Here is a 126,885-nt window from a genome sequence, read left to right on the forward strand (position 1 = left end):
TTGCCTGCTGAAAACATTATGTTTTGCCAAGCGTTTTTAGATAATTAAGGGACACGGGTGGCGCTGTGGGTTAAACCACAGAGCCTAGGGCTTGCCAATCAGAAGGTTGGCGGTGGTCCCAGCGCCTGCCAACCTAGCAGTTTGAAAGCACATCAAAGTGCAAGTAGATAAATAGGTACCGCTCCGGCGGAAAGCTAAATGGCGTTTTCGTGCACTGCTCTGGTTCGCCAGCTTAGTCATGCTGGCCACATGACCCGGAAGCTATACACTAGCTCCCTTGGCCAGTAAAGCGAGATGAGCGCCGCAACTCCAAAGTCGTCTGCAACTGGACCTAATGGTCAGGAGTCCCTTTACCTTTACCTTTAGATAATTAATTTGATTCATTGTTGGTCTTTCAATCTGTATTTTATAATTTTGTTAGATTTTATTGTATCCTACTGTGATTTTTAAAAAATGAATTGGCTCTTTATAAACTTTTTAATAAATAAAAATAACAGAAAAACCTCCAGCACATTAACAGTAATACATTGAGGCAAACTACTGTGCAATGTTCAATCTCTCTTGGTTAAATGTATTCCTTTGTTTGATTTGAGAAACTGAGCACCCATTTCAGACAAGCCTGAGAACAAGGAGGCTGTGAGTTTATAGAAACCTCTCTAGTTTGCACTGAGCTTAGTTTTGTCTCAGAATGAAGTCCCATATTACAGATGGGTAAGCAAGTAATGATGAGTAAAGCTACCATCCAAGAGAATGAGTGTGATTATGACTGTCTCCCATGTGGTAAATTTTTAAAGGATATTGATTTTTTAAATGCTTTGACTCAGAGCCATTGGCTTGTGGATTGCTGACTGCTTGTGCAACTAGATAATATCAGCAACCTTGCAGTGCAATTTTACTCAGAAGTAAGTCCTACTGAATTCAGTGCAACATACTTTCAGGTAAATGTGCATAGGATTGCAGTGTTAGATATTTCCAATGTTGTACTCCTTTACACTGATACCTAGGAACAAGCACCCTGGATTACAGTAGGACCTACTTCTGAGTATACAGTCATATAGAACCACACTGTATAATATTGTTGCCTGCCACTCAATCGCCAAGTGGTGCGATGTTCCAGGGTTTCCAGGCACACTTACCCAGGGTCTGTGTTTCCTTTTGGAAAGGTGACACAGTGGAGACTGTGGTGTTTTTATGATACATGGCTTATTTACACAAATAACCTGAGCCTACAATGGAGTGGTTCACAACATTAAGACTCCATGAGGGTCTTGCTTTTCCCATATGTGCAGCCCTGGATTCAAACAGACAATAGCCATGGCTCTGCCTGTTGCTTAGCATCTTGCTCACATAACTGCTAACTCTCTCTTAGCTGTGTGGCTTTATCTGTAGGGGGAGGGAGAGGCCTCATTCATTTGCCTTTTTAGACAGAGTTCTGTGGTCCTTTGTTGTTCTTAACAGCACATCCCCAGGCTATCGCCTCATGAGGAAGTTGTTGTTGTTGTTGTTTAGTGTCAGACTCTTTGTGACCCCATGGACCAGAGCACACCAGGCACTCCTGTCTTCCACTGCCTCCCGCAGTTTGGTCAAACTCATGCTGGTAGCTTCGAGAACACTGTCCAACCATCCCGTCCTCTGTCGTCCCCTTCTCCTTGTGCCCTCAATCTTTCCCAACATCAGGGTCTTTTCCAGGGAGTCTTCTCTTCTCATGAGGTGGCCAAAGTATTGGAGCCTCAGCTTCACAATCTGTCCTTCCACTGAGCATTCAGGGCTGATTTCCTTAAGAATGGAGAGGTTTGATCTTCTTGCAGTCCATGGGACTCTCAAGAGTCTCCTCCATAATTCAAAAGCATCAGTTCGTTGGCGATCAGCCTTCTTTATGGTCCAGCTCTCACTTCCATACATCACTACTGGGGAAACCATAGCTGTAACTATACGGACCTTTGTTGGCAGTGATCCCCTTCATGGATCACTGCCTTGCTGTGGTGAAGGGGCTTGAATAACTCAAGAGAAGCTATGAGCTATGCCATGCAGGGCCACCCAAGATGGATAGGTCATAGTGGAGAGTTTTGACCAAACGTGATCCACCTAGAGCAGGAACCGGCAAGCCACTCCAGTATCCCTGCCAAGAAAACTCCATGGACGAAGACAACCGGCATGAGGAAGTTAGCCTTGCTTAATTAGCTTTTAACACTTGCTGATTCAAAGTATTGTCTACCACACAGCTTAATACACATGGATCTGGCATAATACACATGAGTCCTGGTTTTAACACTCCAAGCATTGATTAATTTCTAACACTAGTTTATTCAAGAGATTATAATGGTCTAGCACCCACAAACTCATAATATCTCTGATAGGACACCTGCGCCTTGAACCTTAATAAATGACTATTACTTGTTTAATTTTGTATCAGATATAGACAGACATATGATAGAGATACAGTTATATATCAGAGATTAGATATATATCTATATAGTTTATTTTGTTTGTGTGTGTTTACATACATACACATACACACACACACACACACACACACACTCACTCACACTCCTCGCATTATTTATCGTGGTGTGCTGGTTCTTCCCAGAGGAAACCTGTTAGAATTGTACCGCACCAAGCTAGTCAATTTTTTAAAAGTCTTACAACTAATCTTTCTAAAGTGGAGGGGTTTTTTTAAAAAAAGAAAAAATATATTATTTATATGCAGATATGTATTATAAATATAAACTTTTATAATTTACCATTGAGCCATGTCGCCATGTAAGAAGAAAATGGTGATTATTTGCCTGGTCTGGGATTTCGTAACGGTTTTCAAACCACAAAGTTATTTGCAATGACAACTGTTTTGTAGTGTAGAGCTGTGAATCCGGATGCCGCTTTTACATGCCTTGGAGTTTCGGGGGAGAGGTTTGACGAAACCCATAAGAGCTACACAAGGATTAAAACTCACCCATTTTTATTTTTTTGCTGTTGGCTAACAAGAAGGTTCTGCCGAGCCACCTTTCGCAGGAGCCTCGTTGGCGCAGTAGGCAGCGCGTCAGTCTCATAATCTGAAGGTCGTGAGTTCGAGCCTCACACGGGGCAAGCCTACTTTTTTTATTCTCCCTTTATTTCTGCCCCGTAACAGCTACTCGTTCAGTTTACCGTTAGTCACCAATGCTGGTGGATTCGGGGGTGGCAAACGCTGCCGTCCATTCATGGTAAGAAGTAACTACAGTATGGAGGAGAGTCGTAAAAAGGAGAAGAATGCGACATTTTAACTGTTGCCTCTATATTGCCCCACCCCTTGTAGCGCGCAACTGCAAAGGAGAATTTACTGTTCCACGAAGACAACAAGCACACATAACCTTAGCACGGATGCTTAACTGTGATTCCTGCTCCTCCCGATCAAGTAAATCAATAAAAATACTTAATAGAGGTTCTGCCCCGCTACGCCCATCCTTCGAACTCGACAATTCGATGCGCCTATGATTCTATGTATACGATGTGGCGCAAAGGTGTAGAATCGGCTGCACTGGGGCTGTGCCATTTTGCGTAGAAAGAGTTCACACGGCGATGCTACTCGGACATCAACTTACTTAACCATGCTCTGGATTTAGGTAATTGCAGAAATATTAACTCCGAGTTTATTTTTAATTCCACCTCCCCCCGCCCTTCAACCATTTGGCCATCTTTTCCGCTTCAAAAACAGGCTAGCACTGGATCACTAAATGAAAGGTTTTAATGATCCAAAGTCGATTATTTACAGGGCCTTCTCTCCCTCTCGGCTTTTTCACTTTCTGCCTCTCGGGCAAAATTTTTTTTAAAAACTCCATTGATAATAAGAACAGGACTAGCCGTATGAGTAAACAAAGAAGGCGGAGCTACAAGGCCAAAGAGGCGGGGCTTTTCGATTCCCTTCTTGCGGGCGTATTCTGCAGTGCATCTATTACGGCCGGGTGGGCGTAGCCAGGCGGGCCTGCGTTTCATCCAATAGCAGCTCGGGAGGGCGTGGCCACCTTGACAGCCAACAACCGAGTAGGGAGGCTGAGGGAAAGGGAAAAGGGCTGGGACGGCCTTGTCCGGACTGGAGCCTGAAGGATAGGGAAGACCGCGGCCCTGATTGGCGAAAGGCCCCAGCCAATGAGGGCGCGGGAAGGGCGCGCTGGATTGGCGGAGGACTGCAGGCCACGGGGCGGATCCCGCCTGCGATTGGCCGGGAGGCGGGGCCCGATGCGTGCCGGCGACCCCCGACTGTCAGCGCGAGCGAGGAGAAAGCGCAGCTGAGGCGCTCGCCCCGTCGGTCCGTCATGGCGGTCTGCGCTCGGCTTTGCGGCGTGGGCCCGGCGCGGGGCTGCCGGCGGCGGGGGGCTCAGCAAAAGGGGACGGCGGGCGACAGCAGCGAGCCAGACACGGACCCTGAGGAGGGAGGCGGCGGCGGCTGCGGGGAGGCGGCGGCGGCGGAGGACGACGACGCTGCCGAGGAGCGTATCGAGGGGGCGGCCTTGGCCGAGAGCAGCCCTCGCGGCCGGGCTCCGCTCTCGCTCCTCGACCTCCCACCGGAACTGCTGGTGCAAATATTCGGCTCGTTGCCCGGCACCAACCTGCCCAACCTGGCCCTCGTCTGCAGCGCCTTTAGGCGCATCCTCCGCACCGACACCATCTGGCGCCGGAGGTGCAAGGAAGGTGAGCTTCCCTCCGTGTGTACGTAGCAACCCGCTCCCATTTCTGAGGCGACCCGAATCCCCGCTCCCCATCTCTCCCCCCCCCCCAATATAGCACATGAGTACAAGGGGAGCTTTGTCCATGCCCACAGAGAGATGCGCAGACCTGGATCTCTGCAAGGCTTGGAGAAGTTTAAGGTGGGAGGAGGAAGCAGTAATGAAGAGAGCTGATTTGGGTGGAGGAGCTGCAGAAGGGGTGCAGGTTAAAGGAAGGAGGCAAAGCCTCTAAATAGAGGAAAATAAGGCTCAAGTTGCAGAGAGTTGGAAGCCTTAAATCTGGTGAGTTCATTAATCTCACCAAACAATGGTGGGTGTCATGGGCTGCATACACACTGTGCCTTTAAAGGAAATTCCACCACTCCAGAGAATCCTGAGAAGTGTAGTTAATCTTCAGTTATCAATACTGTACCTGGCCTTAACAGTCCCCAGGATTCTTAGAGGGAGGAACTTTGAATGTGATTTAAATATATGGTATGTTCACAGCCTGGCTAGGTCAGATGATGCCAGCAGAAGAGGATACCATGTGGCACTGGTGTTTTTGTTTGGGAAATGAATGCTGGTAGTTCAGATGGAAAAAACAGCAAAGGGTTGGCTGGTGGCACCTTAAAGGCAAACAGATTTTTATTTAAAGTACCAGAGCTTTTTTTGTTTGTTTGTTTGTAGCCTAACTTGAAACTTGTGAAGGGATATTTAGAAATTATTTACTCCACCCCTTCAACAGAAGGTTGCAAGGCAGTTTACAGCATAACAACTGTGCAACACACAAATTTAAAAGGATAATGGAGCTGAGGCATGGAGGATTCTGCCTTGACATAGTAGATTGATTTATGCCCTCCTGGTCTTTCCCTATCCTGTGATTCTGTAATTCTTGTAATACCATTCACATCTATGTTTCAAGATTGAGCATATCAGCAGCATGGCGCATACCTAAAAATGGGCAGCCTAAATTAGACGAGAGCGAAGAGAGCAGGAATGGAAACATAGGTGGATTTGGGAAGATTTAGTGGAAGTACAGTTAAGATAGAATTCAGGAAGTTCAGGAGAAGCTCTTCTCAAAAATATGGATCTCAAGTCCTATGAGCCACTGGGAAAGAAAGTAGTCTAGAAACTTAGGCTTCAGTACAAATTGAAGTAGACCAGCGGAAGGCTCTGCTGTATCTAGCTTGTAAACTGAGGTACAAGAAAAATTGCTGATAAAAAAATACTTATAGAATACTGAGTTATCCAGAAAATAGGTAGAGACTAGTTTTGACACCAACTCTTTTATAGACTGCTCTAGTAATGTAAAATGCTGGCATTTATAGAACTCCACTTCAGTCTTATGAGGTACGAATACATGTAAATCACAAACCAATGACATAAACTAGGCCTGGTTACAGATAGGTAGCCGTGTTGGTCTGCCATGGTCAAAACAAAATAAAAAAATTCCTTCCAGTAGCACCTTAAAGACCAACTGAGTTAGTTCTAGGTATGAGCTTTCGTGTGCATGCACACTTCTTCAGATACTTCAGATGCACACTTCTTCGTGTGCATGCACACTTCTTCAGTATCTGAAGAAGTGTGCATGCACACGAAAGCTCATACCTAGAACTAACTCAGTTGGTCTTTAAGGTGCTACTGGAAGGAATTTTTTTATTTTGTATAAACTAGGCCTGTACAACTGTGTTGCAGCAAGCTAAGAACAGCCCAGCAACTATGTACTGAGAACTGTTGGGTACTTGGCCATCTCCCCAATTATAATTTTTTTTTATTATAGGTGGCAAATAACACAAGGAAGCTACCCTTCAGTAGCTTCAGGGCCAACCTGCCCATGAGGCAGTTTTCTTAGGGTGGCAAACTCCAGCTGCTGCCTCCTTCCCTGTGTGCCTGCTGCTGCACACCCACCTGGTGGCACAGGGTGGCAGTGGGTACTCAGGTGGGTCACAACAGGCATGCAGTGGCAGCATTTTCTGTTTTGCCTCTAGTGGCAAAGTGTCCTGGGCTGTCCCTGGATGGGAGTCATTTGGCTTGGTGAGTTGCAAGTTGGCAAAACATGAGGCAACTATACATATTGTTTACATGTTAAAGGGTCCATCCCACCAGCTTTTATTTATAAGATGATTAGCCAGCAATCTTAGCTTGCTATTGGATTGAGAGTGATGAACCCAGGCGTGGAGGTATCCCTTAGTAGCTCCTCAGTTTTCTCAAATCAACACTTGGGATGAAGAGTGCTTCCTTGCTCACCTGGGAAATATGAGGGCCAAGATGATATTGAGAGTTCAAAGACTAGGGTGAAGTCTGTGGTATGAAGGATACATTGATGGCAGGTGTCATTCATGCATCTTGTACCCGCATTGCTAAATTTGGGAACCCCAACCACAATACATTTAAGGGGATTGCTTGCCTGCTTCAATTGGTGCTCTATTGAACATTTCCCAGCAAGATCACATCCTGCCATGCACATTTTGTTCCTCTTCTTCATATTGCAAATGGATTCATGCCCTCTGGCCCATTAGTGAGGACCCACACCAGCTGTATCTGTTGCCAGCTATGAAGTCATGCTTTTTGGCCTTGCCAAGAAGAACTTTGGGGTTGGACATCTGAGTGCAGCCAGAAACTGCATTTGGGTGAGCCGGAGACTTTGGGTACATTAAGAATGCTGTCTGCAGCTGCAAGAAGTTATTTCTAATTTGTTTGATAGCCTCATTTGAGGATATTTGCCAACATTGACTCATCCTTGTGGAAAGGCTTGGAACACACTTTAAATGGATTTTGCATCATGTTGCCTCAGCTTGCTGCATTCTTTCTTGCCTGGCATGATTTTGGGCAAGTGCCATCTTAGTTCCATCACAGTTATTGGGGAAAATAAAGGGGTGGCATCTTTCTTTGTGCCACCGAATGTCATGGCAGTTGTACACAGAGGCCTCATCAGTTTTCTAAATTGGGTACAAAGCTCTGTTTTCCTTAAGCCTTTTCTATAGCTGGAAGGGATATTCCTGGTTGTCTAAATCTAATATAGCCCCCATCCATAAAGCAGTCCATCTAAATCTTCAAGGGTCTTAATGTCTGCCCTGCCAATACAGATTATTATCTAATGACCTGCTTGTATGGAGCTAGGAAAAAATAGATAACAAAAACCATAACCTAATTTATGGTTAAATATGGATTGTCTGTTCTTGGATATAATTTTATACCCTTTTTTTGGAACTAATCAGCCATTTTCTTTTATGAGAAAGGCTTGAATCATTGTATGTTTTTCCTAATGTAGAAAATAATGAAGAAAGCAGCAAATAAACATAAACAGACCATGCTTGGCAGACCCAAACCACAGGTACATCTAGAGAGCTTTGATATTGCACAGTTGTTGGTAGTGGTGGAGTTGGTGTTTTTAACTTCTGGTTTGGGTTGACGTCAGAGCTAAGATGCCAGACAGTGGGATAATAGGTTTTGGGTTACTGGCATGCAAGCTGCTGGAGTCAGATAAGACATGGTTACCATCCAGTGTGGTTCATGTTTATTTATTTGTTTATTTTCCATTTAGAAATACATATTTGAGTGTGAGATGATCAAACTCAATATTTTAGCCACAAAGAATGTGATTTTACCATCTTCACAGCCATTCAATACAGCATTTTGTATTGCTGTAATATGGCACTAATATAAGTGCTTATATAGAAGCCACATGTTGCAGATGCTGCCTAATTCTGCTTCTTATGACAGAATCCCATTCATGCAGGTAACATTGTCTCTGAAGCCCCCTAATTGCCTTGCAGTCAGGTTTGCAATCATCACCAAGACAGAAATGTTTATTTCTTTTTCACCACCGCCCACTATTAAATGTGCCAGCATCTTATTATGGCCTTATTTTGTCCTCAGAGGGTTTCCCTCCTTAAAAACCCAAGCTCTGCCATGTGTCAGAAATTACAAGTTTTTTTAATGGCCTTTCTCTCTTTTAGTTACAGTATCTGAAGAAGTGTGCATGCACACGAAAGCTCATACCAATGACAAACTTAGTTGGTCTCTAAGGTGCTACTGGAAGGAATTTTTTAATTTTGTTTCTCTCTTGTAGTTCATCAAGAAGAGAGAGATTTCCCCAAGCATGTCCAACTTAGCGTGAATAGCTCAGTTGGTTAGAGTATGGTGCTGATAACACCAAAGTTGCAGGTTTGATTCCCATATGGAACAGCTACCTATTCCTGCATTGCAGGGAATTGAACTAGATGATTCATAGCACATGTGGGCAACTAGACCATGGGTCTGCAACCTGCGGCTCCGGAGCCGCATGTGGCTCTTTTACACCTTTGCCGCGGCTCCGGGGCGGATACTAGCGAGGGGAGGAGGCGCATTGTGCGCCCCGACACTCCCCACTGTGGCGGGCGCTGTACTGGCTGTGACATCACATGGGGGCAGTGTGTGCATTAGTCACGCACGGTCCCGACGTCACCTTCCCGCCCGCCCGCCCGCTACATTGTAAGGGGCATGTACGCTGGTCACTGCATTGAAAGGGGGCATGTACGCTGGTCACTGTTTTGAAGGGGAGTGAAGAACACACACACACAAAAAGGTAACTTGTTAATTTAACATTTATTTCTGTGAGGAGGAGTAATTCTGAGGGGTCAAACAAAGAAATAATAAAAAAGTGACAAAAAAGTTATTTTTTATAATGACGTGTTTTGCGGCTCCCAGTTGTTTTTTTCTTCGGAAACGGGTCCAAGTGGCTCTTTTTGTCTTAAAGGTTGCAGACCCCTGAACTAGACCATGGCAGTTGGCACTCAATGCAGCAATTCCAGACGGCTTGGAGTACACTTGTGGGTCATGCTGGTAACTGCCTACTTTGTGTTGTCTGTATGTTTGTTCCCTTTTACTTTTTTGGAGTTTGCGAGTAAGTAGATTCTGCGATTTTTGTGGAGCTGTGGATTTCAATTCACTTTTCGGGCAAAGCTATAAATAGGTGGTACTGACTGTTCCCCGGGCGTGGAAGCAAATTGGCGCCTCTCTCTCCTCCCTGTAGCTCAGCTTACCTTGATTAATCAACAGTTTCCATGCTCCATTTGTTTGTTTTTAAATGCTAAGTGATTTGACCTTTGTCTTTAAAAGAAAGTGTCCAGGGTGTGGCAGTGAGCCCTCCTGGCAAAGTGAATAGTGGCTTGAGTTCAACAGAGGGCATGAATGGCTAACAGACAACTTGCTTTGCAGATTCCTGTAGCTTTAGAATGCAAGACAGGGTGACTGAAGCTATTAGGATTAGACTGCAGTTGAACCAGCTGTTCCACCCTGACCGCAAGCACTTTGCGCAAGCACTTCATTGAAATGGAGGGAATAAGCCTGGCCCTCACCTGATAGCTAATAGGAAAGTCCTAGTGCAGGGGTCAGCAAACTTTTTCAGCAGGGGGCCGGTCCACTGTCCCTCGGATCTTTCAGCCTTTCCTGCTAGTACAGACTTAAAGCATGGCTATTTTCTCTAATTTTGTTAATTTAATCAGATTTTTGTCATCCAAGGAGCTCAGGAAGCGGGTATTTTTCTCCTCTCCAAGGTCACCCAGTGAGCTTCTTTGCAAAATGGGGATTTGAACCCTAATCTCCCTGGAAGATGTCCAGATTGTAGTATGTGGTTTCTGTTTGTTGCTAGGAGTATACATTTCTATCTGCATAGAACAGCTTTAATATTTAATTTTCTCTGGTGAAATGCAACAGCGAGAGTGGTTGTTTGTGTGTTTTAATAGCCTTAAGGGTAACAGTGCAGTATTTATCACAGAAAAAAGCAACAGCCTATTGTAAGAAGCAAAAAGGATATTGATTTTTCTAGAGGTCTGTAGCTATGTCAAATACTCTGAGATTTTTACCCCAGTATCCAGTCCCCACCCCACTACCCCCGGTATCCAGAATAAATGACTATTATACTTGGCTTTACAGTATTCAGAGCACTTAACATACATTATCTCACTAAAACCTTACAACAATCCTGCATAGTAGAAAAACAGTAATGGTTCACCAGATTGGAAAAGGCTGCTTTAACATGTTTAAAACTGCTATGTGCCGTACATTGATTAAGTCTGCAATCCTGTACACACAGCTGGAAGTTGCATTGCTCAGTTAAACTTCTGACTACTCTAAAAATAAAATAGGGCTGGGTTAACAATACTGGTGCCCCTTGTAGCTATTAAATTATCAGAGCAAATCTGAATCATGAGAAAGCAAGACTGGCAAAGCCTGAGGACTGTTGTCTTGGTACTGGATAGCTTACTCTTATATAAATACAGGCTTTGTTTTTTGTTTTTGTTTTTAATTTGGTGTGAGTTAAAGGAGTAACTTTTCAGATACAAGGGTGATCTGTGTGCATTTGAGCCTATTGAGAGATATTTGATTGGATCAGCTTCTTGGTACAATTTTAAAAAAATGGACCTTTTCCACTTCATATTGTTCCTCTTGCCAGCCATTGCTAAGGGACCTACTCACTAATGCCCAGAGTGCTTGTTTTAACCTGCACCCAGATCTAAAAGTCTTTTGCCCCTTATCTTGGAAACCTGTAGTTGTGTTATAGTTCTGCTCAGTGTTTGAAACTCCCATTGTTCTAGGCGCATTTTGCGACAGGGAATTTCATTAGTGCGAGCAGTTTCTGAGCTCTGGGCACAGTACTGCACCTAAGATTTTAGATTAAAACTGCAGAGTAGAAGGAAAGGAGGACCTTTTTCTGCCTCCCCACTTCCAGCTTCTCTCTGAAGACTGGAGAAGAGACCCCCCTTAAGAATATTAGGGGGTGAGCAGGGGAAGGACTAGACCATGTGAAAAATGGACATAATATTTTAGCTGCAATTCATTCATTTTGAGCTTTGTATTACGAAGAGTCGGGCACGACTAAACAACAACAACATTACAGGTATTGTTATAAAAAAAGTGCTCCTAGACATTCTGTTGTTGTTCCCATAACGTAGGTTTAAGGTCCCATTTAGCTCTTAGCTTTCATATCTCCGTTTCTAATCCAGGTTCTCTTTAAAATAGTGTGTGACAGTCTCTCTTAGAGGTATGTGCAAATAAACACATCATATGGTGTGCCCTGAAATGGCTTCTGCAAGTCAGAGGCTGTGATCACTAATTTAGAAATGGGTAAACCCTCAGCCGCTGTAATTTTGGATGAGCTTTGTGTCAGACGATCTTTGGTGTCTGATGTCTAGCAGGTGCTAGAAGTGTAAAACTGCAGTTTAAATCTTCTACTTTAGAAAGCTGGTCTGATTTTAACTAGTACATCTAAAGCCTGGAACAAATAGACTCTTGGTACTGGTAGACGGGCATGTGGTCTGTAGTAGCTGTGGGTGCCTTCCATTTTGTCATTTATTTCCTCCCCCATGGTGGTTGTAGCAGTTTTGTAAATTGACCTAACTCCTGTGAATTGTTTTTCTTTTTCAAAATGTAGCAAAAGCCATTTGTGTGTGTTTATAGTTAGAAACATCCAGCAATACGCAGTGCAATGAACTGAGAGGGTGCCATTGCCATGGCATTGATTGGCAAGGGAGCAGGCTGCACTGTGCCCATGTTCCAAAACACTCAGGGATCCTTCATTACATGGGATTGGTGAGGACCAATCCTGCTGAATGCTTAGAATTTTGATGCTGGGGGATAGATATGTGATCACGCACCCCCCCCCAACAAGTCCTGTTTAAATTTACAGTAAAAAGCAGCTGCCACAATTTGTTCCCTTAGAAGTCAACTGCAGCTCACTAGCCATGTGTTGTGGCCTAACATTCTCATCCCCTGCCATGCCATGATTTTGTTTTGTTTTGTTGCAAATCTTGGCAGCCCTAGTAAAACAAGACATATTAAGTCATATACACGTGGAGTCAGTACCATGACGGGGAAGGCGGGCGGGCGGGCGGGCGGGCGGGCAGAGTCTGTTCCAAAATGCACTGGTATGCCATTAATGTCATTTTATAGAAGTGGAAATGGAAGCTGAATAACCCAGTTTTAAAAGCTTTTTCCCCCAATGAGTTTTATTAAGTTTCAATATTTTTAATCTATAAAATCAAGATGCAATTTCATCTTTTCTCTTTCTTTTTATCAACATCCCACCCCGTTTTCCTTTTCTTTTTCTTTTTCGTTTCCTTTTCTTATTAGTTTTCCCAATTTTTAATAAATCAGTGCCAAATTACATCAAATTTAATACAATTTCCCCAAAAACTTGACTTCCCACTCTTCGTCCTAGGTGTGTCCTTCTTCCCCGCCCCCATTGCTGCTTGAAATTACATTATATTCAATTTACAATTATTAATTATTATTTGATCAGTTCCTGCTCATATATTTACATAACAATAACATAGTCCCTTAAAGAACAAAAGAGGTTATCCACTTTAAAGCATTACTTATTACTTCTATATTAATTTTTCTTTATTTTCTTTTTTCTTTTTTAAATTAACCTTTATTGGTTTAAAATCAAAACATACACACAACAAAAGCTTGAAAAAAGGAAAAGGAAAGAAGATGAACACAAGCAGCACGATACATCTCTTACAAACAAAAAACAGTAGAACAATACATCACAAATTCACAAAAATGTTCTGACCATCAACTTCCGACTTCCTTGATATGGGTTCTTTGTTTTCCTAATTACTTGCCTCTATTTTTCAATAAACTTTGTCTTTATTAAATCTTGTTTGACTTCTTTATACCGTAATCAATTCTGAGTGTTTTTCGAAGCATTCTAAAGTTTTTATATGGGGACACTGTTCTTCTGAATATTGTCTATAGATCTCCCATTCTCTTTTGAACTTTTGGGTTGATCGATCTCCAATCTTTTTTGTCATATACAGTATGCTAGTTTAATGTAATCAAGCATTTTTACTTGCCACTCCTGCTTTGGTGGAGTTTTATCTCCTTTCCATCCCTTGGCAATCAGCATCCTTGCCACCGTTGTTGCATTAAAAAAAAAAAATCCTTCTTTTCTCCCTTGGGATGTCTGATGCCATTATGCCTAATAGGAAGGTTTCAGGTTTCTTACTGAACGTTATTTTGAACAGGTTTTTTTTTTTTTTAATTATTGTATATAAGTTCCCAAAAGCTCTTTATTTTTTTTTGCAACCCCACCACATGGGGTACATCGTGCCCTCTAACTCTCTGCACCTCCAGCATAAATTTGAGTTGGTTCTGTACATTTTGGACAGTTTGGGGGTGATGTACCACCTGTATAGCATCTATAGCATCTTCATAAAATTTTCTTTTATAGTGAACAGGCCATGAATTCCCATTCCTCCATTTGAATATTGTAACCAAATCTTTCGTCCACTTAACCATGACTGATTTTACCTCTTCTTCCTTTACTTCCCAATCTAATAATAATCTGTACATTTTGGAAAGTTGTTTTTCTTTATTTTTTAATAAATCTTTTTCTAATTCCAAAATTTCCATCACAAAACCTATTTTTTATCAGCCTTAAAGATTTTCAATTGGTGGTATTGTAACTAACCTGTAAGATTTTTTTTCAGTTTTAGCTGATTTTTATCCTCTTCTAATAAATCTTTGTATGTTTCCCAATTCTTATTCATGTTTTTTTTCCCTTTCCTGTGAAGGCTTCAAGTGGAGATAACCACCAGGGTTATCCCATATTTATCCCATACACCATATAGTGATTTCCTCAACACGTGATTCAAAAAACCCCTGTGAACCCTTACTTTCTCATAACAACAAAGATAAGCTGCTTTCCTTTCTTTTCATCTTGTGTGTGCTGCCATCTGTGTCTATCTTCTCCACCATCCATCACCTTTCAGTCATTATTCATCTTCACTTTTCCAGTCTACACTCCTCCAAGCCAGTGTCCATTTCCTGTCCAGGTCCATATTGTTTTGCAATTCATGTTGTCTCCACAGCATTTGCACCACCCCATTTTCCATGGAGGAGTTGTTTCTCCCCTTCTGCTGCACCCTATCTTTTATGTATTAAATCACAATATTATAATTAATTACTTCTGTTGCTCATAGCTCAAATCCTACTCACAAGTTCATCATAGTATAATATTTATTTAAATAGTCCAAAAAAGGCATCCATTCTTCCATAGAACACTCATCATTAGATTCTCTTAATTTTGCTGTTAATTTTGCCGGTTCTGCATAGTCCATTATCTTACTTATCCATTCTTCTTTGGTTGGAACATCTTCTGTTTCTGCACATATAGAATCCTAGCTGCTGATAAACAACTTTAACATTTTTTGGGATTTCTGCCCCTATGATTCCTAACAGAAATGTTTTGGGCTTTTTTTTATATACTCATTTTAAACATCTTTTTTATTTTGTCATGTATTACTTCCCAAATTACCCTCGCTTTCTTGCAAGTGCACCACATATGAAAAAAAAATCCATCTACCTGTTTACACTTTCAGCAATTATTAGGAAACATTTTTAAAAGTTGAATTTATATTCTGGACTTAAAACAACAAATATGACTGCTAGAACAGAGATTGAAAAACACATGGAGATGATGGGCTTTTTGTTGCTTTTTGACTGTATTCTAGAGCTGATAGTGCCAGTGTGATTAAAAATCAAGGTGGAAGCTTGCAAGGGCTTTCTTAAGTGGAAGCTCCAAGGATTCTAATGGAAAAGGCTGCTGGACATCCTTACCTCTGGACAGCAGATGGTATGACCTGACCTATTTAATTGCAGAATATGGTGTCTGCGAGAACCTGCGAAAGCTGGAGATCACAGGAGTGTCCTGTCGAGATGTGTATGCCAAACGTAAGTGTCAAGCGCTTGGGATCCTTTTTGAGTTTCATTGTTGAATTTGTAAGTGAATTTGTAAGTGAATTTTTAACTTGAGCAACTCAGTAGTCTAGACCGCAGCAGAGCTGTGTGTCAATAGCAATGTTTCTCTTATCTGTAAATCCATATTGAGATTAGTTCATTTAGCACTTACATGCACTCCAGAAATGTCAAGATTTAGAACAGCATTACCTCTATTTCCCATCTCTCTAAACTTAAATACATTTTAAAAAGGCATCAGCACTCTGTGTGACTCTTTAATACATGAGTGTTTATGATTAGCAGGCTTAGCAGCTCCCCATTCCCCAGTGATGTATAAGTCTGGTGCTTCTATTGTAGGGACACACACTGAATTTACTGTCTGGAGGATAGATCCTTGAATATCCCCAACCCTTCAACTGGCAACATGAGCTGAAGGAGTCAATCCTGTAAGCCATATTTTGCTGATTTAAAGAGAATCCCTTAAAAGTATTTCCTGTTATTTCATTAAAAAAAAACTCTGCAAGAGATCATCCCTGGTGCCCCTTATTTCAGACCAGCCTCTTCCACCCTCCATTTCTACAATAGTATGCCAAGTTTGAAAACATCTGGTGGTGTGGTGGTAAGAAGAGGTGGTAGAAAGAGGACCAGAGTTCTCATACTCACCCTGCTGTGTCTGCTCAGGTATAAATCCACGAGTGAAATCAGGGCGTTTTATGAAAATCCTTCCCGACTACGAGCACATGGAATACAGAGATGTTTACACCTGCCGTATGTACCTTCCGTTGGCAAATGTTTTTTGCGTTGTGTTAGCATGGAGTGTGCCTGCTTCACCACTTAATTGACAAGCTAAGCTTCCCAGGGCCATTTGCGGGACGGATATGTTTTGAGAGCAGCGGGTGCCAAATCCAGCAGACTAAGAAAGAATGCTAACCACCACTGCTATGTCAAGGTATAGGAGTAAGCAGTGCTAGAAACAAATAAGGTAGCAGTAGCTGTGGGTCTCTGGAGCAGATGGCACCATCTTGAGGGTGGCTAGAGTTTGGGTAGAGCCTTGTAGTCCCACTCACAGAGTTTTGTATCAACACTAGGGGAAGGGGATGAGACCCAGGAAGATGAAATGTTGGCATCTCAAAAGAAACTGCTGAAAAGTTGAAGCATCAAGTCAGGAGCTGTTTGATAGAATTATATGCCAGGTTATTGCAGGGAAAGGCATCCACAAATCTACTCATGAGGGGCAAGGTTGCCCACCCCTCTGGCAAGGTGGACACCTAACATCCTGTAGATCCCTACCTCAGAGACCTCACTCCATTGCATTTTTCAAGCAGGTAAGATATAGTAGGAGCCTTTTCTGAGCAGTGAAAAAGGAGTCTTGCTGCTGATTTTGACCTTCCCCCTACCTTGCACAATTGAGAGAAGACCTGGCCTGTCTCCCAAACCCCCTTTCCTTGCCAGGGGATGGGACCTGAAGTAAGAGCCTACCTAAGTAAGCTAAGCCAGTATCTGAGGACCCCTGACTGGGAAGTCCCTCCCAGTTGCTTCCTGGCTGTAACAAGAATACTGCTGTCTTTAAGCCAAGTGAGAAAACTTCTTGCTTCTGATCAGGTCTCCAATACAGTGGTACCTCGGGTTACAGACGCTTCAGGTTACAGACTCTGCTAATCCAGAAATAGTACCTCAGGTTAAGAACTTTGCTTCAGGATGAGAACAGAAATCGCACAGCAGCGGCGTGGCAGCAGTGGAAGGCCCCATTAGCTAAAGTGGTACCTCACGTTAAGAACGGACCTCCAGAACGAATTAAGTTCTTAACCCGAGGTACCACTGTAGTTCAGAGGAAAGAGCCATTGCCTGTAGCGTGATACCCTTTTGAATTGGATCCCAAAGCAGTTCCTTTCTGACAAAGCATCTCTGCCATCCCAAAAAGAGATTCAAGGGGATGTAGATCAGTAACTCAGGATCCTCTAGAGCAGCAAAGAAAGCTCTGGGAAATTGTGACATCCATGCTGGGAAGCCAGAAACTTATGGTCTTCCCATGTAAGTGTGTGCTGTTTTTCCATTTCAGCAAGGGTAGCAGTCCCTAAAACATAAACTGGAATTCTGAAATTGGAAATAATGTAGCTTTTTTTAAAACCAAAAAACAGAAGGAAAAAAATATTGAGCAGCAACTCTGTATTCCTAGCCCTTGGTAAGCTGCTTTATTCAGTGAGTTCTTCATTGAGTCATCTGGTTCTTGTGTGAGTTTGATTGGAAAATAAATCAGTGGATTTTTGAGAGTCACTGCTGGTACATTCATTTTGGTCCAAAATGGATCTTGAGGCTGCCTATTACATACAGTGGTGCCCCGCAAGACGAATGCCTCGCTAGACGAAAAACACGCAAGACGAAAGGGTTTTTCGTTTCTTGAGTTGCTTCGCAAGACGAATTTCCCTATGGGCTTGCTTCGCAAGATGAAAACGTCTTGCGGGTTTGCTTCCTTTTTCTTAAAGCCGTTAATACCCGGGGAATCCGCGCTCCGCAAGACGAAAAAATCGCAAAACGAAGCAACTCGCGGAACAAATTAATTTCGTCTTGCGAGGCACCACTGTATTCAGCTCTGTAAAATAATAGTGAAAGGAAAGAAGCACAGTCTAAACAGTCTGAAGATTTTAGACACTGTGAAATAGAAACTTTATTTTATGAAAACAAGTCCTTCTGTCCTGGGCAGCTGCTCAGAAATCCACATTATATTCACACTGCTCCATCCATGTGATGCTCACATGCTTCTAGGTCATGGGTTCCCCAAAATGCCAATTACCGTATTTTTCGCTCTATAACATGCACCAGACCATAACACGCACGTAGTTTTTAGAGGAGGAAAACAAAAAAATATATATTCTAAACAAAATAGTGGATATATGATTTTTGTGGTTCATGCTGTGGCCACAGACATGTGATCTGACAGTGAGTTTGGAGTAGCCCAATGCAAAAATCCTGAGGATCCATGTGGATCCATGCTTTGTAACCACGGAGGAGGGAAGGAAGGGGAACCATGGATCCTCTGCTCACGACTGCAGCAGATCCCCCCCGCCACCTGCAGGCATTCGCTCCATAACACGCACAGACATTTCCCCTTACTTTCTAGGAGGAAAAAAGTGAGTGTTATGGTGCAAAAAATACGGTAACCCTCAGGATGAATAGTCTGTGGTTTTGCTTTTTTTTTTTTCTTGCTACAGCCAGGAAGCAACTGGGAGGGACTTCCCAGTCAGGGGTCCTCAGATACTGGCTTAGCTTACTTAGGTAGGCTCTTACTTCAGGTCCCATCCCCTGGCAAGGAAAGGGGGTTTGGGAGACAGGCCAGGTCTTCTCTCAAAGAGCTCTCAAAGAGCTGCAAGCCGAGCAACCATTTAACATACACAGCTGCCCCCAAATTGGAAATGCAATGTTGGAAAAGGCTGCATCTCTGGAATTGTTGCCTCTTAAAGAAATAAACACTGCCAGTAAGATTGAAATGCATCAGAGGTGTGCAGAGGGACAGATGTGCTCTTGTAAAAGGTCCCATTTAGAAGTGCACAAGCTCCTAACCCTTTATTCTGCCTTTTATCCCCCTGACCACATTATTTTATTTTATTTTGCCTTGCCTTATTTATTAAATTTGTATGCCACCCTATACTCGTAGGTCTCAGGGTAGTTACAACATGAAATCACAATATAAAAACACAAAATATATAATAAAAACAAAAACAACCCAATAATACCCCTACTCTGCAACACATTTTAAACGGGCATTGGATGTCAGTCAGCTAAAGGCCTGGTTAAAGAGGAACATTTTTGGCTGGTGCCTAAAAGTGTATAATGAAGACGCCATGGGTAAAGAATTCCATAAATGAGAAGCAACTGCAGAAAAGGCCCATTCTCGTGCTGCCACCCTCTGGACCTCTTGTGGAGGAGGCACACAAAGAAGGGCCTCAGAAGATGATCTCAGAGTCCAGGTAGGTTCATATGGAAATAGGCGATCCTTGAGGTACTGCGGTCCTGAGCTGTTTAAGGCTCTATAGGTATAATTGCAAAAGTATATCTGAAACTTGGGTTGCTCAGTGCATTAGTTCTGTGTGAAGCATATTCCTGACATTGGCTGAGCTAAAGCTTTGTGTCAGGGTACCATCTTTGCATGTCAAAGAGCCCAGGTTCAAACCCTGCCATATCCAGTAAAAAAAAAACGGTTAGGAAAGCAGATGAGGGCAAGACTTCTGCCAGAGGCAGCTGCCAGTCAGAGTGGACAACAGTGAACTAGATGGAAAAACAGTTTGACCTGGTATAAGGCAACTTCCTATGTTTCTATGAATGGGAGCTATTCCAATGGCACAGTGGGCTTTTTTCCTTATGACATAAGCTAAACTGTTGTGTGCATGACAGGAACATATTTGGAATGCTGTTTTCTGAGGTGACCCTTCTTTTAGCTTGATGATAGCCTCTGAACTGGGCTGTAAAGCAGGTAGGCTTTACTGGGAACCTGTGGCAACCTTGTCCTGTGAGGGCCTTGAGAAACAATGGGATGGATGAGCTTGGGTGCGCTACAGGAGACTCTTTTTGGTGTTCCTCTGGCTTAGTGGGTAGTTTTTGATTTTAAAAGTGCTAAGGCTCAGTCTTGCTTAGTTCCCCCTGATCCCAGTCGTATGGGGATATGAACTATGCTGACTCAGTCGGTGGCATCCAGTAGTAACTCTGCCGAGAATAGGCCAGTTGAAGTTAATAAACATGACTAACTTAGGTTCATTAGTTTCAGTGGGTCTTCTCTGAGTAGACTCACATTCCAGTGACTCTTCAGTTGCACTTCCTGTAAGGAATTGGAAAGTGAGGCTAGTCACCATTCAGAAATATAGGAAGCTGCCTTATACCAAATCAGATCATTAGTCTCACTTATTACTGTCTACACCAATTGGCAGTGGTTCTTCAGGGTTTCCCAGCTCTACCTGGAGATGAACCTAGGATCTTTTGCATGCAAAGTGGATGCTTTACAGCAGTTGCCTCTGTTTGACCAATGAGCATTACAGATGCTAGAAGCAAAGCTTTTAGTATTTGACAGCTGCTTCTTCCAGCTTGGGAATCCCAAATAAAAACAGAAAGAAGTGCCTTGCCCTTGCCCAGATGATTGCTGACCTATTGAAACAGAGTGCTCATCAAAATAATGCATTGTCTCATTCACTTTAATATTTTTATTTTGAAATTGTGCTTCTGATTTCCACAGCTACAACTGTGTTCTGTCCTGTGTTCAGCTGCCTCTCATTCCTCCCTAACTTTAGGCAGAATAGCTCCAGATAACCCCTTCCTTCTTAACTCCATTCTGCTGTGAGAGGGAGTTTCAGTGAAGTGTCTCAAGAGCTCAGGGGGACTTTGATACTCACAGTGGTATGTTTGCGTGACTTAACGTATTGTCTTGAGCAAACCCTCTCTGTGAGGATTGTCAGTTTTCTTAGAAAGCAGCTCATAAACATCCCTTTGGTGAAAGCCTTTTCCTTTGCAGAGGCCTCCCTTGCAAAGGGCATGGTGGCATTAAGTGTCCTTTATTTTGATCAAGGCACTGCTTTAACTGGCGTCTCCCTTGAGTAGTGTAATGATAACACCCTGACCTCTTTAATGCAAAATATGTTTCTGATGACTGCAGTGGTGGTGAAAGAGCCTTCTCTACCTTTTTTACTTTTACTTTAGTGAGATTTCTTCCTTGGGGGTGGAAGCATAGTTTGAAGGCCCTTTAAACTCCTTGGGGAGGAGCCCATTTCCTCTTCTCAGTGTTGGCTCTCTGTGGAGCCTCCCCCAGCTTGCAGGACAGGCAGGCGAGAGATGATTAGGACAAGGATCAAGTGCCAGCACCCTTCTCCCTGCCTCAGACATGGCTGAGGGCGAAAGAGCAGCAGTCAGCACTACTGAAGAGGGCAGTGCTACAAGCTGTGAATTTGGGGCAAAGAGAGGGAAAAGCAAGAAGGTTCCCTGGGTCAATGTTTCTCTCCCATTGCCAGAGCTGAAGAAGCCAAAGCAGGGGCTAAAAAAGAAAAGCGTGAAGTTGGGAAATCCAGGACCATATCTTTGGATGGCTTTTCTCAAAGCTTAAAAGCAGTGGTAGGGGAAGGGACTCAGTTAGGTAAAGGCAGGAGCACAGTGGGAGGGGATGTTCTCTGATCCAACACACGCACCCAACTGCTATTTGCCATACTGAAGAGAAATTTGTGTATTTGTCTCTTACACACCCAGCAAAATTATTAGCAGAGGGAAGGGTTAACCAGGGAAATGACATAGAGGGATGGGCTTTAAGAAATCTTCTTCCCCACCACTACACTCTGCTGCTCTGATCCAGTTTGTTCCCCAAGCTGCTTCTCAGTTCTCATTTTAAATTGAGAGATACACCTTTGTTATCTCTGAGATTCCCATTAATATTGAAGTGAGGTCTTGACTGTCCTGCAGTCCTTCCTCTTCCCTGTGTTTTGGAGAAGTAGAGTAAATTGTACAAAATGAGTAGAATAGGTGCAAAGGGTTCTTTAATTTGTATGATACACCCAGGGCATAGAATCTTGGTGTCTGGATTTATTGCCAAGTACATACAGCCCTGCTGTACAGGGAGCTCTTTGACACCACTGAAACTCTCCCTTTGCTTCAGTATTTCCCCTCCCTTTAGCTTTCTGTGTGCCTTTTGATTATCTCTTGCTTTTTCTTCAATTCTCCAGTGCTCCACAGATACCGGCACATCTTGGGACTCTGGCAGCCAGACATCGGTCCGTATGGGGGGCTGTTGAACGTAGTGGTGAGTATAGAGGCTCTGCCATGTTGCATAGAGCAGGGGTTTGCTTAAGGTGCTACAGTGACTGAAAAGAAAGCAGGTTTTGACTCTCCTTACTTTGTCTGTGACAGGTAGATGGCTTGTTCATTATTGGCTGGATGTACTTACCCCCACATGACCCTCATGTGGATGATCCAATGAGAGTCAAGCCGCTCTTCAGGATCCACTTAATGGAAAGAAAGAGTGCCACAGTGGAGTGCATGTATGGCCACAAGGGACCCCACAGTGGGCATATTCAGGTGAGCTACCTATCCACTCTGCTGCACATGCAAAATAAACACTTGTTTTTTTAAGGTCTTCTGTGCCAGGGTAATTTTTAGCCTGTTTGTGGGTCTGTTTTCACTGAGGATTTATGCCCTGTAATGCTTAATACTGTTGTTTAATATGTACAGATTGTGAAAAAGGATGAGTTTTCAACAAAGTGCAACCAGACGGATCACCACCGAATGTCAGGAGGAAGGCAAGAGGTAGGCCCTGTGTAATGAAGATACCCTGAGCTGCTTTTCAGCTTGTTGGATGAAGCAGGGGTTGTCAACTTGTTGTGCCCCCCCCCCCATATAGTATACTCTAATGCCCCAGCAGGGGTAGGATTCAGGGTTTCTTGAGTAAACTTCCCATGACTTAGATTTCTTCCCCCAGCACCTGAAAGCCAAAGGTCACTTGTTGATTCAACTGTCAGCTGCTGTCCAGGTGCTTCAGTGCCATTCAGTGTGGTCTATGCTTTGCATTGCTAGCCAGGGAGTGACTTATAGCTTCCTTGAGTTGGGCTCTTAAAGAACTGAAACTTTTATTGCTCTGGACACAATCCAAATGATTGTGCAGCTAACAGAAAGCTATGTTCCATGTGCATTTCTCCCCATACTGCCTGGCAAATAACTTTCAAAGCTTGGGAGAAATGCACATGGAACATAACTATCTGTTTGCAAGGAGTGGTGGCGGTATGCCTTGACCCCACCTCATTTAATAATATAAGGCTGCTTCTGAAAATGGAGCAGAGGAATGAGAGAGAGATTGCACACAACCTCTGGCATGACCTTTGGGCACTCCTGTTTAAAATAGAGAAGGCAGGAAAATGCTGTTCCGCCTTTCCCAGGAAAACCTTGAGACGAAGGTTCCAAGAGAAGGGAGGAGACCTGCTCTAAGACGAGCTTCCGATGTCTTCTTTGTATAAACATTGTTGATGTAAGCACTAAAAACTTGGCCTTTAGCAAAGGTTACCACCAGCAACTGTTCATATGAGAGAGGGCCTTTTCAACATATGTGGTAATTTAGTGCCACTGGGAAGGAAGTTAGCTCACATAATGTTTTATTTCGGTCTTTACTGCACATGTGCAGGCCTAGGCATGTTCACAGGCACACAGAGAGGCTTGATGAATTAGGCTCTGTTGCCCTGTATCGACTAGGGAGGAAGAGACAGTTATCTGCGGTTGGGGATTAAAGTCACAGTTGGCAATGCAGAGTTAAGGCTGAAATGCTGCTGCTGTGCTCTGGCACGAATATGCCTCATGATCGAGCAGCTCATTGTCAAGAAGCAAGCAGGGCTGGGAATTTCTGGGGGTGGGGTGAGAAATCCTCTTCCATGGCTGACAAGTAATCATGCTGTCTGCAGCAAGATCATTAGGATGAATTAGGCTATCTGTATCCTCTGAGGGTTCACTGCGTATCGTAACACTAAAACGACGCCATGCTTGCAGAAGCAGATACTTTTTTATTCTTCCATCTTAAAGCAAATGCTTGAAACAAAGCTTTGGAAATGTGTGTAAGAGATGGCTTCTCCACAGTTCAGTGTTTTCTACTGCGACTCCACATGATGGTGTCATTCTTCTGAAAGTGCTGTGTGCCTTTTCCTCCACCTGTCTGTTCCACCACCTGAAACATAGAAAATCTAACAAAACAAAAAAAACTGTTGGGGCAGGGGATTCATTTACAATAGTCTGGAAGATCTGCTGTGGTTTCACAGTCAACAAACAATGGCCTTAAGAAGGCTTGTGTCTGGAAGCACCCAGTTATTGTGTTTAAATGTGTGAAATCATTCTACCTTTGGCTCTGCAAACAGATCAGTTTATGGATCATCTGTTTGGAATTCTAGAATTTGTAGTCCAGTAACAGGAAGGGGCATTTAATGGGTGAGCAGCTTGATGAAACCAGAGGAAAGCAATTGCCTCTTGTCCATATCTACCTGTGCTTTCTTATTGGAGGAAGGGGTCCCAGGCAATTGCAACTCATTGACTTTGCTTCTCTCTTTGGGGTGCTGTTGTAGGAGTTCCGGACATGGCTGCGAGAGGAGTGGGGGCGGACTCTAGAAGACATCTTCCATGAGCACATGCAAGAGCTCATCTTGATGAAATTCATCTATACCAGTCAATATGAGTAAGGGGCGGGGAAGGACCCTTCTTTCCTTCTGCTGCTTCTGCAGTCAACAAGAGAGAGAAAAATCTGTATTTTTAGAATAAATTGTTCAAGTAAAGCAGTACAGTTGCAAACTCCCCAAACAGTGATAACATTTGAAAGGGAAGGGGTGCACTATCTAGGTGTGGTTGCTTTTTGCTTCAGAGAACAGTGGAGACTTACGATGCCTTTGTAATCATCGTAATTCCTTATGTTCTGGTTTACATGCCATTGTTTATGTACCCTAAACAGTACCATCCATTCACAAGATCAGGAGGTATCAGCAGACTTGGGTGAGCCCAAAGGTTTGCAGAAGTATTATTATTATCATTATTATTACCTCAACTTTTTACCTAGTGGGACTCAAGGAAGCTTACAGATAAAAATAAATGCTAGAACCATGAATTGGTTTGTTTTGGCAAATTCTGTTCCCCATCTTCAAAAGCTGTAGATGCCTTTGGCAAGAACTGGAATGGTGCAAGGGAATGACAGTGAATGGAGACCATAACAATGAGGAATGGAGGGAGCAGATGGGTTTTGAGTCTAAGAAATAGTAGCTATGGTGGGTACAGAGGGAAGGCCAAACGTGCGCAGCAACATGGTTTTCAATCATCTCCCTACCAGAAACTCACTCTGCTAATTTGAGTCCCTTTCAGATTCTGCTCACGCATGGCAAAGCTGCATTCAACATGCAAGAGAGCTAGAGTTTTGATTTTTGAAGGCATCATTGCTTTTAAAACAGGGAAGGTGATCTAGTCAGATGCCAAACTGCATGCCTTGTCAGTGATTCAGAAATTGCACCAAACAGGTTGTGGCCTACCTGCATTATATCAAGCTGTGGTTCTTTTTAATATTCCAGCAACTGCTTGACATACAGACGCATCTACCTCCCTCCACGGAGTGCCATTGATCTCATCAAGCCAGGCCTTTTCAAGGGGACATATGGGAGCCATGGTCTTGAAATAGTCATGCTCAGCTTCCATGGAAAAAAGGCCAAAGGAACTAAAATCACAGTGAGCATCTGGCTTTCTCTGTTCAAGTATGTATTGTCATGGTTGCCATGCCAAACAAAATGATCAAGGGAGTGGAGCAACTCCCATTTGAGGAAAAGGGTTGCATCGTTTGGGACGTTTTAGTTGAGGAAAAAGTGAGTAAGAGGTGGCAAGATAGAAGTTTATAAAATTATGTACACCATAATGTACAGCATGGCTTCCCAAGTTCTAGATCACGACTAAACACTACATTACACGAGTTCTCAATTAGTAAACAAATAGTACAGCTTCTTAGACTAGCAGGGCAAAGGAAGTGGGCAAGACCTACTGAAAGTGATGAACAGAGTGGAGAAGAGAGATTTGCTAGTACCACAATATATAGGCAAGGCAAGGCACAGTAGTTCAGGATGTGTTCTGTTTCAAATAAGGGTCTGGGGAGGGAACAAGGAGAAACTGGTTTGGCAAGGATGAGGAGGCTGTTCGAGGCACTGGAATGGGATGGAGTCAGTGGCCATTAGCATTCATAGCAAAGTCATTCCGCTCTCTCTCTTTCCTTCCTGCCTATCCTCCAGGGTGACCCTAACATCCCAGCTGGCCAGCAGACAGTGGAGATTGACTTGGCGCATCCCATCCAGCTGCCTGATATTGAAAACCTGAGCAATTTCAGTGAACTCTCCCGCATTGTCCTGGAAGTGCAGGAGCAGGTGCGGCGAGAGCAGCAGCAGGAGGAGGAGGAGGGTAGCCTTGAAAAGGAGCACCAGCCACAGGCCCAGGAAGAGGAAGAGGAGGAGGAGCAGCCACAGCCAGGCCCCTCTCAGCAGGAAGCAGGCAGAGGAGCAGAAGGCCCTGCAACTGAAGAGGGAGCCATGGCCCAGGGATCTCCCCCAGCCTCATGCCCTTTTGTGCTGCCTGGTGGCATTGCATCCAGGAATGAGGATTACCCTCGGACCTGCAGAGCATGGTAAATATGAAAAGCCAAGAGTTGTGTTTCAAGGGGCATCCCTGGAGGATGTGGAACAAATTGCCCATGAAGATTCTTTGGGCTTCTGTCCAGTTCAGCCAGACCCAATATTTTATAAAGTATTTGCTCCCAGAAAAGAAAATATTCTCTCCCCTCCCCTCATTTATTTAATTCAATGTATGACAGAAGCTCCAATGATTATGATTTCTGTCCTGCCCTTTAAAAAGAAAATTGACCCAAGGTACGATGAAAGCACTACCAGATCATAACATTATAACACCAGAAAATAACAAAGCAGTAATAAAGCACAATTTTTTAAATAAAAATAATAATCTGGTGGAAATAAAAACTGTTTAATGCAGCAAATACAATATTATTGAAAAGAGAGAAAGAAAAACACAAAATAACCCCGCCTCCAGCCCTTTCCAGGAGATCCAATTTTTACAAGAAAAGAGCTGCTGCTCTATCAGGGTGTAAAGCAGGGAGGAACTTCTGGTTGGAGCTATTAGCATATATTGGATTAATGCTTTTTAGAGGAGATAGGGAGCTTGAAACTCTGGAAGTCGCATAGCATAGGCCTTGCAAGGACATGTTAATTCTTGGAAATCTCTGTATCCAGGTAACCTGGCAGTTCTGTTTGATGGGGCAAGGTGTGTGATGCCTGGATTTTCCTGTGGGAGGTATATCACTGGATCCTTTATTTTCTTTTGTTCTTAGTTTCTACGGCACGGGGCTCATAGCTGGCCATGGCTTCACTAGCCCTGAGCGAACACCCGGGGTCTTTGTCTTGTTTGATGACGACCGTTTTGGCTTCATCTGGCTGGAGCTGCAGTCTTTTAGTCTCTACAGCCGCATCAAGGACTCCTTCCAGAACGCAGATGCTCCCTCGCAGGAGGCTTTTGATGAAATGTTGAAGAACATCCAGTTACTTACATCATGATGGCGGCTTCTTCTGGCAGCTGGAAGGGGGAGGGATTCATGTTTTCCATCTTGAGGGGCAAAGCACTCATCCTTGGAGCCACGAGAGCTCGAGACATAATGCACTTCTCAAGGAGGACTTTTTACCAAAATGAAAACACACACACACACACACACACTGCTTAACACACGAATGAAACTTCCACAGTATTTTATGCATAGTTTGCAACATAGGTCTGTATATTTGGAGGACAGCTGGCCGAGGTAGTAGCAGCTTAGCATGCTTGCTTTTCCTTCCCTGCCCCCCTGAAGTTTAGTGCTTGAGTGGGGACAAACCAAAACCAGCACTTTGCAGACAGTGTAAATAATTGTGTGTGTGTGTGTGTGTGTGTGTGTGTGTGTGTGTGTGTGTGTGTGTGTTACACGAGCAGCAGCCACTCGGTATCCTCCGTGAGCCAGGAAGCTGTTCTCCAACACGGCTCTGTTGCCCTGGGCTTATTTTCTGAACATGCCTCTCTCACTTAAGAATCATGTTAAAAATTGTGATCTGTGGCTAACTGCCATGAGATTCAGATGTTAGTATGTCCCTTTGCTTCTCATCAGGAAGCGTTCCTTTAAATGTGAGAGTTCCGACTGGGCAACTCTGTGTGAGTGAGGTATGCGGGGAAAGGGAGAGAGACCATGCAACACAGCCTGGTTACCTCTTTCCTAACCTTTTCACAGGCTCCTTTGCATTCCTTTCTTTTCCACCTGAAATTAGGGTAGGCAAAGAGACCTCTGGAGCAGTTGAGTAGGAGGTACCCTTGCTGTATATTCTCTTATTCCCCCCCCCCCATGTCTCTGAGCCCATCATGTGACTTGGATAAGAACTTTACAGCATTATGTGGCTGCAGGTTCAGGCCTGTTGATATGATGATGATGATGATTATTTATTTTATTTCTTGAAAAATTATAAGTTCCACAACACACTAGATGCTCTCTCCTGTTCTCTCCCTTCCCATGCCATTCAGCCACTGTGCCTCTTGTGTGAGGGTTTGACACTGGTGCCCTGGCCTCCTTCTCCTGCTGCTGAGCATTTGCTTAAGGAGTAGATCATCGGAAAAGCTGCTGGGGTTTGGTTGATGGAAATCAAGATGGCTGCCACCTTTGGGCACTTTAAGTGGGTCTTGCCAAGTTCTGGCCTTACTTGGGCCCAAGCCACCTATTCTTGGGAGCTGTAACGTTTCTCCCTTCATACCATGTATGCACTACAAAATGCAACTAATACCCGGTGCCCTCATTCCGGTTTGCACCCTCTACAAGCCTTATGGGAAGCTGTGTGATTCTCATGCAATTCTAGAATTTGTTCTGTAATTTCCCTTTACTCTACCTAGGGATCCTTCATGGGAACAACCTCCTTTTAAGCAGCTGGAGCTTGCAAATATATGTCTAATTTGCAGAATCTTTGTATTTCTTGCTTTCTTTCTCCTTTGCCCTCTGCCCCACCGTTACAGTTTTGGAAAGCTTTCCAGCTCTTCTTAACACCCATCCTCTGCAAAATATTCAAGTCCTCCAGCCACCTGGAAGGGAAGCTGAGAAAGAAGAATGACCAACCACCATATTCCCATGAAATCGCCACAGAGAGTGTCCAAAACGGACAACTCAGACCTTGAAGGAGCAATACATCAACCACTGCACTCTCTTACCATACCACATTTCATGCAACTTCTTCTGGAGTCCTCTTGGGTATCTTTGGAAGATGCTCCAGCAGAAATCCCTTGGGCATCCCTATTCATAGGATTACAGGAATTATAACATGAACAACAAAAACTATCTTTCCAGGCCTGTTGTTGAGGTTTATCCACTGGGAGGGAAGAATCTGCTCTTAGCTTTTTTGCAGCATTGTAATCACTGTATATAATGCATGTCTAGTTGCTGTAGCATTACGAAGGGAGAATTGTAATCTTTCTGTATGAGCAAGGAGGGTGATTGGGCAGGTCTAACATAACCCTTTCTCGGGGGAGATGCTTTTTCATTTCCTACAGCACCAACAGCAATAAATCCATTATTTGTAGTATCAGGGTCTCAAAGCTACACTGGAGCCATATTTAACCTCATGAATTCAATCCACTGATGAGAAGAGGATGAAAGGGAGGTTGAGGTCTCGACCGTGGGGGTGGGGTGGGGGTGTCGCATGTGGTAAGGAGAGAAGAGAAAGCTAGATCTTGCTGGAAACAGGTAAAAACTTTCATCGACAATGCTTGAAGCAGCTAGCCAGGTCTGGGGAAACACAAGAGGAAGGTGAAAAAGCATAGAAGGAGAGCCTCAAGGGACAAGGCTAGAATTCTTGAGATCTTCATATCAGTGCAGAAGGGAATCTGCATGCAGATTAGAGACTGCTGAACATGCAGGTTGGCTGCAAGAGGTTTTTATATACTCTGTGCAGGCTTGGTAGGGAGCAGGCATTGGAGCCAGAAACGTGTGCTCTGTGAGGGCATGGGAAAGAAACCTCTGTCTTCTGCCATAGGCTGAATTGCCCATGGGGCCGTGGTTTCTTGTAAACTTTCTTCACTCCTTTTCAGGATTCTGTCCTCTGCACTTTTTAGAGGTTTGCTTGTGCAAAAGGAACAGGACTGGGTAATGTGAAGCACAAGACGAGATTACTGGGAGGTGTGAAAATGATTTGCTTGAAACCAGAAAGTGTCTTCCAAACTTTGTAGCAGAAATACAAATTGGTTGAATTTCAGCAAGTTGTACAAGTGGTGAGGAAGGGAGGGGTGTGTGTGTGTGTTTGCTTGCCTCCCATAGCTGCCCTGTCAATTCACATTATAAATGAGCACCAATCCTGCTTAAGGATTGTTAATGATGTGTTGCGGTTGTATTGCTATTGATCAACCCAGGCATGACTACTAAGCTGCTCTTACAGTATGTGTGCAGTTGGCGTCTTGACTCCTCAGTCCTTGCCTGAACCTTTTGCAAATGGAGCATTTTACGTAGCTGTGAGAGCTGATGTGTGGATAAAGGAGGCTGATTCTGCAGTTTCACATGTCAGGAAAAGGGAGAGAGCATACAGCTCCATATAGCTAAGCCCACAGGTGGGTCAGGTAGGACCATGAGCTAGCAACAATAAAGTGAAATTCAGATGTAATGTTTATCTTTGTCAAATGGGTACAATGAGAGAGGGGGTGCTAAACCCTTTCTGTTCATTGATTTTTTGGAAAGTAACTCACTTCTGTAGCCCACCCCTGATTATCACCTCTAGATTTGGCCATAGGTGGGAGTAGGTAAGTTGCTGGAGGAAAAGGGTTATGAGAGGGCTAAGTGTGTATGTTTACAGCTGTGTGTAGACACATGTGTATGCATGCTTGCAACTCTCTGTGGTGCAGCATCGACAGGAGGCAAGTCTGGATTTGCCCACACCATCACAGGTCCTCCAGGTACAACACTCTCTCAGTCTTTTGCACTGACATGGGCTGGAGACTGAATCTGCTCCCTGCCCCCAGCTGATTGCAGCCATGCAGAATCTTGCCCGCTTCTCCCTGCCCAGGCCTGGCCTGTGTTCTGTTTCCTGGTCACAACAGAACGTTGGCAGCTGTCTCTTCTGCACAGTGCCCACCTGTGTCCTTGGCACATTGCAGAGTACCGTAATAGGAGAGACAAGAGACAGGTCCCTGCCCCAAGGACCTCACAGTTATGCTTCGGTAGGCAAGGGAAGTAACACACAAATGAGGTACAAGCACAGCAGGAGAGGAATACAGTAGATGCCATGATGCAGTTAGGTAACTTCAGACTTTGTGGGGGCACTTTAGATAGCAGGGTATATTATTCCACTCAGCCCTGCTGCATTTGGAGGCCCTCCTGCCCCGAGAGCATTACTGAACACATGCAAATTACAGTCCTGGGTGTTTAGGCTTTGTATCAGTTACTAATGAGTCCTGGATCTTGTTTCAGGCACTATTCTGTGGGTAGTCCTTCAGCTGCCTGTACTAATAGATGCTGTTGTTTTATCCCCTTTGAAAAATAGCCATTGCTCTAAAGCAGCTGGTCCTTCAAGCTCCTGAGGCCACAGCTATTTCTGTGCTGAATGTGTGTGAGGGGATTCATTTTGCCATAGGCTGTGGCACGGCGTAGTATGCCTGCTGGAGTTAGCGGGGCCTGTGTGTGTGACCCATGCCCTTGGTACTGCAGCCGTCTGTGCAGAGGTTGATGTGCCAAGGAGCCTCCCTGCTCTGGGCGGGCGAATGGAAGAATATTGAAAACTTCTTTTTCATCCCTTCCAGCCATGTACAAAAAGTTGGGCCTGGCACCTTATCCTCTAGGGGTGGCATCCCACTTTTATTTCCCATCCCTTCCATGGTGTGGGGATGAAGCTTCAGTGGCCCAGCCTGCACTGCTTTTTGGGTGGCAGATATGCAAGCTCCATGTCTACATATTCCTTTTCAACCTGCTTATTGTTTCCCAAGGAGCCTTTTCCAATTTCAGATGACAATAAAAAGAGATTTTGTGAATTTGAGACTCGTGTTCTCTGATACTGCGAATTCAGAACCTCAGGCCAGGTCAAACAATTTCTCCATTCAGACCAATATTGTGTACTTTTGACAGGCACCACCAGCTCTGCCAGGGCTTTAGCTGAGACTTTCCCCATCACTCCATCCCTGAAGCCAGCAGGGCCTGCCAGGATTTTAGGTGTGATCTTCTGCCTGCAAAGCATGACTGCAAAGCATGCCCACTGTGTTCAGTTAGGCAGGGTAACTCCCTAAGAACTGTGCATTTAAACCCTATCTAGTTACTGAGATCCAACAGCAGGTCACCTGTTAATAGGAGCAAAACCTCCACACCTGTTTCCCACTGGCTTCAGGCTAATTTAAGCAACCTACAGCAGGAGCCCCAACCCACCCAGTGACATTAAAAAATGTGCCCCCCCCTTACTTTTGCAAACTCCAAGCTATAGGAACAAAGGAATTTTTTTTTAATTAATTAATTAATTAATTAATTATGCAATTCAGGCTGTAGAGAGGTGGGTGTGGCCAGTGATTTGTTGGTTTTGGAGATTTGGTTTTAATTTCCTGGATCCAACTGTTACCCTCTTCCTGGCACCCCCAGCCGGCAGCCAGATTGCACTGAAGTTGCCTCTGCCTACCTCCTCTTCCCTGCACAATGACTCCTCACCTTGCCTATAGTTCTGGCCCCTGCAGTGGTGTTGCTTCAAACTAAGAACACAAGGTGGCACTCTTGAGCCACAGGCCCAGGGAGGGATGCTGCCACCAGATTATTATGTTGCCCAACCAGGAACTTCCCATCCCAGGAAATGGGAACACAGGAAATTGCTTTATAGTGAGTCAGGCCGCTGGTCAATCTAGCTCAGTATTGTCAAAAATAATTGGCAGCACCTCTCCAGGGTTTCAGCCGTGGGTCTCTCCCAGGTCTACCTGAAGAGGATTGAACCTGAGACCTTCTGCATGCAAAGCAGGTGCTCTGCCACGGATGCCTTTCCCAACTCACACTTCCTGTCGCTCCACTGCAGTTCAACTCAAACCACAAAAACATCTGGCCAGGCCAGGACTGGTGCTCTTCATTTTGCATTCATTTTGCAAATCTTCAAGAGCAAAGTGCTTTCTTCCAATGTACCCCAACCTTACCCCATACCTCTCCTGGTCAGCCCCTCAGAGAGAGGCTGTTCTGTGCATTCACTTATAAGCTTATCTTCACTTATTGCAATACACGTGGCCTGGTGCTTCGCTTTGGGCCAATAATTCAGCGCCTGCAATGCTTAGCTTGGTTCCACTCTGCCAGAGGGCCAGCAGGAATGAGGGGTATCTAGTGCAAGGAATAGCCTCTGAATGCACTGCAGAACCATGGAGTTTCCCAAATCATGAGCGAGCTGGAGTTAGAGGGAGTGATCAAAACTCCTTCCTCCCCGCAATAAATATTTGGATGGTTATTGAACACAATCTGTGGCTCTCTTCACTGCGTAGGTTGACTGTGCAAGAGGGCAGTGATGTACTTGTCTGTTTTGTAGCATGTCCCTCCACCACTGATATCAACATTTGCCTGCCCACATGGTCCCCATTCTCTTCCATTCTTTGAACTCAAGTCAAAGACGACATATGTAGCCATCAGAGACTCGGGAAAGTTTGTTGCACCTTAGCTTGCCATAATCTTGAGGACGGAGACGATGGCACATGGCACCCCACAAGCCATGTGCTGAGCCCATCACCTACATAACCAGCCAAGACTGCAGCCAAAGCGACTTCAGTTTATGTGGGACAGTGGGAGGCCGGCAATCACTTTCATCAAGACCATCTCGGGGAAGGATCTATTGCCTGCCAGGTTGTGGGACCCGAGGCTGAAGATGTGCAGCATGAACAGGACCAGGAGGTGGAGATACAGGGTGGTGGGTTGGGCTCTGCTTCCTTGGAGGTGGGACTCCTAGGTGCTGCTTTCCCTACTTATTCTCCTGCGTGGAAACTGCAGCCCCACTTGTCGTTTGGCGACTCTCCTCTGAACAGCCCCTCGTTACCAGGATGTCTGCATCGGATCGGGTAGTGGTGGTGCTTGGCGGAGCTGGCACAGTGGGCTCTGGCATTGTCAAGGCGCTGCTGGAGAAAGGTAAGGCTTACATTAACGTGCCTTCCATCTTGCAAGAGCCTGGGTCGAGATTCATTGACTGTGTCTCTGTGTGTCTGCCTGAATGCATATGCATGGGGTTGTTTGAGCCCAGCAGCTGCACATTCAACTATCTTTCCATAGTGTTCTGATCTGTTTGACTCCTGCTACCAGTTGTTTGTTTCTACCAAGGGGTGATGAGCTCCAAATATACCATGGAAGTTCTGATATTCTAACATCAGGCATGTGTGTGTGTTGAGGGGGACAGTATCTGTGACTAGTGTGCTTTTTGGAAGCACTTTTCACAAACCCAGAAGCCACTTGTGTCTCTCTCATTAACTCATGTGCCCGAAGCCTGAGCCCTAGCATTGAAAACAGTTGCCAAGTCCAGGCTGAGCTCTGTTTCATCAGCTGTTCTGCCATCAATCAGACATAGGAACTGATACAATGGCATCCATGCCCCCTCCTTGTGCCCAGGGCGTTGCCTCCTCTGATCCTTTGTCATCTGTGCAGGCTTCCAGGTTGCTGTCGTTTCTCGAGAGAGAAGCAGATTGGAGAAGCTGAAACAGTTTTTGCCTCCACCAGCCTGCCAGCGCCTGCACACCCTGGTTGGGGACGTAGGTAAGACTTTGTGTGAGACTCGGCTGTGGTGCTTCTGAGGGCCATTGAGGAGAGTGAGGGGCTGCTGTGGGAAAATACTGGGCAGAGGGAGTGGGGGCTGAAATGTATGGATGGTGGAGAAATTCGTTTTAGTTTGTATCTAAAGGTGCTTCTGTCAAATCTGCACTTTCCGAACTAATATGCAAACCAAAGCACAACTGTTCTTCGAAGCTGATATTTATCCAAATGCAGTTCTCCCACCACCCGTGCTTACAAGAATGCATATATGAGGGGAAAGTGTGCATTATAATGCAGAAAACAAGATACAAAAAATAAATTATATTGAGGGAAACTGCTTGCAAAAAAAGTGTACATTATTCAAAACTGCATATAAAAATGTGTTTATTAGGAGAACTTAACACTAAAATGCTGGTGAATTTTCATAAGTATTTTTTTTAAAACCCTCAAATTTCTGCAAAAATGTGGAGAATTGAATTTAAGTTTAGACAAATGAGAAACCGAGAGAAGCGAAACAGGCAGGTCCTTCCATCCCTGCTGGAACAGTATCTCCATAATGTCTGGGGAGGTGGCTGGGCTGGATGGTGGAGGGAGCACAAATTGACTGAGGTGTCCAGAGCTAGGAAAAGGGAAGGCAGAAGGCGCCCAGCAGACAGGCAGCCTTCAAGCTGCAGGCGGTTGTACGGCCCCCTCCAGCAAAGAGCTGATCAAGGCTGCCTTCAGAAAAGCAGAGCCAAAGGCAGCCTTTGCATGAATCTGGGGAAGCATTTCAGGATTTGCATTTTGGCAGCTAGCATCGAAAGATACTGTGATAAAATTAAGGCAACAATGTGCACCACTGCAGTAAACACCCACATACAATCCTATAGCCTTTAGAATTCAAGGTACTTTATAAATAAAAAGTGAGGAAGGTGATGGTCCATAACTGGGAACATTGAAGAAGAAGAAAAGAAATAGAAGAAAGTACCTGAATTCTCTTGGGAAAATACAAATTCGAATTGTTGCAAGGAAACTCAAGCCTACTTTTACTTTTCTTTTTAAGGAAGCCCTGACAGTTGAGGGCAATTCTCTCTCTTTTTGAGGTTTGAAGATGAATCCCCAGCATGCTCAGTGGAGCTTTAGTTGAGCCAAGTATGCTCTCATCTCTCCACCAAATAACTGGGGTCCCTTGGCCAACTGCACCTGCACAGGATGTGACAGTTGCCGTGGGATGCACCAGCCTGTAATCTGGGTCACTGATGCTGCAATCCTTATGGACCATTTACACCTGCAAGGCAGCCATAGCATCCTATCTGCAGGATACAGGCATCATGCTGTTATTGGCAGGCCACCTGTAGATGAAGACCCTTGGGTGGCCTTGCTTTTTTTCTTCCTCCTTGAGTTTGGCAGGAGGGGAAAGGCGCTGGGCTGTTTGGGAGTACATATTGATAATGCTGGGGGATGCAGTCACCTGGTCTCACTATCTCTGCTCCTAAATTTATCCCATCCATCCAGGTTCTGAGGAAGGTGCAGAGGCAGCCAAGGAGGCTCTGCTGAAGAGCACTGGGAAGGTGACAGACGTGGTGTCCTCCTTGGGCTTCAGCTGGTGGCAAGGGGGTCCCCCTCTCACTCAGACCCTGAAGGAGCTGCACCGGGTGAGCAGGGAAATAGGTCAGAAACTGGGGTGCTCCTAGATTGTCCCTGTTTTGCAGGAAGGATTCTAGTGCATACCAGGAATGTAGGTTTGTGCAATTGGCTCTGTCACCCGAAGACAACAAGTCCACTTTTTTAAATTTAGAAAACTGGCCCTTTTTTGGCAGTAAATTAAGTGATGGGAAAATGCATTGAAAAGTGTGGGATGAACAAATCATTAATGGGAACAGGGGTACCAACTTGAATAAAATATTGTAGGGGCCCAAGTAAGCCCCTGCCCTGCATAATTAATCACATGGTGCAGTGTACACACCATTTGAATGGGAATGCCCATCTACTTTGTGGGGGCCTGGCCCCCTCAAATATTTTATTGTGGGGGCCAAAGCCCCCATGGCCCCTAGGAGTTGGCTCCTATGAATGGGAAGATGCATAAAGACCCCACAAGGACATCAGGTTCAATGCTCATATATGACCTGCCAGCAAGAAAATCAGATAGGACACTGTAATAACTTCTGTGTAAGCTTTGTGCAAGCAAAACAGATTGTCTGGAGGAACCCAAAGTTATCCAGATCAACCCTCTCCCATTCTCTTTCCTTCTTCCTCTCTCTGATGGATAGATTCTGTTTGCTGGCTTTTGGGGCCATTTCTATGATAACGGTACTCTTCCCCTGAGTTGGTCTTGTTGCCAATCTGCAATTATATACTGGAAAGTGCTATAGCATTTTTAATAACAACACCTCTCTGCCCATTGGAGCAGCACTTCCTCCTTGATGCTGGCCAAGCCCAGGGTTGAGGGCTTTGGGGTAAGGCCAGCCATCAGGTAGAATGTGGATAGAAACACCAGAAGTGGCAGCGGTGCTTTTAAGCAATGCAAAAAGCTGGGACAGGAATAACTGGCCACAGATCATGGTTTGTAGTGGCAGAGAGGCGGATTCCTAATTTTAAGAAAACTGTAACTTGATCACATTTGCAGAAGAGGTGTGATTGTGTGGATCTCCTCTTTTGGAGACTCTTGGGATACTTCAGCTGGGACAATGAACACGGGTGTCCTCTGTTTCCTCTCCCCCAGGTCCTGGACACCCTCCTTCTCAGCACCTTCACTGCCTGGAAGGCCTTCTTCCCCCTTGTGAAGGACAACGCAGATGGAACCTACACTTTCATCACTGGTGAGATGAGCTGGGTTGGTCTGCAGAAGATAACTTTGGGGAGAGAACTTTTGCTGGGGCTTCGGTCAGCCTCTCCTGCCCAGTAGCAATAGAAATGCACCTTTTGTTTCAGTTCGCAGGCCCTCATTGCTTTTCTACCTTTCCATACCCTCCCTCCAGTTAAGTCCTGCATGCCTGAGCATGTGGGCAGATGACCAGCATTTGTGGGGCAGCAGCTTGTGCCTTGTGGGGCTAGGTTGGCAGAGAGTGGGCCATCATTGGCACAAAAGCTGCCCTGTTGAGAGCTACCCAGGCACATGGGAAGAAGCTACCTTTTACCAGATTGGACTTGTTAGCCCAGTGTTGCCTTCTCAGACTAGCAGTGGTCTCAAGGCACTTCCAGACTGTTTCCAGGTGGGATTCAATCACATACCAACAAATTCAGGTTGCGCAATTACAGTTGGCCAGGAGGTCTTGCACAACAAACCTGCTCCCCCCACAAAGACTGGACTTTTTGCAGTAAGGGAATTGATGGGGAAATGCACTGGAAAATGTCTCATCAAAGCAGATATTCTCATAGTTGTCAATGTTTCCCTTTTTTAAAGGGAAATTCCCTTATTCCGAATAGGAATAGGATTCCTCGCAAGAAAAGGGAAAAGTTGACAGCTATGGAGATTCTACATCATCAAAGTTGTCTGGGAGGCCTCCCATTGGCTGCAAACATATCCTTTTAGATGGAAAGAGCAAGGACTGGACCCTGGACCTTCTGACTCAGCCACTGGTGGTGATGGCAGCTCCTTCCCTCCTTCCTTCCCAGCTAAATCAGCTTCTCTGTTTCAGGAGGGGCTGGGGAGCGCCTCCTCATGCCAGGCACAGGCTTCCTGACACTGGGGGCAGCGGGGGCCTTGGCCTTTTCCCTCATGGTCCGTGAGGAGTACCCAGATGTTCCTTGCAAGCTGAATGAGGTCAGTGCTGGGTTTGTTGGTGGGTCAGCCAGCTCCTTACCCACATGGGGAGTACGGTAATTTTGCCCTCCCAGGGCTGTAATTAGTGGGGTGTTCAGCATCTAAGAACATAAGAAGAGCCTGCTGGATCAGGCCCACAGGCCCACCTAGTCCAGCATCCTGTTCTCACAGCTGCTCCAGTTGGAAACCCGCAAGCAGCAGCTGAGCACAAGAGCACACTTCTGTCCTGTGGTTGCCAGCAACTGGGATTCAGAAGGATACTGCCTCCAGCCATAGAGACAGAGCGTAGCCAGCATGGCAAGTAGCCAGATCAACAGCAGGAGTAGCCAATGTGGCACCCAGGAGATGCTGTTGGGTCCTGACTCCCATCAGTCCCAGCATGGCTCAATAATAAGAGAAGATGGGGATGTAGTCCATGTTGGCTACTGATCTGTGGGGTTGGTTTCCCTTGCAGGAGAGAGCTGGAGACTTTGGGGTGTGTGTGTGTGTGTGTGTGTGTGTGTGTGTGTGTGTGTGTAGGCAGACTCAACCCTGATGCTCAGTGCTCCCCCTACAGCTCCTTCCAAGCCTCTTTCTAGCACCAAACCCAGCAGATCTTCCGCGGAACCTTTAACTCACTCAGAACTTTGGGGAACACCTTCAGAATGACTGAGATCAAAGCAACTCCATTAGGCAGGGTGTTGCTGCCATCCGCCTGCCTCAGTAGACAATGGCGGACTGCAGGTGGGGCAGTTGAAGGTGCCGAGTTGTGCTGCTAGAGGTTCACCATGGGTCTGGGATAAATGAAATGGCCACTGTGCTGACTTTAATTGATCCCAGTGAGCCGCAAGTCTCTGGCTGGCAGGGTCCATCCAGCAGGGATGGGGAATCAGTCGCCCTCCAAATGTGGCTGCACTACAACTCCCATCATCCCTGACCACTGGCTGTGTTGGGTGCTGGGAGTCTGAATCCAACAATGTCTGGGGGGCTTCCCAATTGTGTGCGGATCAGTGGGCACCTGGCGCAGCCTCCCCCCCCCCAATGTCTCTTCTGGCACTGTTTTGGCTTTCCCCGGCAGGTGAAAATCAACATGGGTGTGACGACGCCAGAGCGCCTGGGCCCCGGGTACGTGAGCCACCTGGAGGTGGGAGAGGCCGTGGCTTCCCTGGTGGACAAGAGGATCGTCTCGCATATGGTGCTGAGTGCCAGCTCGCCTGCTGACCTCAAGACCCTGGCGCTGGAAGGGAAGCTTTGAGGTGCCGGCTAGGAGACTTGCCAGCCATACCCACCCATAGTCCCTCCCCTTATGCCACCCCCTGTGTCTCTCCTTGGTGCCTGACTGGTAGGGAAAGGGTGCTTTTCAGCCCTGAGGCTCCTTCTCTCCTGCTCTGGTCCTTCTTCGGAGCCAGATGTGCACAGAGAGGGCGCGTCAACATCACACATAGAAACCAGCATGAGCCACTTCAGGGAGGTAGTGGCTCAACTGGTGGTGGATCTGGTTGAGAGAGGGAGAAGCTCCTCTGAGCAACCAAACCTGACCCTCCCCAGGGAAGCTTTGGTCCTCTAGCTGGTTGCACATCAACAGCCTGCCCGGAGAGTCTTGTGGTGGGTGGGCTTGCAAGATTGGGCAGGGGTAAGGAGAAACATCAAGTCCCAGTGGTCGTGAAAGAGGGTTTAAGGAGGCCGGGGGGGGGTGGGCATTTGTGGCTTGGTTCAGAGGGGCCCCTCTCATCCCAGAAACAAGATGGGTTGTGTTAGATTTGCCTTTAAATAAAACAACCATTGCAAAATTATGAGCAGCTTACCAGGCTTTGGGGGACTCGCTGTGTGTCCTACAAGCCCACCCAACCCTTTTGGACTACCTTGACAATGTCCTGTCTTCCAGGCAGATGGTTCCAACCTCCAAGGCACCAGTTTCCTTGCTCTGAAGAGCCCTTGAGTCTCTCTATCTCCCCCCTCACCCCATCGTAAGTGCAGCCCAGCATTTGGAAATGGCCTGTGGCCCACCTAGCCTGGAGAGGAGGGTGCAGGAGAGAGAGAGAGATGCCAACAGCCAAGCACTCGCTGCTGCACATTCCTGTCCCCGTCTTGCCATGTTCATTTGCGCCTTTCACTAAACATTGTATTATATTTAATAAACCCTTAATACTATCTATTGTGCTTTCCTTTCCTTTCTCTCGCTCTCCCTCTTTCTTTTAAGTGCCTTTTGGAGGAGGTCTTTGTGTGTGGGGGGGGTGCTGGTTGGGCATCTGCCTTCTGGGGTGGGTGACTACAAAGTAGCAATGAATAGCAGCCCCAGTTGATATTTGCATGGGTTAACACTGAGGAGAAGGGGGTGTTGTAAGGACCCTTTTGAATCCAGGCAGAAATCAGGCACCATTTCGGACCCCTCTCCTAGATGAAGCAAAGCACGTTTTCAATCCACACGAACCAACCCATTCCGAAGCAAGGATTTTGCAGCAATGCAATCATATTTGGGAGAGCTCAGCACCGAAGGTCCCTGCCTGGCTCCCACTAGCTGTTTTCCAAGGCCCCCTCCTTTCCAGAGAAAGTACGTGCCTTTCTGCAAGGAAAGAAAAAAGAATGAGAAGCATCTCATCTCCCTTTTTGGTGGGCGGGAGTTTTTGTGTTAAACGATTTCTATCGAAGAACAAAGGGGCCATACATGCAGAAGTTGGAGGGGAGTCGGGAAAACCCCACCCAGAGGGCAGATTGTTGTCTTAGAAAACACATCCTCCTTGTTAAGCTACCACAAGATGTTTGTTAAGGTCCTTCTTACAGGCCTATGAAGAGAGAGATCTTAAATGAATATAAACTTCTCTTTGAGACTCACTGTAAATTGCCTCTGTCCCCTGCCCTGGTCCAGCTCAATGGTGGCAGAACCATTCAAATCACATTTACATTCAAGAGGGCCATGTGGCTTTGTTTCAGTTGCAGCAGCAAAGAACTCTTATAGGGTTTGTTTGTTTTTGAAGGGGGGGGGGTTCAGTCTGAATGACACCCATGGGTCCATTCCAAACCTGTGATTCTGTGTCTGTGGGGTAAGAGAAAGGTGACAGCTCCTTCATTGAGGCAATGGTCTTAACTGGCTAGCTAAGTACTGCCATTTACATGCCCAAAGAGGTTGTCTTGATGCCATAGACACAAATGGGTGGGCTTTTTCTCACCTCACCTGGCTGGATGCCAAGTCATCCTAGGAGGGAGAAAGGTGTGGGGTGGGGCTGGGTGTGTGTGTTTCAGCTGATATTGGAAGCTGGAGACATAGAGGCTTGTCTTGCTCAGTGTTGGACCCAAAGTTTGGGGCTTCTCTGGAAACCAAATGAGGAAGCAAGACCTGCTGGAGTGTTAAGTAAAACCATATTTCTTGAAAAACACTGCAGCCTCCGCTGACCTTCATTCAAAGGAAACAGAACCCTAGGTAAGCACAGGAACTCCCTGGAGTCTTTTGCTGCTTGGAGATTTGGGTGAATGCAACAGAACTTTTGTTACCATTTTAACTCAGTGGATTTTAAGTCTCTTTTGGGCCACTTTTCATCTCTGAACCCCCAAACACACCTCGCCTACACCTCCTCTTCCTCTAGACCAGTGCTCTTCAAGCTTGAGTCCCCAGCTTTTGTTGCACTGCAACACCCATCATCCCCTGCCGGCTTAATCAGGGATGATGGGAATTGTAGTCCAACACCTGGGGACCCAAGGTTGATGAACACTGCCCTTTCTCTTTGCATATTCTCTCTCTCTCAGCCCTGCATCTCCCCAACATCTCAGGGCTGAAGCCAGGACCATCATTTCTACCCCTCTCTGATCTCTCCACATGCCCCAGTTCAGTTTTCTCCCCACTCTTTGCTGGGTTCTACAGAAATGGCATATCCTCACGACAACTTTCACATGGAAGAGGACGTGGTTGGCATAGCATGGTTGCATGGGCAGCTGCAACAGGCTTGGGAGATTGGCACTAACTCCTGCCCCAACCCAGTGCTGTTGAATCCAGGGAGAGGAAGAGCAGTACAGAAGATAAAGGTTGCATACTGTTGACGAGACAATCATACTGTGATTGGTCTTCACATCTTCCTGCAAAGAGGTGGGAGGGGGTGAAAATAGGCCCTGCTTAGAATACCTCCAGTGAGCCACAAACAGCCCATCACCCCTCCGCTCCTCCGCAGGTCTGGTCTATTGCCCCTCCACAGGTCTGGTCTATTGCCGTCTCCCCAAAGTGTGTGGCCAACTAAATTCATCCGATGATCAGGCAAGCTGGCTTTATGATCCCTCAAACTGATCCCATGTTGAGTGGAGGGGAAGAGCTCATAAAAACATGTCTCCACCCAACCGTCAATGCTCCCTCCTGCTTAAAAAAAACAACACGACTTTCTGAGGAGCCAGAAGACAGTGTGTTTATTACAGCCCACCAAGAGCAAAGCTGGACAAGTGGAAAGAGAAGGAACCAGCAATTTAGGCTCGAGGAGTCATGGCTGGCCAGGCAGGGGCACTGCAGGAGGAGGCAGCGATGAGCATGAACAGCAGCACCTGGACCCTCATTGCTTTACAATGTTTGCTGCTCCTTGCCTTTAACAGCAGCCAATGTGTCTTTGCAGCAGAGGGGCTAGCCAACCTAACAGGGCTGTTGTGAGGCTTGCATGTAAGAAGCACGTAAGCCAGCTTGAGCTCCTTGGAGGAAAGAGTGAGGAGTGTGATCATAAATAAATATTCACAATAATAACAACAGTAGGAGGAAGGAGGAAGATCACCCCCCATCAGACCCGTTGCTCCCCATTCTGCTCATCGAAACCTCCCCCCAGCTTGGAAGGGCTTACAGCGCAGGTGTGGCTCACGCAGGTATCACAGGGCCTCCCTTCCCAAAGTCCCATTTGACTCCTCCGGAATACGTAGCAGAGGGAAGTCCTGCCAGTGCGTGGCTCAACTGCAACTCAGGCAACACACCTGCAGGGGCTTTGTGCAAATTCATCCAGAGGCCTCAAAATGCTCCAGGGCTTTGCTTCCACTCTGGCCCAAAGCTTATCTTCAGTAGATCGTGCAAATTCTGACACACACACACACACACAAACACTCTCTCTCTCTCTCTCACACACACACAAACACTCTCTCACACACAGTCACTCCTTTCTGAAATCCATGCACTTGGGAGGCAGTGCAAACAGCCTCTAAAAACTGCACCGATCCCATGATTTCAGTGAGTGGGAGTGGATAAGAACCGGTCTTACCCTGCTTCACCAAGCATACATGCATGTAACATCCATACGCCTCTCTCTCGTGCAAATTCTGACACACACAACATCAGCCTCCCCTCTCTTACCTCACAGTATGAATCCCAGCAGGATCTCTGCTCCCTGCCCCCTTTTTCCTGATTCCCCACTGCAGACCACCCATGTAGCAAAAGCAAGGATGCAAGAGGGAGCATGCAGGCCGGGTGGTGGTGGTAGTGGTGGCAGGAGATGCTGGCCTAGGCAGGTGCCCATCGCTGCTCTTGCAGACGCTAAAAAGAATTCCCACATTACGATGGGCGTAGGGGCTTGGCTTCCTTGGACCCAGCAGCAAATACAATGAATCTGGGGAGGGACAGGGACAGAGGATTCTCCTTAGCCAAGGGAAACAGGAGAGGGAAACAGCCTGATTCTCGTTGTCCCCCCTAGAGCATCCAGGCAGAGAGTCAGCAGCAAATCGAGGCTTGGGAGAGGCACCCCCCCAAAAAAAGCCAGGGTAGTGTCAGATACCACCCCCTTCCCACATCAGTCCACGCTGAAAGGCAGGGACCCCCTTCCAACATTTCAGGCTAATACAAAAGGCTATGAAGATGTCGCCTGCCAATATTGCACAGAGTCCAGGGAGGGGCAGGAGGCCTCCTCTTCCTCAGCAGGTTTGTTTTCTGCAGGCAGGGGGAAAAGGGGGGCCCCTCTGGAGAACACCACAAGCTGAAATCTCACAGACTGGAGGAGAGGGGCAGGAGTGTCCCCACCTGAGGGAGAAGGAAAGAGGGGGAGGCCATCGCCTTGGCACCCCATGGCAGAGCTCAGCTACTTCTGCAGGATGGGACGGCGAAGGGATTCCACGTAGGAGAGGGCGCTCTGCAGGGAGGTCAGGCAGTACCCCTCCTCGCCAATCAGATACCTGAAACGAGAGTGTCAGAGAAAGATCTGCTCAGCATCTGCAGGGAGAGACATCAGGCAGATGGCAATGTCCAAGTGACTGGCTGGAGAAGCTGAAACTCTCAGGGCCTTAAAGCCAACAGGCAACACCTGTAGTAGAGGGTATGCAAGCAAGAAAATGAGGTGTAATTTTTTCCTCTCCCATCATATTAGAACTCAGGACGAGCAAGAACCCTGCATTAATTTATGGAATTGGGCGACTTTAAATGAACATATGAAGAGAACCAAACTATGCATGTTTTGTTTTTATATTCTTGTTGCAGTCTGTTGTGTTTCTTGACTAAATAAGGTAATATGAGAAAAGACAATGAAAGTGTTGACAACAACAAAAAAGAGCCTTGTTGCTGGATCAGGCCAATGGCCCATCGGGTTCAGCATCCTGTTCTCACAGTGGCCCCCAGGCCACCCAATGGGAAGCCTGCAACCTGAACCTGAGCACCACAGCCCTCTCCTCTCCTGAGGTTTTGGCAACTGGCATTCAGAGGCAGATGGCTCTGACAGTGGAGGGAGAGCATAGCCATCGTGTGGAGTAGCCGCATCCTTTATGAATTGGTCTATTCCTCTTTTGGAGCCCCACAACTTGGTGGCCATCACTGCCTCATGTGGGAGCAAATATAACCATGCACTGCATGGAGAGGTACTTTCTTTTGTCTGTCCTGAATGCACTGCCCAATTTCATGGAGGATGCTGTGTCAATCACGGGGGCCAGGTGGAGCCTCCAGGTTCAGAGGCAGTCTGGCTCTGAATGCTGGAAATGTTCAGGGAAGAAGGCCTGCTGTCCTCCTTTCTCTCCTCTGTGTGGGCTTCCCATGGGGATGCCTGGCTGGCCACTGCAGGACAGGGTACGATGAACTAGAAGGCGATCCTGGTCTCAGCTACCTGCAGGACTCGTCTACTGAAGGCAGCAGGAAAGAGCAAAGCTTTTTTAAGGAGAAAAAAATGATGGATTCATAATTAAGATGCTTGGAGCAAGCTTTGGAGTCACCCAGATCTTTTCTGCACTCAGGGCAAATGTTCAAAGCCTAAACAGAGCAGAAATGAGAGGATGGAGGTAAAGTTATGCTGGCTGGGTGCTGTTCTCAGTGCTCATCCCTGCAGTCTTTTGAGACAAAACAGCATAAACCAAAAAGACAGTCAATCAGATAATGAACAAGCTCAGCTAGGAAGGCTCTGAGTCCCTCCAGGGACAAAAAACAAATCACGGAAGTATCTACTGAAAACAGAGAAGTTAGAAAAACAAAGAGAGCTTTTTGGAGTTTGCAATTGGCTGCATGCCTGGCTGTGACCAGGCCACTAGGCAGCTTCTGGGTTATCTGTGGAGGCCTCAGGGCTCGAAATGGGGACATTTCCCAGTCAAAACAGAGCAAGGTTGGAGAGGAGAGGCTCCAGAGCCGAGCCGCGATCCCCATGCGCCTGTCCAGTCTGATTATGCCTTGGCTGCTTCACCCACATGCTGGCTGCGTCTTGCTCAGACTCCAAAGCTGGCAGGCCATGTAAGCAGAGCCGACAGCCTGAGGTGGTGGTGGAGGGACTCCTTCCCCATGCGGAGGCGGGCGGCACAGAGGTTGTGGGTGGGCAGAGCTAGATGCGGCCAGATTTAGGCAATGGTGTCTGTGTCTGCGCCAGCCAGATTGTATTGCCTTGGGTGGGCCTGTGGCTGAAGGCTCATGACTCCAGAAATTTGGAGAAGGGGATGGAGTGAGGCACTAGATCCCCTCTGGAGCAAAGGAATCCATCCCAAACCACCCAGGGAATGGGGGGCAGAACTATGCCCAGTGACTAGGAGCTGCTGTGGCAGGAAATGCCCTCAACTATTCTCAGTGGCTGAGCACTGCCAGTCTGTGCAGACAACACTGAGCTAGCTGGACCAGTGGTTTGACTTGCTAAAAGGCTTGCAGAGTATGCATTTAGCACCTAAAAACATACAGGAACGGACATGACTTCTGAATCAGTCAACTATTAAATTACACCTGCAGGTTTCAACTGGGATATGCTTTTGATATGCTTGCCTGCCTGCCTTCTCTTCAAGAGAGGTCGGCCCCTGCTTGTCACAGTGGCCGACAGAGGCGCTTCTTCCCTGCTGCCTACCCTTCGTGGATGAACTCCTCCAGTGCAGCACACTCCGAGACCAGCTGAGGCAGGTTGCTCTTGAGGACCACGTAGGAAAGGATGGGAAGGAGATCGTCAGCACCACTGCAAGACAAAATTCCACATCAGCTTTGTGGCCCACACTGCAGGGAGGGGAGGGCTGGCTCAGGGGCCCCACCGATGGCAGATTTAGCACAAGAAGTGCCCAGAGGTGCTTGGTCTGGCTCAGCAAGAGGCAGCTAGGGAGTACCCAGCACACTAGTGACAGCCAAAGCATTGCGGGGGGGGGGGGGCGGGGGCGGAGTTCATGAGAACTCAGAATGCATGAGAGTCCCCCGAAATGCACTGCAAGCCCATAGTTGTCTGGCTGTGTCGAAAGACACCTGTCAGGGAATGGATAAGGCAGCCCTTCATGCTGGGGGCCTCTGCAGAGAAGGCTCTGATCATGGGCACAGCTTTTCCTTGCTAAAGGTGGACAGAATGCATGTTGGCATGACTTAAGGGATGCAATCTGACATCACATCTTTGGAAAGCATGGAAAGTTGGACTTTTGTTCTACTACTGCTTCTTGCTTTGCCATTTTAGCTGGGATTCCTGCATGGCAGGCGGCTGGACTAGGGTCCCTTCCAACTCTACAATTCTATAAGAAAACAATAAAACAAACTTTTTAAAAAAACTAGAATGCATTTTAGCAAACAACACTGTGTGGTTGAAATGAGGAGGGGTGTGACCAAGAGGGTAAGAAAGCAAGCCAGCCCAAGACAGGCATAACAAGCTACTCATACAACCTAAGAAGGCTTTTTTTGCACCACAATTGTAAATCTTGTGGGAGAGAGAGAGATAGAGAGGCTGGTCAGTTTGCCAGCTGTTGCCCAGATGCCAGGGCCTTCCCCAGCAGCCAGTGGTCGGAGGCGCCCTGACGCAAGTCGGCCAGGGGAGAGGAAGCAGCTCCCCACTTGCCTAGCCCTGGAATGTGGGGAACAGGCGAGACAAAGCATCCCTGGAGGCAGGCCCCAGCCTCCCTTGCATTCCTTCCCCTTGCTCAGCGGGGAGCCTGGCAGACTTGTCCCAAGACTCAGGGCCCCTCCTGCCTGGCCTGGAGCTCTGCCCCTGAAGCCCTTGGGCTGTCTTGCCCTCGCCCACTTTAATTCTTTTGACAGTCCTCCCTCCCCCTTTGCCTGGCTAAGCGCTGCTTGACTGGGAAGCCGCTCCCCCCTCCCTCCCTCCCCGCTGCCCTTCTGGAGCTCGTGGGCTAAGTCCCTCTGACAGATCCAAGCTCCTTAATTGGCAGACTCGGGCTCGGTCCACAGGCGCGGGGACCGGCACTCAGGCTGGGCACAGCGGGGAGCCCCGCTGTCGGAAGGGATCCATCACGGCCGAGCCCCCTTGCTGGGTGCGTGTCTGGGCAGCGGAAAGCCTGGAGCCAGCGAGAGTGAGTCAATGGCAGTGCCGGGAGCTCCAGACAGCAGAGGAGGGGAGGGGAGGGCCTGTGTAAAGGAAGTAAGCAGCAGCAGCCCACACCTCAAGGAAGGGGCAGGCTCCAAGACAGAGGAAGCCTCTTGCCACCCAGGGCCAACCCAGGGCTCAGTTTCTGCCTGCTTCTCCACATAGGAAGGACTTGGGCTGCAGTACTTACATGGCAGACGATGCCGGCTGGGGCCGGCCCTCCCGGCCCCCACAGTACTCCTCAGCACATTCACAGATGACACGCAACGTCCGCACTGCAGGGAACGGCAGTCAAAAGACAGTGGGCATGTTTAAAAGAGGTGCCATAGGAACACAATACAAAGTCAGTTATCAAGTCCATGCAGCTCACCAACTTAGACAGCTTTAAAAAGAGGAATGGACTGATTTGTAGAGGAGAGGGCTCTCAGTGGCTACTAGCCACAAAAGCTGTGCTCTGTCTCCACAGCTGGAGGCAGTGATGCTTCCGCATGCCAATCACTGGAAACCACAGGAGGTGAAAGAGCTGTGATGCTCGGATTCAGACCCCAATGGGGGAGTATTCCCTTCCTGAAACCCTGGAGAACTGTTGCCAGTCAGTGTAAGACAGCATGAAGCTGGATGGGCCAAAGGCCCGGATCTGTTCCTAGCTTTCTTTCCCCCCAGCACTCTATATAGACGGACATGCAGTCTGCCAAGCATTCAATGCACCGATGGTTCTGGATTCTGCACAGGTCTCCAGTGCTTGGGTGCTCAGCACCTCACTTGCCTCAGGTAGCCTCACCTATGCATTCCAGCTTCTTCTGAGGGCAGCTGCCCAGAGGAATCAGCATCAGCTCCTGCACAGCAGCGCAGTACGGGTAGGATCCGATTCCCCAGGTGGCGTTCCCCTGGGGGAGCAGCTTGGAAGAGATCCCCATTTCAGAGGGGGGCGTATTTCTCTGCAGCTCCATGATCTTGGAAAGGGCTGATTCCCGGGCTTTGTAGACATTCCTGGGGGGGGGGCAAAGGGGGAGAGAAAGGAATGGCCTGAATGGACATTGTGGGGTTTCCCAAACTGACAGGCCCCAACCCAGATCCAAAGAAAATGCATTTTACTCTTAATTCAACAGCAAACAGCTGTCTGGTCACAGACAACAATGCCACAGCACGAGTGATGAGAGAGTGATGACCCTTTCAGCGTACAACACCTGTGCTCAGAAACCTACGCTGGTTGATCATTTGCTACCGGACCAAATTCAATGTGTTAGTATACAAAGCCCTTAACTGGGACCAGTTTACTTGTGGGAATACCTTGCCCCATACAAGCCCACTTAGCCGCTTCAATCTGAACCACCACTTATTGCAGGTACAACATAATACCTGCTCCACACTCATAAGAAACTTTGGAACTCCCTGCCTATTGAATCAGGCAGGCACCTTCACTGTATGACCCTTTTTTGGGCACCTACTAAAAGCATTTTTGCTTAGGCAAGCCTAACCAGATAAGTAGAATGTTTACATAAGCTTTAATCTGTTTGTAGCGCAGCACTGATTTTAATTGCCATCTGAATGTTTTCAGTAGCTGTTTTCCACTTACGGTTTTAATTGCTTTTTTGGTAAACCGTTTTGAGAGTTACAATCAAGTGCCATATAAATGTTATGAAATAAAGAATATATCAAAACAAGTCATCGCAGGCAAAACCAGCCCCTCCACTAGGTAGGTGGCCCAATATCCTCCCTCCCAAGTGGAAACAACTGTCCACAAGGCAGGGTTTTTCTTGCCCTGCCTGCTGTGCTGAGAAAAGTCCTGCCACGAGGATCTCCGCCAGAAAAGGCCTGGCCCCCTTACCTGTACACAGCCAGGAGAGGCCCCCAGAGGGGGGCAAAGAAGGCCTCCTCCAAACGTGCCACACACTGGTCCTTGGAGGCCGCTGTGTTCAGGCCCTCAAAGGCCAGCAAAGTCAGGGAGAGCAGCCTGTCTGGGGAGAGAAACAATTCAGGCAGAGCAAGCCAGAAAGGCTCCAGAGAGCGACTGGCACAGGACATTTCCACAAGGCAGCCCAGGAGGTGGACTGACAGGGTGGGGAGCAAATGAAACCAACACAGTGAGGCCGGTCCTTTAAGGAAGCGCTCGATTAGCCAATAAGGCAGACTGAGCACGCCCTTGGGACACCAGCAAAGCAGGGGCACTAAAAATAATGACATTTGGTGGTAGTAGTAGTAGTAGTAATAATAATAATAACAATAACAATAATAATAATAATAATAATAATAATAATAGCACTCATGGGGAAAGTCAGAACTTTCTTACACTGCACTCCACACTCTCCCATTTCGTTATTCTCTTTTTGCTAACTTAGATTACAGGAACGCAAGAAGTTGCCTCATACCAAGTCAGACCATTGGTCCATGTAGCTCAGTATCCTACAGACTGATTGGCTCTCCATGATTTCAGGCAGGGGTCTCTCCCAGCCCTAGTTGGAGATGATACTGGGGATTGAACCTGCGACCTTCTGCTTGCAAGGCAAATATCAAATATCAGAATAATGCAAGGAAATAAGATCCTGTTATGTGTAGCAGCAGATCCATTTTGTGTGTGTGTGTGTGTGTGTGTGTGTGTGTGTGTGTGTATTGCTGAGCTCTAAAAGAATAATACATTGGGGGCACCATATGGGGCACTGCCCCAAAAACCTCCGTCTGCCCTCAGCCAGCTCCTGCCTGTGTGAACTGGCTGGCAGGTTCCTCCTGCTCCATCTCAAGTCTTGCCTGCGTAGAAGGAGGAAGCTTCCTGGCTCTGGCATTCTATCGGTCTCCCTGCCTCCTGTCCCAATGGCCACCAGCCACCAGTGAACCAACATTTTCAGCACATGTGTGTGGATTTTTCTCTATTCTCCCACCGAAAACTGTAGGTTCTGTGGACCAGTCAGCTAATGAAAGCGAGATGGTGGTGGTCCCCTTTTAAGGGGAAAGGTACAGAGTCAGCAATCTTACAGCCTTCGGAGACAAGGATTCCAGGGAGGCAGTGCTGCCCTCTTCTGGTGGTGCCCAGGGAGCCACAGAAGATGAATCTTTCAAAGCAGCCTTTGACAACTCGGTGCCCTTCATCTGTTTTTGACTACGACTCCCATCAGCCCCTGTCAGTATGGTCATATGATGCTGGGGCTGATGGGAGTTTTAGTCCAAAACAAGTGAAAGGCAATAGGCTATGCAGTGCGGGGAGGCTGATTGATGGAATTTGCCACCTCAGGAAGTGGGGATGATGCCCGCTTGCTTGGATGGTTTCAAAAGAGGACTTGCGGGGCTCTGCTGATTTTCTCAGCAGAGACGGGATAGCGTCCCAAGGTTCGCTTGCTGGTTCTGATTTTTAAAAAATCAAAAGAACATGGTGAAGTGGGAGGGTGAAGCTGAGGGCAAATCCTCAACTTTCAATTCTCACATATTTGCCCATTGCAACTTTGTAGGATTTGGCACATCCTTACTACTTTCACAGGGACGCGGGTGGCACTGTGGGTTAAACCACAGAGCCTAGGACTTGCCGATCAGAAGGTCGGCGGTTCGAATGCCCATGACGGGGTGAGTTCCTGTTGCTCAGTCCCTGCTCCTGCCAACCTAGCAGTTCGAAAGCACATCAAAGTGCAAGTAGATAAATAGGTACCGCTCCGGCGGGAAGGTAAACAGCGTTTCTGTGCACTACTCTGGTTTGCCAGAAGCGGCTTAGTCATGCTGGCCACATGACCCGGAAGCTGTACGCCGGCTCCCTCGGCCAATAAAGCGAGATGAGCGCCGCAACCCCAGAGTCGGCCACGACTGGACCTATAGGTCCCTTTACCTTTACATTGCTACTTTCACAGCACTCCTCCCTCCCCCAGGTCAGTGGTCACCCCTCCCTGCCATGGCTGCCTGCCCTGTGTCCGATGCAAAAGACTTGGTGGTGGTTTTTATTGTGAAAATCTTTTGTAAGCTGCTCTATAGATAGAAGGTATTCTACATTAAAAAAACCTGAACCAAGAGAAAGGATTTTTAAAATTTTTAAAAAGTTATGAGTATTAACTGGCGTACTGATGCCAGGATGTCTGCGTCGTCCAAAACAGATTTGTGAGCCACCACTGCTTCATTTCCCTCTTACTTTGCTTTTTACAGCCCCAATCTATATAATATGTGTTCGCAACACAGATGAAACTGCATGCATTGGACGAAACAGACTCCTAACGCACAAAAGCCTTACTCCATAATAAATGCAAAAGGCTCTTTCGATCTTGCAGACAAATTAAGCTGCTCTCACCAATGGAGTTGTGAATGTCCTTCACGACTGCTTTGAGCTGCTCTTGCTGGCTTGACAGCTTCCTCCCGGCCGGCGGGCCCTGGGGCTCTCTCAGGGGCCCTGAAGGCCAGGCTTCGGAGGCAGACAAGAACTGCTCCAGGTCTTCGAAGGAACTCTCCTTCTCTGCCAGGGCAGGTGCTGGCTCCTCACGAGGCAGGCTCCGCTCCAGGGTGCTCAGGCTGGGGTCCTCGATGAGGGGGCTGCTTGAAACACTGTGCCGCAGGTTGAGCTTGTTGTTTTCCTGGACGGAGAACATGGAGTGCATGCTTTGGGAGGACCGCAGCCTCCGTCCCTCGGGGGCTGGCGAGAGGAAGGCCTCGGCGTCCAGAGAGGAGGAGAGGGAAAGGCCTCGGGAGACCTTCCCTACAGCTCGAGCATCAGCTCTGCCCCAGCTCACGAGTGGATAGACGCGGCTGTAGGCCGAGCACTGCAGCTTCCGCAGCAGCTGGCAGATGGGGTGATCCGCAAAGCTGGAGGCAAGGAAACAAGGGACTTGTTAGAGAATCATGGTAGGAAGGACCCACACCCACGGACCCATTCCCTTTGGGGGCTGCACCACTTTCTCTCTTGCTTTCTTGGGGCAGAACAAAACAAGGAGGCCACCTTTGGCCAACAGGTGCAGAGAAGTCAGCTGCCCAAGAGCTGACATGGACTTTAACCGAGAGGGGTTTAAGGTTCCTAGACCTCAAGACAGCATAAAATGAACACAAGACCCTCGGGCGAGAGGAGGGATGACCTCAGGGAGGTCTGTGCAGGGTCACAACCTTACTGTCGTTTATCAAAGCTTTGAAGTAGCTGCCTCCTGAAAGGTTTGGGGTCTGTGGGTGTAAGAGATTAGCAGCAGACCCTTTACACAGCAGGGGCAGGGAAGATCTGGGGGGCCTCCAGATGTTGCTGGACTCCAGTTCCAATCAGTCCTGACCATTGACCATGCCAGATGCTGGGGGAGAGGGGAGTGGGAGCCACCAACCTCTGGAGGGCCCCACAGATGCTCTTCCACCACTGCTTGCCAAGATCATTTGGAAGCAAGTAAGAATGCGCAGCCAACCAAAATAATTTGTGTTGTATCTACTGTTAGTGAAGCTCAGTGCAGACCCACTGAAATTAATGGGCATTACTGTGCTAGGTCTATTAATTTCAGTGGGTCTACTCTCAGTAGAAGTTAGGTGGTGACAACTCTGCCTTTATTTCTCCAGCTTTCCTCCAAGGAGCTCAGGGTGCCCCCAGTTTATTTCCACAAAGAGTCTGCAAGACATATTGGGAGGAGAGCAGATGTCTGATTATGTGCTAGTAGCCAAAATATTAGCTGGCTGAAATTCCAGGCTAGGCAACAACTTAACTATGTACCTCACAAGTTGTTCCTGAAAAGACCTTCCTAAGCTTCTGACAGAGGCTCAGGCAATGACTTGTCTGAAGACAGTCACGGGGCAGGGAGTTCCCCAGCAGCTGATGAATGCTTTTCCCTTACCGTCTCTTATGGCAGGAGCATGGGCAATGCTGAGAAGGGCACTCACAGGCAACCTCAAGGCCACCCCCCCCCCACTTGGGCCACAATCAACTACCACCATCTAAAAATATTATTTATTAAATTTCTATACCACCCTTCATCAGAGGGTCACAGAGTAGTTTACAATGTAAGTTACTACAATGTAAATACTGCAGTTGTTGTATAAGGGATGATGATGATTATTATTATTACCAGAATGTAATTGAAATTAATAAGATTTTGGAACGCAGAAAAAAGAGAAAATCATCAAACCATCAATTCTAGCATGAAGGGGGTCACCTTATCTAAATTATATAATTCAGTATTTGAACAATTGGCATTAGTAATTGTATTATAAATTGATATTGCTATAATGAGCGCATTTCTGTGCGCTGCATTGGTTTGCCAGAAGCGGCTTAGTCATGCTGGCCACATGACCAGAAGCTGTCTGCAGACAATCGCCAGCTCCCTCAGCCTATAGAGCGAGATGAGCGCCGCAACCCCAGAGTCGTCCGCGACTGGACCGAACGGTCAGGGGTACCTTTACCTTTAATTGAAAACTAATAAAACTATTATCCAAAAATACAATGTAAAAACACAAGAATACAGACATAGTAACAAACAAAAACAATACCCCACCACCTGCCAAACGCAGTTTAAAAGGCCATAGATTGTTTAATTAGCCGAAGACCTGAGAGAAAAGGAATGTTTTTGCTTGGCACCTAAAGATATATAATGGAGGCGTCAGGTGAATATCCCTGAGGAGAGCATTCCACAAGTGGGGAGCCTCTGCAGAAAAAAACCCATTCTTGTGTTGCCACCCTCCAGACCTCTTGTGAGGAGGCACACGAAGATGGGCCTCACAGGATGATCTCAGGGTCTGGCTGGGTTCGTATGGAGAGAGGTGGTCCTTGAGGTATTGTGGTCCTGAGCCATTTATGTCTTTATAGGTCAAAACCAGAACTTTGAATTGGGCCTCGAAACTGATTGGCAGCCAGTGCAGTCAGGACAAGATCAGTGTGATATGCTCAAACTGTCTTGCCCCGCTGAGCAACCTGGCCACCGAATTCTGTACCAGCTGAAGTTTCTGTACCGTCTTCAGAGGCAGTCTCACATATTACACACTGCAGTAATTTCTCCTGCCCAAGGCCTCCTAGCAAAGCCCACACAGGTTACAACCATTTGCTCCTTACCTGAGGAGGTGGGAGATGAGCTTGGGCACCAGGGACAGATCGTTGGGGCTCTTCCTCAGCTGGGCTTTCCACAACCTTGGCCACTCCTGTGGGAGCAGAGAACACCATCACCTTGGGTCAGCCACCCTTTCCACTTTGCAAATACCAAAAGTTGCAAACATGGTGCTGGTTGACGCCTCCATTCCCTCTGCTGTGTGTTTGTTGATGGGGACGTCCCTCAGGGGCCTGACCCACCCAGGCAAGGGGATAAGTAGTCTAGCCTTCAGCCAGGGGGAGGGGGGAGACTTCCCATTAATGGACCTTAGATTCCCTTCCTGTTATGATTCTGGATTTGCAAAGAGAAGGCTTAGCACAGAGCACAGGAAGGTGCCTTTGTCCAAGTCAACCCAGCTCAGTATTGCCAACACTGACCGGAAACAGCTCTCCAGGTTTTTCCAGGCAGCGGGTCCTTTCTCAAATACAACCCCAGGAGCTGAACCTGGGCCCTTCTGCATGCCAAGCACATGCTCTCCCGCCAAGCTGCAGCTCTCCCCTTTAAATCCCCTAAGCACAACCAAAAATGCTGGGTGGATTTAGCCTCTCCACCCCATTTCCAGACTTGGGCCCTCCATGGTGGCTCTCTGTCACCCCTGCCCTTTCCAGTAAAGGACCACATCCTTTCAGAGCTGGAGCTTGAGAGGCACCAGGTAGAGGACACTGGGTTTTGCGCTGTCGCAACCAACGGCACCACCCATCGCTGGCCTCGCACGTACATGGTCCTGCTCGTACTCCAGGATCGCGGCGTAAATGGCCCTCTGCTCCTGCTCTTCTGGGGTCAGCACCGCATTGCTGGAAAACCTCCTAAGGAGATGCAAGCGCAAGGCTCGGGGTCAGTGGGGGAGCAGAGTACCCAGGCCTCCCTTTCCAAGCCACGATCTGGGGGCACAAGGAGGCTTTGCTTGGCCCCCACAGGGCAGACTCGCCTGTTGGCCGCTTCCTGCAGCCTCAGCCGGCGCTCCTCCATCTTCCTCTGGAGCTGGAGGGAAGCAGAGTTAAGGTTTCATAATCCAACACTCCCTCCTCCTCCGCCTCTGCCAGAGTGACCACATCTCCCCAGAGGCCAACAAGGGGCCTGTTCCTCCATTTGCAAGCATTGCATGCTCATGGGCAGGTAAACATAGGAGGCATCCAGGACAAACTCCAGTCCTCCTGGTCAGTTGGGGTGGGAAGGGGGGCACTGGAGGGGAAGAGAGGAGCCCAGCCACCAGCATCTGACCTCACAGACATCCATACAAAGTGCTGGGGTGGGGGGGAGATTCCAAAGTCTACCAAGAGAAGGAAACAGTGTTGGGGGTAAATCCAAGTAGGGGAGTCTGGGTAAAGTGTGCATGCCTAGCCTGGAAGAGGGGGCAGGGAAAGACACAGGAACAATGGCAGGATTGTCCAACTGCTTTCAGCTATTAAAAAAAAGAAGATCAGGGACAGAGGTTTGCAACCAGCTAGCAAGACAAATCCATGGAGGAGAATGTGATGGTCTGTCCCTGGTTATTAACGGAGGGGGAGGATTTGACCTACAGGGTCGGAGCCACAAAATCTCAGTTGCTGGGTACGAAGAAGAAGAAGAGTTTGGATTTGATATCCCGCTTTATCACTACCCTAAGGAGTCTCAAAGCGGCTAACAATCTCCTTTCCCTTCCTCCCCCACAACAAACACCCTGTGAGGTGAGTGAGGCTGAGAGACTTCAGAGAAGTGTGACTGGCCCAAGGTCACCCAGCAGCTGCATGTGGAGGAGCGGGGAATCGAACCCGGTTCACCAGATTACTAGTCCACCACTCTTAACTGCTACACAAAGAAACAGGCGAGGCTGCTGCCTCTGGGTCCTGACTGTGATCTTCCCAGAGGCATCTGCCTGGCTCACTGCGGGAGATGTGACACTAGATTTGGCCAGCCTTTGGTGCCCTTCAGCTGTTTTGGACTACAACTCCCATCAGGCCTGTCATTGTATGGCCATGCTAGCTGGGCAACCTGGCTCCCCCACAACATATGCAGGCAGAGGTTCTTCCCTGAACGTAAGAAAGAGAGCTTTGTTCAGGCAGGTGGCGGGAAAGGCTCAGCAGGAGAATGAGGGCTCATAAGTAATGATTCGGGAGTTCAGGAGCAAGGCAAGAAGTTCAGCGGCAAGTGTAAGCAACAAAGATGTCCCAACAAGTTTGCCCGCCCCTCTTGCCACTCTTTTAAAGCCAAGGCATGCGCACTCAGAAGATGCTCTCGCCTCAAGGGAAGGTCAAGACTGCAAGTGCACACTCCGAGGGGAAGCTGGGTGTGCTCTCATCTGCGAAGGAGGGGCCTGGTTCTGACTCCTGTTCAGTCATTCTGCCCCCTCCCTTGGCTGATTAAAGCCCTTCCCAGCTTCCACTAAGGCTCTCTGCTTCGCAGGAAGGTCAAGAGGGAAGAGATAGCATCCCTGCTCTCCCTTCGAATTTGACTGAAATCAGGGTGGAAAGGGGAGGTTCCTGCTTCCTCCAATCCAGTTTCCCACAATTCAGCTCTCTACCCTTTCCTTCCCCTTCCTCCCTTCCCCGATCCCAACAGTGCTGTGGCATCCATGACCTCAGGCTTCATGTGAGTTGTAGTCCAAAGCAGCTGAAGGGCACCAAGTTGGCGAGAGCAGGTCAGCCCTGCTTCCTGGCTTACTCTCTGGCCATTCTGCTCAAGAAGTGGCTCACCTTCCTAATTCCCTTTTCAAGGCCCGGACTATTCTGCGCACCCTTAGGCCCAGTAACAGCCACCTCCTCCTTCTCTGCACCCAGACTTCTCCAGCTAGTTGTCATTTTACAATTTGCCCTGCAGCTGACTCCTGGAGGCATTCCAGTTTGCCTGCATTCTTCTCCCACCTTGATAATCTCAGTAAAGCAGAGACACAAAAGCTGATCTCCCAGTAATAACCATCAACTCCCGCACAAAGACCCAGACCTTCACTCAGAGTAGAGCTCCTGAATAACTAGGGCAGGGGAAATCTAGACAGTGCCCTCCATGTATTGTGGGCTCAGCTCCAGCCAACACGGACAGCAGATAGGAGTGATGAGGGAGGCAATGCATCTTTGCATGCAGAAGGTGTCCCAGGTTTAATTCCCACTGGCTTCTCCAGGTAGGGCTGGGAGAGTCTTCCTGCCTGGAATCCTGGAGAACCACTGCTGTCAGTCATCTGTTTCTACAAGAGTTGTAGTCAACATCTGGAGGGAATCAGGGTTGGCTACCCCTGAAAAATTAGACAGGTATGATTTAATCCCATTCACAGATCTGAGAACCTGCAAGGAACTGTCCCTGCCAAACGTCTTACTGTCATGGCCCCCTGAGTTAGCCACCTCCAAGGATGGTTGAAGAGCAATTAAGCATTCTTCCCCAGAAAAGGATACTGTCTCTTCTCGCGCTTTTGCAATCACCAAGTTCTCCATCATCTGGCGCTGAAGGGAAAGCGTCTGTAGGGTAAAGAAATGGCACTGAGGCTACACTTCACAGAACTGTTTGGACCAGGACTGGGGGAAAAGGACAAGGACGCCAAAAACATTTCCTCCACAAGCAACCATAGAAGCTGTGGGGGCCCCAAATCCTCCACCTTTGTAGCCTGGAGCTTCACATGCATGTTGTCACTGCTGGTACAATTTGTCAGTGGATGGTGTTGTGTACTCATTATGCACAACTGCACCACCATCACTACTGTTAGGAAATTGCTATGGTGGCAGGTGGGTCGTACCCTTGAAATTAGCTTCTTAAAAAACAGGAGATGGCAGAGGCACAGCCTGCTGGGTACCAGAAGGTAACTAAGCACCTCCAGGGGAGTAGCCCACAGCCATGGCCAGAGCGGGGGAGCCAGATGGACAATGTAGGGGTCTGCTCTGCATTGTGCTGCACTTAGGGATCAGCCAGGAAGAGGAGCTGCAACTTCTGCTTCCACCACCAAGCCAGTGCCACCTGTTCAAGGCTGTGCAAGGAGGTTCCCACTCCCCAAATCCCTATGCTGCTCCATCCCCAGGCCTTTTGAAAAGCAAGCAGTTGGGCAGTGGGGAGCAGGGAGGAGAGGCAGGCTGCCCCTTCAAGGTTTGCTTTGCCAACACATTCCCTGCAGGAAATCCACTTGCAAAGCAGCACCCAGCAGGGCTGAACTCTACACTGACCAGCTGGTGAGCAGAAGGTTCAGTCCTGCTCTCTGCAGGGGTCTGCTTCACCAGCACTTCCCTGCAGGGAACACTCTGGCAAAGCAGCCCCCAGCAGGACTGAAGGAAACGCCTCCTTTTTCCTCCTTCAGACCACATGCTTAATTAAACATATGGGCTGACACCCAAATCAATTCAAGGCCCAGATGTGGGTCAGCTTGGCCCCAGATTGCCCTGGGCAGGATCAGGATGGATTTGAGGTGCCAGAAGGGGCCCCAGATTGGATTGTGGGGTGGGGTGTTGTACTCAGCCCTACTGGGACCCATCCTCCAGGCCACCCACTGCACCCACAAGCCCCACTTGCCAGCGATGTCTTCTGCATGGTTTGACTGGGGTTGAGGCGGGCCAGCCGAGCCTCGTAGGTGGCCTTCAGCTTCTGGTTCTGCAGCGATGCCTCCTCCAGAGGGGTGAGCTCCCTGCATAGGAAGCAGAAACGCTTCAAAGGGTCAGCAGAAACAGAGGAAACTCTCAGCCCAGAACTGGTTATCCCAGGAACCTCCAGCAGAAGGCTGGGAGCTTCAGCCACCACCCTTCCCTTACCCCCCGTCAAGACACCAGCACATCAAGAAGGCTCCCCTTACTTTTTCACACACTGCACTTCTGTAATTTGCAGCTTCTGGAACATCTCGGGAGGCAGGAAAGGCGACAGCTTCCCACCTTCATCCGAGAAGACCCTGCGGTGGCGGGAGACAGGAGCAGGCCCCAAAATCCTCTCCGCTGCTGCCAGCTTCAGCTTAGTTTTTCCTGGTGTCGGGGAGAAAAGACAACAGCTCAGCATTGGGCAAAGCAAAGAACCACAGAGCCTCCCTGGCCCATCCCTGGAAGGATTTGCGATGAGCTGTTATAACTTGTTGTGCAATTTATGAACAATTCACTGATGTGAATATTAAACATGCAGCCCCCTCCTTAGCTTTCATCCTGGAATTTCAGCCCAAAGTCACATTTTAGCAACAAAATTAATAACAGAAATGAAGCAAGAGAGAGAGAGAGAAGAACACCCCTCACCGATTTTGGCAATGCTGCTTTTGGCTCTTTCCAGGCACTGCTCTGCCACTTTCAGCATCTTTGGAGTGTCGGGTGTCATGTCATTTCCATCCACTGTAAGGGAAGGACAGAAAAAGTGCAATGCCTCAGCCCCGTCACATTTGGAAGTCAAATATCCTCAGGCTCACTATCTTCAACCACAAGGTCACCTTCCCTGTCCCCATCTTGCCAGAAAGGCTATGCTCTCCATACTTATTCCACAACAATTGGCCCATCTTGCAGGAACCGCATCAGGAAAGAGCTGCCCCAAAGCCTTCCACAAACACACTCAAGAACTGCAGCAATTGGCAGTGTGCCTCCAGCCAACAGCAGCTTAACAAAGGGCCTTCTCAAGAGCCCCTCCACCTCGACATTCTGAAGACTCCATGCCAAATGGGAGCCATAATATCTGCCCAGTTTTGTCCAGCCAGCTTCACTATCCAGGAGAGGAGGGATGTTATTGACTAGCAGGAAAACTTGGTGGGGTGGGGCACAGCAGAGTTCACAACTCGCTAAGCAAATACACTGGTTGTTATCTCTGAGCTCTACAAATATTTGTTATGGTCCTGAGTATCCAAACGTGTTTGCTTATTTTTAACAGCCCTCCTAGTCCCCCGTAGAACACATTCTTAAGAGCCATGGAGGCAGCCTAAGGGCTCAGCAATCCACACGCACCCATCGCCACCTTGGGAAGTGGCACCTTCCAGCCACGAGAAACATAAACCAGCCTGGAGAGCAACCACTTAAGCTGCAAAGCAAAACCCTAGACACACCATTGCCTGCTGCCGCCTCTTCCAACAGGACCTGGGAAATGTAGCTGATGCTCTTCAGATATTCCACGTAGGCTTCCTGCCAAACAGAGGGAGACAGGAGAGAAATTCAGTTCAGCAGGGCAAGTCCCCACTATCGGTACACAGCTCCTCCTCTTCCCATCCTCACGACCAGTCCAAGATGCTTGGCTGGAGGGCAACAATTTGGGAGGCATGAGTCAGAATCCTGTCCCAGAGGATGCTGTGCCAGCTCTCTCAGGCAGTGGGCTATTTGCATTGTCAGCCCTGAAAATATTGCCACTTGGGGTGCTATAGAGCAGGGGGTAATAATATAAGAAGAGCCTGCTGGATCAGGCCAAAGATCTATCTAGACTAGCATCCGATTCTCACAGCGGCCAACCAGATGCCTATGGAAACCTGCAAGCAGGATTCAAACACAATAATTTTTATTTTGTTTCTTAGGCCTACAAGTCCATCTCTTGTCACCGGTATCTGCCTCAGTTTCTCATACTCCCCTCTTGCAGAAGTTAGTTCAGGCCATGGGGTCTGCCCTATATCTTCCATAGTGAAGACAAGACCCACATAACTCATTTGCTTTCTCTGCAATTTCTTTATTCTCCTTTAGCACACCTTTGACTCCCTCGTGTGCCAAAGGGACCAACCACCTGCCAAGAAAGTCTCCTGCTACTAATACATTTAAAGAACTACTTTGTAGTTGTCTTAATGTTTTTATGTGCTCAATATATATATATATATATATAATGTCTTAATGTGCTCAATATATATTTTTAGCATTCCTTGCTGTCTGCATGCACTTTTTGTGCAAAGGTTTGTGCTTTTTTTTTGTTCCCTTCATTTGGACAAGACTTCCACTTTTTAAAGGAAGCCTCCTTGCCTCTAACAGCACTGGCATCTTCTTGGACCTCGTGGTCCCTTCCTGATCTGCAGTATACACTCCAGTGGAATTTCTAATATTATGTTTTTAAACATCTCCCAAGCATTTTGGAATGATTTGAATCTCTTGACTTTGCCTTTCAAATTTCTTTTTACCAATTCCATTTGGGGGAAGCTTCTCATTTGGGGGAAGTTTCCTTTTTTGCAATAAAATGTGACCATGTCGGCTTTTCTTGGCAATTGGCCATTTGCAGGAACATTTAATGTAATGACGCCACATCTGTTGCTCTGCTCAGTTTTGCCTCTGGCCATGCCCACCCCTGACATGCAACCCCTGAAAGGTTGGCCACAAAGAAATGCTACTCTCGGCCCTGAAGGGGGTGCGGCAGGCTCTAATCCTAACTTAAAGCCAAATAAATGAGTGTTCGTGAAAGGGCAAGGCCTAGCTTGATCCAACATGGTACCCTCCAGATTCCACAGTTGGAGGCAGCTATGCTCTTGAATACTAGTTGCTAGAAAACACTTTGCTGAGAGTGTTCTTGCACTCAGGCTCTGCTTTCCCACAGGCATCTGGTTGGCCACAGGATGCTGGACTAGATGGGTCATTGGTCTGATCCAGCAGGATCGTCTTATGAACTACAGCTCCCATCAGCCCCTAAGAAGGGCTGATGGGAGTTGTAGTCTAAAACATCTGGAAGGCACCAGCCTGGTGCATTTAAATCCTCCTAAGGAAACCAGTAAAGGAAACCCACTGAAGGCACCACATGAATAATCGTTTTAGTGTTGTTTTTTTAAAGACAGCAATCTAGTCGTGGAACAAAGCAACGGACGCAGACGGCATTTGCAATACGGAGCTTGAAGCGATGCGAGGCGTGTGCAAGGGCGCTTCCAAAGCAAGGGTAGGGGGCCGGACGCTAAGGCCGAGGAAAGTGGGGAGCTGGGCAGCGCTGACCACTGGATGGGCCGCTGGCGCAGAAGGAGCGGGATGCCCCGCAGGGTCTTTGTCCGCCGCAGAGGAAAGAGCCCCACCCTGCCCGGGCCCGTGGACGTCGGGCAGAGAGGGGCTTGGGGAATCCAAAGGCACCTCAACCCCTCCCCTCTCTTCAAAGCCATTCCAAACCCCCAGCAGCAGCTAACACGGAATGCGCATTCACACGTACTCCGACCCAAGCAAAACCTCCCCTCTCCTTTAAAGCCGGAGGGGAGCTGTTCGCCGCCCCTCCCCGATCCCGTCTCACCCGCGGCCGGTCTCCCGCGTCCAGCTCGAGGGCGCCCCTGGCCAGCTTCATGGCGCCCTGTAGCGGCTTCGCCGCTGGCTCCGGGGTTGCCGGGGCGGGTGCCGAGGCGGCCATGGCTGGGCCGGAACCTTTCCTCTAGGGAGCACCGCCCGGTCGGGAAGAATAGAGAGCGGGCACGGCAGAACCGGATGAGTTAGAGCACCGGAGCCGGGGCATATGAGGTCAGAAGTGGGCGGAGCTGTTGCCAGCAGCGCTCACCGTCTGCTTTGCCATTGGCCGGCAGCGCGCAAGGAGGCTCGTCGCTTTTCCCGAGCGCGACCTTTGGGCTTGCAAGACGCTCCGAAAGACCCTTTGGGGCCTTGGTTGTTAAGGATTTTGCTAGGGTTGCCATATTTCAAAAAGAAAATTCCTGACACCCGCAAAGTTGGACCCCAACATTGCTGAGCTTTTGAAACTGTTTCCGCTGGTTTTTCCATCGCGTTGCCATACATCTAGGTTTTCCCTGACATTTTGCCGATTCGGCAAAATTCCCCCATGACACCACTTTTACACCCGAACACCAGGACATGTCAGTAATTTTCCTGACGTATGGCAAGCCTAATTTTGCATTGGCTCACCACATTAGCATTATGCTCATTTGAGCAAGAATATCGCAGGCTGGTCCCCTTGTAGTGGAGGTGCTACATGAGAATATTTGGGAGGAGAGCACAAAAGGAGCAAAGGGTAGCGTACTTTTTGGCTGCATACACAATATACATTTAAAAAATATACTGTAGTTTTCCCCAAAGAATCCTGGAAACTGGTTTGTTAAGGGTGCTGGGAATTGAAGCTTTGCAAGGAGTAAACTACAGTTCCCAGGATTCTTTGTGAGAAGTCATGCCTAATGTTTGGTGTGTGCAGCCTGTCTTACAAGTAACACACATATGCAAGCCCATAGCAAATATGCTTATGCACCTACAAAACCCACAGTTTTCGCAATAGGTAAGAAAATGATCCTTTGCACTTCTCAGGTTCCTTATTACCCCCTAAGCATGCATAGAACACCTAGAACACACTCTGAGGCACCTTTATTATGCCACCAATGCTTTAAACCCACCCCCCACCCCGGATTTGGGGGCAAAATTGCCCAGTTTAGAAGGTACACTACTTATGTAGTAAATTAAATATTTATTATACAGTGGTGATAATAAACATTACCTATGCAAAGAGGCTTTTCTTCAAGTAACAGCAGGGGTCTAGTGGTAAAGGATGGGTTGCTTGCCTTGAGGAGTGTGTGTCTGTCTGTCTGTCTGTCTGTCTGCTTGCTTGCTTGCTTGCCAGCACCACAATGGCATCTACTTTCTGTAGATCCAGGTTCTACTCTCTACAGGACCCTGCCCGTCTTCAGAGCCTCCTCACCTCATGTGCTCACTGTCCTAAGTGGTGGTGAACACCATCTTTCTCTCTGGAATGCTCTCCTCAGGAAAGCTCAGAAAGTGGATAGAGAAAACTTTTTGTCCCTTTTTCATAACACCAGAACTTTGCGCCCATCGCAGGAGCCAACTGGGGTCCCCCAAAGTGGATGGGCACTGCTATTCAAATGGTGTGTGCATACCATGTCTTGTAATCAGTTGTGCGGGATGGCACCGACCTGCCCCAACCCCAATATTTTAATCAAGTTGGCGCCCGTTATTTGCCCTGATGCCAAACAGCCTTTTGACTTAAAAGGCAAAACTCTTCCGGTGCCCGCCCCTGCCAGCAGTCTTTCTCCAGGCGCACCGCCGCCCTCCCTACCCTGCGGGCGCATCCGCCGAAGGGCAGCGGAGACGGCGCGGCTCCGGCTAAGCTGCTTTCAGCGCGTCTCTAGGCCCGCGTCAGACCCGCTCCGGGCGAGAAGAGGCGGGTCTCGCAGCAGGTCCGCCACCCGCTGGCAGGCGAGCGGGAGCCCCTTGCCGGGCGGAGCTCCTGCCCGGGCAGGCTCCTCCGTCCGCCAGGGGCGCTGCGGGCCGGAGCCGAGCCAAGGCGCTGCCGGAGCCGCAGCCAGAGCCTGCCGAGCGGGGGCCGGGCCGGGCTCTGCACGGCCATGAAGCGGGATCGGCGTGGCCGGTTCTTACCCGCGGGCGCGGCGGCCAGGGGCGCTCCAGAACCGCCGCCGCCACCAGCCGGCGAGGTCAAGAGTGTCCGGGTCCGCCGGGGGCGCCCCACCGCCACCTCCCGGGAGCAGGAACAGCAGCCCGAGCCGGAGCCCGAGCAGTGGGCCTCGCCAGCCTCGGAGGCGGCGGCGGCAGCAGCGGGTGAGCGCAGGCGGACTGGGGCACCGCGGCAGCGCGCTCTTCCGGGGACCCGGCGGGCAGCCCGATCCTCCGCGTGCGCGCTCGGAAGGAAGCCGCGCTGCCCCGCGGGAAGTACGCAGGGCAGGGATCGGACGGGGCCCGCGCGCTCGGGAGGCACCTTGGCACCGGGGCTGGACTGGCCAGCGGGGGGCGGCGGAGCTGGGCTGGGCGAGGCTGGCCCTGCTTCCAGTGCCGGGGCTGGGCCTTTAGATGTGAAAAGCAGTGAACAGAGCGCGTGCAGAATGCCCTTTCCTCTTCGTCGGGTCAGCATATCCGTCGCTGATGTGCGCCAGATAGGCAGGCAGGCAGGCAGGCAGGCGCGAGCGCGCAAACAACCAACGCTCTCCTCTCCCAATCGGTCACGTTTGAAATGCTAACTGCAGGAGCCCGTGCCTTTTGCCTCCCGGAGCTCTCCAGTGGGCAGCTTTGGGGTCCAGTCACGTGGGTTTCTTGTAGAGCTTCCATGCACAACCGAGGTTAACTGCTCCGCCACCCTCAAGGCGCACCTAAAACTTTTCACCATCCCGGTAGCTGTAGTCGCAACCATCGTGCAACTGCCGAGATGTAGAGGGCGCTGGGGCAGCTGGTTGAACTGGGCCTCCTTAAATCTCACTGCTTAGGCTGTCCGTGCAGTGGGTAGGCCCTGACCATTGAGCTGACAAGTACCTAGCAGGGGTGACAGAGGCTCTGGCTTCCCATTTTGAAGCCATCAGTGCCCATCAGAGGCATGGAGAGGTGCCAGGTGGATGAACCAGGAAGAGGACTTGACACAAACCTCTGGCCTTCCTCCAGAGGTTGATGGACTTCAGCTCCCAGATTCCTTAGCAGCAAATGGTTTCTCATCCATTTTCATATATTGTTCCTCCCTGTATCATGATTTAGTTGTATGGGGTTCACTCACAAATTTGCAGTCTTAGAACAGGAACTTGCATTTTTTTATATTTATCTTTTGCTGATAATTCTTTGGAAGACGATACATATTTGATGCTGCTAGATAGACCACAATGGTGTTGCTCCCCAACACCAGGGAATCAATCAGCTTTCCCCTACCTAGTAGCCACATGCTCTGGTCTCCACCCCCACCCCCACCCCCACCCCCTTGCAGAGGTGTGCAACCTGAGGCCTTATGGGGAGCTATAAATCATAGATCTGTCCTGTTACATTCTTATACCAGGTGTGATGTGGGATAATGGTTTCTACAGATGTAATAACCTGGACACCATCTTGTTCCACATTTGCTGAACTGATTTGGCGTGGAGATAGTCCCACACTCACTGACAGTTCATATGCCAACATGTGGGTCGTGGGTTGCAATTGCACCTCCATAACCATAGCAAAAACACATGTGTACTTAATGTACTTGTTGAAACGTTGGACGGTTTTGTGTCGTGTTAATTGGTAACCCTTATTCTTGGCCTCAGATCAGGTAAATGTGCCTGTTTAAATTTTCCATTGCCTTCACTAACCGGGCACAGTTTAGCTGTCTTATGACTCCAGTTCCCAGCAGTCTGAAGCTGCCAGCATGGCCAGTAGTCAGGGATGATGGGAGTTGTAGTCTAGCAACATCTGGAGGACTGCAGGCTCCCCTACTTTTCCTTATTGTTATTGAGGGAAGGAATTCTGGGCACTGTTGTCTACCCTCCCAGAGTTACAATTCCCAGCAACTCTTAAACTACAATGCCTGGAAAGATGTTTTGAATGTGCTTTGAAAGTATAGTGTGTTTACTATTACATGGGGAAGCTGATTAGTGAATGGATTTTTTAATGTAGCTTAGCAGAGACAGTTCTGGGGAAGTCTAGGCTGAGGGTTTGAAGAGAAAACATTTGTGCTGCTTGGAGGGCCTTTTTGCAGGGATGAAAAGAAATCACAGGTAGCTTGGTTCCCTGGAAAATGTGCAGAACAGCCCCAAAACAGAAAGCTGATGTTTTATGTTTTCTAGGTCTGATTTGTGGCACCTTAGTTTCATTTGTCTGCCTTCTCTACTTTAAAATATTCAGCTCTGCTCTCTCATAGAATTGGTGGCAGCGGAGGGAGGAGTCCTGGATGAGAAAGGGTCCTGGGTGCTGAGCTGGAGCCACCACCCATGATCAAGAGGAGACTTGCTATGTCTCTGAGACAACTGCTGACATCATCTCTGTGGCTCTTCCAAGTCAGGAAGTGCTGCAGAGGGGCTGTGGGCAGTTTGCAAACCAGGTCCCTGCACAGACAGCAGAACTTGCTTGAAAGCAAACAGGAAAACAAAAGAAATTGGTTCCTGTTTCTCTCACAGTTCTTGGCAAAGCAGGAGCTGGATGGTTCAAAGCAAGGACTGCTCTCTGAGCCGAAGACAAAAAAGGCAAAGGGATGCCAGAAGGTAGGGCTGGAGTGGGGGGCAGTGACAATATGACCAGGGCTGCCTTTCTTGGTTGCAACAGCAGGGGTCAACACTCAGCTTGATGCTTTACTCCAGCTCAGGTTGCTCCTTTGTTCACTAACACAGTTTATGTTTGCATCCATGAGGACTAGGACCTTGGGTGTGTTTGAAGAAACTCCTAATTTTTAGGATGCTGAGTTATGCATTTGATGCAGAATGCCACGCTTTTACGTGTTGTGATTATGGAAAATTTGATTGATGGAATCGGAGGACAAATACATTAAATTCAACCCCCCATGTCCCAAAAGGATGTTCCTGGGTGTTTGGCAAGGACCATTTAATAGTGTTTCTCTGGTTGCCAATCACTTACATGCTCTGGGAGTTAGTTCACACAATGGTTGGCGAGGGCTGTAGTTCAGTGGCAGGACACCTGCTTTGCATGCAGAAGGCACCTGGTTCAATCCCCAATGGCATCTCCAGGCAAGTCTGGGAAAGCTGCCTGCCCAATACCCCGGAGATCTGCTGCCAGTTACTGTAGATGAGACAGAGGTAGGTAGACCAATGGTAGTAATAATAATAATAATAATAATAATAATAATAATAATAATAATTTTATTTATTCCCCCACCCATCTGGCTGGGTTTCCTCAGTCACTCTGGGTGACTTACAGCATATCTAAAAATATCAAGCATTAAAAACTTCCCTAAACAGGGCTGCCTTTAGATGTCTTCTAAAAGTTGTGTAATTCTTTATCTCCTTGCCATCTGAAGGGAGGGCATTCCACAGGGAGGGCGCCACTACCAAGAAGGCCCTCTGCCTGCCTTGTACCTTCTTTATGCTTCTAAAGGTAATGCTAGCCTCAGAGTGACCTCCTTTCTTTTCCTGAAATCCTTGCAGGATTCGGCCGGGGTGTGAGCACCGCTTACTGCCGGCTTTGCCACGGGAAGTTTTCCTCTCGGAGTCTGCGGAACGCTTTTGGAAAGATCCCTGTGGTGGGGGAGAGCTCCGAGAAGCAGCGGCGCATGGACCAGGTCTTCTTCACGGACTTCCAGCGGCTGGTGGGGGTGGCTGTCCGGCAAGACCCGGCCCTCCCCCAGTTTGTCTGCAAGAAGTGCCATGCCCAGTTTTACAAGTGCCGCAGCATCCTCAAGGCCTTCATCCAGAAGGTGAACCTGTCTCCCACTGGCCACCTCAAGCCACACGGAAAGTAGGTTGAGCGGATTTCTCCACTCGCGGGAGGCTGGGCTGCTTGTGGCTTGTCTCGGTAGCCACCAAGACTTGGCCCCCAAGCAGGCAGACATTTATGAGCTGTATACAAAATACTTGGTTAGGCTGCTGATGTCCCACTAATGACTTGCACTTCATACAGAGGGCTAGGGAAATACTTTGTGGGTTCGTAATGTATGTGGCCTTATTTGCAAGGCCAAAATTCCAGTTTCCAGCAGCTGGAAATTGCCTGTGCACATTTTTTGTTTGTGAAACTGCCACTTTGAGACCAGAGCACATGCTGCCTGAGTCTGTCCTCCCTAGAAGGCATCTGATTTACTCTGCCGTCTGTTTTGTGTACAGGGACAACCTTGCCCAACCTCCTCTTCCTGCTGCAAAAGGAGATGCTCCCTCTCTAGGTAAGTAGGATTGTTTTGGCTCCTCTGAATTTTCTCCTTGATGTCAGTTGTGGCTGCCCTGTTGCTTCCACAGTTTCCACTTTGCCTATGCTTATAGCTGATGTGGTGCTCAGTCTCTGGCAATTTCCCTATGACTAGTGGGGACCAGGGTGGTCTCTGCACTCTAGGGCCGGCTCCAGTGTCCGCCTGGGAAGGCAGTATTTTTATTTATCTAAAACATCCATTAGGAGCCCGTCATGAGAAGTCCCAAGGCAGGATACCGTCAGTATGAAAGCACAAAGATATCTAAAATAAAAACAGTGCAAAACACTGATCCAAAAATAAAATAACTCAGTATCAGCTACAGAAAGGGAAAAACCATATTTTGAGTGCCAACTAGCCAGCCATGTGCAATTCTAGATAAGGCTCCCCAGCTTCTTTTGCCAGATCACAGGTTCAAGCAAACTCTTTTTCTCTTTCTTGAATTTTATTTCCAAGATACAAAGACAAAAACAACAAAATAAAATAGACACAGTTGCATCTTGCAATTACTCACTGAAAACAAAGTGTTCAACATTCAGGGGGAAGGGTGGAATATGAATAAACAAAGTAAATAATGTTTTTCCTTTTTAAGTGTAGGCAAGCATATTTCTAAGATCTGTTGGGAACATGGATCTTTTCTGTATACTTCATAATAACATGACAGTTTGTACTTGGTCTCTGATCCATCATCTGAAGAAAGGCTTTGATCAGCGTTGCTGTGCACACCCCTGATTTGTGTATGAGACAAAGTCACAGCACACTAAATAAACCCTTCTGCACAAGGAGCCCCACACAACTGTTTGCCACTGTCAGTCTCTCTGCAAACCAAGTATTAGGCAGGATGATATTCAAGTGGGTTTTTCCTTCTTCCGAGCTCAGTATAAAGAAGCAGTAGCTCATCATCCCTCGCCTTCAGCAGATGCAAAGCTGCATGGCTTTATTGTTCATCTATTACACTTCTTTCCTCCAAGGAGCTGAAGGTGGTGTAATTTCAAGAGGCAACTCTGCCTAACAGAAAGCAATGTGTTCAGCGTTCAGGAGGAGAGGCGGACTATAAATTCCATAAATAAAATAAAACAACCTTGAGTGTGTGTGTGTGTGTGTGTTACCACCTAGCACAGTTGCCATAGTCCATGCCAGCCAGTTATTCTGGGGCTTATGGTGCGGGGCAGGTGTTTCAGTGGCATGCCTGGTCTCTACTACCCTCTGTCTTTCTCCCTGCCAACAGCAGACCTGATCACATCCAGCCCCCAGTGCCTCCATAGCTTAGTGATGTGGACCCACAACCACGCTGAAAGCTGCCAGATTGCTCCCAGCTTGCAAGGCGTCTTGTCCTCGGAGTACTGCGGGATCATCCAGGCTGTGTGGGGCTGCGAAGAGGGTCATGATTATGTCATGAGCACAGATTCGGACTGCAGCACCTTGCTGGTGGACAACGCCCTGTCCGTCAAGTGGGAACTGAACAAGGGCCCTGCCCCGCAGCAGGCGCATGTGACGGGCAACGGGGTGGGGGCTGACTGTACTGTGGCTGCGGCAGCACCGCCAGAACCCCAGCGTGGTGCCACTCGTACGGCAGCCAGCCAGCAACCTGCCAAAAGCGGGACTCCTCCGCCTGCACTTAGCACAGAAAGCTGGGTGTCAGAGAGCCAGGATTTGCCTTCCTTCCAAGATGCCTCGGAAGCTCCTTTGCAGGAGGAAAGCCTGCCGCAGCCAGACTGCCCTCTGAATGGCAGTCCAGGTAAGTGGCATGCCAAGGATGTCTCTCCAGTATGTCATGGGGATTGTGGGTCACAACTCCACACAGGTCTTTGCACATTTCTTAGCATGATATACACATATATACATACACATATACACAGTATACACATAAACGGCCTGGGCCCAGTATACTTGAAGGAGCGTCTCCACCCCCATCGTTCAGCCCGGACACTGAGATCCAGCACCGAGGGCCTTCTGGCGGGTCCCTCACTGCGAGAAGCCAAGTTACAGGGAACCAGGCAGAGGGCCTTCTCAGTAGTGGCGCCCGCCCTGTGGAACGCCCTCCCATCAGATGTCAAAGAGATAAACAAGTACCTGACATTTAGAAGACATCTGAAGGCAGCCCTGTTCAGGGAAGTTTTTAATGTGTGACATTTAAATGTATTTTTAATCTTTGTTGGAAGCTATCCAGAGTGGCTGGGGAAACCCAGCCAGATGGGTGGGGTACAAATAATAAATTATTATTATTATTATTATTATTATTATTATTATTATTATTATTACTACTTTCTGAGTGTTCAGCTGTTCAAGCCTGTGTGGAAGCAGTGCGTTCACAGAGCTGAGTGGCAGCATTTCTGATTTATAGCTCAGCTGTCTGGGACCAGGCGTGCCCTTTGCATTCTTCTTGCTTTTTAATTTCCACCCCATTAACTTGGCTTTCCCTCCAGCCAGTGTGTCCAGACACTCACGTCTTCTCATAGTGAAGCAGGCTCTTGCTAAGGTGAGCTCAGGCCCACATCCTTTGGCTGACCACCGCGAGAAGAGGATGCTGGGCTGGGTGGGCCTGACCCAGCAGACAGGCTCTTCTTATGTTCCGCTGGGTCGGGTGCCGCAGGACTGTTGTGCCTTGATGACTTTGCGCCCTTTGCAACACGCATTCTTCTCCGTCTTCTAGGGCCACTGAGTGAGAGGCCGGTTCCCTCTGCAGCCTCGGATGAGCGGGTAAAAGACGAGTTCAGTGACCTTTTTGAGGGGTGAGAGAAGAAGAGCGGGATTCAAATGTCACCTTTGCAAGCATGAGCGATGATTGTGGGGCGGGAGTGGATCTCATTCCTCACTGGAGGGTCCAGTCACTGGAGACGGCTTGTTTAGGGGGTGGAGGGAGGGGTCAGGACAGCACAAAGGGCAGTTTTTGTGGCCTTTATTACAAGCAATGCAGTCCAATAGTAAAAATACAAAATTATTAATTGTAACAACAACTCCTTAATACTACCTTAAGTTTAGTTCAAATTAATTGTTGCAGTTACTATCTCTGTTTATAACTTTTGTTCTTCACAAAGGTTATAAATGATGCCCAAGTATTTGTGTGTTTTTTATGAAAATGAATGTATTATTCTCACTGATGGGCCAGAATGTGGACAGATACAAATCCACACTGCCTATGGCAGTGATCCCAAAGGATGTCACTTGGGGCAATCTTATTATTTTACTTATTTAATAGAATGTATATACCACTTGATGGTTTTGGGGGGTTTGGGGTTTGTTTGTTTTTAAAAAGCACCTCTAAGTGATTTACAAAAATGTAGCTGGCAAAAAAAAGTGGGCAGGTGAGGTGCCTAGAGAGAGAACTGGGGGGAGTCTTAGCAAGTGATCTTGTGGGGGAAGGCTATAGCTCAGTGGTAGAGCCTCTGACTTGCATTCAAAAGGTCCCAGGTTCAATGCTCAGCACCTCCAGGTAGGGCTGGGAATGCCCCCTGCCTAAAACTCTGTAGAGCTGCTGCTACCAGTCAGTGTATAATACCAACCTGGATGGATCATTGGTCTGACTTGGTGTAAGGCAGCTCTCTACATTACTTTGGCCTGAAACTTTTGCAGGCACCACCTTCAGCTTTTAAGCATGGAACTGACTAGAGCTGGGCACTTGCTTTTTAAAAGACTCCGAAGGCAGGGCTTCCAATTATTTGATGCCCAAGAACCCACATGGTAGGGCAGCTTCTCTGCTCACCTTTTTGTAGCATAGCGGCCTTTACATTGAGTGGTTCTGGGCCACTGTCTGGAGTATGTTGTTTTCTTGAAGAAGGAAAGCTCACTTTGGGGCAGCCGGACTTGCAGCAGTTTCTCTTGAGCTCCCCCCGCCCCCGCTGTCAACATAAAGGCCCAATGAGGCTTTGCCTGCCATCTGCTTTAGTGAAAGGGCCTGTTTACTTTCTCAGGTACTCCTTGAGTGACGACGAGAACGACAAGAGAGCGCAGTCTTCAGACGACTACTTTGAGCCTTACCCAGAAAAGAGGTGAGGGCTTTTTCTTGTCCTTTTGCTGCGGCAAAAGACAGGAGTGGTAGCTTCTTTCTCTCGAATGCATTTGACCTTTTGCAACCTCCTCCACTCTCAGTGGGCAAAGGCCCACATCCATTCCCCTCCCATTCGCACATTCTCTCTTTTCTTAGGAGTGAGCAGGTTTCTTTTCACCCTCCTCACAAATGCATCCATTTGTTTAGGATTGTATTTTAAGTAGAGCTATGCAAACACTCTGTCAGTGCAAGAGTTTGTACAATGGAATATTCTCCTGACCCCTAAAAGCCCCTTCAATTTGTTTTAGTGGCTCCCTCAACCCTCCGAGCAGATTTGTGGAGAGCACAGGGGAAGGAGAGGGTGGGAATGTTCCATTGTGCAAATCTTTGTGCTGTTGAAACAGGTGATGTGGATTCTGTTCTTTATTTCAACAATTTAGTCTCTATGTAAGGCTTTCAGATGTTTGCATTTATTAATGGGTGGCCAGCCTGAGAGCCTTGCACTGGCCTAATTTTATGTAGGCATTGGGGAGGGGGACAGAAATAGGGAGATGCAGCCCTCAACAGGGGTAGGGAGGTCGTTCCCCCCTGTTTTATAACTTCAGTTGACATGCAGCAACAGTTCCCTGTTCCTCCTCTATTAGGGTATCCAACAACAGGAAAGTTGAAAGCAGAGAAGCAAAGAAGCTTGAAGAGCCCAAAATAAGGAAGAAGCCAGGACCCAAACCTGGCTGGAAAAAGAAAATCAAATGTGAAAGGTATCATATACCCAAAGCTTCCAAGGTGTGAGATTCCCGCCTCCAAGAATGGTCCAACCTTCTCACCAGTTACTCTTTCCTCTGCTTTTTTTAAGGGAAGAGCTGCCCACCATTTACAAGTGTCCTTATCAGGGCTGTACAGCTGTGTACAGAGGTGCAGATGGCATGAAGGTATGTGGATAACTACTAGCTACATTTAGCTTTGGAGTCGTCAGACCCTCGGCGGGACTTTACTTTCTGGAACAAGTGTATCTCTCTCCCTGCCACCTCCACCCCCAGGTTCCTTTGGGTGGAAGTGAACCAATCAAAAGCCAGATTGTAATGATTGACAGCCCTGCCTAATGGGAGGGAGTAACCCTAGCTTACAAGAGAAAAACAAGGAGAAAAGCTTATGATCCAGATTTTGCTGCCAGTTTGAGGAAATGGATGCAGTGTCCTCCTTTCTCATTCTGTTCACGTGATTGCTGCTGTGGAGTAGCTTTGGCCAACCAGTTGCCCTTAGGAAGTTTTGGACTACAATCCCCATCAGCCTCAGCCAGCACATGGACTTGTAGTCCAAAACCTCTGGAGGGCCCCGTTAGCCGCGCCTGCCATAGGTGATCAGATTGTCACTGCCTGCAAACCTGCATGGAGTGAAAGGGTGGCTCTGTGTGACGATCTCCATCTCTCTTCTTGGATTTAGAAGCACATCAAAGAGCATCATGAGGAGGTCAGAGAAAGGCCCTGCCCACATCCAGGTTGCAACAAGGTGTTCATGATTGACCGGTACCTTCAGCGCCATGTGAAGCTCATTCATACAGGTATGTTGCACTTATGAGAGAATGATGGAGGATTTGCATGGAAGAGAAAGAAATGCCCTGGCCAGAATCAGGCATCACAGATGGCACAGGAGAACAGGCTTTTTCAGTGGTGGGCCCCCATCTGGAATGCTCTCCCCAGGGAAACATACCTGGCACCATCATTGTAAGACATTTTTATTTAGCCCAGGCTTCTGGTGGTTAAGTTAGCCTCTACTGTGGTGCTCATCTTTTAGTTGGATAGGACAAAAACTGTCCTTCTTCCTGTATTGTTGGAAGAAAATTTTAGGAATTTTGGATTGCAAATTTATTGTTTTTAATTTGGCTGTTAATTAATTTTATCTATTTTTTATTTTAAGTTAGGTTGTTTGCAAGCTGTTTTGTATGAAGCAACTTAAGAAACTAAAAAATAAAAAATAATGTTGATATTCATGGAACTGTGCAGACCTCTGTATCATCACAGAGAAAGCATTGGAAAAGTGCTCTAGTTACTTTTGGGGAAAAGCTGCAGAAAATATTGCCATCTTATTCCCCTCTTCTGCCGCCATTCTTTTTATTCATTTCATTTTCATTACTTATTTACTGCTTAATGTAATGAAGTCTCTTTAAGAGGTTCACACAAAATGCAATCAGAAGCCCCTAATCAAAGTCTTCCAAGAGTGTCAATGATGGAGAGAGTCCCAGTAACATAAGAAGAGGTTGGGCTGCTGGTGTCAGGCCAGAGGGACATCCCCAGCTCGCAGCTCCCACAATGGCCAGCCAGATACCTAGGGGAAGCCTGCATCAGACTTCTTCACACACATTCTCCAGCTGCTAGTATTGAGACAGACTGCCTTTGATGCCGAGGTGGGGGGGGGGCTTAGTACTGCACTCACTGTTGATAGCCTTTTACTCCATGAATTCTCCTAAACCACTTTTTTTACAGCCACCCAAGTCATTGTGATTTTCAACCCTGTTCCCTTCTCCCATTGCAGAGGTGCGGAACTATATCTGTGACGAATGTGGCCAGACATTCAAGCAACGCAAACACCTCTCCGTTCACCAGATGCGCCACTCAGGAGCAAAGCCTCTCCAGTAAGCACACTTTGCCTATGGCCTTTTACAGATAAGCTGTGTTGCCTTCATGGGGCATCTTAAGATTACTCAAAGCTGAATTTGAAAACTAGTATGCCCTAACGTGGTTGAAGAAAGGTCAACTCCCTTGCAGATGCGCCAATAATGACACTTCCAAATTAAGATGTGGCACACAAGCGCACACACACATTTTGGGTCCTGGGATTGGTTTTTTTGTTCATACGTCCAGTAGTGTGGGAGATGGATGATTCTAGGACTGGTTTGGGAAACATTTCCTGCAAAACCATCTGTCTCAATGCAGAACTACAGTCTTACCTTGGAAGCCAAACGGAATCCATTCCAGAAGTTCATTTGACTTCCAGTGTACAGCTTCCGATTGGCTGCAGGAGCTTCCTGCAGCCAATTGGAAGCCCCACCGGACGTTCGGCTTCCAAAAGAACGTTCGCAAACTGGAACACTTGCTTCTGGGTTTGCGGCATTTGGGAGCCAAAAAGTTCTACTGTTAAAGTGTTTGTCAACCAAGGTACGACTGTACATGTGACTGATCATTTTGCCATAGTGGAGAGCAGCACTCAGGTTTTTTGGGGTGGACTGTGGCCTCTCCTGCACTTCAGAATGAAGGAGTGCTGCTGCCATACAAGTCTGTCTTGTTAAAGCACCAGTTCCTAACAGAGGGCTGGCTCCGGTCTATAAGGAGTTTCTGACTCTAGCAAGTGTCTGACTCTGCAGTGTCTGACTCTAGCAAGAGCTAAGCTGTCACTTCTCCTATAGGATATTCCATTCCCACAGAGAGGACACAGCGTCCACCAGCGTCCTGGATTTTTGATCAGGACATCCAAACTAAAATCTGGAAGCATGTTTCCCGCCCCCGCAATGGTCTCAAGTGCAGCTCAGTATTCAGGGTTCTTAGTAGATAAAAGACACTTGGTTATTGGAAGCATCCCCTCACCTGTCTGAGAGTAGCTGATATATTTCTTCCAAGGCTGAGGCTGTGCTGCTGCTCCCCCTCCTTCATGGGGATGAGACCAGGTGGCTGGTCTGAGGTCCGCTTTCTGCTTTCCCCCTGCAGGTGTGAAATCTGTGGCTTCCAGTGCAGGCAGCGAGCATCCCTCAAGTACCACATGACCAAACACAAAGCAGAGACTGAGCTGGAGTTTGCCTGCGACCAGTGTGGGAAGCGCTTTGAAAAGGCCCACAACCTCAACGTCCACATGTCCATGGTGCATCCCCTCACCCAGACTCAGGACAAAGCCAAGGCTGCTGAGCTGGAGCAAGAGGCTCTGCCAGAGGCTCTGTCAGAGGCTTCAGAGACTGCAGAGAACCATCCCGTAAAATTGGAACCGAGCGTGCAGCAGGAGCCCACCTGAAAGAGCCCTGGATGGGAGCCCTGATCCAGCTTTGCATAAAGCAACACTGAGTGGGAGCTTTAAACATACGTTTTAAAGGATCCTCCAAAAAACAGAAAGGGGTGGGGACTCGTTTCTGCTTGCTGGTGAAAAGCTTTCCATTGCTGTGACTATTCTCCGTGTGTGTGTTTGTGTCCAAGACCGTAGCAGTGTCTTACAGAGCCAGATCCGTCTCGCCAAAGGAAGCAGGCTGTCCTGCCTTCCCTCTGATGTGGCGATTGGTTGAGCTCAGAAAAGGTATCGCACCTGTTATAAAGGTGTGTTGGCCATAGGCACAGGCTCATTTTTAGGGGCTCTCAAGCTGATGGAAAGCCCAGTTTAAGCCCGAGACAACTTGTTTTAAATTAAATTCCAAAGCCAATCTGAAAAAGAAAGACGAACCAGAATATTTGTAACATGGTTTTTATTGTTACAAAGTCATGGTCATGCTTGTAATAAATTATTTACACCATACTTTGAACAGATTAAGCCTTTGCAGGCGTGTCCACTTTTCCCTGTCTGGGTGGGCAGGGAATCGCCTCATGCCTGCCTGCCTGGACTTCCGCTGTCAGAAAAGGAGAAGTTCTTCATCAAGCAGATCCCCATCATCACTGGAGTTCACAAGGGCAGCCTTCATCTCTGGGTCCAAGGCTTCACAGAGACTCATCAGCTAAGAAGGAAAAGAGTCTGGTGTCAAGCGTTGCTACCTCTCTGAAGCTAAATCCTTGAGCAGACTGTCCGCAGACAGTACGAGGACGTCGAGTTTGTAAAGAAAGGCTGCCACCAGTTCAGCCAGCAGCACTCTGAAAAGACAGATCTCTGGCCTGGCCATGTCATTTCTAGGAGCGCACAGGTCATAGTGTTTGGTAATCTACCACACCTGTGGACAGCAGGAGCCAAAGGTGTGCAAAGAGTCAAGGCACAGCTGCTTCCTGCTTGGAGCGCACAGGTGGCAAGGCTAGGAGCAGAGGAAGCTGCCGGATACCAGGTCAGACTGGCTGGCAGTTCTTAGGCAGAAAAGGGCCTTTCTCAGCTCTATTCTTGGGAGTTGCCAAGGATGCAAAGCATGTGCTCTACCACTGAGCTAGGGTTCCTACCCACTACCACTGTTAAGTTTTAAAAGGCACGGTCTTCCTTGCCCTTCCTTTGCCAGTAACACGAGGTTGGAAGCAACCAGAGGACTGGAGAATAGGAAATAACTGCTCGAGAGCCTCGGAGGATCCTACTCAGGGGCTTGTGCTTCAGGTATAGAGCCAGACATGCAAAGCATTAAGGCCTGGGATCAATCCCAGCATTTCCAGTAAATGGAACCCACAGATGGGCTGGAAAACGCCTCCACTTTAAGAAGGCCTTTAGGAGATACAGAGCAAGGGCCAGTCTTTGGGTGCAGCCAGACCAATATTGGGCACATTTCAGCTTTTTCTTCCTCAAAAGTCCTACTATTAATTTGTGCTCGCCCCCTCTAAAATGGTGAAGTTGAGTTTCTGTCCCCTTCTCCTAGAATAAATGCTGGATATGACCTCTGTACAAAGCCGTATCCAAATAAAATAAAATAGAAGAGCTTTGCAAAGGAAGTGTGAAGTAGAGGGCTGAAAGACTGAGCCAGTCGCCATTGGCTTTGTTGAACTGATTGCTGGATGGATCAACAGGACAATCCACAGTGTTGCCAGCAGCCCTGGATTTCCCAAGTTTTGAGGTAGCAGAAAGACCTTTCACCCACCTGCTGGAGGCTGGAAAAGCTCCCTTGAGGACACTGGGGGACTGCACGTAGCAGGAACTGCCGTGCTCTTCTTATCAGCGCCAGTGACTCCTGGGAAAGACAGGCACCGTTCAAATAATGTTGCAACTAAGCCACAGCTTAAGAGTTGCAGGAACCAGAAGGGATGCAGCTGGCGACTCATCTAATCCAAGAGCAGGGAAGTCAGCCCCAGCTAGCATGGCATGGGATGATGGGAGCTGGAATTCAACCACATCTTGAGGACCACAGAGATCTAGATTAAATATTTGTATTCCGCTTTCCCAACAACAGGGTTGAGCTAAAAACAGCTGAGATGTTCCCCATCCCTGTTCTAACCCCTGGTTGGTGTAGCTTTTCTCAAATGGATTTTCGCCTATGGGCAGTTTTCACTGGTACTGAAATCCATCAGCTGTTAGAAACATCTTCCTGGTATCTAAGCTAAATCTTCTGCTTTGAACACATTTTCAGAATGGAAACAGTGAATAATACTTCTGTAGACTGATCTTACTCAGACTTTTATTTATTGCATTTATATCCCACCTTTTTTCTCCAAGGGGTGCAAGGTGGTATCAGTGGTTCCTCAACTCATTTAATCCCCACCATAACCCTGTGAAGTAGGTTGGGCTTAGAGGCAGTGACTGGCCCGAGGTCACCCAGTGTGCTTCACGGCTGATTGGGGATTTGAATCCTGGTTTTTCCAGGTTCCAGTCCGACACACTAACCGCTACACCACACTGGTTTTCCTTGAGTGACTTTGCTTGGAGGTAAAACTATATATACTGCCGGAAGCCAGCAAAGACAAAAATGCAAAGCTGACTAACATGGCTGTTTATCAGAACAGCAGCTGCAGTCTCTCTCTCACACACATCCCCCTTCATCACTGAGCCCTAATCTGTTCCAGGTGCTCCCAAGTACAAGGTGGGTGCTGCCCAAATAATGACTCATAGAGTCAACACAATAGGCAAATAAAGGCTGTGGCTAGCCAAAAAGGGAACAGGATGGTTCTGTACTTTGGAAGGAAGCAGAGGGGCTGATCTAAACAAATGAAAGGGGAGGGGATGAGATGCTCACAGGCTCAATGGAATGCAGGCTTGGTCCCACTGCTGTTGTCCCATCCATAAAGAGCTGCAGCAACTGTGTGTACATGTCAATGGCAACATACAGGAATGTTTGCTCCTTAACCAGGTGTCCTGGTTCAAAGGTGATGACAAGGCTACAGAAGAAAGAACAAGTTAGCAGACCAAGCAGGCAACAAGTGTGACCAGGTCAGGCTCCCTCCTCGCTTTGCATAGATGTACATCTGCAGGCAGAATTGCAGCCGAGCCACTCGGCCGTGTCTTTTGACTTGAAAATTCAAAACAAGTTTAGAAGGGTTTTGTGGTGATGATGACTTATCTACATGTATCAAGTCACTTCAACACAATGAAAAGTCTCTACGTGACTTGGCAAGTTAAAATGTACCACAAAAAGGCAATTTAAAACGCGGGTGTTGTTTTTTTAAAAAAATAATAATAATACAAAACCCTGAGTGAACAAAAAGGTCTTCGCCTGATACCTAAAGACTGACAAGAATGGCCCAAGGTGTGTCTCCCCGGGGAGAGCATTCCACTGATAAGAGGCCCCCACCGAATAAGGTCCAGTCTTGTGTGACCACCTTCCACACCCCTCTCAGGTGGGACACACAGAGAAGGGCCTCTGATGAAGGCTACAGGATCTGGGCTGGTTCGTATAACTAGCACAAATGCCTTTTAAGAAGGACTAGAGGCCAAAATGAAAGCCAAATTTGATAGATTTTGGCCTTGATAGCCCAAAAGGCCACTCTCCAGATACTGTCTGAGGTGTGCCTTTGTGACCTGCTTGTAACTTTCATGGCATTTCTGCCCATTTGTGGTAGGTAGTGGGGTGTTGAAAGGAGACTGTTCACTAGGCCTACAATGGCAGTTCTTGTCTTCTGAATTCGGCAACAGACACTGCCCCCTGCCCAGTCAGGACAGCAAAGCAAAAAAGGAGGCAGTGATGATGCCCTGCTAAAAAGCAGCAGGGGAAGCCTCTAGCTTGTATTTGCATCCCACTTTATCTTCATAGAGCAAAACTCCCAAGCGGCTACTACTGTGTACAACTCCCAACAGCCCATGTTGGCTAGGAGGCATGAGAGCTATAGTCCAAAAGAGCTGGGGGGCACAAGGTTGGTGAAGACCACTAAAACATCAAAATGAAAAAATAAAATGAAGGCGGGAGGAAGGATGCAGAAACTCCACAAAATACAGACTATTAATGGTGCTTCTTTCTTAACTTGGGGTTACTGGGTGGTTGGATGTATCAGTTAAGCAAGTGCATAAAGTGGCCCTTGACAAGTTTCTGGTACCCTTGATTTTCCCAGAAAGTATATTCATTACATGCAGAATACATTTGTGAAATTTACCTATAGAAGGCAACCGGCAACAGCCTCAAGTGTTGATGTGATACAGTACCATGCAGGATTTGGTAAGGGTTGTGGTCTGCAATGCCAAAAGAGACAGATCTTAGCTGGGCGCCAGCTTTCAATCAAACGTTTCTCTCAGTTTTCTTGGGGGTTGTATCCAACTCATTTCCACTAGATCCATTGAAAGTAACGGAAGTTCTGTCTGTCAATGGTCTAGCCCAGGGGTCTGCAACCCGCGGCTCCGGAGCCGCATGTGGCTCTTTTACACCTTTGCCGTGGCTCCGGGGCGGATACTAGAGAGGGGAGGAGGCGCATTGTGCGCCCCGACACTCCCCACTGTGGCGGGCGCTGTACTGGCTGTGACGTCGCATGGGGGCAGTGCGTGCGTTAGTCACGCACCGTCCCAACGTCACCTTCCCGCCCGCCCACTGCATTGAAAGGGGCATGTACGCTGGTCACTGTTTTGAAGGGGAGTGAAGAACACACACACAGAAAAAAGGTAACTTGCTAATTTAACGTTTATTTCTATGAGGAGGAGTAATTCTGAGGGGTCAAACAAAGAAATAATTAAAAAGTGACAAAAAAGTTATTTTTATAATGATGAGTTTTGCAGCTCCCAGTTTTTTTTTCTTCGGAAACGGGTCCAAGTGGCTCTTTTTGTCTTAAAGGTTGCAGACCCCTGGTCTAGCCTGAGCAGTACTTTGCTGGCTACAACCCTCAGATGGCTGCAGCTTATGAAGGAGCGTTCGTACCTTTCACTGCTGAACTGAAGACGGCCAGCCAGGATGCACCTTGTTCCTCCAAGCCCTGAAGCAGCTTTGAGCTCCAATCCAAGGCTTTGTGAGCATCCATGCCCTCCTGCAAGTTACAAGGGAAAAGCACACACGTACCTCCCCTCTTTGGTACACCCTGGAGGCATTACCAGAGCCACTGGGAACAGCCATTGGGCTACTTTGAGCAAACCCCACTACCTTTCTCCATGAGTTTACCCATCTATAAAAAACAGGTTTATAGGAGCTTCCTACTTCTCGGGTTTCCTTTCAGGATAAGCAGCAGACAGGCAAAGATCGTAACAATCATTGCATACTTAAAAATACAGGAATTTTATGTCTCGTAGAATCATAGAGTTGGAAGGGACTCTGAGGATCATCTAGTCCAACCCCCTGCAATACAGGAATAGGCAGCTGCCCCTTGTGGGGATCGAACCTGCAACCTTGGCACTGTCAGCACCATGCTCTAACCAACTGAGCTATCCCCCTCCACTCCACCTTTGCAAGTTTATGTGACAGTTGAACAGCGACAAATGAAGGCCCTGGGTCTACCAGGCAGTTTGAGAAATCTACTTACCTGTGGGGTTACTCTCGCTGAGATGAAATCCACGACTGAAAAGAAGAAGAGGTTCACCAAGAGCTGTCAGGTAAAAGAAAAAAATAAATGCATGCATCACACAAAGTGAGTTTCTCAAGCCTGACGTCGACCCACTGGTCTAGTCGGCAGAAGCCAGTGTCGCCTTCTGTGCCATCATGGACACATCATGGTAAAGCAAAATGCAAAATGTAATCTCTTACTTGCTCTGCTTCAGACCCCAGCCTTTTCAGCCCTTCAGCCATCTTTTCATGCACCATTTGCCGTTGCACAGTGAAATGTAGAAAGGCAGCAGAGATCCATGGAATGTCAGAGACCAGGGAAGCTGCTTCCAGTGAGAGGAACCTGAGTGGTAAAGACAAAACAGTTGTCAGTTAAAAGGCCAGCGGGCTCCTTTTCAAAGATGACAGCCCTCCTTAATCAGGTGTGTGACGTGGCTGAGAAGAGATGATGTAGAGACACCTGGAAGTCCAAAGCCAAGTTTTTCAAGGTGAGAGCTAAAAAGGTAATAGGAATGCAACCCCTCCCCATCTCTTCTCATGGCTGGAGTGGGAGACATGAAGGGAACACAGCTCAACAGCTTATCAGGTGTGAGCTGCTTCCTTGGAGTTACCTGCTGACAGAGGTCTGCAACTCCTTGAGGCTCTGCAATCCCGGTGCGACTGGAGCGCCGAAGAGTCTGTTCCACTCCGAGAAAAGCACGGGCTCCAGCCTCTGCCACCAGCACTTCATGGAGTCGAGACAGAGAGCACAAATCAGCCACTTCTTAAAATTGCATCAATGCCATGTGTTTACATGCCATTCTTTACATAGGGTTTCCTCACCCACTTTATTTGAGCAGTGTTGCAGAATCAAGTGTCCCCCCCCCCCACGCCCCATACTCTGGGCCCCAACTAGCTACTTTTCTAAGGATGAATCAGAAGTCATTAGGATCATCAAGAGGAATATTTGTGAGGCATAATAGAAAAACTTTATTGTTATTAATACCGAAGGCTCTTGTGTGACCTAAATATCTGCAGGCAGAATTAGGATTGGTGCTTTAAAAAAACCAAACACACCTGTTTTAATATTGCTATTTTAAACCAAGAATTTATTTTGAGTAGTTTGGCATAGTATTTGCTCAGGATGGGCTATTATGGTGTTAGAAATGCCCCACCCTCCCCCAAAACGTGTACCTCTATGATCTCCAAAACCACTCTGGCTGATCAAGCTCCTGCTTAAGAGAACTTGCATCATATTATCACAGAATCATAGAATTGTATGTAGAGTTGGAAGGGGACCATGAGGGTCATCTGGTCCCCCTGCAATGCAGGAATCTTTTGCCGAACGTGAGACTCGAACACATGACCCTGAGATTAAGAGTCTTGTGCTCTACCAGCTGAGCCAAGAGCTTTTGGAACTGCAAGGAGACATATAGAAAGGTAAATCAACAGCACGGGCCTCTTACCGCTGCAGAACACAGGATTATAGGGCACGTGGTTTGACACAAGGTGAGAACAGCAGTCACCTCCTGCGCAGGTTTGTGACACTCCAAGCTGGTGCTCAGCAAGCCCTGAAGGACAGCAAGGACAGTCACTAAGGTAGATTTTAGAGCACTAAGGTAGCAAAGGGAAGCAGGTGGCACTGTGGGTTAAACCACAGAGCCTAGGACTTGCCGATCAGAAGGTCAGCGGTTCGATCCCCACAACGGGGTGAGCTCCCGTTGCTCGGTCCCTGCTCCTGCCAACCTAGCAGTTCGAAAGCACGTCAAAGTGCAAGTAGATAAATAGGCGGGAAGGTAAACAGCGTTTCTATGCGTTGCTCTGGTTCGCCAGAAGCGGCTTTGTCATGCTGGCCACATGACCCGGAAGCTGTACGCCGGCTCCCTTGGCCAATAAAGCGAGATGAGCGCCGCAACCCCAGAGTCAGTCACGACTGGACCTAATGGTCAGGGGTCCCTTTACATTTACCTTTAAGGTAGCAATGGCATTTCACTAAGGCAGCCTAAGCCAACCTGGTCCCCTGCTTTGGACTACAGCTCTCATCAGCCTGATACCGAGGGCTGCTGTCAAAAACCGCTAGGGGGGAATCAGGCTGTGGTAGGCCGCACAAAGGCCATGTCCCTCAGGAGTTCAACTGGCATGAGTGGGAGCAGTGGAGAAACAACACTTGGGAGGATTTTTAAAAATGTACTCCAAGCCCACATAGGAAACTGTCTCGTTACCCATTCTAAATGAATTACACAGCACTCACACACAGAGAGATTACATAGGATGGCCAGGGGACTAAATTCCTTCCCTGCAACCCCAAATTGTCAGGGGAAATTCAGAAGACAAGAGGTGAGTTAGCAGTTACATTACCCTGAAGAAATGAGATGTGATGTCGTAGGAGAGCACACAGCCTCTGGAGCAGATATTCCTCTGTAAAAATGTGAATAAGGAATTTCAGAGAGTGAGGAAAGCATTCCCAAGAAATCTGGATAATTAACTCCAAAATCACATAAATGTAGGTGCGCTCTGACTCAATGGTGCCCCCACCCAGGATTGTGATGGTTTTATTCTGGCTGCTGGCAGCACAGGTTGTTTGGGATTTGCTCCTCCTCTCAAGTTAGCAGGCAGGAGATCAGAGTGATATCACAGAGAGAGGGGATTAGGTCCCTTTCCAAGGGCAGCGATCTTCCCATAAACAGCAAGCGAGCATAAGGGCCGCATTTTTTAAAAAGCGGTAGACCAGCCTTCTCTAATGTGGTTCCATCCGAAGTTTTGGGCCGTAGCTCCTATCATCATGAAACTGTGCTGTGTAGTCAAAAAAACATCTGGAGAGTAGCAGGCTGAGGATGGCTGAAGCAGACTGCTCTCTCACTGAGGCTGCTTTAAGTCCCAGAAGGAAGATTCAGCAACAGCACACCCAGAGAGCAAAACACACAGCCAGGAACAGTTATCAAGAGCACTGCAGTTCTTTAGGACAGGATACACACCAGTTCTGTGTTTGCAAAACAGAAGAAGTCTTCGCAATCCAGAGCAATTTTATTTCCTCTCTTCTGTGTTGATATGAGAACCGATGGAGGGAGACATAAAAGAATCCTGTACAAGAAGCAGTTTGTTTCAGGGTATAAACCATATTCATTCTGGTTTTAAGAATAGTGTCTGATTTGCTGTGGACAGGATTTCAGATTGCCGATGAAACAATGAACAGAAGCGTTAGCAAAACTGGGGCCAAGATCAGGCTATTCCTAGATCAGGCTATTCCTCACGAGAGCAGAGAAGGCTGTAGCTCTGTGATAGAGCACCAACTCTGCATGCAAAATGCCCAAGGTTCATTCCCCACTGACATCACCAGGGAGGCCTGGAAACGCCCCACCCACACCCCGGAGAGCTACTGCCAGTCAGTTTTGACAATGGTGAGACAGATGGAGCAATGGCCTGACTCTGTATATTTATTATTTTGAATGTTTGGCCAACTTTCCTTCTCAAAGGGAGCCTAGAGGGTCTCAAAACATAATAAAATTAGATGAAAACCCATTTAAAAACACCACTGTAACATTGAGGCAACAGTTAAAACCAGCAGTGTGAAAAACCTGGTAGCCAGAGGTTTGGAAACAGCGTCTTTCCATGCTTCCTGAATGCAAGTCTTCCTTCGGAGGGACTTTTGCAGCTGGGGTGCCACCACTGGTGATATGCAGTGTCCCGTGCACAGCGGAAGGATGAGGAGTACGTGCCACATACTCTATATTGCTTTATTTACACTTCAAAGCTGGTAGATTACAGAAAAACATCTTGCCTCTGCCGGAGCAGAGAAAAGCATCCTCTCTCCTCTAAAGCACGGAGAGAACAACACACACTGAACTGCAAAGAACAGTGAAAAAAAACAGGAAACCAGTGTACGTCACATCCAGTCTCCCTTTCCCGTGGGAAAACCCAACAGCACAGACTGTGGACTGTAAACATTGTCTTGTGACAAGCATTTCGCTGCACAGTGAAGAGAGCAGAAACCAACAGAATGCCCTGTCGGGTATCTACAGCTTCCCATGTCCCACAACCCAGGAGGAAGCAGGAAGGGAAAATCTTGCCTTCCATTGGCTTCTATGCAGCTGTGTTTTTAATTATCCCCAAAGCCACTTGGACTCATTGGCAGCCACGGTGCATTTACCTGGTTTGAAGCAGCAGCTCCTGCTGCTGAAGTAGCCTTTCACCCACAGAGGGCCCATTGCCCAGAGCTTTTTGCCGCCCCTGGAAAACCCTGAATAGGAAGTGCTCCTCCCTTCTGGGGCAGGAGTCAGGTGGGGCTTTCTTGCGCTCCAGCTCCAGCTCCAGCAGCATCTCCTGAAATTGAGACAGCAGCCGGTTAGTAGAGGGCAGGAGATGGCGTTTCAACTCCTGTTTGTTTGTTTGTTTACTTATTTATTAAATTTCCATCCCACTCTTCTTCCCAAAGGAGCCCTGGGCAGAAAACATCAAAAATTTAAAACAATTCCATTCAAAACAACAACAACAACAACATATTTTTTAAAAATTCTAAACCACCTAAAACATTTCAAACTCTTCAGAATGTCTTAAAACATATTGCAGTAACCTGCAGTTTTATAAGAGTATATATTTAAAGTAGGTGAATTAACGAGTAAGTTAAGTTAACTTGGAATATGCAGAAAATATAAAAAAATAAATTTAAGGAAAGAGGGGGAAGAAAGTTGAGTTTCAAAATGTTGAAATGATTGTAAAATTATTGAAGTGTATAAATTTGAAAATAATAGATAAAAATTAAAAAAGGTCTAAAAACATGAATATCTCCACAGCAGTGGATCGAAGATCAAAATAGTGGTATTCCATAGTAATAAATGCCCAGTACTTATTATATATTCATTTTCCCTCAAAGCATTTCACATACGTCCCTTATCCTTAAAACAGCCTTGCAGATAGGCAGGCCACTATCATAAAGCTACCATAAGCTCAGTCTAGAGCAATCTTCTCCAACTCAGTGCCCTCCATATGCTTAGGTCTACAATTCCCATCTGCCCTTGAAGACCATTATACTAAGTGCAGAATGCAGTGGCCACAGGCATTCCAGCCCAAGCTGCAGTATTTAGCAACAATGCTGCACAGGAGAATATGCATGTGCATGTTCTATTATTAGCATGGTACCTGAGACTGGGTCATCGTTAGCCATCACTAGAAGCCAGTGCATAAGACGGCTCCCACAAGACTGGCTGACTCTCCAGCAATTTAACTGAATGTTGCTTTACGGGTTGGAAAGCACCTTTGCACTTGTCATATCATTCCTAGCATCAGAAGACCAACCCCAGCAAGCGGCAAAATCTTTGAGGAAAAGAAGACAAGTACAAACAGAACACACATAGCATGCACATTTGCATCACCTGCAACCGGCAGTAGATATCGGGGCTTCCTCTCCCATGGGATATGGAGCATTTCAAATCTTTTAGGTGGTTGGGCTTGTCAAGCTCAGACCTGGAACCAAAAGCAATGGAGGAGGAGCTACTGCAGGGCCCAGAAATATCTGAACACAGAGAGAAGCATTTGCCAGAGAAACTGGGAGAGGGACACGTGCAAGTCCTGAAGCTGCTAATTTTGCATCTTTACCTGCTTTAACATGCCATGGAAACACACTATCGATAAACCAGAACTATTTTAAAAGAGTGCATTCCTGGGCAGGGGGAAGGAACAATCTCAATTAAGGCAGATGTTTATCAGCATTGCGTAGGTTGTAGGAGCAACACACCCTTTCACCCAGCTGATCACAGGCAGAGGGAAAAGGCAGAATTTGGGTGGGGAAAACAATTGGTGCTTTGTTCACCTGTAGAAGCAATTTAACCAGCACCTTTAATCAAAGGGAACCAGCCGTTGTGCTCAGGTTCTGGTAGTAGGCTTCCCAGAAGGAGGACCTGGCTGGCAGGAAAAGGACAGTGGACTAGATGGGCCTTTGACTTGATCCAGTGAGGCTCTTCTGACGCTCTTACCTCTGGCAGAAATCCAGGATGGTGCCAATAAGAACAGCACACATCTCTCTCAGGTCTCCATCACAGCCTCCAGCAGCAGCAGGCACAGGAAGAAAGTGCTGATACAAAGCCCAGTAATGGAATTCCTGCCTGCATATAGGAGAGATAGGCAGAAAAAGCTCAGATCTTCTGCCAGCAAATCAAAAGGCAAAAGAGAGAAGGTGGGGGTGAAAGACCTTGAGCCAAATCTTCTTACGGTTATCATCAGTGCACAAGGCTGGACATAGAAGTGAAGGCTTTTAAGCTCAGACTCAAAGGGACAGACAGAGGGTGAGAGTTTTGCAAAACCATTTCAGAGACTAAACCATGAATTATTTTAGTTAATTATCCTTCTCTGGACTTTAGCTTTAGGAATGAGGGTGTCAGGATCTTGTGCTCTGCCTTTGGAAGGATTAAGGGGCTATTTTATTTATGTGTTAAAATATTTCTATAATGCTTTTCAGAAAACGTAGCTACACACATCACACAGTAGACCAAGAATAAGCAACAAAAGGTGCTTGAGAAAGGGTGATTTTTCACACACAAATCACTGTTTTTCACATCACAAACACCTGCACTATGATTCTTTTTTAAAAAAATAAAAAACCCTTCTAAAACCATTGCCTCTCCCACCTAATATTCCAACTTGTGAAAAACCAGCCTCAGTGCTCAATTTTCACTTTCTGGGCTCATTTGCAGGTGACCAAAAGTGCTTCTTCACATGAATGAAAACCAACCTTCACCATCCGGGTGTCCTCCAGATGTTTTGGACTACAATTCCCATCAGCACAGCCATATGAAGCTGCTGGGAGTTGTAGTCCAAAACATCTGATGAGCATCAGGTTGGTGAAGGCTGAACCTTGAACTAAAGTTAAAGCCAGCCTGCAGCACTCACCTCTCACAAGGAGAAAGAACGTCTTCATCAGCCTGGACCCCTAGCTCCATCAGCAGCCACTCTTGGAGGGTCAGCTACAAGAAAGATAAATTTCTGTACACAAAACAGCAACAGGAGCTCCCCAGACACCTTAGCCTGTTCCTTCGTGCTAAGCATTAGGTCATTTGCTCTGGCCCTCAGGCTAATAGCATTGAATTTCTTAAATCAGGGCGAAATCAGGATTTACCAGCAGAGCTCTCAATGATTTGAAGTAGACTGGCAAGGATTTCTGACTCCCTATTGCTTAACAGCAGCAACAATAACCTATCCTACTACTACCACAAGGCCTTCATGTGTAATGGATTAAGAGCTCTTCTACACTTCACTCAAACTTTCAGAGGGCTGCTCAGCTCTGGCTAAACTGAGCCCAGCTCTTATGCCTGCTTAACTGGCACCCCAACAGTGAAGACTCAACCTGCTACAGATTAACGTTGAGACATGGTTGCCAGAGGGCAAGGGAAGAACCTGGCACAGTCACTGAATTTACCTGGAACTCTTTCTCCTGCAAGAGCTCTTTGAACTGGGTTTGCTTCCACAAGCAGAGGGCAGCTTTCCGGTAACAGATAGCAGGGTGAGATAAAGTTTTCCAAGGAATCTCAGCTGGGTCTCCGTCATAGCCTCTTCCTCGAGCCTCTAAGCTGAGCCGTGGAACAACATATTGAAGCTACAAAACAGGGGAAAAAACCTGTCAATATAAATAGCACTGAGCTAGATGGACTACTGGTCTGACTCTGTATAAGGCAAATTTCTATATCCGGTATACAAATCCACAAGTTGACTTTATAGAATAACAGGGTTACATTATTGCTTTCATCACAAATATGACTCCAAATTATGAAACAGCATTGATGTATTCCCCCCCCCCCAAAAAAAATGTTGGAGCATAACAATAATAAAATCTGAAACCACAAGTTTTGAGAAAAGCAGGCTGGAAAACGCTGCACTCACAGAATACTGAGCAATCAATCTAGAGAGAATCCTGGATAAACCTGCAGGTTAGCACACTGAGCAAAAATAACTGCAGCAGAAAGATGCATTTGTGTTCGGATTTGACTTCTGAGTGCAGGATAACTGTTGTTTGCTTTAAATATATATTTTATAAAGTTACCTTTTTTACAAAACCAGGATGAAGTAAGGAGCACAAACAAGCACTGGAAAGGGAAGGAGATTTGCAGAAGTAGTAAGAGAGAGCAGCTGTACAAAACCTACAGAGAGAGAGGGGGGGGGAGAGGGAGATAAAAAGTATTATTTTGTTTGGTCATTCACCGGTCTCCTTTCAAATACTATCTATTTTATTTTTATCCCATCCTCCAAGAGAAATATACCCACCACCTATTTTACTCTCACAACAGATGAAACCTTTGATGGAGAATGAAGTTTACCTCATGCAGAAGACAATGGACTCTCCTGTCCGGCACACCAATAAATAATCCCAGAGCTCAGTAATTGAAAGACATCTTTTGGATGCAGAGGGGGGAAGCCAAGAGCAGAGGTCCACCTCAGGAATTAAGGATTTGGCTTCATTTAAGTGGATTGCAAAGACAGCCAGGCCAATGATATGAGCATCACTTAGAGAAGGCCCCTGCAAACAGACGAAACATACCCCAATCAAAGCACATGAAAATACATTTTGTATCCATGGCTACCAGTTTCAGTAAACCAGGAGTGGCTAACTTGCAGGCCAACAGTTGTTGGACTACAGTTCCCATAATCCCGTTGGACTACAGTTTCTATAATCCCTGACCATTGGGCCATTCTGGTTGTGGCTGATGGGAGCTGGAATTTAGCAGCATCTGACAGGTCACAGGTTATCCCTGCAGTAAAGCCCAGAACTCAAAGGGGCCTATCTCAGGAACGCAAGCAGACCGACACTCTGTGACGGCAACAGAAGGGGCCAGTTCACTTCTGGTTCTTCAGAGGGGTGCATGCATTAAGACATCAGCTCATCGCATTGGAAAACCCACCTGATGACAGATAAGCTGGCAGAGCCTGCCCAACAAGGATGGCAAAAGTCGGCGGTGCCCACAAACCATTTTCACAAAGAGGGAGGGCCAGGCCCCTTGTCTGTAAAGAATACAAGCCATGTCATCATATTGCTGCCAGGATGAAAATTTTTTTATCTCTGTTTAACTACGTTCCAGAAACTTTAAATACCCAGTAAGTGTTATTTTTACCTGTCTGGAGGGAGGAAGGAGGAGGCAGCCATTACACTCTGGCAGAACGATGTCAGAAGAAGATCAATAGCCTGAAAGAGGGAGGCTGGCTGTTGATTTCTACCCCAGGGCCTTTGTATCTGGTGTTGGTAGAGATACAAGCTCCTACCATGCAATTATGAAGAACTGAGAACTACAATTCTCATATTTTGTCTGACAGGACCGCAACAAATACTGAAAATATGGCTCATTGGTTGGATGGGTTCCCAACATTTTATCTCCGTAAAATGATTCTGTCTCAGGGATGTTTCAGTGAAGCAACTTAGAGCAAAGCACGTCTGTACGCACCCCTTGATCCTGCTTTTCAACTTCAGGAATGGAAAGGTTTAGCTTGATCCTAAGACTCAGGGATGCGGCTTCATCCTCGTCTTTCATACGTCCCAGAACGCCCACCAGTTTATCAGAGACCACAGCAATCTGAGCTGGCACCTCTGCAACAGAGAACAACATGACAGAACAGGCAACAAAGGAGACGAGGGTATATCCAGCTGCTGAAGTTCCTTAGGAATTTATTTTAAAACCTCATACGCAAATTGTTCTGCCACCCTGAACACACAGTGCCACCGGCATATGTGGCGTTTGATTCCATCTGAAGGAAGCGGGAAGTTTTAACAAGCAATAACATTAACAAGGGAGCGACCAGGTTTAAGTGATGCACTTGAAAACTAGAAACAGACCTCGAGCCATCTAAAGCAGATTAGGCCAGGCCGGCATCTAGCAAGCCAAAAAAGTGGGCGGGTCTTTTTCAGCCAAGAAAAAGCACAACATTTGCCAAATACTAGATGCTGAAAATTAAAGTGAATCAGACAACTATGTGTGTGTGTGCGCGTGCGCACGCACACACACACACACACACACACACACACACACCCCGGTCCAAGATGCAACTCCAACCTGCTTCTGCCAATGGCTTTGCTTTGGCCCACTGACCAAAACAAGCCATGTTAAGTCGAAGGGGATGACATAATACCTGCTGGAGTCCTCGCAACACCTCTTCCCGTTGTGGCCACTTGGAGCTGCATGACAGTTTCCACCGCAGCAGTTCCAGTTGCCCTTTGGCCACCCCCTGAGTAGGCCAGGTTGCACCTTCTGGACTGTCATGCCTGGTTCATCTCCCCTTGCCCAACCAGCTACCCCAGGGATCTGCAGAGTCTCCCCCTTGGGGTTGTCTTTTACCCCTGAAGTTGGCTGATGATGCGTGAGGCCCACAAACATCTCACACGTACGACACAGGCTCACGTCATCTGCCAAAGCAGCTTTGCAGGCGTGTCCTGTGCTGTTTTGTCCCCATTCTCTCCCCGTTGGCCACCCGATTGCCTTCACTTACCATCATGCTTATTCTGGTCTGTAATAAGCAGCCTCAGTGTGTCAAGTTCGGCTTTTAGAAGTTCCAAGGGCTCCCTGAGATCACTTGCCTCAATTTCCATTGATTCATCTGCTGAACACAAGAAGCTGCTGCTGTCTTATGCCAGGATCAAGCTATTTGTAAAGTTAGCCTAGAATTTTCTATTGTATTTAAAATGTTTCTTACCTGCCCTTCAGAAGGTTCTAGGGCAGCGTACAAAATGGCGCAGGCAATTTACCCAACATACGAACTGTGATACTGTATATGAATGGCCAAGGCTGCTTACAGTAGCAGGCTGATGGTAACTCCTCTGCTGAGAGAGCTATACTGGTTGCCAATTTGCTGCTGGACCAGGTTCATGGTTCTTGTGCTAATTCACAAAGCCCTGAAGAACTTGGGCCCCAAGTACCTTAAGAACAATCTGATTCCTTATGCTCCACCTCAATCACAGAGATCCTCTGATGGGCGCTTCTTGGGGCTCCCCACACCGCAGAGGTTTGTTCAGCCTCTGTTAGGGACCGAGCCTTTAGCGCAGCAAGCCCTGCCTTTGTGGAACTCCTTAGCACTAGAGGTTTGGCAGGAATCATTCCTGCCAACTTACAGAGATCTCCTAAAAATTGTGTCATTCGGACAAGCCATGTGAATTTGTTTTTGCCAATCAGTATTTTAGTGATGTTTTTATCATTCTTACTGTAATTTTGGATGGTGTTTACCACCTGGTTGTAGTTTTATGCAAGTTGAGTTTTAAAATGTTTAAAAAAATATAAAAGCAACAGCAAAATGAAAAAGCAGATTAAAAACTCATGTTTAAAAACTATGGACAAGAAGAAGAAAGCAGCAGCTCCAATTACAATTCCATTCAAAATGCCTGGAGCAATAGAAAAGTCCTTAACCTTACACACCCCTAGGGTCCCAGGCACAGAAAGTCTTTCATCAGCACTTGCAAACAGATCCCATTTTAACCACAGATGCCTAGGAGTTGAACCTGGGGTGCTCTGTATGCAAAGTGTGTGCTCTCCACCAATGAGTTATAGTCTTGCTACCCCCTCCTCCCAATGGAAAGTGCATTTTAGTTCAGCCTGTAATATAAACACTGTCAGCTTGAAGCTCCACTATTTTGATGGAGCAACCTCAAAAGAGCATTTGCAAGAGTAACAGCCCACATTTTTAACGAGGTTCTTAGACAGTATGCAGACTATTGACCTACAGTGACTCACAGCACCACCTCTCTAGGTCTGGTTTAGGGCACTCAACCTAAAGAATGGACTGGAATTTGTGCAATTGAACAAATTTATCTCCACATACGTATCAGTATTAAGCCAGCTCAGCACATTGAAGTCTCCAGGCTAATTTAGCAGCACCGTTCATTAATCCTGCTTCACTGGCGTGATGCCCCAAGGCTACATATAACAGACAGTGATCGTTTTAGAGCTAACAGGCAATGCAATTCCATCAATATCAAGCCAGCTGCATTAAAGGACAAAAGCAGGCTAAATCGTTTTATTCACTTCTGCTACAGGACCAGGAATTTAATGGAACAGCCACTAGGGGCCAGTGTCCCCACTTTATCTGGAACACAAATCATTCCTTTTGATTGCTGCAAGCTGCTAAAAAAGCATCACTTCACCCTTGATTTCTGGCACTCAGGACCTCAAGCTGCCCAAGCCTGAGAACAGCATCTGAGTTTTCACATTAAGTAGAAAGGTCCAGAGTTCTTTAGAGGCAGCAGCAGGACGCATCAGCTCCAGTTCATCTTTTGTCAGAATTGTACCAGAAAACACAGGGAGCTTCTTGCACAGCCCACATTGCAGATTAACAGGCATGGAAGCTCCACACTGAATCACTTTTGTGGTTCAGCAGCAGCACCCCCCCCCCTTTCTCTTTGCAGCAAGGAAAATGCCAGCACCTCCATAATGCATTTCCCCATTACACAACCACAAAAGAGGCACTATCCCTGGGGAAATGCCAACGTTTCATATTTGTTTTAATACCTGGGAGGAGGTGAGCAAAGAAGCAGCATTTGTTTTGCTTCATTCTTACCACTAGGCAAATAGATCTTTCTCACCCTGCAAGAGCTTCTCTTTAACAGCTTTGCATTCTTCAATGTAAGTGGCGTACATGTTCACAGGAATTTTCTCAGCCCTGTTTTAGGAGACAGAAATGTTTTTATGCCACCACTGAACCAGCCTCCAGTTACCAACATGACACAGTTGGCATGTCACATGCAAACGATGTTTTAAAGTGAGCCAGGGCATGCAGGTGGCTGCCCCTTTTACTGGCTGACCAAGTAAGCAAAAGAATGGGCCAGAGCTACAAACAGGAAGCTTTCAATTAACATCAGGAAAAAAACTTTTTGTTGAACAGAACTTGATCACGATTATGTTGTAGATGGATGTTGGCCATAGGAAAAGGCATTGCTTATAAAGCACTGTCTGGAACCTCTCCTGTCATCCCACTTCTCAATATGTGCAGAAAAGAACAGCCGAAGAAGTGCAAAATGGCTCCACTATGGAAGCAACCAAAGAGATAAAGACCATTTTGTGCCACATGGGAATATTTTCTTGCACATGGAGTTAATCAAAGGAAACCTGGAGACCAAGAACAGTGGACCCAAGAGGCAGAGAGGTCTGTGGGCATTCAGAAGTGTGGTAAGACCATAACACTACTGCATTACGTGGCTGCAAGTGCAGAGATAACTCAGCATCATGGGACGTCACATCAGGTGATGTCAAACGTCCCCAGTATGGAGCCTCTAATACCAAAAAACAATTGCAGCTTTTCAGAATCCACTTCCTTACCTCTTAAGGGAGTCTATCAAAGCCATGCGGGAGTCGGGTGTTTCAGGAAGCTGCAATTAAAAAAATAAAATAAAAAATAGTGTTTTAATATCCGTTTTGACATTGCTGATTTAGATGCACATGTTTTTATTCTGCAGCTCATTCTGAGTGTGAATGTGCTTAATAGAACAGTAACCTACAAGTTTAGGAATACATAAAACAGAAAAGCAACCAAAACTTTCAAAAAATTTCATTTGTCACCCAAAATTGGAGGAAACAAAAAGAAGGATGCTCACCACACGTGGCGCAAGTAAAGCAGGAATAAAACGCGAAGTGTAATAGGACCGCCTGAAGATGCTGAAACACAGGCGGATGCGGTAGAAATTAATCACATCTGGAACACACAGTGCATCTTGACATTTTTAGGAATGCCTTAAAACAAACCTACTGGTTTTTATTTCAAAAAATCACACAGAAAAAAGTGCTTCAAAAACACAGCATATTGTGGGCATATTGTTATGATAACCCATTGATATGATTAGCTATAGGGCAGTTCCACCACAGGAAGGACTACACAACACAAAGCAGCCTTTGCAGAACCCAATGAATAAGAATCTAAGAAGAGCCCTGCAGCAGCTGGATCAAACTAAAAAGGGTCCCTCTTACTCCAGCATCCTGTTCTCACAGTGGGCAGCCAGGAGCCCCCAAGGGAGACTACAAACAGGACCTGAGCGCAACAACATTTTTTACTTCATTGGGGCATTCACAGGGACCCAGGCACACCCTCAGCTGCAGCTCACGACAGCCTCCTCAAGGCAAGAGGGTCCATTCAAGGGCAACAGAACAAGCAGGTTCTGAGCTGCAATCCGAGGGCCACAAGCCCCACAATTTCCCCCCTGCTGCCCTGAGTGAGCTACACTGAAGCAAAAGAGGAAATGCACAAGAGGGGGACTGTGCCAGACCAATTGCTGGAAACTTCAAGAGAGGAGAATCCTGCTTGCTGGTTTCCCATAGGCATGTGGTTGGCCACTGTGAGAACAGGATGCTGGACTAGATGGGCCACTGGCCTGATCCTGCAGGGCTCTTTTTATGTTCTTGGAGGGATGCTTGCAAAGGATGCCTTTTTAACCAGAGTTGGGGAACCACCATTCATGGGTGTTCGACTCTTTTCCTCCTTCCACGTTCTTTCCACACACAGCAGCAAACACTAGACAAACAGCTACCAACAGGTTTTATTATTATTATTTTAGACAACAATTCCAGCTCTTCTTATTTTAAAGCCTTTTTTTCCTGACCATATTAGAATCATAGAATCATAGAGTTGGAAGAGACCACAAGGGCCATCGAGTCCAACCCCCTGCCAAGCAGGAAACACCATCAGAGCACTCCTGACATATGGTTGTCAAGCCTCTGCTTAAAGACCTCCAAAGAAGGAGACTCCACCACACTCCTTGGCAGCAAATTCCACTGTCGAACAGCTCTTACTGTCAGGAAGTTCTTCCTAATGTTTAGGTGGAATCTTTTTTCTTGTAGTTTGGAACCATTGCTCCGTGTCCGCTTCTCTGGAGCAGCAGAAAACAACCTTTCTCCCTCCTCTATGTGACGTCCTTTTATATATGTGAACATGGCTATCCTATCACCCCTTAACCTCCTCTTCTCCAGGCTAAACATGCCCAGCTCTCTTAGCCGTTCCTCATAAGGCATCGTTTCCAGGCCTTTGACCATTTTGGTTGCCCTCCTCTGGACACGTTCCAGTTTGTCAGTGTCTTTCTTGAACTGTGGTGCCCAGAACTGGACACAGTACTCCAGGTGAGGTCTGACCAGAGCAGAATACAGTGGCACTATTACTTCCCTTGATCTAGATGCTATACTCCTATTGATGCAGCCCAGAATTGCATTGGCTTTTTTAGCTGCCGCGTCACACTGTTGGCTCATGTCAAGTTTGTGGTCAACCAAGACTCCTAGATCCTTTTCACATGTACTGCTCTCAAGCCAGGTGTCACCCATCTTGTATTTGTGCCTCTCATTTTTTTTGCCCAAGTGCAATACTTTACATTTCTCCCTGTTAAAATTCATCTTGTTTGTTTTGGCCCAGTTCTCTAATCTGTCAAGGTCGTTTTGAAGTGTGATCCTGTCCTCTGGGGTGTTAGCCACCCCTCCCAGTTTGGTGTCATCTGCAAATTTGATCAGGATGCCCTTGAGTCCATCATCCAAGTCGTTGATAAAGATGTTGAATAAGACCGGGCCCAAGACAGAACCCTGTGGCACCCCACTAGTCACTCTTCTAGTGATATTGTTTGATATGTTCCTGGAACAGAATATTTTGGGGAGCTGAGAGATGAAGATATCATACCTGGCTTCCATCACACTAGTTGGGATCTTTCCAGTGTTTTCAAATATCTGAATGGCCTTTTCAACATCATGAAGTGCCTGGCAGTGTGGCTGGCATACACACAGAGAGAGAAGCAACAGAGGAGAGAAGAAATGTTTTTTATCTCTTTTTGCACAACTGATCCAAGTCTTTCTTTCCTGCTCTATTGTGCTTTGTGACTGCTTTTTCTGTGCCATGGGAGACATGGCCAGTTCAGCTGCATAACAAATACTTGGTGATGGGGAACTAAGACAGCATAACAGGAGCAGAATAAGGTCACAATCAGGTAAAAGATACTCAAGTGTATCTTCCAAATTTCATATATTTTACGCCTTGGGGCTTAAAGATTCTGCTGTTAAGTGTAAATGGCTGCTCTGGGTAAAGTCAGGCAGAAATAATGCTGTTTTGGGTCTGGCACAAATGAGCAGCCACAATAAAAACTGCAAAGAAACAGCAAGAGGCCAGGAAATCAATTCTGTGATTGGGGCCCAACAGGGCCCAATAGAGACATAAGAAGAATGAAAAACAACCTTTCCTGCAGGATACACTGAGAAATTGAAATAAGAACTCCCTAAAAACAAACATAGCTATAGCAAACAGCTTTTATGTATCACACTTAAAAGAAAAAGACCAAATTTGTTATGCTGCATTTCCACCAGTAAGTTCCAGCATCTCTGATCAGACTTAAGACAGAAATAAATGAGTAGAATAATATTGGTCCGAACTAAACGAACCGGAATGTCAAGGTTCGTTTTTGTCATGGAGATTAAAATTGGACCCACTTACACTTTTCTGTCTGCCTTGGACGTAACTGCACAAAAGTTACCAGTCTGCAAACATTTTACATGCCTTATTCATCCACCAGCTGTATTTCCACACTGGGCTTCCTTCCTCTGTTTCAATGCTGAGTGCTGAGGAAGTGCTGAGCACCGCAGATCACCTGCATGCAGAGCCTACCCACCTACAGCTACCAAGCAAATGCTCAAACACAAGGCTGCTGTCACCCACCCTTTTTTCCCCTGACTATGTGTAATTAAAGCTTTTGCCTCCTTTCAAAGTAAGGCCATGAGTTCTAAGCTCTGCGGGTGTCAGGAGAGGCGAGATTCCGAGTAGAGAATGAGCATCAAAAGTGCAGGGGGAAAGAGAGGTGAGAATGAGTGGAACTGCAAGATCAAGTTAGGCCCTTGAAAGACCCCCAGGGAAGCCTCAGAAACTGAAGCAGAAGCCCTGGAGGAATGTGCCACCACTCCAAAAAACAAACAAACCCTGAGCTCTGATTAGTAAAAGGGTTTGCCTGCTTCAACATTTGGTAACTGCTCATCAGATGTGAAGCTGAAGAAGGGCATTGATAATGCAAGGTAGTTTTCATGGTGCTCAGAGAGACCCCATTCTTGGCTTAGCTCCCGGCTACCTGAAGGGCCGCCTCGCTCCCTCTGTGCTTCTCTATCGCTGAGGCAAGCTTGGTTGGCATTCACAAGAGCAACTTCTTTCTGACCACATTTAAATCGTGCAATTCCCTTCTTCTTCAGGAGGACTGCTGGCCCCTTTCACTCTCTCAATTTTCTGCTCCCAAGTTAAGACCTTCCTTTTTCAGATAGGCTTTTAATTTGCCTGGTTAGTGCAAAATGGCTGATCCTGCTGCTTTGTGCTGGTCTTATCTACAGCAATGCTTAATTTGCTTGTGTTTGATGTCATTTAAACACCAGCCAAAGTCCTTTTTTATTTTCTCAGGCCTTTTAATCCTCAGCTCATTTACGTTTTTGTGCTGCTTGGTGTCTGTTTTTAATTACACTGGCTCCTTTTATATTACGATGCCCTAATGTTTTTGCTTTAATTTTTATCTAAATTGTGATTTTAACTTTTCGTAAGCTGCCCTGAGAACCTGTGGAAGGGCAGAGTTACAGAGGAACCAAGCAATAATATAAATAAAATGATAATAAAACTTGAGGTAAGCCACCCTGAATACCAGCTTTTAAAATAGTGGAAGGGTGGAACAGAAATTCTTCAAGTCAATACATGCCCACTTTACCCTTCAACGGAGGCTTTTTACTCCCCTCTCCACCCAGCATGCATGTTGCAGTGCTAGTGTTGCAGTTCAGAAGCAACCAATGTGGTGCCTTTCAGATGCTACCCAATTCCAACTACCATCAGGCCCAGCCAGCATGGCCAATAGCCAGGGAGGATGATGGGAGTTGTAGTCCAGCAACATCTGCCTGCCCTCACATTGGTCCTCCATGTTATAACCTTAAGATGCATCATGGTAGTAGTTGTAAGGCTTAAGAAACATTGTAAAGTCATATTGTTAATGTTCTCCCCATGTAACCAATTATTAAGGGCAGGTCTGCACGAGAGAAGTTACCACAGCAGAAAGTCATAGAAATTATACTTATGGGGTCAGTCCAGGTGGTTCTTGTGTACCTGCACAGCTTCCTTGACAGAAGACAAATCCTCATAGAGACCCATGTCTTCTATTGCTACCTGGAAAGAGTTGAAAGAAAAAGGAGCACAGCTGAAGGCATGGTGGTGGAAAAGGGCAGGGGTCTTAGTGCAAAACAAGACTCATCCCTAGAACTGGTTTCCGACAGCTCCAGGGCTAATCTTACCTTTCCTACTCTGCACAAATGCTGCCAGCATCCCCTGCACATCTGCAAGCCAGGAGGCAGGTTCCAGGTAGCTGACTGAGTGACTGAGCCCCTGCACTTCCCTCTTTAAGAGGCTGAGCCCCGGAAATGGAAGAAGCCCTTCACTGACCTTGAAATCAGCCAACCGGGTTTTGGCGAGAGTGATGTATTCCAGAAGAAAGGGGCGGTATTTGATGGGTACGAATGGCGGGTGCATGATGTGGACCTAAAGAGACAGTTCAAATCAAGGTTAGGCCAACAGTCGTCACGCCCATTGGATGCCCCTAGCAGTTTTGCACATTCCCTCCCAAGGTATGGGCCTCAGAAAACAGATGCAAGATTTATTGTACACAAGTACACTGCATGCTGCCTTTTTGTATTCATATGGACAAAACAAAAAAAGCATAGAGCACTTTACACTTCCTAGAAGTTCAAGCAGTAGTTAAAATCTAAAAATGGGTGGCAAGATCCTCTCCATTTCTCACCTTCAGGTATTGAGGGGCTTCTAAGGGCACCAGCTCCGACAGGAACTTGAAGAGGAAGACTAAGGCCTTCTTACTGCTACTGTGGAAGCCACTGCTGCTCCCAAAGGCAGCCTGGAAAGCGACAACAACACACAGAAGACTGTTAAACTATGCCCATCACTGAGACGAGGGAATTCATTACTGCAAGATGTAGTGATGGTCACCAACTTAGACAGCTTTAGAAGGAGAAAAGGCAAATGCATGGCGGAAAAGGTGTCAATGACTGTGTTACCTGTAGGACTAGAGCTACTGCACACTACCTAGGAAACTGCCTTATACCAAGTCACACTGTTGGTCCATCTTGCTCAGTATTGTCTACACTGACTGGCAGCGGCTCTCCAGGATTTCAGGCGGGAGTCTCTCCCAGCCCTAACCTGGAGATGCTGGGAATTGAACCTGGGACCTTCTGCTTGCAAGGCAAATACTTTACCACTGAGGTATGGCCCTTCTCCAACTGGATGGGGAAAGAGCAGGAGAGGGCTTGTGCTCTTATGTCCTATTTGTGGGCTTAAAAAAAATCTGGAAACTTGCAATCGGCTATAGAGGGGGGTGAGAACCTGTAGCCCACCAGATGTTGCTGGACTCAAAATGCATCATAGTCCAAGAAGAGTTAGAGCCCAACATCTGTAGGGTCTCAGGTCCCGTCCCCCCCAGCACTCTTGGGATTCTTCTATGCAGTGCTGGTCCAGCCACTTTTCGCTCCAAGTTTGATTTATGATATATTTACGTTTTGAGTTTTCTGTTCCACATTCCCTTTGCCATTTGGATGAATGGTGTGGGTTGAACAGCAATGCCAAATTCCTGCTGTGCTAATGCAGCCTTGCTCCATTTTGATTTCATATCCATCCCAGCCAAATGCAAAGCACCTTCAAATCCTAGTTTCTGGTACAGTAGCTCACTCCTGTAGAGGCTTGGATACCCTTCAAGACACACACACACACACACACACACACACACACACACACACACACACCCTGTCCTTGTGTCTGGCATAACAAGTTTCTTGGGGAAGCGTCTTCCATTTGCTCTTACCTTAAACCATTCTGCATAAGACATGAATATCGCAGGGCCCTCCAAGGCTGCCTGGCGGACTATTATGAATGCGGTGATCATGTTTTCCAGGTCATAGTCCTCAAAGGCTTTTCTCAACAGGCGATCCAGGAGGTCTAGAAGAAGCACAGCAAGATCTCCAAAATATTACATACCTATAGGGAAACCTGTATGCTAATAAAAAAACCAAAAAGGCAACCCTCTGTTCAAAGATCAAACAAGACATTGAATACTCTTTTGCAATTAAAAAATGCTGAAGAAATTGCTGTAGACAATAACAGACAACCCTGTTGTCTCAGTTCACAGGCCACAGTAGCAAATGTGCTACTCTTTCCCACTGGCCCAAAGCAACCCAATGAGCTTCATGGTTGTATGGGGATCTGAAGGTAGGTCTCCCTTCTAGTCCAATGATCAACACCAGAGCTCCTGTCTCATATCCCCCAGCTGACAGATGTGTGGAGGGCGCATAAGAAAGAAAGGTCATTTTTTTGCTATGGGGCCTGGCACAGTACTGCAAACATATGAGCATATGCCCCCTCCAGGTGACAGTTTAAGCCGCAATTAATAGCAGTTTAAATAGTTTCAACATAATGACCCACAGCTAAATTAAAAATTCAGAGAGAGAGAGGAGACTTGGCTAAGCCATCCAAGTCAAACTGATAATATTTGGCAAAGAAGCCAATATTATTTGTGAATATTTTTAAAACACCAAACAAGCAGCTGTGAGCATCGAATCACACCAGCCATTTTCCTCTCATGTCTGTTGGTTCTGTGCTTGAAAGACCAGCAGCAGCCCAGACATCTTCTCCAAACATACCTTTAATCAAGTGTTGTGCTTGAGGATGACAGACTAACAATGTAGACACACAGGAAAGGACATGGTGCCAATTCACTTCGCTTGTCTCTAAGACCAGCTGCAAATGATGCGTCAGCTCCTCTGCTTTGAACACCACAAACAGCTAGAAGGGAAGGAGGAGGAAATCCTTTTGGAATCAAAGGACGCTGGGGCAGAGCACCCAAGAACACATTCATGGTTCACTCCTGACCATCACACTGCTGATCAGTGTTAGACAGTATTAAACAAAGTGGAAGAATGGTCTGGCTCATCCTAAGGCAGCTTCCTATATTCCAGACCTGAAACCCAACCTAGAGGAGCTGGGGAAGCAGGAACTCCCACTTCCACCAAGAGATCTCTATACTGCCAGTGCCCCTGAAGAGCCACTGGATCCAGACTTCCCTGCCCAGGACTGTAATTCTCCACACCAACCGCCTGGTTTTCTGGTCAGTGTCACTCTGCATCTCTCCCAAAATATGGTGAGTCAGGCAGGACATTCAAAGCTAGCTGCCCGTGAGGCTATTCAGCAGGAGGGAAGTGTCTATATATAAGCAGAACTGAGAAAAGAACTCCTGTGCAAGCTTTCTGCCTTGGAGAGATGAATCCTCTCTAAGGCCAAATGGCTTCCCTTCCTTGCAAGCAAGCAAGCAGGCAAACACCCTGGATACTTCTCCTTGCTTGCACATCCCCTTTTGATATTCCCATTCTGTTTTGCAAGCCTCTTGGTACAAACAACATTTCCCCAATGCATTGTTTGGTTTCCTGGCCTCAGCTTACAAAGCTATTGGCTTTTATTTTTTTGTTCCATGAGAGAGAGCAGGCTCCTATTTTGCTATAATTGAAGCATGCTACTTCTGAAAAGCCCAGACGCAGCACATATCATGTTACAGGGACTGTACCAAAGGGTACAGTTCCAGTAAGCTGCACGAGCTCCAGGAAATAATAACAAACAAGGGTTGTGCTAAAATGTGAGGTGTTCCTGGTCAGATCCCACAAGGAAGAGACATACTTTGCGGTACAGCATGGTGAGCACTGAGCTGGTTCTTGCAAAGCTCCAGTCTCTCTGTAGATGAATGGCTTCGAAAGCTGTGTTCAGAGAAGACAAAGGGGTGGGGGGAAATCTAACTTTACAAACCAGTAAGAGCAATTCTGCCAAAGGATAACAAAATATCAAAGGCTTCCCTTGCTTATGCCTCGCAAAAGAGATCAATTGTTTCTAGCAACTCCTAAAACCAGTAAGCCCAGGGCCTCTTTCACTCGTTCTCTTGCACATGCTGCTTGCTGCATTGCTAAGGTACTGAGTGAAAAGCTGTGAGTTCACAGGGATGGAGGTGTTTGCATTTCCATAGGGCAATGGAGGGTTGCCTTTCAGGAAATACATGACATAGGATGAGTGAAAAGCAAGTTATCCGCATGATGCTCCAAGGGCAGACTTGTGGCTTAGTAAGCATGCAGGTGACTCCTGAAATTCTGCTATCTTCCAGAAGAGCTAAATGGGGACAACCTCCCTGGCTGATTAATAGGCAGCTATTCTACTGGAGGCTGTAACATACTGTAACATTTACAGTATGTGAAAAGTAATTGTTGGCATGAGACCAATGTGTATTTTGCTTTTGTCAGCCAGTTGGTTATGAGCTTATTTAGCTGAAAAGTGGTTTTAAAAAAACGAAGAAGTCTGAAATACAATTTTTAAAGACTAAGGAGCAGGAGTGAGAACATTCAAGCCTAAGCTGTTCTTTTTCCAACTTCCACCAGAGTCCCGACTTCTCCCATGTGCCCCTGGCTTCATGTTTTCTGGCCTGGACCTCTCCACATCCAAGGGTTACACTGCCTTTAGGACAATTTGTCAGGGGATGAAAGCTGGCAGTGGGTGGGGTCGGAGCCCAAAGTGGAGGGAGCCAGCTTCCTTTTCGCTCTCTCCTCCTTCCCCTGCCCAATGAGCTTGGGCAGAGGGGTTTTGAAACCAAGCTGAGGGTCACATGAACTGAGGCAAGGAACTGCATGGCCACCTCTGCCTTAAGCCTATCTCTGAAGACCTCATCAAACAAGGGTGGCATTTTAGAGACAGTAGCAGGGCCTGGGTCAAAGGGTGGGGGCTTTTCAGGAGTTGCTGGTTGCATGGCAGGAAGGAAAAGCAGACCCTCCTGAAATCACCACCCAGCTCCACATCAGGTATATGAAGAGTTATGGCCAGTATGATTAACTCCTCTCTCATCCCTGGAGTCCTAGCTTTTTTTTTTTTTTTTTTTAAACTAAACTAAAATCATTCTAAAACCAGTAATACATCACCAAACACATCAACAATACATATTATCAATACATCATTTAATAATTACTCCCAACATACGTGATATGTAACCAGTCATATATTGTACACTGGTCAACATTAACTTCCAGTATTCCCTAATTTTGCGGTATTTCTAACAAATGAGAGTTAAGTCCACACAGACAAAATTACCGTGCCAACACTACTGCCATTAACTCATGGAGAAATCTGGCGTAATCTTAAGGGAAGGGTGCGTGTCTAAACATCCATTTATAAAAGCTTTGTTTTAAATTCACACTCAGTGCTAACTGGGGCACTGACTTCCAAACCCATCTTCTCTATAGGTCTGTTTCCCAGTTCCCTTGATAGGAAGCCCCACCTGTTAGCTGAGCGTTGTAAGTAAGAACCTGGGTCAAGGTGTGACTAAAGAACTGATGCAGAGACTCCGGAGGGACTGTGCCTTGGGATGCCGTCATGCCAAATACGCAGAGCCTGGAAATGGAAAGGGAACCTCTAAGTCTCAGTGCTCAAGAACAATGACTCATCAGAGGTGAATTGCTGATAATGGCTCCAATTTTCTCAGTATAAAGACATTCACTAGGAGGGCTGTCAAAATGAATGTAAATATTTATCCATTTTAACATATGCAGAAAAAATACACTAGATTCCCCCCCCCCCGAGAGTTCAGTCCAAACTCCTTAGAGCTCTCCTACATACAAGTCCCCAGATGCGTTACAAACTCATGGGTTAGACCAGAAACGGGGATGATGAGAGTGGAGGCTTATATCTGCCTAACATCAATCTACAAATGGCTGACATTGAATCTGCTCCCCCGACGAATAGCCCCACTGATCCTCTGCGACCAGTTCCAGTCAGGCTGGCAGACAGCAGTCCTGAACACCCTTCAGAAACTTGGTTTTGCCCCTCAAGCCCTTCTAAGTCTGTGGTTGGGCCAAGCAAAAGCTACAGTTAGGCAAAGAATCATAGACACCGAGAGACAAGGTGCCCCAACTAAAAAATTGGAGAAATTGAGAGAGATATAGCCGCACCGGCAGCATATCTCTTCTTTCTCATATCCAAAAATGCAAGAGGGGCTTTTACACTCGCCAGAAGCTTGGCTCTGCCCTCGCCGGTCCTGGAAGGATCCTTTTAAAAAGTCCCATATGCTCAGAGACTTTGCACCTGTTCATTAGGGGATATAGGAAGCCCAGAGCACTTATTCTTTAGATGTCCCTTTTATGAAGAGGCACATAATGAGACCATTGATCCCCTGCTGGTGAGGCTTGCTGACCTCTGGGAAAAGCAAAAATTCGACCTTTGCCTGTTAGGCAAAGATCGTAAGATGACCTGGATGGTAGTCAGATTCTGTGTACAGATCTGTAGGCGCAGACCATCCCCCGACTCAAACTAGTTTGTTAAGAAAATCCGCAAACTCAGACCCAGTGTATTCTGGGTCATCTCTCTGAGGTAGCTTATCTTAAAGTTTTAAGTGTCTATACGCTTATCACATTTATAAATTTCAAATTTATTGTTGTACATTCTTTAAAATATTTGTTTTCCTTCTGGGATTGTACCCCCAAGTGTGTTTTATAAGCTGGTCTCCGACCGTAATAAATTATCTATCTATCTACACTAGATTCCCTCACCACATACACACAAACCTTGTTGCACAAAAGCAAGGAATGGGGGTTGGGGAAGGAACTCGGAAGGAATGCAGATGATCAGGAAAAGGTTTAAACATACCAACTTCCAGGAACTGAACTAATTGGGTGCTATAAATAGGCATATAAGGAGAGAAAGCAGGTGGCATCTGCAGTTTGCAGCCTGGAGAGTAATGCTGGCATAGGAAGCTCAAGGTAAAACGTCACCAGTCACAACTGCTTCAATGATTTGTGGACTTTAAAAACAATGCCTAGGATTTCCTTTGCAAGTTGCACATTGGCCAGGACTGACAGATAAAGAATATAAGCACTGGGACACTGCACCAAAACAGTGGACCATCTATGGAATCTACAGAGAACGGCTGCTGGACACTGAGGTTCTATTCTTAGGGAGGTTATCACACAACACAAATGACTCATGTATCTTTAGGGTGAGAAGGGAACCGAAACTGCAGGCCACATTCCATGAAACCTAGGGTGGGGGACCTCTGGCCTTCCAGATATTGTTGGAGTATAAAACCCACCATCCCCGACCACTCGCCATGCTGGCTGGGGCTGCTGGACCACCAGTTCCCCAGCCCTGTATTAAACAATGTGCTTGCATAGTTAAGAAGTGCTCCCCCTGACCATTTCACCGCTCTCATAGTAATGCATAACCCGCTGTTCTTTGCAAAACCTCTAGAGTGGGGCATGGCCCCTTACCAGCACTTCACTGCCTTCAGTGTGGAGGCCTCTTCCTGCTTTTTTTCAGCCGCAGCATCGAGCACCCCTAAAGAGAAACCAAAAACAATGTAGCCTCGGTGGGAAACACAGCTGGAAAGGACCACCCACAATATGGAAGAAGCCGTTTGGGAGGCAGACATTTAAGGAGATGACCTCATTAGGAGAGTGGTGGAAAGGAACAATTCTCACGTTGAAGCTATTATGAACAATTTCTTAAGAGGCAAAGACTTGGAAACAATTAACCCTGACCTTGAACTACTCTAAGAGGTTTGACGTGCACAGATTTAGCTCTGAAAGGTTGCCCTAATGTTTATACTCCAGAAGTAACTGGGGCAGGAAAATTTGTTATGCCGAGCGCCTCTAAAATGAACATGGGCTGCACATGAGCAGAGGGGGAAAGGCAATCAGAACAAACAAAAGCACCAGGTGACCTGGCCTGGAACCCAAAGATTTGCAGGTTTTCCTGCCTTCCTGTTGCCGTGCACAGAAACATCTGAAGCACATGGCAACAAATAACAGATGCAGTGTAGTCGCTAACTTAAAACTCACTTAGTGGTATACCTGCTCAGGTAGCCAAATGTTTCATACCAGCAGAACATTGTTGCACAAGAAAATGCATAAGCAGGTTGATGGTAACTTCATTGCACAACAGATTGTGCAACAAGTTTCCGCCAGCACAAATGCTGCATTGGATTACCCTGTTGCAGGACATTGGAATTCACCCCCATCCACAAACGCATGAAACCCTGGTCCCAGGGGTGTTACTACAATTCAGAGAGATGTGCAACATGACGATTTGTGGTTCGTTCTCAAACTCCAGCAGATAATAAATGCTCATTTAGAAAAGAATTAGTGCCAACTACGAGGCAGCAGTCAAAACATGAGATCATTCCAGCTACTCCTCTTTCACATTACAGCTCGTTTTTATTAGCAATCCCCGGCTCTCTACAAATGCAGTGGTATCTGGAAAGGCTAATTACATACACAGCACATTCCAGCATGTCAACAACACCCCCAGCCGTCAGAATAGGGAGAAGTATCTCTACTGAGGTGTAATTATAATTTAGATCCCAAAGCAATTTACTTCTACGGGCACCACTTACATGTCAACATTCTCTCAAGTACAGCACAGCAGACCTGTTTTTTTTTTAAAAAAAACAACACACAAAAATATAATAATTATTAGCTTTTCATCAGATATGTTCACATAACAGACTCTAAGATGCTCTGCCTCTTTCAAATGTAATGAGAAATAAATTTGTCAATCAATTACGTGCCCAGGCTTCAATACAGTGCTGCCCCCTTCCTTGATGGAAGGCATCAGTCAGTAGAACAGGGGATGAGGTCATTTTCCCCATAGGCCCTCCTCCTTTCCCTAACTCTACTTGAGAGGTCTGGGGAACCCTCTTGGGAAGACATGGCGGCAGAGGAATTGCCAAAACTTACTTCCTCTCCTCTATGGAGGAAAGAAACAAGGATGAGGAAACAAGTGCAGGCTTTTGAATAGAAGACAGTGACTCTGGGAGAGCATCGTCTTGCATCCTGAGGCTTGCATGAGCTTTCAGAAAAATTCCCAAGGTCCACAGATTCACTGTTGAGGGCTAGAATTGCTGACTTGCCTTGTCTATGAGCTGCAAGCTAGCAACACAGGAAGCTGCCTCATATGTACCAATCAGAGCAGTGATCCATCCAGCTCAGTACCGTTTACATTGATTAGCAATCTATCTCCAGAAATTCAGACAGGGGTGTGTCCCAGTCTTACCTGAAGATGAAGGGAGAACTAAGCTCTTGCTGCTGAGATTCTGGTTTCATTCATCTCACTGGTGCGCCAAAAACCATTTTATTAAGAACCACAACACTTAGTGATTATGCATTGTCCTTACTTTGGAGATTTTCTGAAACTGCAGCTTCTTTCCCATCTCAAATGTTTTCTGAAATCCATTATGAAGGAGCACAGTCACAAAGTCTACAAATTAAGAGCAAAGCCACTGTCAGCATACTCCCAGCATACCGAAAGGGAAAGGAAGATAATCTAAAAGGGCAGCTCCTTGCCCATCTTCCCTGAGGGCTGCTGAAGACCTGCATGCCCTGAAGGAAGGCAAAAGCAAGGGAGCTCAGGCCAGGGAGCACATATACCATCAGTTCCCAGTTGGCAGGAGAGGACTCTCTTCATTTCACAAAATGCATTTGTTTTATAGTGCTTAAATTGTAAACCACATTAAGTGCCTCGGCAGAAAGGTGGTGTATAAATCCAATGAATAAATAAATAGAGGGAAGTTAGGAGGGAACAAAGGAAGGCTGAAGGCAACAAATGGTGTCTGGAAATCCCTTCTGTACAGAACAGGGTTCACCTTTGGTTTATTAGTTTAATCACTAAAGAAATAAAAATTAAATTGTTAATGAGGAGAATCATCAGACCCTGAATCGTCTTAGTCGGGATATTCTGGGTCAAAGACCAGCTGAGCTAGGGAAGGTTCTGTTTAATTCCCAGGCAATTAAAGGACAATGCAGGGAAGGAATGAAAATCAAGAATAGAGAGGGGTAACTTTTCTCCCTCCAGATGTTGCTGGAGTAAAACTCCCAACTACTGGCCATGTTCCTGGGGCTGATGAGAGCTGGAATTCAACATCTCAAGGGCCACAAGCCATCCCAACCCTGGCCTAGAACACCCAACAGAAGGCAGAGATGGACTGGCATCTTCCAGCCCTCCGAAGGATTCCTAGGCTCACCAATGTGCAATGGCCACTGCCTTCAAACACAAAGGAACCTGCTTCTGTCCCCACAGAAGCCAACATCTAACAACCCCCCACCCCACTGACTGCCCCATACCAACTGTGTTCCAAATCAGAGCTTGCCTGTAAGCATGGACTCCAGCGTCTCTGTGTCCAAGGAAGGATCTTGTGTTTGATGGCAAAGACGACAGAGACAACTGCACAACCACTCCTCCAACGCAGGAGCATCTGGATTACTGAGAAGAGACAACACCAACTGCAGTTCCCAATATTATCTTTTTCTAGGGACTGTTTCCCTGTCCCACAAGTCCCCACACACACCCTAAAGCTGCAAATCTTTTGGGTCACTGCAAATCTTGCTTAGCGCTCTATGTGCAGCCTTTATCTTATCTTTATCTTTATCTTATGAGTGTAAAATACAAGCTGCCACAGATGAGGAGGCCAAAGAGCTGACCATATTTCATGTCAAGCCCAAAATCCTAGCGAGTCTTGGCAGCCTCTACTTACTTCTCCAGCAGCTCTTCCAGGCTGACAATGTTCTCTCTGTGTAACCGCCATGCAACTTCCAGAATGAGTGGGCTCTGGGGGAAATAACGCTGCCATGAAGTTCAGGAGCCGCAAAGAGGTATGGCCAAGCACCCACAACCAAATAACTCAGCCACTTGGCTAAGGCTCAGCAGCTGATTAGTGTGGCCCACGTAGTTGCTGAAGGCCCACATCTAACCACAACCCATTTGCTGCCTCAGCTGTGGCAAGCTATGAAGACATTGTCCTGACATTTTGTGAAAGATCCGTATATAAATACTTTGCATGAATAAATAAAAATAAATAAATCTCAGAGGCAATAGGATAGCTGGCAAGGGCCAAGTATTATTTAAGTACTACAATGCTAAGAGTTTATTAAGAGGCCTGTGCTCTTAAGTTTGCTACTTAAATTGTTTGCTGGCATTAGAAGAGGAATCCTGCATTTCTCCCCAACAATGTAAAGGCACTTGTCAGCATTAAGGCATCAAAGAGGAGCGAAGCTATATGAGGAATGTTTTTCCAGCACATGTGTCTATAGATGGAGTGGGGAATCTGTGGCCCTCCCAGATGTGGTGAGGTTACAGCTCCCATCATTCCCGACCACTGGTTGGGGCTGATGGAAGCTGGAGTACAGTGGTACCTCGGGTTACATGCGCTTCAGGTTACATATGCTTCAGGTTACAGACTCCGCTAACCCGGAAATATTACCTCGGGTTAAGAACTTTGCTTCAGGATGAGAACAGAAATCGTGCTCCAGCGGCGCGGCGGCAGTGGGAGGCCCCATTAGCTAAAGTGGTGCTTCAGGTTAAGAACAGCTTCAGGTTAAGAACGGACCTCTGGAACGAATTAAGTTCTTAACCAGAGGTACTACTGTACCACTAACGTCCAGAAGGTTGCAGGTTCCCCATACCTGGTATGTAGCATTTCCCTCTTAACACCCCATATTTCTAAAGCATTCTTACTTGCAACTTCCAGGTTTCTTGAGCGAACCGCAAACGGCAGAAAGCATTGTGCGTTAACAAATCCTTCAGAGACTGAAGCAAGCATGACAACTTTTTCTGTAATTGAAGAAAAGAGTGCTGTTTACTTAAAAAATGATAATACAGTGGTGCCTTGCAAGACGAAATTAATTCGTTCTGCGAGTTGTTTCGTCTTGCGATTTTTTCGTCTTGCGGAGCGTGGATTCCCTGGGTATTAACGGTTGTAAGAAAAAGGAAACAAACTCGCAAGACGTTTTCGTCTTGCAAAGCAAGCCCATGGGGAAAATCGTCTTGCGAAGCAACTCAAAAAACGAAAAACCCTTTCGTCTTGCGCGTTTTTCGTCTTGCGAGGTACCACTGTAAGTAGCCAGCAGCTTTCAAGGGTGCAGACTCTTTATCTCGCCCTTCCCCTCTCATTGCAGCTGCCTGTACCAGACAGGTAAAGTGAAGAGATTTGGGGCGATGAAGTAAATGGACTATAAGAGGGCAGCATACAAGGAAAGCAGTGCAGGGGGGCTCATGGGGGTTTCAGTGCATTTGAAATGTCTTAGATATGAGCTGAGCTATTTCTCAGTTTCAGGGAGGGGGGTGAAATCCCATGTGAACTGCAGGGAGAGCTCAACTATTGTAATTCCCAGAGGCCAATCAGACATCAGTAGGTCACAGAAACCTCAGAAGGAAGTTGCCAAGCTGCCCCCAACAGCCTTCCCCAACATGATACCCTCCAGATGTTTTAAACTACAGTTCACATCACCCCCAGGCAGCATAGATATAAGATGCTGAGGCTGATGGGAGTTGTAGTCCAAGACATCTGGACATGACCACAGCAAATGAAGCATGAGCTAAAAATATTTCACTTTCATCACAGAGGAACTGCAGGTAAACCCAAATGAGTGCCATAATTCCTGTTTGCAGACCCTCTAATTGAGGTGGCATTCTGTGTGAGGAAATAGGTTGCCAACCTCAGCCTTTAGTTCCTCTAATAAACATTTACAGTTTATACTTAGAGACAACAGCAGCACTTCTCTCCCACTCTTGCCATGCCCAGAAATGGAATTCCTTCCTGCTTACTCTCTGCTCTGCATTCAGCATCACAGCTTGACCAGACTCAGCAGAGATCTTCTCAATGTTTCCAGCTGCTATTCTGGCTGACAGGATTTCCACTGGCACACCCAGCATGAAGGCCTGATCCTGCAAGGCTGAGACTAGAATGTAATATCAGAGATGAAAGTGTGAAAAGAGAGGGGAAACAGGGTTAGCAAGGACAGATTGTGCAACATAACCCTGTCTATTCTTGCACCTGCACCATAACACCCAAAACAGAAAGTGGGAGGGGATATATTTCAAGGGAGAAAACACAACTTGTTCTTAAAAGTTCCCAGGATAAATTTCCAGCATTTCTAGCTAAAAAAAAAAAAGGCTCAGGCTACAAGGTTAGGAAAGGTCATTGTCCCAAAACTTGGCAAGTTGTTGCTCCCAGTTGCTGTTGATAGTACCAGACTAGACAGAATGTTGATCTGAATATTTTTATCTTTCTGAATAGATCAACTTGATTTTCAGCAGCTCCCTCTGGCAAAACAGATCATCTCTTGCACCTACCCACAAATTGTTCTGGAACGGAATCTTCATTGGCTGGACTAAAGGAAAGTAGCTGCTTGTTCCACTCTGAACTTCCCACCTGTAAAAATAACACAGAGAGAGACATGTTCATCTTGTTTATTACTTATGTTATCAAATATAACCTAGCCTGTTCCAGATGCAACCGCAAAATGCTTGGGCATACTTGCACAGCAAACATTTCGGAGTCCAAAAGGAAATGCCAAAATTCTCTGAAATGGAAGAAGGAAACCTTTATTCATCTGTTGCCCTCCAGGTGCCCTGGACTACAACTCCCATCAGCCCTAGCCAATGTTGGCCCGGGCTGATGGGAGTTGTAGTCCAAAACATCAGGAGGGCAAACAGGTTGGTGAAGAGAAAGGGAGAACATTCCATAGATAGGGGACTCACTCAGTTGACAAATCTGCACATGTCTTTATTCAAATAATTTCTCCCGTTTCATAGAATAAGATGATGTCCAAAGGAAGCAGAATGCAGGAACAACACCCAGTGGCCTCGGCAGGTTTCAGATATTTATCCACACATTTTCTTTTTTAAAGGACAATCGTTTTATGATTAAAGGAAACTTAACAGGTAGAAGTGTAGAAAATGTTCATAAGAAATTAAGGCTGCAATCCTAAACATACTTTCCTCTAGGGAATTTATATTTTTACTATGGAGTTTAGAGAAGGTATCTTATAGAACTGTTTTTTGTTTTTGTATCTGGTTTTTACGCAACCATTTGTATTTTAAGATGATTGTGGGTTTTTATTGAAGTATGGTTTCATTGCTGTTTTTATTTCTTGTATAATGCCTAAAGAGTTTATTTTCTGAGGCATCTCATAAAATACAAACAATAAATAGGCAGTAAGCTCTACTCAGCTCAGTGGGACTTACTTCTGAGTAAGCATGCTTAGGACTGCCACTGTAAGGCAATTTTGCTCCCCATGGTCTTATTATTCTCTCTCTAATAAGAATCAACTCCAGATATTTATTTTTACTCATCTGTATTTACCTCCCCACCCCCCAGTGCATCCTGATGACTCCTGCCCAGAAGCACAATTTAAACCAGGAACATAAACACAACACTGAAGTTCAATGGGAGCAAAGCAGGCACCAGGAAGCTGTTGGAAGTCAACACTGCTACTTTCTTACCTCAAGCAACAGGTCACCCAAATTGTGATGGCAACTCAAAATATGAAGAGCTGCCTCCTTCAGCTTCTGTTCATTTTTACGTTCACATTTCTGTTTCTTGGATCTTCCAGCTTTTTTTGGGGGGGTAAGGGAGGGTGGATTGAGAGAAACAAAGAAATCTTAGTCCAAGAAGGTATGCCACTAAATTTTGCTAAGGTAGTATGGTATGGTATGGTAATTGGTTCAAGCTGAGTTGAACTCTGTGCATCCTGATGGAGAACGGGGAAATATTTCCATTTCCAGTAGCCACTTTTAAATACGAGGGATGGGATCCTAAGATAACCTAAGAAGTTCATAGAAGGAAAGTTTGCCATTTTCTCTTTCCCTCTGTAGTCCCCGGTGCCCCCTGAAAAGCCTCTCCAGAGGTCCAAGGGCCCTCCTGAACAACATGGGTGTTGTAGAAGCTGCTGGAGTAAGGAAGAAACAGAGAACTTTTCTTCTATAAGTTTTTTAAAGTTAACGTTTCTGAGGATCCAAGTCCCACTTTGGGAAAGCCTCCCTCTACCGGCACTCCCCTGCCCTCTATTCAACATTATTAGGACCTTAAGGTAAACGTAAAGGGACCCCTGACCATTAGATCCAGTTGTGGCCGACTCTGGGGTTGCGGCGCTCATCTCGCTTTATTGGCCGAGGGAGCCGGCGTACAGCTTCCAGGTCATGTGGCTAGCATGACTAAGCTGCTTCTGGCGAACCAGAGCAGCGCACGGAAACGCCGTTTACCTTTCCGCCGGAGCGGTACCTATTTATCTACTTGTACTTTGACATGCTTTTGTACTGCTAGGTTGGCAGGAGCAGGGACCAACAACAGGAGTTCACCCCGTTGCAGGGATTCGAACCGCCGACCTTCTTATCGGCAAGTCCTAGGCTCTGTGGTTTAACCCACAGTGCCACCAACTAAGTTTGTTCTGGGTATAAGCTTTCATGTGCATGCATTCCTCAGATACCTTTTTGTGCATGCACAAGAAGGCTTATACCCAGAACAAACTTAGTTGGTCTCTAAGGTGCTACTGGACAATTTTTTATTTTTTTCCATTTATTTTGACTGCTTCAGACCAACACAGCTACCTACCTGAATCCAACATTATTAGGGAGAGCCTTACTAACCCTGGGGAGGGCATTCCATAGGTGAGTAGCAATCACTGCGGAGGCATGTCCACAAAGAGCTTAGAATGCAGCATCAATGTAATGATCAGAGATGATGGGAGCTGTAGTCCAACTAACATCTGGAGAACCACACATTCCCTGTTTTTGGAATAGACAGTACTGGGCTACATGAACAAACTGTCAAACCTTTTATAACAATACAGCTTCCTATGCTTACTTTACAGTTAATACACCTCTCAGGTGGTTGTGAGAAGGCTCTGAGCTGTTGGAGGGTTGAATAACAAGCGTTAAACTTTAGTTTGCTCTCAGCTTCAGCCCCCAAATCAGCTTTCTGTGCCAGAGGCTCAACACAGTACCTCTTCTATAACAGTCAACAGAGCCCTGAACATGCACAAAGTACTTCACCCTACACAGAGCAGGGCTCATTCCACACTGCCTTCGTAGTAAAAGGGGCTTCTGGGCATATACAAAGTACAAGAAGAGAGACAAACACACTGGGCAAGAGCTGCACCCCTTCTAAGGAGAGCTTCTGAGCATACACAGAGTGCAACTACTACGACCTACCCAGGAGCGCAGAAAGGGCTCTTTCTCCCGCAGACATCGCTTCCTTCCCTTCGGCTCTCCGCGCGCGCGCCCTATGCCCTCATTGGCCGCCAGCAGGGCGCCTTTGCCCAATAGGAAGAAGAACTGGAGGCATGCCCTTTGCCGTTTCCTAAAGCAGAGATGCGGCCATTTTGAGAGTGGCGGGGAGGAAGGTCGGGGAGGGGAGGCGCCATCTTTGTGGTGGCGGCACAGAAGAGTTAGGCCGCGCCCGTCCAGCAGTCATTACTGAGTGAGTCGTGGAAGGGGCGGGGCTGGTAGAAGACAGACGCCTTGGGATAGCAGAAGGCTCACTAATTACGGCATGGGCGGGAGATTGCACCCCTTCCCACCCACCCCGGTTATGGTTTAGCTGAGAGTTCTGCCTATGAATCTTTTACAAAGATCTGTTGCATCTTTGTGAATTGGAGCTGCATTTATCAAAAGGGCGGCCACCGCTGCGCTATTAGGGGTGTGTGCAAATATTTGCACGCCTTGCCTGAGAGGCTGCTGCTTGTGCGTGTTAGTTTAATGAAAGGTGACTCCCTATAAGAGAAATGTTTATGGGCCTGGACACTCAGAAGCACATAATATGCACGGGGGTGGAAGGAAAGCCCTTTGAGCGTATGCGGAACTGGCACTGTTGCAGGCGCCACTCTTTCGCCCTTTGTAACAAATTGATCTTTTAAGTGTGGCACCACCTACACTCCGGAACTCCCTGCCTATTGACATCAGGCAGGCAGGCTCCATGATTGTTTTCAGTGCCTGCTAAAAACAATTTTGTGTAGGCAAGCCTATCCAGATAAGCAGAATGCTGATATGTGTTTTTATCTGATTTTTATCTTATTCCTAAATCTAATTATTATTTTAATATCTTAAATACTTGTTTTTAACATTTTTTGAAAGTTCAATGTTTCATTTTTTTTCTAACTGTTTTGAGTGATGGAGGGTTGTTTTTTTTAGCAATCAAGCAGTATATATATTTTCTTTTTTAAAAAAGAAAATATGGCCAGTCTGTTAAAGACAGGAGAGGAGAACACAATTCCTGCAGTTTGGTTGGCCCAGAAGGGTCCCTTTACAATAGCTCAGCCTTTGCCAGACTGACCCTTTCCAGATGTTTTGGACCACCATTCCCATCGCTGGCTGGGGCTGATGGGAATGGTAGTTCAAAAGATCTAGAGGGGGACAGCTTGGCTAAAACTGCAGTAGATTGTTTCTTCTCCCCCCCCCCCCGCAACACACACAAAAAAGAAAAAGCAGAAGCCTCTGGCACTTTGCCGAAGAGACCATAAGGTAGTTAACTGCACAGTGTGCTGCTTTAGCAGGAATAACTTCTGTGGTTTTTCTCTCAGCAGGACTGGCTGGGTTCCCATCTGCAATGTGTTCAGGTTGGCCTAAGTGCCCATTAGCTGCTGCAGTTCCTCATTCCAAGTGCCGCGTCCTGCTAATTCATTTGGAGCCTGTGACCAGCCAAACAAGTGAAAACCCAGTGACCATGTCCTGAGGAGCAAGCACAGGCTTGGTTTCGCTTTCCAAGAGACCAATTAAGAAAACTGGCTTCTGTTGGAACTGTCAGGAGATACTTTAATTGCCTTTCCCTGACTCTTCCCTTGTCCTATTTGCCTTGACCCTTTGCCATCTTCTGGCCCAGTCAAAGCATGCCTTGGGGAGCGCTGGGAGGAAACTTGATTTCTTGGGATGCCAACTTTGCATGTTATTCCTCCAGGGGAGCAAAACATGACCTTGCAGCTGGCAAGGAAAGGACAGGAGAAGCACATATTCTGCTACCGCTTGGGCCAGTCGTGAAGTACGGTATGCATGGATCAAATAGCTCCTTGCTGTTAAGGCTTTGAGAGGGTGAATAGGCAAGATTAAGAACTCCATTGGCTCAGCCTGGGGATATGTCCGCTACAAAGAGAAGAGCCCTGCTGGATTAGACCAAAGGGACATGAAGAATTGCTGTCAGCTATTTTGTTGTTGCTGTGCATTTAGAAAATAAAATATTTAAAAATAATAATTGCTGCCAGCATCCGATATTGAAGTGGGGGTTCCTTTCTGAAACTGGAAGCAAAGTTAACTTGGCGGCACAAACCTAACCATGTCTAGTCAGAGGTAAGTCCTGTTGAATTCAGCGGGACTTACTCCTAGGTGCGTGAGGTTAGGATTGGAGCTGGAGACTCTCGCTGTGCTTTCCGCTAACATATCAGAAACTGCCCAGGTCCATGTCATACAGGGGACAACCAGGTCACCCCCCCAAAAATAAAAATGTTGTTACCACAAACTTGACAGTAAACTTTGACTTAGTAATAAAAGGTATCCATTTACTTCATTGTTCTCGTTCTTGCAGGAAGAATCTGTCTCACTTGGGTTTATAGCTGTTTATATGGTGTTATAGCTGTACATGGTGCTTTGGAGGATAAGCAAAAAAAGGTTGCTTCCTGCCCCAATAACTTACAACCGCAGTGTGGCACAGGAGGCAACCTTGGGTCTCCAGATGTTGTTGGACTACAACTCCCATCATCCCTGACCACTGGCCCTGCTAGCTAGGGATGATGGGAGTTGTACTCCAACAACATCTGGAGACCCAAAGTTGATAAAGGCTAGACTAGAGGAAGGAGAGACAAGGGCAAAAAGTGATGATGCACACAATTGCATCTGCAGCTACATAAGATTTCGTTGCAGTTTGGGGAAGGTCCATAGCTAAGTGGTATAGCATCTGTCTTCCAAGCAGAAGGTCCCAGGTTCAGTCCCCAGCATCTGCAGCTAAGGTTGGGACTGTTCCTTGTCTGAAACCCTGGAGAGCCACTGCCAGTCAGTGTAGATAATACTGAGCTAAGATGAAGAAGTTGCAGCTCCTTATGTACCTAGAGAACATAGTGATGGTAAAGAAACAAACCACGACTCTTGGAGCAACAAACCCAGATGGCTCCTTGCTGAGTAGCTGCAGCAAGCAAGACCCTGGGTTTGGATGTACTCATTTAAAAGGAAAGTGGGAGAAAGGTCTAGGGCAGAGGTGGATAGCCTCTGGCCCTTCAGATGTTGCTAGACTCCCTGCTTTCATCACCCCTGCCCATTGGCCATACAGGGAGGGGTTGATGGGGGTTGGAGGCCAACAACACCTGGAGTGCCACCCCTAGTTCTCCTCCCTGCTCCGGGGAGAGTTCTGGAATCCCTGGACCTGACTCATAAAAGAAAATGCCCCCAATTTTGTGTAGGTTGGCAAAGCAATTATGTCAATGGTTGGGAGGAGATGATAAGTATTGGCAAATATTTAGCAGCCGCAAATAATGATGATGGAACGAGAAAGGAATTTCATCACGTGGGCCAATGGGTGGAAGCAGCAGGGAGAAGGCAAGCTGGGCTGAGCGCTACAGGAAAGCGAAGCAAGCTTTTGGGGATCGGGGCTGCGTGTCCTTGCCACATCAAACAGCACAGAGGCACTCCAGATAGACGGGAATGGCTGTTTATTGATCCCTATATCTAACAAGTCTGACCACTGGCTAGGATTATATTTGCCATGTCGTGGATTTGCACAGCTCCAACAATGGACAGGGTCTTCAATTTCAGGTACCACTGGGATTTGAACTAGCCAGTTGCTATGGCAATGGCCCAGTGCCATCTATATAAGCGAGTAAGGCATGTCAGCTTATTAGTCATTCAGTGAGTCTGTTACATCCGTTATGTCTCAAGAGTCTTGAATTGCTGGAGGAAAAGTAATACTTCCTACTTGTATATATCTGTATCTGCAGAGCCTAAAAGCTGTATGTATAGACCGATGTCTGGAACCATATTACTGAAGCCTGATCTTCTGCAGCATTAAACTATTTTGGACCTTAAGTTGCCTCTGTGTGGTGACTGGAACCACTACATGGGTAGAATCAGAGAACTGTGGAGTTGGACAGGACCCTGAGGGTCATCTAGTTTGACCCCCTGCAGTGCAGGAATCTCAACTAAGTCATCCATGACAGGTGGCCGTCCAACCTCTGCTTAAAAACCTCCATGGAAGGAGGGTCCACCACCTCTCATAGGAGTCTGTTCCACTGGTGAGCAGCTCTTACTATCTCACCTCAGATTCCTAGCAAGGTACCCATTTGTAGCCAGTTATACTACATTTGCCTTAACCCTCTTTTAAAGCAGTCCAAGTTGGTGGCCATAACTACATCTTGTGGGAGGGAATCCCACAGTCTCTCTGTGTGAAAAAGTACTGTATTTTGTCTATTCTTAATCTTCCAACTTTCAGTTGTATTGGATGCTCCCAGGTTCTTCTAATAATATGAGAGGGGGTGAAAACCTTTTCTCTGTCTGATTTCTCCACACCATTTATAATGTTATACACCTCTCATCCTTTCATACAAGCCCTGTGCATGTTGCCCTGAGCTCCTGGGAAGAAGAACAGGATGCAGATACAATTACAAATACAATAGTTTCTTCCTGAAGCAGGGCATAGGTCCTCTCTGGCAAAGGTAGAAGCGTGTAGCAGTGGGTTTTCCCCTTCTTTTTCTGGAGCTCAATCTCTCAGGAGAGACAGTGTTTAATAAACTGGATCCTGGTCATCTGCCAGGCCAGAAAAGTGGAATGAAGTAGGTTGCTCCACTCTGATTTTCGCAGCAACCTCTTTGTGCAATTCTGTGATGGATAATTATTTGGCTCTTGCTACCTTTTCTGTGCGCTGCTCTGAAGCAGCTTTGTCATGCTGGCCACATGACCCGGAAGCTGTCTGTGGACAAACGCTGGCTTCCTCGGCCTATAGAGCGAGATGAGCGCCGCAACCCCAGAGTTGGTCACGACTGGACCTAATGGTCACGGGTACCTTTACCTTTTACTTACCTTTTGCTGCTTACCTGTGTTGCATCTGCTCCCTAGGTGACTGCTGTCCCCACTGAAGCAGCAACTGTTTCTTCTTGCTCTCTGTGCCACTAACAATAGGACATCTATTTTTAATTTTACTTGCAATTTCCCTCAGCCTATTTGGTCAACGTGGTTGCTATTACCAGTAGGCCACGAAGCATATGAAAGGCCAGCAACTCTTGAGTTAATGCATGCTGACATTAATAGCATGGATTGGGGGTTATTTTAACTGAAACATTAATGAAGAGGAAAAGGAACTTTTTGTTTTCCCCATTGCTCGAGAAATTAAGTATCTTGGCAGTCTGTTACTGAGAATCTTGGCAGTCTGTTACTGAGAATACTAGTAAAACACACATGTGGATATACACAGCCCCACAGCTAAGCTGCAAAAAGAAATAATCTGCTGAGCCGTTCTTCCATCTGCACTGCATCCTTTTTACAGGCTTTTACGCAAGGGCTAGGAGGATATAAAGCACAAGCCAATCAGAGAGGCCTGCAACATAATTTTCAGGCTGCCCTTGCAGGGGACTGAAGAAGAGGGCCCATTCTGCAGAGTTCTCAGTTTAGCCTTGAAGTAGTGACGCTAACTGGCAACTGCATGCTGCTTCCCCGTTTTCCAAGTGGCAGATTGGAGACACAAAAGCATGTCACTGATTGCTCTAATTTGCAAGCAGATCAATGGTCCTCCTGCTTTACTATTGTGTCGGTTCCTTCCCCAGAAGGCTTCAGACTGGGTGAGAATGAACCTCTGGTTTCTCCTTTAGCACATCAGGATGCATCATGGGGAAGTGTGGGGAGAAGAGTGAGCAGCAAGATTCCAGTAAGATGTGAGGGCCAACACTGGCAGGGGCTGATGGTCAGGAATCCCCCCCCCCCCAGTGGAAGTCTGGAGGGCTGGCAGTTGCGATGTGAAATCACAGATATCTCATAGAAGCATTGGAAGGGAGCCTGAGGATCATCTAGTCCAACCCTGCATGTGGTCTGTCCCAAGCTGCAAACAATGCTGGGTAAATGGAAGCCAGGATCCAAATCTGAAAGTTATTGATCAGCAAGGCAAAAAGGTAGCAGATTAGAAGCTCTGTCTGCTTCCTGGCAAACCTCATGCGTAACATCTGGGACTGAAGTTGACCTGATTTGAAAGCATCTGTATGCAGCTCCCAGCCAACTAAAAGGGAAGATGGCAATCAGGACTGGGAAGGTCCCAGAGCCAGCAGAAGCAGGAATTGGTAAAGTAGCTCAGTGACAAGACATCCGTTTTGCATGCAAAAGGTCCAGGTTCAATCTAGCAGGGTGGAAGTTGGTAATAATGAATCAATGGCAATATTAGGCAAGCTCAGTGCTTTTTTTTTCTGGGGGAAGCAGGGGTATGCATATCCCTAAACATTTTGTGAATCTAAGTTTGGCCTCATTGAGGGGCAGTATTTCAATATGAGTAGGAAAATGAGGGTACCCCTAAACATTTTTTTAGAAAAAAACACTGGGCAAGCTTAACAGTTTTAATGCTTTTTGGCTTTGTTTACCAAATACAATTAAGCAAATAAACATGCTTTATTAGGTCACGTTGTAGGGCATCTAAAAGTTTGGAAGTTTCCCAATGCAAATGTCCCTAATTTGCATAAACATTGTTCCCAAAACCTTACTTCATTGGTTCAATCCCTGGCATCTCCAGGTGCAGCAGAAAATGCCTCTTGCCTGAAGCCCTGGAGAGCTGCTGCCAATCACTGTAGCTAGATGGACCTAGGAACTGTCAGAATAAGCCAGCTCCCTGTTTTCAGTATGCAGTCAGCATGCAGCAGAATCCCCTGCCTGTTTACTTGGAAGTACCGTAATTCCCACTGGTTGTGCATTGGACTGGAGCTAGACAGCCTACACAGACCAACAGCAGAACCACAATCCTAGCTCATATCTGCTCAGAAATAAATCCTGTTGAATTCATTGGAGCTTATATCCAGGTAAGTGGGATTAAGATTGCAGCTTCAGGTGCACTTGAACATTGACTTCAATGACCTTAGGCGCACCTAACTCCGCATGTGGATGGAATTTTTACTACTTGCAGCTTCCGTCTTTGTTTCTGGAGGATTCTTGGCCCAGCCCCGCAGAGGCCAGCAACTGACACAGGGCTGTTTGTTGAAAGCCACATTTCTGGAGCCGATTCACCTGTCCCCTGTTGTTCTTTGCACCAGTCTCCCCCTTCTGATAAACACACATGTATCTGGGTGTTTGTCCATGCCCCGAGGCATCTATCACAGTTAGGCATGGGATTTTATTTTATTTTTAAGTTCACATTTAATGACAAACTTACCAAATTCACACTTTCTGAAACAATATATGAATACGTAGCCATCCTTTGAAATTTATGCTTCTCCAAGTCTTGCAATGCAGTTCTCCAGCCAAGTAATGTGTGCAAAAATGCATATATCAATGTGCAATCAATGTGAAAATGACATACAAAAATGCATTATATTAGAGAAATCAGCCCTGCAAAAATGTGTATATTAAGAAAATGACATACAAAAATATTTAGGAGACATTCATTCTAAAAAAAATCTCTTATAAATCTTAACGAGCATATTTTTTTAAAATGCATACACTTGTGGAAATGTGAACTTAAGACTGGAAAAATGAGCAACTGAGAGACACTAAAACTCAAATATCCACCCATCTCTAATTGCAATATGAAGGTGGTGGTGTTTAACACTGCCCTATTTTTTTCTGAGCACAGCAGATGAGCTTTGTTTTTATTGTGGTTAATTCTGTGGGAAAAGGTGGATGTGCCCTGTTATTTCTTGAGACCTGGCCTCTGTGAAAAGAAACCTGATGTCTGGCACCATTCACAGTATCCAGCAGGCCACTGAGTGAGTCCTATCAACATGTTATTTCATTCTGCCATCTGTCACGTATTACTTCCAGCTCGTAGATTTATGTGGCCATCATTCATACAGAACTTTGGATAAAAGCTCATGGCAAGATTTGCCACTGTATACGAGGCCCTCCCAGCTCCAATACGCACACCATGCTTACCTTTGGTGTAGCATGCTTACCTTTGGTGTAGCATGTTTAAACCGGAATTGGTTTAAAAAATAGACCACAGTCCATCAGTGAACTATTGACCACTAGCCAATGGACCATTTGAAGCATGCTGGTTGTTGGGATTCTTGCAAAGAATGCTAGCCAGCCAGACTATCAACCTTTATTTATCATATTCAACAAACCACCTTCTCATGTTCTTATTAAGCAAGACAACAGCAGACTCAGAATCAATCAACATGGGTGGGTTATGCATTAACTGTTAAAAAGATCCTGAGTATGTACTCTTCCTTTGTAAATCTAATATATACAGAGAGACTGTGTGGTCTGTTTTGCCAGAATAAATCTACTAGCCTTTAAGGTGCCACAAAGCTCTTTGTTGTACTTATTTCAACAGACTAATGTAGGTACTCCTCTATAAAAGATTAGTTATTGGTCAATCACATTGGTATTTGCACATAGTGCCTGGATAGCTCAGTTGGTTAGATGGTGGTGCTAATGATGCCAGGGTTGCAGGTTTGAACCCTGTATGCATATTCCTGAATTACAGGGTATTGCACTAGATCAGTGTTTTTCAACCACTGTTCCGCAGCTCACTAGTGTGCTGCGAGATGTTGCCTGGTGTGCCGTGGGAAAAATTGAAAAATTCGAAAGATTTAAAAATAAAGTATTTTATAATTTTTCATATTTCTGTTTACTTACTATTTCATAATAAAGTAATTATAAAATACTTTCTTTGTGTTTATTTGATTCCTATTCAAGAGAATTACTTCATATATAGTCAATATAGGCACAGAGTTAATTTTTTTAACATTTTCTAATGGTGGTGTGCCTCGTGATTTTTTTCATGAAACAAGTGTGCCTTTGCCCAAAAAAGGTTGAAAAACACTGCACTAGATGATCCTCAGCGTCCCTTCCAACTCTGATCCTTTAACTCTATGTTTGCTGGCTAGGAGACCAAGGTTTGCTGGCAATATACACCATGAAGCTCCCAGAACATCACCAGCCTAGCCCCACCCATAGGCTGGAGAAAAAGCAGTTGCAGGGAGTCCCTGTCCCCACCGCACAACAGTCAGCTCCATGGCCCATGGCCCTAGCATTTGTACCATTACAATATATTGTCAACAGCTCTGATGGTCATTTGACTGCAAGGTGGAATATAGGAACATAAGAAGCTGCCTTATATGCCAAACCAGACCACTGGTCCACTAGCTCTACGTCTGGAAGCAGTAGCTTGTCATGGTTTCATGCAAAGGTCTCTGGAGCTGCCAGGTGTTGAACCTGGGACCTTCTGCATAAAAAGCTGAACTGATGCTCTATCCGTGTGTCCCCTTCATACATTGTGGGGCACACCATGGGTAAACATGTGCACATTCAGTTATCTTATAATATGTGAAGCAGCTCTGAGGCTAGACTTCACCCAAGTGGCCCCATAGCAAAAGGTTACTTGGGAACAGATGCATAAGGCTTCCATCTGGTTCCTTGTCTTTCAAGGCATTTTGCCTTCCTTAAAGGAGTGACCACTTCCTATCTCCTCCCTGTCAGCACCCCAAGTTCTCAGATGGGTGGATTTGGTGCCATCTTTCTACCTTCCTTTTGTGGTGACCACCACCCAGAGCTTTCAAATCTGAGAGCTGTACAACTCTTGCTCCTTCTAACTTGCCCACCTTCACACTTCATGTGCTGCCTGGTTCTTTAAAAATGGTGGCCTCATTCCAACCTGGCTACTGCTAACCAGCTGAACTTCATTTGCTCGTTAATGTCCTACCTTCATTTTGATGGGAGGGATTAGCTGAGACAACTTGAGGTGGTGCTCCAAACCCTCCAGGAATGTTGGAGGGTATGGTGCTTATCTGCAAAACTGTGTTTGAATGGAGCAGTCTGTAGGTATGTGCTGCTATTATGGTGGTTACTTTGCTGTGTTCCTTCCTACCCACAAAGTATGTATGTATGTATGTATGTATGTATGTATGTATGTATGTATGTATTAG

The 126,885-nt window shown here is 46.8% G+C and overlaps 5 protein-coding genes across 13 annotated transcripts; 3 read left to right on the forward strand and 2 right to left on the reverse strand.

Moving 5' to 3' along the window:
• Positions 1-4,257: 4,257 nt before the first annotated feature.
• Positions 4,258-29,524, forward strand: FBXO31 (F-box protein 31). 2 transcript variants are annotated; one of them, XM_081872069.1, is made up of 10 exons: positions 4,258-4,665; positions 15,327-15,398; positions 16,086-16,172; positions 22,097-22,173; positions 22,281-22,448; positions 22,602-22,676; positions 24,470-24,579; positions 25,457-25,610; positions 26,162-26,550; positions 27,268-29,524. In XM_081872069.1, exons 1-10 carry the CDS (start codon positions 4,290-4,292, stop codon positions 27,488-27,490), a joined length of 1,731 nt encoding a protein of 576 aa, XP_081728195.1. In that variant the 5' UTR covers positions 4,258-4,289; the 3' UTR covers positions 27,491-29,524. The 2 variants fall into 2 exon arrangements, with proteins under 2 accessions (XP_081728195.1, XP_081728196.1); XM_081872070.1 differs by lacking the exon at positions 16,086-16,172.
• Positions 29,525-32,659: 3,135 nt separating this feature from the next.
• On the forward strand, positions 32,660-40,522 carry LOC309346621 (farnesol dehydrogenase-like). The gene is made up of 6 exons (XM_081870503.1): positions 32,660-34,056; positions 34,567-34,674; positions 36,166-36,305; positions 37,373-37,469; positions 38,289-38,413; positions 39,471-40,522. Exons 1-6 carry the CDS (start codon positions 33,972-33,974, stop codon positions 39,645-39,647), a joined length of 732 nt encoding a protein of 243 aa, XP_081726629.1. The 5' UTR covers positions 32,660-33,971; the 3' UTR covers positions 39,648-40,522.
• A 2,232-nt stretch (positions 40,523-42,754) lies between these two features.
• VPS9D1 (VPS9 domain containing 1) lies at positions 42,755-64,939 on the reverse strand. Of its 2 annotated transcripts, none has more exons than XM_081872054.1 (15): positions 64,380-64,939; positions 61,054-61,129; positions 60,263-60,355; positions 59,839-60,001; positions 59,562-59,673; positions 58,460-58,522; positions 56,026-56,078; positions 55,816-55,903; positions 55,064-55,149; positions 52,346-52,854; positions 49,913-50,042; positions 48,866-49,074; positions 48,275-48,359; positions 46,639-46,743; positions 42,755-44,512 (listed from the first exon to the last, which is right to left on the reverse strand). In XM_081872054.1, the coding sequence occupies exons 3-15, from the start codon at positions 60,339-60,341 to the stop codon at positions 44,419-44,421; spliced, it is 1,776 nt and encodes a 591-aa protein (XP_081728180.1). In that variant the 5' UTR covers positions 60,342-60,355; positions 61,054-61,129; positions 64,380-64,939; the 3' UTR covers positions 42,755-44,418. The 2 variants fall into 2 exon arrangements, with proteins under 2 accessions (XP_081728180.1, XP_081728179.1); XM_081872053.1 differs by lacking the exon at positions 64,380-64,939 and adding an exon at positions 63,183-63,372.
• A 1,003-nt stretch (positions 64,940-65,942) lies between these two features.
• Positions 65,943-77,970, forward strand: ZNF276 (zinc finger protein 276). Of its 5 annotated transcripts, none has more exons than XM_081872058.1 (11): positions 65,943-65,970; positions 68,746-69,055; positions 69,418-69,473; positions 70,723-71,232; positions 72,148-72,226; positions 73,406-73,483; positions 74,127-74,240; positions 74,336-74,411; positions 74,923-75,040; positions 76,012-76,111; positions 77,181-77,970. In XM_081872058.1, the coding sequence occupies exons 1-11, from the start codon at positions 65,958-65,960 to the stop codon at positions 77,476-77,478; spliced, it is 1,752 nt and encodes a 583-aa protein (XP_081728184.1). In that variant the 5' UTR covers positions 65,943-65,957; the 3' UTR covers positions 77,479-77,970. The 5 variants fall into 5 exon arrangements, with proteins under 5 accessions (XP_081728184.1, XP_081728185.1, XP_081728186.1 ...); XM_081872059.1 differs by having other exon boundaries at positions 70,726-71,232; XM_081872060.1 differs by lacking the exon at positions 65,943-65,970 and adding an exon at positions 66,073-66,328.
• On the reverse strand, positions 77,904-117,068 carry FANCA (FA complementation group A). Of its 3 annotated transcripts, none has more exons than XM_081872041.1 (42): positions 117,005-117,068; positions 115,298-115,407; positions 114,146-114,224; positions 113,618-113,751; positions 112,529-112,624; positions 111,549-111,622; positions 111,165-111,277; positions 110,193-110,275; positions 109,413-109,446; positions 108,289-108,355; positions 106,305-106,417; positions 104,669-104,745; positions 103,642-103,783; positions 102,807-102,940; positions 101,736-101,846; positions 101,381-101,476; positions 101,048-101,107; positions 98,612-98,700; positions 96,555-96,615; positions 96,280-96,329; positions 95,547-95,623; positions 93,464-93,571; positions 92,425-92,567; positions 92,098-92,168; positions 91,888-91,987; positions 91,306-91,505; positions 91,032-91,128; positions 90,411-90,587; positions 89,885-89,958; positions 88,972-89,100; positions 88,372-88,462; positions 87,150-87,322; positions 85,978-86,083; positions 85,361-85,420; positions 84,469-84,573; positions 83,635-83,747; positions 83,225-83,366; positions 83,004-83,066; positions 82,409-82,514; positions 81,657-81,732; positions 79,217-80,447; positions 77,904-78,166 (listed from the first exon to the last, which is right to left on the reverse strand). In XM_081872041.1, exons 1-41 carry the CDS (start codon positions 117,039-117,041, stop codon positions 80,270-80,272), a joined length of 4,149 nt encoding a protein of 1,382 aa, XP_081728167.1. In that variant the 5' UTR covers positions 117,042-117,068; the 3' UTR covers positions 77,904-78,166; positions 79,217-80,269. The 3 variants fall into 3 exon arrangements, with proteins under 3 accessions (XP_081728167.1, XP_081728166.1, XP_081728168.1); XM_081872040.1 differs by having other exon boundaries at positions 93,464-93,574; XM_081872042.1 differs by lacking the exons at positions 77,904-78,166; positions 82,409-82,514 and having other exon boundaries at positions 80,308-80,447; positions 93,464-93,574.
• Between the last annotated feature and the right edge of the window lie 9,817 nt (positions 117,069-126,885).

This window comes from Podarcis erhardii, assembly GCF_964252035.2.
Source record: "Podarcis erhardii genome assembly, chromosome: 7".
Classification (NCBI taxonomy): domain Eukaryota; kingdom Metazoa; phylum Chordata; class Lepidosauria; order Squamata; family Lacertidae; genus Podarcis; species Podarcis erhardii.

Excerpts from the sequence above, each read along its gene's own strand:
- VPS9D1 (XM_081872053.1), bottom strand. The coding sequence starts at position 63,296 with ATGGCCGCCTCGGCACCCGCCCCGGCAACCCCGGAGCCAGCGGCGAAG. Across the intron at positions 61,130-63,182 it reads ACGCGGGAGACCGGCCGCGG|GAAGCCTACGTGGAATATCT; the intron begins GTGAGACGGGAT and ends TCTGTTTGGCAG. Across the intron at positions 52,855-55,063 it reads CTCATCTCCCACCTCCTCAG|CTTTGCGGATCACCCCATCT; the intron begins GTAAGGAGCAAA and ends CCTTGCCTCCAG.
- FANCA (XM_081872040.1), bottom strand. The coding sequence starts at position 117,041 with ATGTCTGCGGGAGAAAGAGCCCTTTCTGCGCTCCTGG. Across the intron at positions 98,701-101,047 it reads CTGTCAAGGAAGCTGTGCAG|CCACACTGCCAGGCACTTCA; the intron begins GTACACAAGAAC and ends TGTGTATGCCAG. Across the intron at positions 83,067-83,224 it reads TGGGGTCTGAAGCAGAGCAA|CTCTTGGTGAACCTCTTCTT; the intron begins GTAAGAGATTAC and ends TTTACCTGACAG.
- FBXO31 (XM_081872069.1), top strand. The coding sequence starts at position 4,290 with ATGGCGGTCTGCGCTCGGCTTTGCGGCGTGGGCCCGGCGCGGGGCTGC. Across the intron at positions 4,666-15,326 it reads GCGCCGGAGGTGCAAGGAAG|AATATGGTGTCTGCGAGAAC; the intron begins GTGAGCTTCCCT and ends ATTTAATTGCAG. Across the intron at positions 26,551-27,267 it reads CCTCGGACCTGCAGAGCATG|TTTCTACGGCACGGGGCTCA; the intron begins GTAAATATGAAA and ends TTTTGTTCTTAG.
- ZNF276 (XM_081872060.1), top strand. The coding sequence starts at position 66,241 with ATGAACCAGGAAGAGGACTTGACACAAACCTCTGGCCTTCCTCCAGAG. Across the intron at positions 71,233-72,147 it reads CCCTCTGAATGGCAGTCCAG|GGCCACTGAGTGAGAGGCCG; the intron begins GTAAGTGGCATG and ends TCCGTCTTCTAG. Across the intron at positions 74,241-74,335 it reads AAGAAAATCAAATGTGAAAG|GGAAGAGCTGCCCACCATTT; the intron begins GTATCATATACC and ends GCTTTTTTTAAG.
- LOC309346621 (XM_081870503.1), top strand. The coding sequence starts at position 33,972 with ATGTCTGCATCGGATCGGGTAGTGGTGGTGCTTGGCGGAGCTGGCACA. Across the intron at positions 34,057-34,566 it reads CAAGGCGCTGCTGGAGAAAG|GCTTCCAGGTTGCTGTCGTT; the intron begins GTAAGGCTTACA and ends TCATCTGTGCAG. Across the intron at positions 36,306-37,372 it reads CCCTGAAGGAGCTGCACCGG|GTCCTGGACACCCTCCTTCT; the intron begins GTGAGCAGGGAA and ends CCTCTCCCCCAG.